Source organism: Telopea speciosissima, chromosome 11 (genome assembly GCF_018873765.1).
Source record: "Telopea speciosissima isolate NSW1024214 ecotype Mountain lineage chromosome 11, Tspe_v1, whole genome shotgun sequence".
Lineage (NCBI taxonomy): Eukaryota > Viridiplantae > Streptophyta > Magnoliopsida > Proteales > Proteaceae > Telopea > Telopea speciosissima.
In genome coordinates, this window is record NC_057926.1 from 56,709,821 (window position 1) to 56,853,999 (window position 144,179).

The 144,179-nt window shown below is 40.3% G+C and overlaps 7 protein-coding genes across 10 annotated transcripts; 3 read left to right on the forward strand and 4 right to left on the reverse strand.

The window, feature by feature from the left end:
* Positions 1-329: 329 nt before the first annotated feature.
* Positions 330-1,320, reverse strand: LOC122646348. The gene is made up of 2 exons (XM_043839896.1): positions 1,307-1,320; positions 330-985 (listed from the first exon to the last, which is right to left on the reverse strand). The coding sequence occupies exon 2, from the start codon at positions 925-927 to the stop codon at positions 358-360; it is 570 nt and encodes a 189-aa protein (XP_043695831.1). The 5' UTR covers positions 928-985; positions 1,307-1,320; the 3' UTR covers positions 330-357.
* A 5,364-nt stretch (positions 1,321-6,684) lies between these two features.
* LOC122646281 (zinc finger protein GIS3-like) lies at positions 6,685-7,590 on the reverse strand. The gene has a single exon (XM_043839808.1). It carries the CDS (start codon positions 7,495-7,497, stop codon positions 6,709-6,711), a length of 789 nt encoding a protein of 262 aa, XP_043695743.1. The 5' UTR covers positions 7,498-7,590; the 3' UTR covers positions 6,685-6,708.
* Positions 7,591-38,822: 31,232 nt separating this feature from the next.
* On the forward strand, positions 38,823-67,187 carry LOC122646064 (plastidic glucose transporter 4). Of its 3 annotated transcripts, XM_043839535.1 has the most exons (15): positions 38,823-38,833; positions 43,757-43,760; positions 51,313-51,578; positions 53,566-53,680; positions 53,902-53,969; positions 54,943-55,075; positions 55,162-55,261; positions 55,351-55,463; positions 59,832-59,925; positions 59,996-60,149; positions 63,011-63,157; positions 63,275-63,348; positions 65,505-65,593; positions 65,709-65,823; positions 66,712-67,187. In XM_043839535.1, the coding sequence occupies exons 3-15, from the start codon at positions 51,323-51,325 to the stop codon at positions 66,892-66,894; spliced, it is 1,641 nt and encodes a 546-aa protein (XP_043695470.1). In that variant the 5' UTR covers positions 38,823-38,833; positions 43,757-43,760; positions 51,313-51,322; the 3' UTR covers positions 66,895-67,187. The 3 variants fall into 3 exon arrangements, with proteins under 3 accessions (XP_043695470.1, XP_043695468.1, XP_043695469.1); XM_043839533.1 differs by lacking the exons at positions 38,823-38,833; positions 43,757-43,760 and adding an exon at positions 50,880-50,987 and having other exon boundaries at positions 51,310-51,578; XM_043839534.1 differs by lacking the exons at positions 38,823-38,833; positions 43,757-43,760 and adding an exon at positions 50,888-50,956 and having other exon boundaries at positions 51,315-51,578.
* Positions 67,188-70,202: 3,015 nt separating this feature from the next.
* LOC122646367 (AP-3 complex subunit delta-like) lies at positions 70,203-73,191 on the forward strand. Its single transcript, XM_043839914.1, is given in 2 exon segments — positions 70,203-72,022; positions 72,024-73,191. Coding segments are annotated over 2 exon segments (2,931 nt in total). The 5' UTR covers positions 70,203-70,243; the 3' UTR covers positions 73,176-73,191.
* A 4,011-nt stretch (positions 73,192-77,202) lies between these two features.
* On the forward strand, positions 77,203-102,487 carry LOC122646705. The gene is made up of 10 exons (XM_043840306.1): positions 77,203-77,557; positions 77,792-77,939; positions 79,016-79,170; positions 79,662-79,844; positions 80,472-80,547; positions 83,514-83,591; positions 87,899-87,984; positions 97,291-97,364; positions 100,655-100,700; positions 102,278-102,487. Exons 1-10 carry the CDS (start codon positions 77,288-77,290, stop codon positions 102,470-102,472), a joined length of 1,311 nt encoding a protein of 436 aa, XP_043696241.1. The 5' UTR covers positions 77,203-77,287; the 3' UTR covers positions 102,473-102,487.
* Positions 102,488-127,261: 24,774 nt separating this feature from the next.
* Positions 127,262-128,286, reverse strand: LOC122645428 (U-box domain-containing protein 17-like). The gene is made up of 2 exons (XM_043838732.1): positions 128,240-128,286; positions 127,262-128,195 (listed from the first exon to the last, which is right to left on the reverse strand). The coding sequence occupies exons 1-2, from the start codon at positions 128,284-128,286 to the stop codon at positions 127,262-127,264; spliced, it is 981 nt and encodes a 326-aa protein (XP_043694667.1).
* Positions 128,287-129,437: 1,151 nt separating this feature from the next.
* On the reverse strand, positions 129,438-138,964 carry LOC122646476. 2 transcript variants are annotated; one of them, XM_043840041.1, is made up of 3 exons: positions 137,863-138,964; positions 130,521-130,851; positions 129,438-129,897 (listed from the first exon to the last, which is right to left on the reverse strand). In XM_043840041.1, the coding sequence occupies exons 1-3, from the start codon at positions 138,911-138,913 to the stop codon at positions 129,882-129,884; spliced, it is 1,398 nt and encodes a 465-aa protein (XP_043695976.1). In that variant the 5' UTR covers positions 138,914-138,964; the 3' UTR covers positions 129,438-129,881. The 2 variants fall into 2 exon arrangements, with proteins under 2 accessions (XP_043695976.1, XP_043695975.1); XM_043840040.1 differs by having other exon boundaries at positions 130,474-130,851.
* Between the last annotated feature and the right edge of the window lie 5,215 nt (positions 138,965-144,179).

The window sequence follows — 144,179 nt, forward strand, 5'->3', positions numbered from 1 at the left end:
CCCCTTGGCCCTTGAATTATGGATTTGATCCCAGAATGAAGTAAGAACAGCTAAAAAATGAGTTTTGAACACAGATCATCCATTTACAGCCAAGAGATTTCGTTCTCTTCTTATTCATTGTCAATTCCAGCCTTCTATACTTTCATTCAGAGTTCACTCATATACATGGAAGAGGAAGGATTGAAACTTGAAAGAAACCAAAAAAAAAAAATAAAATTACAAAACCATTCTGTAAAAGAATGAAATGGAAGGAAAACCAATCCTCTCAAAATAAACAAGAAACAAAAGAAGATATGAAATGTATCATACGATGATCCGTTCAGAAATTTAAAAAGAATTGAGACCATGGCATCATAATTAGAACTGTCTGTAACCCAAAACAGCTCTGTTGATTCCTCTGTTGCCCTTCCCTCTTCTGGTTTCGCCATTAATGGCAGAGGCAGCAGCGGAAGACAATCCTTTGAGTTCATCAACGCTTGCGTAACTCTTTCTCATCATCACTCCCCCACCTCTCTTCTCCCCTGCATTGGCCGATTTACTCCCAACCTGTTTTGACGAGAATGTAGAGAATTTCGAAACCTTGGAAGGCGGTGGAGTCATCTCCAACATCGATGGCAATGCTGTGGATGATGGTGGCTTCCTGTTCTCTTTCCTCAAAACGGCTGAGAAATCAGGAACTGATCGAGCAACAACTGAACTTTTGTTGCGCACACCGCCTGCTATTGTTTCCTGAAACGAAACCCTTTTCTTTGGAGGTGTCACGGTCGTCTCTGGTTCATCGGAGTAGTGTTGCTTGATCATCATATTGTTCATCCTCAGCTTTGATTCTCTGAGTTCAGCGTAAGCTCTGTATCTCGGTCCCCTTTCCACAGAAAAATCAGCCAGAGTAAATTCTGGCGGCTTGGGTGGGGTGGAGGTTGAATTCATATGGGAGAGGATCAAAACACTGGGATCGAGGGCTGCCAAGAGAGGTTCTACAGTGTGACTTGTAAGTTGATCGTTTTGTTGCAGAGCAGCAGCAGCACTTGTGCCGGCCATGGATTCTGAATTGAAGCTTTGGATGGATGTTGATCTTGAATTCTTCGAAAGCAGAAAAGCCTTTGGATCAAAAGCTGCAAAGAGAGATTCGAGAGTCTGATTCCTAGGCTGGCTGATTGGGTTGTTGCACAACACCAGAAATCTCTGCCATGGTGGTCTGTTTCCTCACTTCTTAGTACTTCGTTCTTCTTCTTCTTGCAATCGGTTACCTTACTAATTACTAATGATCTCCAACGGTCTAATATAAAAAAAGGAAAAAGTTTCCGACTTTGACTAATGAGAGTGTGACGACGTTATTTCAAAATCATCATCAGCTCGTTTTCTTCTCTGCGCTTCCTAAGCTTCCAACGGTCTAATTTATGTTTTTTTTTTTTTTGTGGTAATTACGGCCCAATTTATGTATGTCTAAGAATACCAAATCCATATGCTAAGCTCAACAATTTCAGAACTCTTAAAACATAAAAAACTCATGTGCTTTACTGAAAACATCCTTAATTGAAGTCGTGTATTACATTTATAAAAAGAACTCTTAATTTAATTTAATGCTTCTTCTTCTCATAAATAAAATAAAAATAAAAATAAAAATAAAAATAAAAAATAAAACCTTCTTGAATTTTTATGTATACTGTCAATGCTCCTTAATACTTTCTAAACTTACACTTAGGCAAACATACGAGATTAATGTCTAATGCAACTACATCACAAACGATGTCAATAAGAACATCATCAATTATCTTCAAGAAGGTTTATTGATCTTCTTCACCATTTAACCTCAGACCTATTTTGAAAGATAGTGTTTATCTGGCCTCTAGCTTGTTTGGAAACATGTAATTTCCTCTTTAGTCCAAGGGAGATTAACAGCTTGGTTGACTCTATGACAAGGAAGGCACTATCGATGACATATATGATAACATGACCTATTTTCGATCCATAGATTCATGGAGTTTTGTAATCTTCAGCCATGAATTTCCACGTTACTAAATAAAGTACTATTACCAAAAAAAGGCACAACCATCTTTTAAACTTTACATTAGCTAGATAGAAAACATCCCAATAAAATGTGATGCACAGGTATTTGATAGTATGCAGCAAGTGGTCCAACCTAAAAGTAAATGAAAAATATGAGGAAGAATTCCCTTATATTTGCTCTCCAAGTCCAGGATAATGCCCTCAATGCCCTCTCCCATGCCACGCCGGGGGGGGGGGGTACCGGCTTTTGTCAGAGGGATGTGAAATGGTTCCATGTGACCTTCTCAGTGAACACGTACGATATATAATTGGATTTTATTAAACAATAAAATTTGATTGCTTGGGATTGCGTCTACAGAGTAGTGATGGGGCAACGGTACGTAAAAAAACTGGTGGTGAAGGAGAAGCACATATGAATATGAACACACACACACACACACACACACACGTAGGTGGCGTGGCCAGGCCAGGCCAGGCCAGGGGAATGAACAATTTGAGTAGTAAGTTTTTGGTTAATGGATAGGTAATACATAGTATTAACTAGCTTTCACCTGTAATTTAGACTTTTTTTTAATTAGAGTGAGAAAGTGCGAAAGACGTACCAAATGGGCTTTTGACCGAAATTAGAAAGAGGTAGCTAATTAATGGTGTAGAGGATGAAGTCAAGTAGTAGCACGCACTTGAATTAAAATCCTACAAATTGGTTGGTAGCTAGATCAATATTAATTCATCTGTATGGCGGAAACTGGTCCATATATGCATGGGGGATGGAGCTAGCTTAATTAATTATTATTAATTAACTTTGAAATTCATTAAGATTGAAAGCTTATACAAGTGATTTAGAGAGTTTACTTAATTAAAAACCCAACTGGATCGATCTTGAGCCAGCACATTATATTATATTATATTATATTATATTAATGTTGTACAACTACTCTATATATATGTATATATATAGTCAGATCAAACAGTACGTAGTGTTTCTTTTTTTATTTTTTCTTTTTTCAGATTGATGGTGTTTTTTGGGAGCATCATATCAGGGGATTGGGGGAACTGAAGCTGATTTTTAGGAGAGGATATCGGTCTGGATGGGTTGTACGTTGGGTCTTCTTGGAAGCTGGTTATAGATTGTAGAGTACATACATGCATGGGGATTGGGGATTGGGGATTGGGGATTGGGGATTGAAAGCTTAACATACCACATATGGTGACAAAAGGCAGCAAATTAAAGAGAAAGCTAGAGGGTACGTACTACTACTCATCGTCGTGTGGGACTTTTCAGATTCCTTAAAGGATCGATGGCCTGTGAAGGAAGGAACACCGTCCTTATTTTTTCAGTTTCACACATGAATGATAATGCATGTTGATGGATCACCTTTGACCCCAACTAACAATGGCTTCTCTTTTTGCTCTTTTTGTCATTTGGGGACCCTCACGTCCTCTCTCTCTCTCTCTCTCTCTCTCTCACTCACTGACTGAATGAACTCCTATTAATTAAAGACTTACCCATTTACACAATCCTATTAATTTGGATGTGTAAGCTATATTTATTTAACTCAAATAAGTTGACAATTAATTTTATTGATGCACTCCCCAGAGCCATTGGTCAGGTCTCCATATACCCTAAATCATGATAAGATAAAGAATGAAAACTTTAAAACTATATATATATATATAAATATATTTATTTATTTACTTTTTTTGAGCAAGTCTGTGTTTCTCATGTTCATATATGAGGTACACTACTACTAAATAGAACACAGCCTTATATATTACCCCAAATGAAGATAAAAAAAATCTGGAGCCTCACAAAGGATGCCCTTACAGTTTGAAACCCAACTGTGGTCTGTGGGTGTGGGTGGTATATTTACTGAGGGAAGAATTAATACTTCGAATTGACCCCTAGTGGGTTCTGTTGAAGTTCCAAATAATTAAAATAAAAACAGTAATTAACTATGTTTGTTAGAGAGAGAGAGAGACATTGGGTCCCTCAAAACCGAAATGGGTTTTGTTTGATTGGGCTAGAGAAAGTGGCTGTCCACATCATCAGTTTGATGCACCAGACCACTTAAGGAAGAAAAGATTGGGACCCAACCACAGCTAGGATTGTTTTGGCATGGTAGTGAGGGGGCGTTGGGGTAATTTGCCTGTCCAACCAATCAAGTTTTATTGTAAGACAAACTTGATAATCTTTTTCTTTTTTTCTTTTTTTTTTTTAATTTATCTTATCATCATTATATATATATGTGTACGTCAAAGAAGTAGCTCCAAGGAAGAAGAAGAAACTTGCTTTTCAAAGTGCACAAGTTTTCAAATACATGATTGTGCTTAGAAACCCTTTCACTTTCCTTTCCTTTTTAGAGTTCATACTTCAAACTTCAAACTTCAAACTTCAAACTTCAAACCAAACCGTGGAATTTCAAAAAAGAGGAAACAAAAGCATCCAATCCAATCCAATCCAATCTAATCCCTAAAATTTTCTAACCTTCATGTGTGTTCCCTCCCTCCCTCATCACAGAATCCAAATTAATATATATGCTGCTTAGTTAGCTATTAGATACTACTTTATTGCATATAATTACATTTCCACCGAAATTAAGGTGCCAGTTGCCCTTTTGACCCTTCTAGTCTCTTCAAAATTTTAAATAGTTGTGGGAAACCCTAGAATGATGCATTAGGTGCTCATCAGACCTGCATTATCTTGTTTCGTGCTTACACGTAACCCTTATTTTAGACCATATATGGCCTTACTCTTTAGTTGCTGATGTCTAAGCACTTCAATGAAATTAAATACCCAACCCTCTTTAATTTTATTTTCTTGTTTTTATTTTGGATTCTTTGATTTCCCCTAGCCTTTAAGGGCAGGAAGGAAATTAATTATAGGCTATGTTTGATATGTATTTTTGGAATAATTAAATTCGGATTTAGAATAATACATTTTTAATTTGAAAACTGATTCTTCATTCTTTATCTTCAAAATACAATCTAAACCCAAAATCTATTCCAAAAATACATATCAATGCAAACACAGACAGAGATAGTCAGTATCTCTCTCTCTCACACACACATAATTGAGAGACAAGACAAAGAGATGAAGTGATATATACTGTTTGACTCAAACACTGACCACTCAAGAGTTTTAAACTTTAAATGGAGTTGTTCATTGTCATTGAATCCTAATTGGAAAGTGGTGGTAGGAGTTGGTGACTTATGGTGTACATGTGATTGGCCCCACCCCGGCCACAACTCAATTAACATCAATATGTCACTCAAGATCAAACGGCAACAAGCAAGGAGGGTACCAAACAACTCGATCTCAAACGTGTTAGTTGGAAACAAGGATCATATATTGAAAAATCACGTACCTTTCTTTATATATGGAAAAGCACTTCTTGTCTTACCATTGCATATATATATATATAATTGAATGGATTTTTTTTCTTCTTGCTTCACAGGTTGGAATGAAACATGAATGATGTAAGGATTCCAACTAAAACAAACCCAAAAAAAAAAAAAACACATGCTACTGAGAAAAAAGATTTTAACTTCAAGAACCTCTCATATATCCATATCGTCTTTTTTAATTTGTTATCTTTAATAAGAACACCAAGTGGTGGGCTTAATTATGTTTTTGGTGATTATATAAAAACACAAAGCAAGTCCCAAGAAAGCTACTAGTGGTTGCAGTAAGTAATGCTTATCCAAAAATAATTCATCATTTTAAATAGCAATATTGTGTGTGAGTGAGTAGTAAGGATCAAACAAATTAAAGCCCAATCAGCCTTACCGACCTTACATTGTGATGAAACATGTGGACGGATCGGGCTTTTTCCAAGACAAGATATGTAAACCTTTTTCCATGCTACCTAGCTACAAACTCCATCCAATCTTAAGTGGATTCCACTGATGTCTCATAATCTTTTTTCTTTTTTTTCTTTTGGATATTTATGCATGCTTGTGTACATAATATATATATTTAAGGTCAATTCGGTCATACATAATATCTATCATCTATGATCTAACCTCAAAGTTCTTGTTATGACCCCAACCCCCCCAAAAAAAAAATTAAACCCTCTCACAGTCATTAGTCCTTTCACATAAAAACACCACCTTCAAAAAAAAAAAAAAAAAAAAGAAGGGGGAAGGGAGAGAAGAAATATACAGATCTTCAATTTTCACAAGACAAATTCATGTGTAGTCGTACATCTTAATGGACTCAGCTTTAGTGCAGTTAGTGCTTTGAAATGGAGTTAAAATTTGAAAATCCTAATTAACCCAATAATAAATATAATATATCAAAATTTTGTCTTTGTTTCATGAACATAGATGCATATATAGCATGGATGGAAAAGAAGGGGAAAAAAAAAAGTGTTAAACCAGAGTAAATGGCAATGCATTTGGTATGTAAGGGAGAAAAGCTTTCCTTCCAAAAAAAAAAAAATCAAAAATCAAAAATCAAAAAATGGAAAATGTACATGGTGATGATCCAAGATATTGAATCCATATAGGCAAGTGAACATCAAGCTCGGAGCTGATCGAGCAGCAAGTAGCCAATCAGCAGTGTAGCTGTGGCTGGTGACATATAAACCCTAGTTTCCCCCCCCCCCTTCCCTCCCATATATCTCAAATTTCAAAAGCGGATCGATCGATCAAGTGGAAGCCGGCCAAATTAAGCCGGCTAACTGATGAAGTAGAGTCTAATTAAGGCGCAGCTGGTGCAAGGCTGAGATGCAAATCCAAGCCGAAAGGATCATCGAAATTGGACCCACCACCACCGCCACAATCCCCATCACCACCTGATGTGGAGAACCTACTCAACGAAGGGACAACCGCAGACTCATGATGTTGATGATGGTGATGATGAGGTGAAACCTGAGAATGAGAATAAGAATGAGACCCAATCGTCGTGGTCGACGTCATCATCATCGGCGTTGTCCTTGACTCTCCCAAACTCATCATATCCCCTCCTGCGTACGTAAGTGTCGAAGCCGGTGCTCTCCCGGCACCACCAGAAGGGAAGACACAGCCGTGAGACACGTGGAAGGGCGGCGCAGCCCTTGATACGTAGACCCAGGGATGTGATTGGTGCGCCGCTGCCGGAACCACTAGCGGGGTCGCGGGAGCGAGGAGGTGAGGTGGAGGAGCGAAGGCAGATATCATGGGATTTCGGACGTAAGAAGCACCAGAGTTTCGACCTGCTTGCATTTGGGCGCGCTTGAGTTGTTGCCTTTCCTTTTTGTGAGCGTTTTGATGGCCACCCAACGCTTGTGAGTTTGCGAATTCACGACAGCAGTACTGGCACTCGTATTTCCGGCCATCGCTGGCGGGGAAAACCCCGGATTCCGGTGACTCTGATCTTGTTTTGCTTGAATCTACCTCCTCTTCTTCTGAGACGTTGAAGCCAAAGAGCTTTAGACGTACGTTGTTGTTATGGTTGGTGGTTGTAGTTGCACTATTATTTGGCTTTGTTTGGTAATCCACTTCAGCCATTATTTGAATTAAAAAGAAACTCCAGCTCTCTGCAAAGCTACCAGGGGAGAAACGAAACGAATGCACGGTTAATTGGTTACAAAAGCAGCATGAGATTGACCAACCCAACCAGGGTTCTCGTGTTTCGAAGGTCACCGGGAAACCAAAAAAAGAAAAAGAAATGAGAGACCCAAGTACAGAACCAACCAAGAAGAAGAGCGAAAGAAAAGCGATTGAATTGAATTGGTGCCCGTTCGTGTTAGGGGAGTGGGAGCATGTGTTGGGTATTTATATATGATTAAAAGGTTTTGTGTACAGTGGAGGAAGAAAAAGAAACCCAACACGAGAGAGAGAGATTAGGTTGCGGACATCCCAAGGAGTAAGAAAGAAAGAAAGAAAGAAGGGAAAGTAAGTAAGTGTCATTGGGAACACAATCCAGAAACACTCGGAGACTTTAGATTGCGTTTGTCTCTCGATATATTTCTTCCTTCCTGATTGGATTTGGGTTCCCTATTTCTAAACTGCCACTCATATCACTTTGTTTACTTACTAGGTACTACAGAGCAGGGCATTTAGGGATGTAAATGAATAGTTGAAATTCGTTTTTGTATTCGTGTTCGTATCTGTTTAACATTATCTGAATTTATCTGAAAATTAAACGGATATGGATACGGATAGGCTATAGCTATCCGAAAAACTATATTTACATGTAAACGGATAAAATATCATATTCGATCCGTATCCGTATTCGTATTCATATCCATTTAACACTATCCGAATCCGTCCGAAAGCTAATCGGATGCGGATGCAAATATAGTACTATCCAAGCCAAATCCGATCCGCTTACATCCCTAAGTGCACTACTCAATAAGTTCAGAATGACCCAATAAATTAAAAATTAGGGACTCCCTTGAAGGCTGAAGGGTGGTGACAACCGTGAATTTTGGTATCCATAATCGATCGATAGGTAGGTATAGATATTGGTACCGGTGTCAGCATAAGGGATGATTGATACCAATATGGCATCGATATATATCAGTTAATAGTTAATACCATGAAAAAGTGAATTTTTTTAATAAAAAAATGATCTTTGTATTAGAATTGGTCCATATTCATGGCAAGGAATGCGAGGGTTTTAGTCCTACATATGTCTAGTTGTGTATGGTTGCTGGACTTATGACCTTGGAAGGATTTCTTCGAAGCTCAGGTCTTTAGGTTTGACTCCATTATGTGGTATCAGAGCAAATTGTTCATTCAACCAGTTTTATGGAAGCCCAAAGTTAGGATAGTTGAAACAGTGACTGCTCTATGACAAAAAAATTAAAAGGATTTAATTCCACATTAATCAAATAATGTATGACATGTTGTACTTATGATCTTGGAAGGGTCTATCCCACCCTAAAGCTCAACTTTTAGGTTCAACACTATTACATATTGGTATGCACTGTGTCCACTTGATTTTATTAATTGAATGAAATAAAGAACACTATATGGTTGTGTGCGATGTGCGGCCCATGCACCGAAGCACAAGGCCGTGCAGAATAACTGTCATGCCCTCATGTAAAGGCAAAAATCTGTAAGGGTACTGCGATCATTTGACTAGGTAGCGCTCATTTTCCCTAATTGAAATTAGAACAAAATGAATTTTAGGAGAATATAGAGGCCTAGAGGTAGAGGGTTTGTTAGACCCTATAAAAAAATAAAAAAAATAAAAAAAATACGGACCTGTGTCAAAAGTGGATATATATATATATTTTTTTAATAGAAATTAAATGTCATTTTTATCTTTGGAATTGATTGATACGGTCATTTCTGGAATTGATTGATACGGTCTGATACAGCCGATCAATATCCATACCGATGGAAGATATTGGGGGTGCCCACTTTCATGAGGTACATATCAGTCCCAATTACCCAAATATTATCTTATCCTTTATTAAGCTATGTTGGCATTTCACCATTGGCTGACTATGTTGAAATTCATGAGTTGGTGGGCCTAGCTCTTGGGCTCAGGTGGGATATCTCTTCATTCCAATAATAAAGTACATGATGATATATTGGTACGTCTTTTTTCTGTTCCAATGTTAAGGTATATAATCTGCTAGGATGCAAACAGAGACCCTTCGCCCGCGGAAGCATTGGATTCGAATCCTAATTACTCTTCATATATATATATATATTTTCTTAAATTCTCATCTCCTTTTTTTTTTTACTCTTCATATATAGATATAGATATTCTAAGAGAAAGACACACAGTTTTTTAAGAGCAAAAAGAGAGACGTATAGCAAATTTGGATACTTCAAGGGGGACCCATCATCCATATGTTTCATTTTTCTTTTGTAATTTTAGAATCCAAAGCTTGTGGAAAACTTTTGAATGGAGCGAAACCCAATGGGTTCCCAGAAAAGCCCATGTCTCTGTTGGATGTCTTCTGCTTCATTGCTTCAACAACGGTCAGAAAAATCCACAGAGTTTCCCACTGCGTCTCTCTCTCTCTCTCTCTCTCTCCACGTCTAGAAGAACTCTCTCTCTCTCTCTCTCTCTCTCTCTCTCTCGCTCTCACCTAAACACTTCACCGTTGTCGTGGCTTGATCTCAGGAGCCGACACTCACCCACTTCTATCTCTCTCTCCCTTTTTCTCAAGTGAAGTTTCATTCTTTGAAAAAGGCTTCAAAAGTCAGAACAATCCATGCATGCAAATAGCAAAGTCCTCACCCAAACATTGAAACATCAAATCTCTCATAAAAACCCTAATATGACCAAAACCCACCCGCCAATGATTACCCATATATGCAATCACTGTATCCATCCAAGCTTAGGACTAGCTTTGCTTCCCATATGCTTTCATTTATATAATTACTTTCCATCTGTCTTGTTTACAACCGTCCACGTGTCTCCGTCAACCGTGGATTACACACAAAGCATATAATAAAAGGGGCATCTCGGTAAATAAAGCCCAGATGCAAAGCCCATTTTGCAAAGTCCCATTCGGAGATGTTCAGGTCATAAGGGGCCCACCATGACGTGGAGACGATAGGGATAAGCGTTTTAGGATGTTTTGCGTGATTGACGTTGAGGTGGTGGTGGTGGTGGCCCTTGTTTAGTTTTGTTTATACATTTTATAACCCTCCCTACGGTTGGTTGGTTTCCATTTGTTTTCTTTTTTCCTCATTGAGAGATCTCCCCGAATCTTACTAACTACGACGAAAAGGGGTCTCAGTCTTTTCATTTAGCATTAAAGAGAGAGAGAGAGAGAGAAGAAATCCTTTTGTTTGTAGTGTAGTCCCACTTGAAAATTGATTGGAAATACAAAAAAAAGCATATTATGATCATTCCAAAGCCTCTCTCCAAAGTCTTCACCGCAACTCCAAACCTGACCCACCGTTGTCTCCTCTTTCTCATGTATGTTCTATTCAAAGACCCCTCCAGGCTCCAGCAAACTTGCACTTTGTCAAATTTTCTTAATTTGAGAACCCAATTATTTCATTATCTCCAAGAACCCACTTATGTATTAATTATATATATATATATAAACTTAATTTCTGAATTCAAAGATATTAATCATTCAAATTAGGATAGGATAGGATAGGATAGGATTAGGATAGGATAATTGCTTGGTTAAATCAAATACTGAGTGAGTATCGATCTGTGAGATCAGCATCAAGACATGTGTCCAACATGCAGGAGTTTTTGATGGATTAATTGTACTCTACTTGTGATATATACAAGTCAAAGGTCAACTTAATCTAATGATTATAACCATCTGATAACTGTGTATCTAGTTCCTAGGAAGGAATGTTTTGGGGGATTTAACTGTGAACCCCCATATATGCCAATTATTATTATATATATATATATATATAAAAAGTGAGTCCATCCATAATTAACCCTTGTATATATTCCCATCAGATTATCAAAGGTAGTGCATGTTATTAATGTCAAATCCTGCATCTAGATTTTTGACCCTACCTATCTATAGTGCTCTTCTACTGTACTGTACTGTATGAAGTTTTTAATTTAATTCTCTTCATCCAGTCAGTGCTTTTGGTATTTTGATTTTGATTTTGATTCTCTCTCTCTCTCTCTCTCTCTCTCTCTCTCTCTCTCTTACACAACAACCACAATAATTGTAATAAATTATTATTATTATTAATAATAAAAATGTCTTTGTCAGGTGTCATTTTTGGGTAAGAAACTAGGTAGGGACATTATATGTCTTTATCAAAATTAAATAAGAGACTGAGAAATTGATCTACCTGAAAAAAGTATGGATAGGTCATCTCCTTTGAATTGAAGCCTTCTTCTATCTATGACAATTGACAATTACTTTTTGAGATTAGAGTTCACATAAGGTTGAGGATTAGGACTTGGTTCCCTTTTAAAACTGATCGATCCAATTAGATGATTATTAATTTGTCCTTTCGTGTGTGTTGGAACTTCTCTTTTCTTTCAAGCTCCTTCCATAAAAAATTGAATAATAAATTTTGTGGACCCCCCAGTGGAGTGGGATCCCACAACATGCCCAACAAATTACAAATGGGTTTTAGACATAAATGATGAAGCATTATATTGGAAGAAGACGAAGATATAAGGAGGTTAATTTAAAGGCAAATGAGCTCTCAGCTGGGGGGGCTATGGATTGTTTGTTAGGGGAAAGGAAGCACATGGGCTTCTCCCTTCTCCCTTTGATGTAGGGAAACTCATGTGGTGTGCTCCATCTACTTATATTGGTCTCTCACTCTTCCAACAAACCTCAGTGGGTTGCACCTGGGCCATTTATATCCACTATATATATGCTCTAGCTATAATTAAAACCCAAGCTTTTCTTCTCTCTCTCTCACACACACACGAAAACACACATTGGTGAATTAATTCATGTAGTCTCATGGAATTGAATTAGCTAGGTAGGTAATAACTTAATTATTTCTGGCTAACTTGTTAATTGATCAACACAACTGTCTTCTTAAACATAAACTTTTCTTGTTGTAATGGTTTCCACCATCAAATATAATAAAATAAAAATAGGAAGGGGCCTTAATCATGCTTACTTGTGTGTTTGATTGAAGTGATGCAGATGTTAACATTTGAGATTGCTCGAATCCCGCATATGGCCCACCAACTTGTGTTTATCAAGGGAAATTTTATCTATCTAATGGCCATTATTTATTTATTTATTTAATTATGACAAGATTATTTCAGACATGTTCCTAATATAATACAACCCCCCCCCCCATTAACTTTGTGACCATCTTTGTTTCTTCTTGCAGCCATTCATTTGGAAGGACCCAACCAAAACTAAGTTTGTTTTCCTCTTTCTCTATCATTGCCTTGATTTTTAAGTTGATAAACCTTTTATCCAAAAAAATAAATAAATAAATAAATTTTGATAATTAACCCTTTTATGGATATGTTCAAAGCATGTTAATTAAGCAATCCAAGCATTGTGGGAATGACTAATTTCATAAATCCCCTTCCATGTATTCCAAGTGACATTACCTACTTCAATTAAAATAATGAGTGGGAGGTTGGGTGGAGTTAGCTTTAAGTCATGTGAAGTGGCTCTATAAACATAACAAAAATAAATATATACTATAGCTAATTAATTGACATGGAACTAAGCCTAGATTACAGTCTAGAATGTCTAGATCGATTTTATAAGCTTCCAATCAAATATTCTCTCATGTGAGTTATTTATTTAAATATCATAAATATTTTATTAGCCTCCCCATGAATTAAGATGGATATGTATGGATTCGGTCAATCGATGAGACAAAATTAAAGTGTGTATGTTACCTCCAAAGTGAGACAGTTGGACGGCTACATATATAATACATACACAACATGCATGGGGACTTAATTGGAACACAAAGACATGTACATGTGTTGTGAGAGACCATTAATAAATGCACATGACAAGTGGATTCCCATGTGGACTTAATTGGCTTAAGAAAAGGGGCTAATTAATTAATTACTACTATATTAGACTCTAATCCCCTCTTCTCTACATGACGTGACTATTTTAGCAATGAAACTTAATTAGATAAACTATCTTTGAATTTTGGTGGCATTTGTCTCCTACAGATTCTAGTTAGTTGCAAGTAAGGCTCTAAACATAAAAAAACAAAAAACCAAAAATGTTTCCAACAGAAACCCAAGTCAAGAGAGAGACTCAAATTAAAGACAAACTTCTAGGTTAATTAAAGAATTAATGTAGTCTAAGTATGAGCATTAGGTCATCTTCTGGTTCTGCAGAGTTTAATTGGCATGGAAAACATTTAATTTGTGACAGAAGAAGGAACCACCTTATAGGTAATAAAAATAAATAAATAAATAATGTTGAAATTAGGTCTGCCCAGTTGTTATATCTTAATTAATTTTTGTCTCCAAACTGATTACCTAAGTAGATGTTCTTTGTTCTGATCTAGATAACCACTTACTTGCAAGAAAGTTTATAATTGTTTATGCTCAGCAATGTGATATCTATTTATATCAATTATTTTTTTTTTTTCAAGTTAATTTGTTGCGCGATTTCAGTGCTAATCATAGTTTTTAATGAAAATTAATAAATGTTGACCACTAAAACCAGGCATCGCGCGAGAAGGGGAAGAAATTAATCACAGATATAAGGGACCACTAATAGTCCTCTGAAGCATATCTTTAATTTGGTTTTGGGGGGGACCAATACTTAATAGAAACCAAAGCTCAGCTGCCTGGCTGCTCTCTCTTTCACGCCAATAGGCCGGTCTCAAAGCTTGTTAATTAGAGCAAGTTACATAAAAATCTGGACCTTCATGCATGCAGCCATTATTGCAGGAGTTGAAAGAGCCAAGAGGGGATTTTGGGGCTTTTGGCCATGCCTTGTCCTCTCTCTCTCTCTCCCTAAGTCTTTGTACTCTTGTGGAAGAATCCAAGGTAAGGAATGGCAGAGTAGGTACAGACCTTTTAAAGCGTTCCAGGTCACGGTCGCTGTAAGTGTCTATACGGTACTCGTATTGAGGGTGAGGTAAGGGTGTTGATCATGATAATTAGAATGGTCTTAATTAATATCTTAATATTACTAATTGCTAATATATTGCAGAAAGGAATTAGTTAAAGAGCGGCAAGAGGGGATTTTTGGGGCTTTTGGCCATGCCTTGTCGGCCCCATATCTTCTAAAAAAACGCTTTTCATTATATAACATTTTTTCTCCCCTAAAAACATTTTTTAAACTAAAAAACACATTTTTCTTTTATTACATCTCTAAGATTAGCACTTAAAATATATAAATATCATTAAAGTCTCTAATACTCTCCCCCCCCCCCCCCCCCCCCCCCCCCCCCCCCCCCCCCCCCCCCCCCCCCCCCCCACCCCCTGAAGTCTTTGTACTCTTGTGGAAGAATCCAAGGTAAGGAATGGCAGAGTAGGTAAATTAAGTTACACCTTTTTAAAGCGTTCCAGGTGTTTGACACGGTCGCTGTAAGGAGTGTCTATACGGTACTCGTATTGAGGGTGAGGGTAAGGGTGTTGATCATGATAATTAGAATGGTCTTAATTAATATCTTAATATTACTAATTGCTAAGTATATATGTATTAAACTGGAGAAAGTCAGGATAGCAGTGTTGAAGAGATGGAGGGGCTGTTGCCTTCTAGGTTGGACTTTGGAGTGAAAAGCAAATCACAAAAGAAGAAAGTGAAATCGTGAAAAATTCTAATCTTTGGGGTTTTTTTTTTTTTTTTTTTAAACATTAGAGTAAAATTTAAAAGTATAAACGTATAATACCAATTATACGAGTATAATACATTATACAGTATATAGCTCGATTAAAAAGCGCTTTTTATAAAAATAAGAGAAAGTCGGGACGGGAGTATTATGCGTCAAAATTGGTATGCATATAATACGCGTATTACGCGTACTTACTAACTAAGGTCATACCCACCCGAGTACTTTAGGTGTTTGTCCCATACAAGACAAAATTAATTAGTGACATGTTTGTCCAAACTTTGAATCTATGGATCGAGCATTAATTGGATTTGGTTGGATACTATGGGCTTTTTTTGTGGTTTCGTTTCTCAATCCGAACCTGTAGTAAAAGTGGTATCAGAATTAGGAGAGTTTTAAGACTTCTCTTTTATGGTTAGATCAGCATAGATGTCTGGATTCAGACCACACCTTATCTGTACAAGTCTTCGATCAATCACCAATTAATTAACACGTGCTGCTGCAACTCATGAACGAACATCTTTTAATATGTCTAAGTAAGTTAGAGGGGTTGAGTCATGCCTCTAGTCACTCTCTTTAAAATCGTGAACGCCTTTTATGGTGCAATCCGGATAAAGTGAATCAACTTCCAAGATGAAACATCCCATAGAAACAACGGAGGAGTAGGAGAGTGAAAACACTTGGAACAACGTCCTCATTGGAAAAAAAGAGAGATTTTTTTAATTTTTTTAATTGTTTTTATTTTTTATGTGTGTGTGTGTGTTTCCCTTTCCTTTTCATTGAGAAACCCCTCACATTAGGTCATTAGGATTGAGTAGCGGTTTTGTTTAAAGGTTGGTCTTATTATGGAAGGTACGTACATATGGTGTCAGTTCTACTATTTTACTATTGTTTTAATACCCTTTTCTTAATTGGTATGAAGCATGATAGCGATTTGGTACTCGATTTTGCGAGAATTTGTTTGAATGCAAGAAATCGATCATGCTTAACTTTGTTGATATTTGTTGTATTCATACAATAGATAGATGAATGACAAAGGTACTTACTTGGATTGAAGAAAGTGCACCAATATTAGATGGTACAATTGTGCTAGTAGTCCGATATCATCCTAGCATAGTAGGAAATTGAAAATCTCCCATTGTTGGTTCAATGGTACGTGATTTTAGCTTATTTGGCATGTATATGTTTTAGTTAATACTGTTCTTGCTACTTGTATTTCTAAGTTAAGTATATTTATTCTTGTACAGATGTGTCTCGACTCTTATTTCGGAGACTGATTTACAGTACCTCTCTCATAACTTCTCTGCAATCCTATTTTTGAGAGCCAAAACTTGTTTTCTTACCCTATTAGACTTCCGTTCGCAAGTCTCAACTCTCAACTGAAAAATCAATCAACTCAACTCAAACCACTCTCCCTCTCTCTCTCTCTCTCTCTCTCTCTCTCTCGTGCGTAGTCTCTGCAAATCATTTGGCGCATTCTCTGCAACTCTCTCTCGCTCTCTTCCTCTCTCTGTCTCGCTCTCTCCTTCTCTCTCTCTCTCTCTCCCTCGCAGTCTCTGCAACTCTCTCTCTCTGTTTGTGAAGTTCGTTTATGGTTTTGGAAAGCCCAGATTTGACAAATCTATACTGTTACACACGGTTTTGTCTCAGGAATCCGATTGCGAGACCTGAAATTGATTTCTGATCTGGGTACCCTAGGGGGGACTATTATATGATTGCCCTTTAAATTATAAGTTGATTCAACTTTCATATCCATACCTTTTCTTCCTTTATTTTTTTCCACTCACATAGGAGAAAGGGGATTGGGGAAGACAGAAATTACTGAGAAAGGAAGCAATGAATGGCAGGTAAGAGCAGGGCCCATCTATGTTATCTCTTAGGATCAATTTCAAAAGGTTCTGGCATTGGCACCACCATTTTTCTATTTGTACTAATAGCCTTTTCTTTGAAAAACAAAAAATTTCTTTACTTCTCATGTCCAAAATAGCCAAGTGCTTCGGTTAGTTAAGATCATTCAGTCTATGGAATCTCTTGGCTTTCTAGAATCCAAAAGAATGGAGAATATAATTTGGTTTAATCTGTTGTGTTAATTCATTGACTACTTGATGGGCCTTTAGCTCAAATTGGTAGAGCACTTGGAACATGAGCATGTTCCAAGAGGATGGTGGTTCGAGTCCACCAAGGCCCTCTTTATTCAACTGTTCATAGCATAGTTAGCTATGCCACTAATCCACTCAAGAACTCAATTTTAATGGTATATTTGAAATTTGACATCTTTTTATACTTACTTTGGTTATTTTAATGAGATATTTTAATTTTATGCTAAGGTTGGTAAGAGAGAAGGATTTTACAAGTCTTTTTTTAGTATAATTGACAAAGAAATGGCATTATTGTAATTAATATCAAATAGGGAAGAACAGATTTTACCAAACACCATTTTCGTTCTGAACAGCGTGCTTCAGAACGTTACCAAACGGTCATTTTCTGTCTCAGAACGCCGTTCTAGACCAAGAACGTTTCTAGTCAAGAACGGGCGTTCTTTGTTCAGACCGTTACCAAACACAGCCTAAGCATGTGATCAAAACGACTAATTATTCTACAACTTCCTCTTCACCAATGAGATAATAGAAAACAACAATAATTGGAAATAGCTAGACATCCAGATTCAAAAAGGTTAGAAAAACTAAAAAGCATTAAGTACAATGTATATGTATAACAATACAAAAGACTTGCATTATGGGTCCATGATTCAACTCAGCAAAGCCACATACCAACTATGATGCAACTAACATCAATCTATTATGCTATTTCACTCCACCTAGGGCCACATCTTCGGTTTCATTGTAAGACCCCAATCATACAACTTACAACCCAAGTAATTTTCGGCTCCTTGTCCTTTCAATATCTTCAATCAGCATCATATTACTCCTAATGGGTGCAGACATTGGTTCTAGTTTATACAGTAGAAAAATAAAATAAAAAACTTAACCAGCTATATGTAGTTCACACATGAGGAGTTATTATCATATTGTCTACATGAAAGGATGGGGGAAAAGCTATCTATTTATGAGATAGCAAAAATGAAAGGGAAAGACCAGAGACTTCGAACATGTTAAATGTATTAAAAGTGAGGATGATGGAGTACAAGGGATGAGGACATTAAAGAGAGGTGGTCAAAGCATTTCTACGGCCTACTTAATGAAGACTTCTCGAGTAATAGTGCACCGGAAGGCTGCATTACTCACCTTGACACCACATGGCGTAGATATAAGCAAAATTAGGGTGTCTGAAGTAAAAGAAGCATTATGAAAGATGAAAGAAGGCAAAGCGCCAGGCCCAGACGAGGTATCTATAGAAGTGTGGAACAGCGTAGGATTGTGTAGTTTATCTTGGCTAACCAAGTTGTTTAATAAGATTATAACCACAAAGAAGATGTTAGATGAATGGAGGAGAAGCATCATGGTCTCGATCTACAAAAATAAAGGTGATATTCAGAGCTGCAACAATTATAGAGGTATAAAACTAATGAGTCATACAATGAAGTTATGGGAGAGGGTAATTAAAATCTACCTGAGAAAGGAAACTACTATTTCAGAGAACTAGTTTGGTTTTATGCCAGGAATATCCACAATGGAAGCTATTTTCTTACTTAGCAGACTCATGGAAAGATCTAGGGAGGGCAAGAGAAATCTCCAGATCTGGAATTAGATTAGTCTTTTCATCACTCCTTGAAGAATCAGGGGTGCAGATCCTTTGGTGGCTGAGCTACTATCTTGTTAATATCTTCTTCTTCATCTTCTTTGAGCTTGGAACAATCGAATTGAGATTCGAGAAACTAAAACTCGAAACAGGAACAGAGAAATTGAATGAAAATAAAAGAGGAATCGATGAGTAGAAGAAGATGGAGATATGTAAAGTGTATTTATAGGTTGCTAGACATGCGAGCTTGGGCATCGATTACGATGATCCGTCTAAGTGCTGTAATGAAAGTCATTGACATTGGTGGTGGTCGGAGGTTGCAGCGGTGAAGCAGAAAGAAACGAAGAAGAAGAAGAAATGGTGGGTCCCATGAAGAGAATGGTTTGTATTTGGGATTTGACCCTTAAGGGTATTATGGGGAGTTCACAGGTAAGGGTAATTTCGCCATTGAAAAAGAGTTAACAACCACTTAACTGCAGAGACTAACGGAGTAGACTAAGTTGAAATAAAGTCAAAAAATATGGGGTGTCTATGACATTTTGACCAAGTTTGGTAAGTCCGTGACATATTGAATACTTAGAGGAGGTTTCCGTGAAATTTTCCCATATTTTTTGTTTGTTTTCTTCTTTTCTCTTATTTTCCCGCCTTTCAAACATAGCCCTAGTGTGTTATTCCCGGGAAAATGGTAAAAGAAGAAAACCAAAGAATATAATGTACTATTAATAGAATTGCAAAAACCAAGGAAGGTAGGAGAAAGACTCTGAAAACAAACACAAACTCAATACAGCCTTATCCCAACTAAATGGGGTAAGATATATGGATCTTGTTTTCTCTAACCATTTTTATTCAAAGCCATATTTGATACTAGTCCTAAGTTATATATGTTTTTCCTCACCACTTCTCCTTGAGTCAATTCTAGGCCTACCCCTAACTCTTTTTGTTCCTTCCATCTAAATCAAATCACCCCTCCTACTTGAGTATTCAAAAGCCTCCATTGCACATGTCTAGACCACCTCAATTGACTTTATGCAACTTATTATGTATCGGAGCTACTCCTCAATTGACTTTCTTGCTACTTATTATGTATCTTGTTCACCTATCTTAGTTTTAAACTCTTTTGTTTTCCTATTGGTTGTCTCAGTAGTTTTTGTGATTTTAGGTCTTTTTGAGTAGGGTTTCTACATCTATTTAGTGTTGCACCATGGGGCTCTCGAGTTGGGTTACAGTGGTGGCCTTGGAGTGGTGTGAGGTTGGATTGGGAGTTTTTTGCTTCTATGGTGTCCCAAAGCCATAGCAGCTGCTACCTCTCTGTCCTTATATGAGGGCCATGATCATCATAAGATTTCCTCAGTTGTCTCTTTTGAATCGTAGTTGGCAGGAGCCTAACGACGTGCCTCATTTTAATGGTCTATTGGGGGCAAGACCGACTCTTGATGAGCAGAGTTCTTCACATTGGCCCGGTCGAGCATATCATAGGCATCAATGGGGTCCTCAAAAGGGGGGGGAAGCATAGACTTATTAGTTATTTGGATGTTGCTTCTAGCTCGGTACCTTCTATGATGCAGAGCTCTAATTATGAGTCAATTGGAGTTGCTGATAATGGGTCTAGGTGCCTCTTTGTTTTGGGCAGCCTTATTTTCATTAATGCCTAATGATCCTCTAGGAACTCCTGGGTACTTTGTTAGCTAGCCCCAACCTTCTTTAGTTGTGTTTAAGCCTTTTACCATGGATTTCTGGTCTCCCTGAGGAGATATGTTGATATGTGTTACTATCAGGTCTTTGTTCGTTGTGAGCCCGCTTCTCCACCATTGAGGCTTGAGACGCTATGGTGAATGCTTCACCTTGGTGGTGTGAGACCTTCCTTCTTGATCTCTTGCCTCAGTCTACCGAAGACTCACTACCCTAACTTTCTCAACATCCTGAATGTAATTATACCCCGGTTTGGGGTCAATTGATTTCTATTCCTTTAAGTTGTTTTAATGAATCATGTATTTTGCAGATGATTAAGATCTAAGGGAAACCAAGTGCTATATTGTTCAACTGGGAGTTTTGGATATTTCCTCTTCCTTTGCAAGGTTTAAAATCATGCATCCTAAACACTCCATTATTCGTGGGATTATTGAGGTTAGTGTTAAGGAAGGCATGGTGCATTCCATTAGAGTCAAATTTGAATCGTTCTCTACTTGCGGTATCTATGGTAGAGTTTATCATCACACTCTAAGTGTTTTTCTCAAGGAGAGGTTGATGTTCACATTGAAGAGTATTTAATTCCCCAATCTTTGGGTGATATCCATATTCCTGTTGTTCCATTAGCCATTAAAGATTAGGATATTGAGGAGGAGGGGTTTGTAATCTCATATTCTCATTCCCCCAGTTTTAATAATTCTTCGGTGCCCTTAGATCGGAGGGGTTAGGTATTAATGGTACCTTGGGGAGCTGCCCTATGCTTATGGACTCATTTAATCCTACTACTGACATTTAAACTATGAATTCCCTTATGGATTTTTTAGTTAATGTTGACTGCATGAGATGGAAGCCTGATTTTGTGTCTATATTTGATGTTGTTTAAATATCTATACCATTGCGACTTTCTTCATTGGGTCCGACAATGATTGAGATTCATTTGCCTCTATCCATTGTTTGTTCCTCTATTGGAGTATCACGTTCCTGGTGGTTCAGGTTGGTCGAGTCGGGAGGCTGGACAGCCTAGACCTCCGTCTAGACATAGAGTTTATTTTGGCGCGCCAATTAGCCATTTAGATTAGAGGGTTGATGTGGCTATCTCCCATGGTCAAGGATTCCATTTCTACTCACATGCTTCCGTGGTTGTGAATAATTATTATTCTTATGGGCTAGTGCCTTAAGTGTTCACACACCCTCTACATGCAAGCCTTATTTATCCTCTGGTGATGTGTGTCTTCCTGGAGCTGAGAAGCATCGACCACAAAGGAGGGGGTGAAGGAGGTTCAACTTGTGAAGCCATATCGACGTCATCGTGTTGATAGTACTCCTTGAGGGATAAAAAGGAGGGTGATCTAGGACTATCTAATAAATCTTTGCAAACCACAATACATTAAAAAGCCCAAAATGTGGTTTGTGCAAGGTGTAGTTGAGTTTGAGGAGTCCTGTAAATTCTCCTTGGATCTTCTTGCCCAGTCTAGGGACTCGTCAAGTACTTCAATGCGCATAAAGAGCTTTGTGTGGAAAAAGATTGTTAAAACTAGTGAGGCCCCTAGGTGTAGTGCTAAAAAGAAAAGGAACCTTACTATGGTGAATTAGGTAACTCTTTCCTTTTGTATCTGTTTCCACAAATTTTTGGCCTGTTGACCAAATACCAATCGGATGCTGGAAGCAAGGCTCTAAAACTCGAGTTTCGATCAGTCAGAAAACGAGTTCGTCTCGGTTTCGACCATATCTCGATTGAAACTGGGACTTTCTCCAGGCTAACTCGAACCTTGGTTTCGAGGCCCAGAAGTTGTTTTTTTGCCCTGATTCTTATTGTGTTGTCTATTTTTGGCATTTTAAACTCAATCCATGCATTAGTTTCACATAAAGAACACTAAAAATATTATTTGTGGTTTTGATTCAAGTTTGATATTGTATATTGTTCTTGGACATAGTATCGAATAAGTTTTGACTGGAACATAACTCCTTCAATATAAATGAGAATTAAGCAATCTTGGATTTGTTAGAAAGCTTTCCAACAAGTCCAAGATTTCTTAGATCTAATTTATATTGAAGGAGTTATGTATCGGTCAAACTTAATTTGGTGTGCGCGGATGTTGTCAAAATCGCTCTGAATGAAAATATTTTTTTGGACATCAAAACAAATGAATATTTTACCTCACTTTTGGTTTTTAGCAATGTTTTACCATATTAAGATTTATGGAATTTTTAGATTTGACAAAAAACCCAACATTAGAAAATTGAAAATTGCACCTACCATCGAAAATCCAGTTTTTGTTCTTGAAGTGGGGGGTTGACTTTTTTTCCTTTTGGAATTTGATTTTTAACTATTTTTATTGGATTCGAATAGGGGGTATTTATTTATTTATGAATAATATCTAAAGTAAATGAAATACAAATACAAAAACATTTGCTTAAATGATATTAGGCATAAATAAGTGTCTGTCCTGGTTTCTGGCATGGTAACTGGCATACTTAAGTATCTGTACTGGTTTTGAGCCAGGTTTCCCCAAGTTTCGATGGGCACAAGTATCGAAACTTGCAAAATTACCAACATCTCGGTTGAAACCATTGAGTTTCGTTCGAAACCTTGGATTTTTTAAAATCACCCTTCAACTCATCTCGGAAACCTGTGAAACTGAGTTAACTTGGTGGTTTCAACAAGTTTTGGTCGAGTTCTTCTTCCATGGCTAAAAGTGAAGAGAATCTTTACACTTCTTCAAGCAATGAACGGGTTCTACCTCTGCCTCGGTCGCTCCAAGGACTTCTTAATGCATACAAAGGCAGGAAAACAACAGAATGACTCAAGCTTGTCTAAAAACAGAGTAATCTATTGAAATCGTTGCAGAGAACGATTGGAAGTACATCAACAACAATTACAACAAGGGAAAGAACTCTACTAAACTATGCTAAGTTACTCCTACTCCTAGATAAAATTAAATGCGAGATTTGGATGATCAATTGAAGGTCCTTGCTCTTTCTTCTCGCCTCTTATTTATAACACTTAAACCCTCTATGCTTCCCTCAACGCAGTTAATTGCGGCTCTTTAGCTTATCGTGTCCAATCCTTGAGGGGCACTAATGCTGGTTGTGACTGCTAGTCCCTCGATAATTATTGCTGGGATCCTTGTTTGTTACGAGCGTTTTGTAATCTTGGGCCGGCCTCTTTGTGGGTCGTAACGGTTCCTTCTTGGGCCACTACGTCCTTGGTCCACTTGAATCAGTCACCTTTTGGGCTATTGGGCCCAATTTCAAGATCGAACGATTTTAGGGTGTAAACAGTATCAATTGCTTTCATATTTTCATGTTTGTTTGAGTTTTGTCTTCTTAGCAATATCTTATCACCAACGTTGCATTATAAGATTAGGTTTGTCTTTCTCTCTACTGTTTTCTTTTGTTTTTGTTTACTTGTATGGTATTGTATGATCTTACTCTCATCTCTTTTTTGGTACTCTTTGTGTGATATATTTTTGCCATTGGATATTTCTTTCTTTGTATGTGTTGGTGTGTTGTGTTGCCTAATTGACTGTTGGATAAAGAGAGAAGCAAAGAGTGTCAAGGTTTTCCCCGTGAATAGTACAAGAGTCTAGGGGTGTCAAAAGCCAGCCCGCATTGGTAGGCCAAACCTAAACCGTCTGGTTATAACCCGAGACAGGCCCGATCGATTGTTAAAAGTGTCAGACTCATACACCAACCAATTATTAATCGGGCATTCATGGTGGAAGATAGTAGCCTGACGATCAACCGACCCAGACTAATCGAAACCTAGACCGACATGCCCGCCTTCTTAATTCGTTCAAATCACAAGATGGATAACTTTTAATCCTCTTCTATTATAAAATTTAAGTGTTATGTTACAGATAATTTTTTTTGGATAATTTGTTAATCCTCTTCTTTTTCTTTCATGACTCATTTGTGATAGTTTTTTATTTTCCCTTTTAACAAATGGTGTCTTCCTCTGTTTTAAAATTTATATTGAGTTCATGATCATTTGAATCATCTTCTTTTGACAATTTTTTTAATCATCTCAAAGTTTTAGAATATTCATATATTTGATGGCATTTTTATCCACATAAAGCCTTAGCTTTTTTAAAGACCGTTTAGCCCGATTATGGGTCGAGAACTGATCGAATAGAAGTGTATTCATGGCCTGGTTTATGAGGCTCAATTACCTAAAAGTAAGGGTGTCAAACAGGGCGGTTCTGGTTATTCGGTTCAATTGTGGTGTGGTTTACATTTTGATAAGGAGAAATCAAAACCGAACCGGATAAGAATCAATCAAAATCAGAATCGTTTTGCATACGGTCCGATTTTACCGATTTCTATTCGGTTTTCGTTATTCGATTCACAACCGGTTTACATGCGGTTTGTGTAGTGTCATTTTGGGAAACAATAATGAAGACAATCTTGGTTTTCAATGCCTTTATATTCCCGTGTTTCCCCATTCTTTCCCGGTCTCCCTCACTTATCATATTTTCTATTCCTATGTGATAAAAATAAAAACTTACCATTTGCACCCGTCCTTTTCCTTTCCAATTCTTTGTTTTTCCATTTTTTTTTTTCTTCTTCACTCTCACATGATGAGTAATGGGCCATAACCAGCCAAGCCAATCATCTCATAACACGTGGCCAAACAAGACCATCTATAGTTCAGCCAACGCGCTGGTCGGGTCAGCCATGCACATCGGGTGGAACCAGATTAACCCCAGTTAACAGTAACCCACCACAATTGACTCCGGTCAGATTAAGAGTCATGCATCCCCCATGACCCTAGAATCACACCTTGTGCATGACCCTAGGACACACATGTCAACCAAGGATTCTGCCACCAAGGATTACAGGGAACCGAAGTTATTATCTATAAACAGGCAAAAGTCGAATACCATTTAGCGACTCAAAGCTATAAATAGCTATGCCAGGCTAAGGTATGGGGACTTCACTTTTCCTAATTTTAAGCTCGCTACCTTAAGATTTATCTATTGCAAGCTCTGACTTAGGCATCGGAGCATACTAACTGGCTCAGGCCAGCGCTTCTTTGTCTTTTGTGGTTTTGCATGTGCAGGACCACTCGAGGACGACCCAACCAGGTGAACCATTGCGTGAGTCAGAATTTGTCACAACAAATTGGCGTCGTCTGTGGGAAATGTCACAAACAGCCGTGTGACATGACTTTTGAGAGGGGAAATGGTTCCCGCCAAGGAAAAAGTAGGATGGCGAGGAGCCCACCTCAGGAGGAGATTCGCGTGGAGAGAGGCTCGATCACCCGATAAGCGGCCAGGGTGATGCTGTTGTAGGGACCATCCTGAGTATGTCGATCACCCGAGAGGATAATAGAAGAGAATCTGCCTCCACCACCCCCGTTATCGATCCCTGGGATCCAGGGCAGTGGGTCAGGACCTGTACCGGCTATTATAGGAGTCTGGTATTTTGACCCAAACGCACCCGCTACCAACGCACAGGTGCACGATCTGCGTCTGCAGCTGGCAGAGGCAAAAGCAATGCTGAAGAGGATAATGCAAGCAGAGCCCGATCAACAACAACTCCTGCGCTGGTCGCTTCAGCGACAAGAGGGGCAGGGCGATCGTCAAAGCGAGAGTAGGACTAGCACCGCCAGGGGAAGAGGAAGAACCCAGTTCTCGCAAGGGGGCCCAAGGCGTGAGAGCCAGGTACAAGAACGACGGACGAGTTCGTCGACCCGAGCCACAAGAAGCCCAAGTAGGGGGCGAGGGGGCCAGTTGCAAGAGGGGCGAGCAAGGTCCCCCACCCGATCTGTTCGGAGCCTAAGAAGGGTGCGAGAGGGGACACCTGTCATACCTCCTCGAGGAGAGAGCGAGCGCGGATCTTACCGACCTGAGGACGTCGAGATAGGGTGCCGCCTGAGAGATATCGATGATCGATTATGGAGCTTCAAAAAAAATGCGGTGGAGGAAATGCTGATAGTATCAAACCAGCATCCATTTCTTGAAGGAATCATGGAGGCAGAAATGCCCAAGGGATTTAAGGTCCCAGCCTTTGTGTTATATGACAGCTCAACCGACCCGATCGATCACATCAATTATTTCAATTTGGTTATGATGGTGTACGGTGGGTCAGACACCGTGTCATGCAGATTCTTCACGGCATCACTAAAAGGCACCGTAACCTATTGGTTTTCACACCTCCGGCCAAGGTCAATCAACTGTTTCGCAGAGTTATCAAGGGCATTCGTCACAAGATTTCAGAGTAGCATCAGACAAAAGAAGATAGTAGCCAACTTACTATCTATAAAACAGTGCAAGGATGAGTCGATCCAAGATTTCATCTCCAGGTTCAACAGGGAGTCGCTCGACATACCTAATCTGGACGACTCGGTGGCATTCAACGAACTGCAGAGTGGGATAACCGACATTGAGTTGGTCAAGTCCCTTATATTGAATAAGGTGCATAATATGACCGAATTGATTAGCCGACGTCATCAATTTTCTAACATGGCAGAGATCATCGCAGCTCGAAACGAGGCGAGTGGAGTTCTGGAAAAGAAGAAAATGGCAAAAAAGGAGAAGGAAGATAGGAAAGTGGAGAAAAAGGATGACAAGAAGCCCCGAGCCAACAGGGCGCCCAACCCCGAGTACACCCCGCTCAATGCAATGAGATCTGAGATATTGATGCAGATAGAAGGAAAGGGATTATTGAACTGGCCTGGACCCATGTTCTCAAAGTCCAAGGATAGAAACCCTAGAAAATATTGTCGTTTTCACAGAGATACGGGTCACAACACAAAAGATTGTAGGCAATTGAAAAGAGAAATAGATAACCTCATTCGAGACGGGCATTTATCAAGATATGTAGACAAAAGAAGAGAACCTTGACCCGAACAGAAAGAAGGGGAGCAACATTATGCAAGGAACGATCGTAGAGATCAGCGGAGGGGATGATTGAAGATATGAGAAGGAAAAAGAAAGAACAACCGAGAAAAGAAGTGAACCCGTCAAGGAGAATGGTCAGTTGAGCCAACCTTTGGTGGCACCCAATCTTACGATCCTAGGGGGCCAGGTCAGGAATCAGTAAGAAAGGCGAAAGCACACGCTCGATTCGTCGAAATAGCTAAGACGACTAGCAAGGTAGCCAGAGCTGACCCGACAATATCTTTTACCACCGACGACATGGAAGGAATTAGCTGGCCTCACGATGATGCCGTCATAGTGCAGATGATAATTCGGGATAGGGTGGTCCATAGGATCCTCGTGGACACCGGAGCCTCGGTTGACTTGCTGTCATATGAGGCCTTCAGGCAATTTGGGCTGAAGGACGAAAGCCTAACTCCCGATGGTACTAACCTGTATGGCTTTTCAGGAGCAGCGGCAAAGATAGAAGGGAGTATAAAGATGCATGTCACAGTGGGAGAGTATCCCAATGAGATTACTGTGGAAGTCAATTTTATGGTGGTGAGGTCGATATTGGCCTTTAATGCCATCTTGGGCCGACCGGCTTTAAACGCTCTTGGAGCCGTGGTATCCACCAAGCATTTGAAGATCAAATTCCCAACCCCAAACGGCATAGGGGAATGCCAGACTGACCAAAAAAAAGTCGAGAGAGTGTTATGCTAGCTTTGTCAAGCATAAAAGTGACTGTGGTGGGATGGCTCTGGCCATAGACGTACCTGACTACAGAGACGAGCTTATAGCTCAGAGAGGAGAACTAGTGGAGGAAGTGATTGCAATACAGGTTTGTAAGGAAAATCCCAACCGTACAGTTCAGGTCGGTAGCCAATTGCAGTGGGAACTGAAAAACCAGATGACAGCATTCCTACAAGCAAACATCGACATCTTCGCATGGTCAGCAGTGGACATACTCCAAATCCCTAAGAGCATTGCGGAACACCGACTCAGCATCAACCCAAGGTGTAGGCCAGTACAGCAAAAATGGAGAAACTTTGCTACGAAAAGACTACTGGCTATAGAAGTTGAAGTACATAAATTGAAGGACTCGGGGTTTATACAGGAAATAGAATTCCCGACCTGGCTATCCAATGTTGTCATAGTCCCGAAGCCTAGTGGTAAGTGGAGGATGTGTGTGGATTTCATAGATCTAAACAAAGCGTGCCCAAAGGATTGCTACCCCCTCCCTCGAATAGACCAGTTGATCGATGCAACAGTCGGGCACGAGATGCTCAGTTTTATGGATGCATACTCAGGATACAACCAAATAATGATGAGCGAAGATGATCAAGAGTACACAGCCTTCAGAACCGAGCAGGGAAACTTCTTTTACAAAGTAATGCCCTTTGGTCTAAAGAATGCGGGGGCAACTTATCAAAGGACAGTCAATTAGGTATTCAGACCTCAAATAGGGAGGAACATGGAGGTATACGTTGACGATATGCTCGTGAAAAGTGTCCGAGCCGACCAGCATATTGCTGACCTGAATGAGACCTTCTAATGTCTACGGACCAACAGGATGAAACTCAACCCCGTAAAATGTGTGTTTGGGGTCGCATTGGGAAAGTTCCTCGGGTTCATAGTTTCCAAACGAGGCATAGAAGCAAACCCCAATAAGATAAAAGCCCTGCAGGATATAGATCCTCCCCGAACTATGAAGGAGGTGCAGAGGTTGACAGGAAGAATAGCTGCCCTCAATCGATTCGTGGCCCAGGCAGGGGATAAATGCTTACCCTTTTTTACCACATTGAAAAATCTTCAGAACCCTAAGGATTTCCAATGAACTCAGGAATGCCAGAAGGCCTTTGAAGAATTAAAGGAATATTTATAAAGAGCCCCCTTGTTGTTCCGACCCGTTCAGGGTGAGGAATTATCACTTTACTTGGTGGTAATAAGAGTAGCGGTGAGTGTCGTCCTTCTCAAGATAGATGAATGTATCCAATCATAGCCACCGATCTATTACGTCAGCCACATGCTGATAGGAGCTGAAACAAGATACCTGCAGGTTGAGAAGATAGCCTTCGCCGTTATAATAGTGGCACGAAAGCTCCGCCCTTACTTCTAGAGTCACCCGGTCGCTGTGCGCACAAATCAACCTTTGAAAAAGATCTTGTACAAGCCCGACCTGGCTGGTCGTTTGGTCGGGTGGGCCATGGAGCTCAACAAACATTGTATTACCCACAAGCCCAAAAGGGCCATTAAAGGCCAGAGCCTAGCAGACTTCATAGTGGAGTGCACCAGAGGGGATGAAGAAAGTGCTATAGAAGAGGAAGCCGACCCAGGCTCATGGTCGTTATTCGTGGATGGCTCAAGGAACTCCATGGGTAGTGGAGATGGCCTGATACTGACTAGTCCTGAGGGTTTCAGAATCTAGTATGTTCTAAGATTCCAATTCGCGGCATCTAATAATGAAGTAGAATATGAAGCATTGCTGGCAGGACTAAGAGTGGCCCGAGCAGTTCAGGTCAGACGTCTAGTGGTTTATAGTGATTCTTAGCTGGTGGTCAACCAACTCCGGGGGAGTTACGAAGCAAGGGAGGAAAGAATGACCCTTTATCTGGAGAAGGCCCGAGTACTCAGCTCAGAGTTTGAGCACTTTGAAATAAACAGTATTCCCAGGAGTGAGAACGGGTCGGCGGATGCCCTTTCAAGACTCGCGACTGGAGGATGGGAAAGCTTGGATCACTCGGTATACATAGAGAATCTAGATCAGCCATCATACAAAGAGAAGTCACTCATGAACATTATTGAAGAAGGGCCATGCTGGATGGATCCGATCATTGTTTATTTGAAAGATGACTTACTGTCGGATGACCGAGCCAAGGCTCGATCGATGGTGAGGAGGGCTGTTATACCCGTACCCCGGGATATAATTAAATATTATTTCTTCTCGTGATGTGTAGATACCGCTGCCATGTATGCTGGTGACCTGTTCTCCATGATGGTCAAACCTAGCTATAAAATCGTTGACCACAGTACGGGTTTGCCTGTGGAGGAAAGATTCCTCAACCATCAGTGGGGAAAGTTCGTTGACGGCGACTTCGTTGACTATCCTCCAAGTACCAGCCCGGGAAGCGAGGAGTTTAGGAGAGAGCATCCTGGACCGTCACCTCAGTTGGATAATTCGTTCACTGATGATCTTGGCATTGCCGTGGCGAAGCTATTCGGGGTCATGGGTGATAAACCATGACAGGGGTAAAGTAAGTTCTAGCCCTCAAGTCTTATTATTTATTCTTCCCTTGGTGACCTCGAAGTGCGGGTCCAGGCCCGAACCGCTCGAGCTATTTCATGAGAGAAGGGAATATTTTAAGTTCGGGTCCCACTTACCTTTGGGAAGTACATTGGGGACTTATACCCATCTCATATGAACCCATCTTAAAAATGGGCTTTTCCCTAATTAAAGTTGTGGGCAGGCCCATTTAACTTAAGAAGCCATTTAACTAGTATGGCCCATTTCACTAAGGGCCCATTTAACCAATTGACACAATGATGGGTTATTCCATTCACTTACCCACATAGAACTAATGGGTCGACCCATTAAGCCTCATGACCCATTTGACTAGAGGTACCCAAATACCCATTTATTATAAATAAATCCAAGAGAGAGAGAGAGAACATTTACTTCTCCTTCATCATTCTCATCTACCCTAAACCGTGGAGGAGAGAAAGAGGAGAGAAAGAGGAGGAGGAAGGTGGAGAAGCTTGGTGGAAGGTGGAGACCCCATCTCTTGGAGCCATAAATCGTGGAGCTCTCTCATCTTGGGGGTAGGTAAGCTAATGAAGCTTCTTCCTTCTTCTATTTCGGATTTTAAAAGGGGTTGGGTAATGGGAGAGATTGACCTAGAGCTCTCTTGGAACCTAAGAAGTCGATGGAGCCTTAAAGCCTAAGCTATGGTGGAGTTATTTCACTCCATTATGAGCTCTAATGTAAGGGTTCTCATTTCCATTTGAGAAATTTAAGGTTGGACCCTATTATGCTTTAGGTTAGGTTCTTCTCGGTTCCTTCTCTTGAACCTATTGTGATTGAATGGACCTAGAGAGGTCTTAGGACCCTAATGAGCTTAGGATGGAGTTTCCTAGATGTTCTTATGCTTTAAAATCACTTGAAAATGGAGCCCTTGGAGGGGGATCCTTCAGATTTTGGACCTGCAGGTGTGAGGATTTACATGTGGTTTAAGACCTGCAAGAAACCACCCTGAAATTACCTCCCTGAGAAGGCCCCTGGAAAGCTCGGATTTATGGGCGGTTTCATTTTTCTGAGAAACCACATCTGCAACCGACCTTGACTGAAACTGTCCTGAGCCCCTGGTTTCCTAGGATTTACATGTGGTTGCAGAATTTGGGCATGAAACCACATCTGCAACCGACCTTGACTGAAACTGTCCTGAACCCCTGGTTTCCTAGGATTTACATGTGGTTGCAGAATTTGGGCATGAAACCACTCCTGCAACCACTCTGTTTCTGAAACCTTATACTTAAGTGATTATGGGAGACCTTTTGGGGATCCTTTCCCTTCGCTCGTTTAACCTTATTTTACTCTTTGTTTAGGTTAATATATCCATCTTGTGGCTTATTGCTTGATCGAGGCGACAACTTATAATCTTGGTGCTTGGCATATACATTGTGAGTGGGTTTGGTTGTTTGGGCTTGATATTATTATTGTATTATATATATTATGTAATCATTATAATTATTAAGCATGTTTGCGCATATTGCATACTTTTATATATGATTATTATAATGTTGATGGGAGATGTTGTACTTTGATGGGTCTCGATGCCGGTGGGTACCGGTGCCGGAACCCCGAATACTATATACATTTATGAAGAAATTATGTTGAATGCCATGTTGAATGTATGCGCCGTCGGTCGGTAATCGGGCACTAAACCAGATGAAAAGTTGATGCGCCGGGATTACCTCTCGGGATGATAGGACTTACATGTAGTATATTTGTGGCTAGGATTTCACACCCTTATGCTACGACCCTTACCAACAGGGGTTTAGGTGTTGGGTAATCAGTACATCGGATTCTGTGAAGGTGGGAGAGGCCAGTCATGGTAGTATTGGTTATCAGGGGTCTACCGCTGAGTGGTCTTGGAGGCTTCGATCGACGTAGGTCCCACGTGACAATTGAGGTTTCATTGTGGCGATAAGTTAAGTGACCCACAGTGTCTCCCGAGTTGTCACAGTAGCATATGCCATTGACTTAGTTGTTTGTTAGGTGGAAAAATGGACTTAACATGTGCATGCATCATTGGACTATGTGAATTGCGTGTTTGTGCATCCCCATCCCCTCACTGGCTCAGTGGAGCTAACCCCCTCGTGCGTACATTTTTTTTAGATTATGATGCAGGTGACGGATATCTCACGGGACTTGGAGTTCAGCCCTCGGGATACGATGAGATTGGTGAGGAGGAGTCGGAGGCCGTGTTTGAGGAACATGGCGACGGGTGTCCTTGCGATGATTGTGCCTACGGGCCGTGAGGATATTCGGGACTTGATCCCTTTTGATTTACTTTTGGGGCTAAGGCCTATGTTGAAATATTTACCGTTATACCATTTTGATAGTTATTAGATGGTCATTGGAAATGTAACTAATTACTGTATTTATCATCTAGCCTTTGAACATCTTGTAACTATTCGATTTATATGCTTCCGCAATACTACTGATCCTTGGAATGTAATATTCCTTTTTCCGCGTTCTAATATTATATTGTGTTAATATTGATTTGACTGTGCGTTGGGACACTATGTCAGTGATCCGGGCGGTTTAGTAGGATGACAAGCGTCGTCCTAGTCACCCTTTATAATGTATTTTATCCCTTGTTGGGATGGGGGCGTGACAGCGTGGTATCAGAGCGAGATGCTCTGCACCAGCCACAGTCTAGCGGAATTGTGATTTACTCTACACAATAGGTTGCTAAGTTAAAAGCTTCTAACAATGCATAATTGGAATGTGTGCGAATGCTAGGGAGAAAACTAGTTTAGAGAGAAAGCCGAAGACAATAGCAAATAATAGGCACAACAGTGGGAGGAAAGACATGTGTATATATATACATATATATTCCTTAGTTTCAGTTGTCAATACATCTTCCATAAGCCAAAGGAGGGATTATAAAAAATTTCAGCTGAACTATAGACTTCAATTTCTTACAGCCAAGAAAAAGAAAAATACTAAATGGTAAGATAAATAACTAAGAGTCCATAGAGAGCATGGTGGGAATGGACAGGAGGTCTACTGCTCCATCTCATCATCACTGCTGGGCTCATCCTCTGTGCCCTCATCATGGAGGTAGGAGTGCAAGTCCTCCATTTGCTGCTCGAAGCTCTCCATGCGTCTGTCTGATGCATCGAGCCTAGTGTTCACTCCTTCAAACCCCTGAGCCATGCTGGTGCTCATCTGGGCCAAAGCTGCAAGAATCCTGTCGATGTCAGACCCACTAGGAGCAGTGTCGGATGAAGAGGCCGCATGTACAGCCGGCTGAGGAGGAGGCTCCTGTACCTGAGGCTCAGGCCCGTAACCCTCTGCTGGGACCATTGGCTCCCCATCACTATATGCATCCATCACAATTCGCATCCTCGCCACTGTATTACGATCTAGAGGTGGATCTTCAGTTAAGTCTTGATCCTCCTCACTCAAGTCAACTCCAAAATGCTGGAATATAGTGGTGAGCAGCCTCCCATAGGGTAAATCTAAGTTCTTCCTGGGATTTCGCCCTGCATGATCCATGGTCCGCATGATAATGTAGGGCAGGCAGATTGGAATGCCTTTGTAGAGGTGATATGCCACATAGCCTATAAAGATGGAAGGCATGGTGCGGTGACCTGCTATAGGCACGATGTTGTGCTGCACAATTTGGCTCAATATCCTTGGAGACTTAGCAAAAGAAGTCTCAGGCACCTTCTTCTCGAATGCCCCATGTGTAAGCTCCCTGTATAATTCCCTGTATGCTTCTTTCCTGAGAAAAGAGTAGGGATTCTTCCATGGTGCGCAGTAGGTCTTCTCTCCCCAAATAGCTACATTGAGGATGCCTGCCAACTGTGCCCCTGTGAACGAAATAGTGACTCCCTTGACATATGAGATGATCCGGTAATCTCGTGTGCCCAGGTTCTCGGTGTGCAAGTTGGAGTAGAAGTGACGAATGAGCTTGGGATAAAATGGCTCTGGAAGGTTGAGGAGGTTGGACCACCCCAGTGCTTCAAATCTCGGCCCTACTTTGTAGGCCTTGAGGCCTTCCAGTACTACATCCCTTCCCTCCAAAATACTCTTAAACCGAAAGTAGTCTTGGTACATCTCTTGTTTCTCTAAGTCTTGGAACCATAGTGCATCCAAAACAGCTGGGGCAGCTTGTTCGGCCCGTGCACGCCTTGTTTTAGGAGCCATTGATTTCCCTAACCTGCAACCAAGGAAGGCCAAGAATATAAAAACATATTAAATCAATGCTTGGATATTAAGGCCTAAGCAAATATTCAATGAAAAGAGATAAGGAATTAGAACCTAGACCTTGATTCCTACAACAAATTAATTAAATTACAGCAGGGAATTTTACTAGAAAATTTTTGTGGTGAATGGTCTAAGGAGTTAGGAAAAAGGGGAATACGTGGCCACCAGGTAGATGCAATCATAGAGAATAAATGTGCATGGCCATATTATGCTTGGAGAGCATTATATTATGTAAGCAATTAGTTCAAACAAAATTGGATTGATTTGATAAGAAAATTTGCTAAGAAATCCAAAGAGGAAATTTTCAGATTTGGGTTTGGAAGTTGAATGGCATAGTAAACAATATAAATACATGGCCATATTATACCTAGAACATGAAGTTTTATACCAAATACCTAGTTCAAGCAATATATGGAGCTAATTTGTAGTAAATCATGCTTAGAACTTCAAAGAAAAGAAATTTCAGATATGGTGCATGGATTTTAAATCATAGGGACAACTATTCATAGCCATGTTATGTTTGGGATTAAGCCCTCTTATGAAATGATAAATACAAACAAACAAGGGGTGCATTCGATCATGAGGCATGCTTGAATCTCTAAAAGAAAATTTTCAGATGTGATTCTTGAAGTTCCAAATGCAAGAAGTAAATTAGTTATGGCTTGAGACAACCCAAATTTATATACACAAAGCCTACCTAGCAAAACCGAACTTGATTTGGGCAAAAATAAAATAAAATAAAATAAAATTTTCGGTTAGGGTTTTGGGATTTCTCCAAAATCCAACCCAAACCCATGATGAAGGTGCAAAATTGGGGGAAATACCTTACCTAGGTTGCATATGATGGGAAACGAATGGAGAATGGACAATAACCCATCTATTAGCAAGGAGAAAACAAAAAAACCCCAAGCCTTGTAAACCCGAAATCGATTTTGGGGTTTCTCCATAAGAGAAGTCGAAGGGAGAAAGAGATAGATCGATAGAGAGGGAAGAAACCATACCTGAACTCGATCGGATCTGTTGAAGAGTGAGTTGGAGTGCCAAAAATCCACCAAGAAGGGAAATGGGGCAAGAATGATCGCGGTTTTGGGTTTCTCCAGAGCGTAGGGTGTGTTTTAGAAATAGGAAATGGGTTTAAGAGAATTTCGAGTTAGAGATTCTAATTTTTGGGCCATACGGTTTTACACTCGGTTGCAAAATTATGAAACCGACTGTGAATCCACGGTTTTCCTGAGACCAAACTTTGGTTCTGTGAAGCTCGGATTTACCTGTGGTTGCAGCCTAGTGAAACCGCACCTAAAACCGACCCGGCCAGAAAGGGTTTTTTGACCCTGTTTTGCTTAACCGACTTGTTTATAATGCTTATTACCCTCATTATTGCTTCCCTTACCCCTCGTGTAGCCTGTGTTTACCTTTGTAAATCAATTTTTGATTGGTTTGCTTAATATTGCTATTGTGCCTATAACTGTGGGTGTTGACTGTAACCAGGTGTGAACCATGGTTAATACACGGTCAAATGCCAACCATTCCCCTGCTAGGGACGAGGCCGGTGAGGCTTCGAATACGGTTTTACCGGTAGCACCGCCAATTAATAATAATGCGGATGGCGCCGCTTTGTTGAGCAATAGGTTGCAATCCATGGAACGAGAGCATAGGGAGGCGCAACAAGAGCAACGCCAATTTATGCAAAACATGACTACTATGTTCCAAGACTTTGTTAGGGAAAGGCAGCCAGTGCCTCCTCCTGTGCAAGTCAATCCTCCCCCACTTGCCCCTATGGGTTCTGCTGTACCTAGTGTTCCTCTGGCTCAAGCTATTACCGGAATTCCTTTGACACAAGAGGTGCCAGCACCTACTCTACCTCCCACTCCAGTGTCTCCGACTTGGGTAGATGCTGCTAGGCTATCGGAAAGATTTTAGAAACATCGCCCTCCAACCTTCTACAAGATGGCCCATGATTCCTTTTTCCCGGCAACATTTATAAGGGATCTTGAGAGGATCTTTGAAGTGATACAGTGTAATGACACGGACAAGATCCGGTGTGCTACCTACCAGCTCCGGGGTGATTCTGATGCGTGGTGGCTCTCCTCCAAAGACCATTTTTGGGCAACTCACCCAGAGGCAACTTGGGCTCAATTCAAAGAAGTCTTCTTCAAAAATTTCTTCCCTCAGAACTTCCATGATAAGAAGGAGTCTGAGTTTATGAGCTTCTTTCAAGGATCCAAATCGGTCCTTGAGTACCAGCAAGCTTTTGAGGAGCTATTTTACTTCGCCCCGGTACACATGAAGGCCGAGAATGTGAAGGCTAGGAAGTTTGAGAAAGGGCTTAGACCTAGCATTAGTACTTCTGTGGTGCTTCACAAGTACCCTACTTATGCTGAGACGGTCCAGGCCGCTAAGGTGATTGAGGATCAACAAAGAGAAAACTACAGGGCCATTCAGGCTGGTAAAAGACCCATGACCTCTCATGAACCTAGGGGATCCACAAAATTCCAAAAGAGAGGACCCTACATTACTACTTTTCCGGTCCAGTCCCGGAGGACAGATGCGGTGCAAGCACCTAGGCCTACATCAACTCCTCACTATGGTTCCCAGACTCTTATATGTTACAATTGCAAGGAGTCATGGCATATGGTTCGAGACTATCCTCGGATGATAGGTCCTCCAAGTGCAGCTACACAAAAGACACCCCAAGCCAAGGCAGTTGTGCGTTCTCTTCTTCCTACTTCGGGCCACAGATCTCAAGGTCGGGTGTATTCTGTGACAAATGAAGAGGCCCAGGCCGATCCTAATGTTATTACAGGTAATGCACTCTACTCTTAAGATGTGCATATTTATAGCTTTTGTTTCTATGATTGGTTGTCTGTTGCTTGTCAGGTGTGGTTCTTGTTTGCTCTCAACCTGCTTATGCTTTATTTGACTCGAGAGCATCACATTCTTTTGTGTCCCCTAGTTTTGCTAAGAAGATGTCCATTGAACCAAAGCTAATGGCCCAGAAGTTGATAGTCAGTACACCATCGGGAAGCAAGGTTGAACTTGACTCGGTTTATGGTCCTTGCCCGGTATGTGTATGTGGTCGTGGACTCGAAGCAAGTTTAGTACTGCTGGATATGAAAGACCTTGATGTGATTTTGGGAATGGATTGGCTATCAACTCATAAGGCTAGTCTAATCTGTTCAGAGAGGAAGGTTCTGTTCAAACCAGCTGAAGGTGAAGAGTTTGTGTTTATGGGTACTAGGCGGGAGAGACCCAAGAAAGTTATCATCTCTGCCCTCCAAGTACAGAAGATGTTGGCAGAGGGATGTCAGTGTTATCTGGCATCTGTGATAGACACTGAAGCCAAAGTCAGGCCTTTGGAAGAGTTGAGTGTAGTGAAAGACTTTCCAGATGTCTTTCCTGAGGATCTAACGCGGTTACCACCAGATCGCGAGACAGAGTTCATGATAGATCTGATTCCTGGTGCAGCCCCAGTATCCAAGGCACCTTACAGGATGGCCCCAACTAAGTTGAAGGAGTTACAAGAGCAGTTGAATGACCTGTTGAAGAAGGGTTTCATTAGACCCAGTGTATCTCCTTGGGGAGCACCTGTGTTGTTTGTGAAAAAGAAGGACGGTAGTATGCGTCTGTGCATTGACTACCGTGAGTTAAACAAATTGATAATCAAGAACCGGTATCCTTTACCTAGGATCGATGACCTATTCGATCAACTACAGGGTGCTAAGGTGTTCTCGAAGATTAATCTTCGGTCAGGGTACCATCAGTTGAAGATCAGAGATAGTGATATCAGCACGACAGCATTCAGATCTCGCTATGGTCATTATGAGTTCTTGGTCATGTCCTTCGGGTTGACCAATGCCCCGGCCGCCTTTATGGAGTTGATGAACCGGGTGTTCCACGATGTTCTAGACAAGTATGTTATTGTCTTCATTGATGACATCTTGGTCTATTCCAAGAGCGAGGAGGAGCATGCAGACCATCTTCGCCTAGTATTGCAACGCTTAAGGGAGAAGCAGTTGTACGCCAAATTCAGTAAGTGTGAGTTTTGGCTACAACAGGTGGCATTTCTGGGACACCTTGTTTCTGGTAAGGGTATAGAGGTTGACCCTGGTAAGGTGAAGTCAGTAGTTGACTGGGCGACACCCAAGAATGTGGCAGACATTCGCAGTTTCCTGGGACTAGCTGGCTATTACAGGAGATTTATTGAGAACTTCTCAAGGTTCTCCGCTCCTATGACACGACTGACCCAAAAGGGAGTGAAGTTCGAGTGGTCTGATAGCTGTGAAAAGAGCTTCCAAGAGCTCAAGCAGAGGCTGGTTTTCGCTCCAGTACTTACCATTCCTAATGGTACTGGAGAGATGGTAGTCTACAGTGATGCATCTAAAATGGGCTTGGGTTGTGTTCTAATGCAAGATGGGAAGGTAGTGGCCTATGCTTCTCGGCAATTGAAGGACTATGAGAAGAATTACCCGACCCATGATTTGGAGCTTGCAGCTGTGGTTTTTGCTCTAAAAAGCTGGAGACATTATTTATATGGTAAGAAGAGCAAAATATACAGTGATCACAAGAGCCTTAAATACTTCTTTACACAGAAGGAGCTCAATATGAGGCAGCGACGGTGGTTGGAGTTGTTGAAAGATTATGATTGTACTATCCATTACCACCCCGGCAAGGCAAATGTAGTAGCTGATGCGCTGAGCCGAAAATCTCAGTCCTTGTCACTGGCATCACTAGCAGTCAGTGAGAAACTCATTGAGGAAGCTAGAAGAATGGACTTGGAATTACTAGTTGATGGTGTTACCTTATCTCTGTCAGCTTTATCAGTACAGTCAACGCTGGTAGGGCGAATCCAATCAGCCCAGGCTTCTGATGAGGAGTTTCAACAGATTATTGAGGCTATCAAGGGAGACACGCAGCGGGAACTGGACTTTACTTTAACAGAGAGTGGTGTTCTCATGTTTAGACATCGCTTATGTGTTCCTAGTGACCCTCAGTTGAGGAAGGAAGTGTTAGCTGAAGCCCATGACTCTCCTTATTCTATTCATCCAGGTAGTACAAAGATGTATAGAGATCTGAAGGAATATTACTGGTGGAGTGGAATGAAGAGGGAGGTGGCTGAGTATGTGGAAAAATGTCTTACTTGTCAGCAGGTGAAGGCGGACAGACAGCGACCTCATGGCCTCTTACAGCCATTGCCTGTTCCAGAGTGGAAGTGGGAGCATGTTACCATGGATTTCATCACCGGGTTGCCCCACATGCCTAGAAGTGTCGATACCATATGGGTTGTCGTTGACAGATTGACAAAGACGGCTCACTTCATCCCCATGAAGATTACCTATTCGATGGACAAGCTGGCTCGCTTGTACATTGATAATATAGTTCGTCTGCACAGAGTTCCTGTCAGCATCATCTCCGATCGGGATCCCAGATTCACATCTAAGTTCTGGGGTGGTTTTCAGAAGGCAATGGGTACACTGTTGAGTTTTAGTACGGCCTTCCACCCTCAGATTGACGGACAGTTGGAGAGGACTATTCAGACATTGGAAGATATGCTCCGAGCTTGTGCCATTGAGATGCAGGGCAGCTGGGACGAGCATCTCTCACTTATTGAGTTTGCTTACAATAACAGTTACCAGGCTACTATAGGCATGGCACCGTTTGAGGCTCAGTATGGGAAGAAGTGTCGGACACCTTTATATTGGGATGAAGTAGGTGAACGGTGTATTCTTGGACCCGAGTTGATTCAGGCAACATGCGAGAAGGTGGACTTGATTCGTGAGCTGATCAAGGCGGCTCAGTCCAGGCAGAAGGGTTATGCAAACTTGAGGCGGAAAGACCTTGAGTTCACTATCGGTGATAAAGTGTTCCTTAAGGTATCACCCTCCAAAGGGGTGATGCGTTTCAGCAAGAAGGGCAAGCTGAGTCTGAGATTTATAGGACCTTTTGAGATCCTTGCACGGATTGGACCAGTGGCATATTGGTTAGCACTCCCTCCATCTTTAGAAGGTATGCATGACGTCTTCCATGTGTCCATGTTGAGGAAGTATGTCCATGATCTAAGCCATGTATTGACACATGAACCGCCAGAACTTACGGCCGACATGTCCTATAAAGAGCTGCCTGAAAAGATTTTGGACAGCAAGGTTGTTCATCTTCGCAACCGGCCCATCCATTATGTGAAGATAAAATGGTGCAACCATCCGGAAGAGGAAGCTTCTTGGGAGGCAGAGGTAGAGATGCGGGCGAAATACCCTTTTCTTGCCTATCTACAAGGTCCGTCAAATTTCGAGGACGAAATTTCTTATAAGGTGGGGGGGATGTTATACCCGTACCCCGGGATATAATTAAATATTATTTCTTCTCGTGACGTGTAGATACCGCTGCCATGTATGCTGGTGACCTGTTCTCCATGATGGTCAAACCTAGCTACAAAATCGTTGACCACAGTACGGGTTTGCCTGTGGAGGAAAGATTCCTCAACCATCAGTGGGGAAAGTTCGTTGACGGCGACTTCGTTGACTATCCTCCAAGTACCAGCCCGGGAAGCGAGGAGTTTAGGAGAGAGCATCCTGGACCGTCACCTCAGTTGGATAATTCGTTCAGTGATGATCTTGGCATTGCCGTGGCGAAGCTATTCGGGGTCATGGGTGATAAACCATGACAGGGGAAAAGTAAGTTCTAGCCCTCAAGTCTTATTATTTATTCTTCCCTTGGTGACCTCGAAGTGCGGGTCCAGGCCCGAACCGCTCGAGCTATTTCATGAGAGAAGGGAATATTTTAAGTTCGGGTCCCACTTACCTTTGGGAAGTACATTGGGGACTTATACCCATCTCATATGAACCCATCTTAAAAATGGGCTTTTCCCTAATTAAAGTTGTGGGCAGGCCCATTTAACTAGTATGGCCCATTTCACTAAGGGCCCATTTAACCAATTGACACAATGATGGGTTATTCCATTCACTTACCCACATAGAACTAATGGGTCGACCCATTAAGCCTCATGACCCATTTGACTAGAGGTACCCAAATACCCATTTATTATAAATAAGTCCAAGAGGGAGAGAGAGAACATTTACTTCTCCTTCATCATTCTCATCTACCCTAAACCGTGGAGGAGAGAAAGAGGAGAGAAAGAGGAGGAGGAAGGTGGAGAAGCTTGGTGGAAGGTGGAGACCCCATCTCTTGGAGCCATAAATCGTGGAGCTCTCTCATCTTGGGGGTAGGTAAGCTAATGAAGCTTCTTCCTTCTTCTATTTCGGATTTTAAAAGGGGTTGGGTAATGGGAGAGATTGGCCTAGAGCTCTCTTGGAACCTAAGAAGTCGATGGAGCCTTAAAGCCTAAGCTATGGTGGAGTTATTTCACTCCATTATGAGCTCTAATGTAAGGGTTCTCATTTCCATTTGAGAAATTTAAGGTTGGACCCTATTATGCTTTAGGTTAGGTTCTTCTCGGTTCCTTCTCTTGAACCTATTGTGATTGAATGGACCTAGAGAGGTCTTAGGACCCTAATGAGCTTAGGATGGAGTTTCTTAGATGTTCTTATGCTTTAAAATCACTTAAAAATGGAGCCCTTGGAGGGGGATCCTTCGGATTTTGGACCTGCAGGTGTGAGGATTTACATGTGATTTCAGACCTACAAGAAACCACCCTGAAATTATCTCCCTGAGAAAGCCCCTGGAAAGCTCGAATTTATGGGCGGTTTCATTTTTCTGAGAAACCACATCTGCAACCGACCTTGACTGAAACTGTCCTGAGCCCCTGGTTTCCTAGGATTTACATGTGGTTGCAGAATTTGGGCATGAAACCACATCTGCAACCGACCTTGACTGAAACTGTCCTGAACCCCTGGTTTCTTAGGATTTACTTGTGGTTGCAGAATTTGGGCATGAAACCACTCCTGCAACCACTCTGTTTCTGAAACCTTATACTTAAGTGATTATGGGAGACCTTTTGGGGATCCTTTCCCTTCGCTCGTTTAACCTTATTTTACTCTTTGTTTAGGTTAATATATCTATCTTGTGGCTTATTGCTTGATCGAGGCGACAACTTATAATCTTGGTGCTTGGCATATACATTGTGAGTGGGTTTGGTTGTTTAGGCTTGATATTATTATTGTATTATATATATTATGTAATCATTATAATTATTAAGCATGTTTGCGCATATTGCATACTTTTATATATGATTATTATAATGTTGATGGGAGATGTTGTACTTTGATGGGTCTCGGTGCCGGTGGGTACCGGTGCCGGAACCCCGAATACTATATACATTTATGAAGAAATTATGTTGAATGCTATGTTGAACTATATGCGCCGTGCCGTGCTGGTAACCGGGCACTAAACTAGATGAAAAGTTGATGCGCCCGAATTACCTCTCGGGACGATAGGACTTGCATGTAGTATATTTGTGGCTAGGATTTCACACCCTTATGCTACGACCCTTACCAACAGGGGTTTAGGTGTTGGGTAATCAGTACACCGGATTCTGTGGAGGTGGGAGAGGCCAGTCATGGTAGTATTGGTTATCAGGGGTCTGCCACTGAGTGGTCTTGGAGGCTTCGATCGGCGTAGGTCCCACGTGACAATTGAGGTTTCATTGTGGCGATAAGTTTAGTGACCCACAGTGTCTCCCGAGTTGTCACAGTAGCATATGCCATTGACTTAGTTGTTTGTTAGGTGGAAAAATGGACTTAACATGTACATGCATCATTGGACTATGTGAATTGCGTGTTTGTGCATCCCCATCCCCTCACTGGCTCAGTGGAGCTAACCCCCTCGTGCGCACATTTTTTAGATTATGATGCAGGTGACGGATATCTCGCAGGACTTGGAGTTCAGCCCTCGGGATACGATGAGATTGGTGTGGAGGAGCCGGAGGCCGTGTTTGAGGAGCATGGCGACGGGTGTCCTTGCGATGATTGTGCCTACGGGCCGTGAGGATATTCGGGACTTGATCCCTTTTGATTTACTTTTGGGGCTAAGGCCTATGTTGAAATATTTACCGTTATACCATTTTGATAGTTATTAGATGGTTATTGGAAATGTAACTAATTACTGTATTTATCATCTAGCCTTTGAACATCTTGTAACTATTCGATTTATACGCTTCCGCAATACTACTGATCCTTGGAATGTAATATTCTTTTTTCCGTGTTCTAATATTATATTGTGTTAATATTGATTTGACTGTGCGTTGGGACACTGTGTCAGTGATCCGGGCGGTTTAGTAGGATGACACGTGTCGTCCTAGTCACCCTTTATAATGTATTTTATCCCTTGTTGGGATGGGGGCGTGACAAGGGCAGCTTGTTACACATTGATTGATGGAGTACTGTACCAAAGGGCTGTAAGCACGCCATTACTACGGTGCCTCGAGTCAGCAGGAGCAAGATATGCCCTGACAGAAGTACATGAGGGCATTTAAGAAAACTACCTGGGTGGTCGGGCATTGGCATACAAAATATTGAGGCAGGGCTTCTATTGGCCCAAGATGGAGTAAGAAGCAATGAGCTATGTCAAGACCTGTGAGCAATGTCAGTTGTTCACTCTGGTACTACACCAACCGACGACACACTTGACCTCCCTGCTTAGTCCTATCCCATTTGCAATGTGGGGGATGGATCTACTTGGGAACTTCACCTCGGCATCGGGGAATAGGAAGTACCTGGTTGTAGCCATAGACTATTTCACAAAGTGGGTGGAGGCCAAGCCGCTAGCAACCATTACCGAGAAAAATATGGAGAAATTCTTTCACGACATGGTCATATATCGGTTTGGGCTCCCCAAGGTATTGCTCACAGATAATAGCAAGCAATTTGACAACCCTGCTTTCCAAGCTTTCTGTGGACATTACCATATAAAATACAGAAGAACGGTCATAGCGACTCCCCAGTGTAATGGCCAGGTGGAAGTCACGAACCGAACAATGCTTGATGGGATCAAGAAAAGATTACAGGAGGCAAAGGCGAAATGGGTTGAAGAATTACCCAGTGTACTATGGGCTTACAGAACAACAGTCTAAACACCAACGGGGGAAACTCCATTCAGGTTAGCCTATGGCACTGAAGCCTTGACCTCGGTCGAAGTCTTGGCCACATCACATTGGGTTGCGTACTTTGGCGAAGAAGCTAATGAGGATGGGCTGCGAGCAAACCTCGATTTCCTGGATGAAGTAAGGGAAGAAGCGCTGATTAGGAATCAAGCATACCAACAATGCACAGCCCGATACTATAATTCCCGAGTGCCACCATGAATGTTCAGGGTTGGGGATCTGGTACTCAGAAAAACACGCACATCTGGCCCACGCAACACCGGCTAGCTCCCCTTGAACTGGGAAGGACCGTATATAGTTTCTAGGATAATACGGCCAGGCACATATCATCTGAAAACTCAGGGGGCGAGGATATCCCGAGGCCTTGGAATTCGTTAAATCTAAGGAGGTTCTATCAATAAAATGTCTACAGAGTTATGTGATTAGCAATTTGTATTTCCAAAACAAGCAATATACCAGGAGTATACAGCAGTTCGTTTCATAGATTCATCCTCTGTCAAATATTTCATAAAATAAAGGTACCCGACCTCAAGATGGGGTACCACAAAAGGCCTCATCCGTGAGACACAAGAGGCCTCATCCGTGAGACACTATGCCCGATGCGTAAAGCAATAAATAAATGGACAAACCCTCACCCGTGAGGCATCATACCCGAAGTATAAAGCGATAAGTAAAATTATACGTCACATGAGAGAAAGAAAGACATTCCATTAACTTGTAGATACAAAAATTACAGAAGGAGGTCGGTACTAACTGTACTGACCTAACCACCAACACATGGATGATCTTTTCAAGAAAGCAAACAAAAAAAACAAAAAGAAAAAACAACAAACAATCTAAACTACCAAGGGTAGGCTATACCACCACTACATTAGTCTGTCCCTCGGTAGAAGGATCAGTTGTCGGGTCATCGGATTTGGTAACATTGGCAGGAGGGGCACGGGTCGAGTCCACAACATCAAGAACCTTTGGGTCTCCCATCACCTCCGTCGCCTTAGAGGCTTTAGGAATGTTCTCTTCCAGAGTATTCCTCAGATCTTCCTCCTTGGCATTTGCCACTTTCTTCTCTATCTCCGGGTCATACTGATCAAAATTGGCAAAACTATACCCCGGGTCAGATTTGTGGATGTGGTGATAGGTGGTGTGGATCCCGAGCCCAAAAGCTTCAGCATTGTACTCATAAACCAAATCGATAAATTCTTTAGAATTCTTGAAGCTCTCAACAGCCTCGACCCGGGCCTTAGCAGTCGCCTCCTCAAAAGTCTTCTTCAGCTCCTCCTTAGACGACCTGGCCTCTTCGAGTTGCTACTTCATCGTCGCGATACTGTCATTAAGGAGGGTTTGCTCGTTAAGAAGGGCGCTCTTCTGAACGAGGGAGGTAGACAGCTCGGCTTGGACTTTGGCCATCTCGCCTTTTGTCTCCGCCTTACTCTTGGAAAGGGTCTCGACATAAGCCTTGGAATCTTTCAGCTCTTGCGCAAGCTTACGATTTGACTCCATCAGGTACTCGACCCGCTTCATCGCCTTGACAGAATGAAGGAGACCCTGGAGAAAATTTGAAAAGTAAGAAAATAGGATAAGATAACCATGGGAATAAGGACAAGGCTCACGACGGGTCAGTACCTTAGCAATCTCGTTGTACGCGATGTCGACAAAACGACGATGAGAATGAGACTTCAGTTAGGCCACATCTCGGGGGAGACGACCCTTTACCAATAGCTCTCGGGCCACCGCGCAGTTTGCGGTGGTCGAGTCAGATGGACTAAGAACCCATCGAGGGTTGAAGATGTCGGGTCGGTTGAGAACCAGCCGATCCGAGAGGGGCATGTTATCTGTGCTAAGTGGGAGGGATGAACTCCCATCTTCCTGCTTCTTATTTCTTCCCTGAACATCGGGAAGACCAGTATCACCAACTTTTCTCTTATTTTTATTGTCCCTAGGAGGAGGGGTCCTACCAACCTCCTTCACCTCGGCAAGGCCCTTGCTTTTCTCCTTCTCTCTTTCTTTCTCCGTGTCTCTCTGAATACCCGAGCCTATAGTATGCTCGGGAAGGACCCTCACAGCTTCGTCCGTAGCCTTGTTACTCTCTTTGGCGGCTCTCTGCTTCTTTGCATTGGAGGCTCGTCCGCATCCTTGTTCACTGAGCATACAGAGGAAAATAATTAAAGGAACAACACTGTCAAACAAAAAAAAAAAAAAGAAGAGAGAAAAAAGGAAAAGGGGAAGGGTTGGACTGACCTGGACTAAGACCCCATTTGACGAGGAAGACCTTTGAATGAAGGTTTCGCACATCGAACTTGGGGCCCAGAAGAGTGGTTTTCACCGACTCTTACTCCTCTTAGGTTAGACCAACCAAACGATTCCCGACCCGAAGGTCAATTTTTGGCCACCCCGATCTTAATGGATTGCCTGGAATGACTGCAAAAACGAATTTTCCCTTCCAATATTTGTTGGACGGCGGAACTTCATTGAAAAATCTAAACTGCTTCCATGTATCGCCAAGGTCGCGCTGGGTAAAATAGTACCACCCGTCGTTGTACTTCTTCAAACAGTAAAAGTAGGCAAAGAGAGGGATGGTCGGCTCTCGATTACGGACAGACATGTAAATGAAAAAACTAAAAATGGTTTTCCAAGAATTTGGCATGACCTGACTTGGGGCCAAACCCCAATGGTCCAACACATCAAAATAAAGGGATGCATGTGGATGTAGACCTCAGGAAAGCGAGGAGAGCTGGCCCTCTCATGTCGGTTCGGCCGATGAGTAACCACGTCAGAAGGAATATGGTACTTCTTCCTGAGAGCAGCTATAGCGACGTTAGTATACGTGCACTTATAGTCCTCCACCTTTTGAGGAGCCCGCTTGCGGGGTTCTACGTATGTCGCTTCGGCCACTCCCTCATCGTCGGGATCAGGAGAGCCCTCATCATCGTGCTCTATCGATCCCTGCCCTTCTTCATAGTAGCGACGACCCTACGGGACAGCGGTTCGATCGTCATGGATGCAACTGGAAGCCTTTGCCCCGGAGTGGTAGGGAAGAACTGTCTTTGGCCGGGTAGACAATTCTCTGACAGATCGGGACGTCACTTCTTCGCTCTCGCTCGAATCAAAAAGTGGCTCCGAGGAGGGACCCTCTGGGTCGCTATCCTCGCTAAAGCCCTTGACATCTCCTTTGGCAGGAATTGGTTCGAAATCACTAACAAATGACATACTTACTCTTGGAAGAAGAAGGGATGAACTACGAGGCAAGGAAAAGAGCTAGACACCAAGAGTAAAGAAAACCCGAAGCACGAAAGCGTTGGGAGAGAAGATGGCGAAAAGCAGCTAAGGAAGGAGCGAAAGAAGGATGCCTATTTATAGGAAAAAAGGGTGGGAAAGCCTAATAATCCAACGGCCATGGATCATTGATCGAACGGATGAAAATACACGGCGATTCGTATGCCCGAGGCTAATGATGACAGTTGCCACGCGCCAGCTCAAGAAGCGACACATCGTGTAACTGACACCCACTTCCTGACACAGTACGGACGATATTTAATGCGACCATTGGGTATCAGTAGGGTATTGGGTCAAGAAGATTCGAGACGCGGCATACCCGATCTACTCTTATCAAACGAATACGTTCGATATGAGTGGGGGGCCTGTGATGGGCCATAACCAGCCAAGCCAATCATCTCATAACACGTGGCCAAACAAGACCATCTACAGTTCGGTCAACGAGCGGGTCGGGTCAGCCACGCACATCGGGAATAACCAGATTAACCCCAGTTAACAGTAACCCACCACAATTAACTCCGGTCAGATTAAGAGTCATGCATCCCCCATGACCCTAGAATCACACCTTATGCATGACCCTAGGACACACGTGTCAACCAGGGATTCTGCCACCAAGGATTACAGGGAACCGAAGTTATTATCTATAAACAGGCAAAAGTCGAATACCATTTAGCGACTCAAAGCTATAAATAGCTATGCCAGGCTAAGGTATGGGGACTTCACTTTTCCTAATTTTAAGCTCGTTAGCTTAAGATTTATTTGTTGCAAGCTCTGACTTAGGCATCGGAGCATACTAATCGGCTCAGGCCGGCACTTCTTTGTCTTTTGTGGTTTTGCATGTGCAGGACCACCCGAGGACGACCCGACCAGGCAAACCATTGCGTGAGTCAGAATTTGTCACAACAATGAGCAAACTATTTCTTCTATTAAAAAGTAGGATTTTGTTAATCCATTTTAATATCATCCATAATTTTCAATTCATACTTAAACTAATATAATATATAGTTAACCCATGGCATTTTACTTATTTTATACTTCAAGTTGATGCAATAATTATATTTATTAAATTAATTATATGTTATTAATTAATCCAATTGATGCATGGGTTAGTATTAAAGTAAGAGGTATCGGTTTCTATTCGATATTTCCGGTTTCTTAATCAGTTTAGAATCGCGATTTTACGGTGAAAGTTAAAATCGAACTGGAAAAAGAACCTATAAAATCAAAACCGGATCATTTTTCTGCGGTGTGATTCAATTCGATCATAAATGGTCGATTCCGGTTTCGATTTCGGTTCTATTTTGACATCCTTATCTAAAAGTACAATAACGGTGCAAAGTTTAAATTGATAAAAACTTATTAGGACTAACCGAAGTCGATCGATTGACACCCCTACAAGAGTTCCACCGAATCGATGGGACTTCGAGACGAGAGGGGTGGAAAAAACCACGTTCATTCGAATAGGAAAGCCTGGTGCTTTAACGGAATTCTCGCCCTGAATATCCACATAATGTTATTTTACCTCATCCATGGGAGAATTGTTAGGAAAATCCCCCTTTTATTTGTATCCCATCAAAATCCCTTTCCAAACATCCAAACAAGTCCTCATGATTTCCGTGGCCATAAACCCCTAGACTCTATGATGATGACACGATTCAAAATCAGTAAAAAAGACAACAATAATTGAAGTAAGTTTTCACAAATTCTCTGTTATCTGATTTTGATTGAGACTAGCCATTTGTCTTGGTTTGCCTTATTATTGTTTTGTTTTTTTGGTAAGAGTCTTGGTTTGCCTTATTCATAGAGAGAACAACCCCGTCCCTAATCAAACACTTCCACTTTAGTGGTATTTAGTCTTGTTTAAAGATCCAACCACCTAATGAGTCAGCCACATACATACATCCTAATATATGGATCCAAGATCTAAGTTGGGATTAGATAAGCATGGACTGTCATTGTTTGAGCAAGAATCCACAATCCATATGGATCAGGAAAGTCAAAAGGTTTTCTATCGCCAAAGAGCTAAGGGCCCAAGAGGCCCAGACCACAGTTTTGACAGGTGAGTGGTGAAACTGAGTTAGACTCGCTCGCCGGTGTTGCTGGAGGGAAAAGTAATAAAAAGGTTTTTTTTCTTACCTTTAACCGGTCTCCCATACATCGTACATATCAAAAGGAGTTATATTTATGGTGAATTGTTAAAAAAAAACCATTAAATTTTTTTTTTTTTTTTGGTTAAAGGCAATTTCATTGATCAAAAAGCCCATTAATGGAGTAATAGTAATAGTGTAAATGTGTAATACGTGTCCACGCCTCGTCCCCATCCCATCCGAGACCTGCGTAGTAAGCAGTAAGTGGTAAAAACCTTCCACCCTCACATTCCTCCTTTACATCGATCTACATCTACCTACCTCGTTCCGGGCCTTACGGTGGGAATTTCATTACCGTTCGAAGAGGCGTTTAAACGGAAATTAAGTACTAAAAAGGAGAGAGAGAGTGTGGCTTGAGTTCTGCGCTGCCTCATTATTGCCCCCTTCCCCCTTCCCCCTTCCACTGTTTCATCTGCAATCTTAATTCGTAATCACGGTGGACCTACCGAAACTTCCTTTTCTTTTGATTCTCTGCAATACAAGTGGGAACACCGACACACAGTCGGAAGCGAGGGAGAGCTGAAGCCACTATAACTTCGTGATCGTCCAGTTACCGTTACAGGTTTCCCTTCTTCCCTTGATTCTCGACAATTCCGATTTCATTTCACTGTTGATTTCTTCTCGATCTACTGTTTTAAGTTCCTTATTTTTACAAAAATGGTTATCCGTGTGATCGTCTGTGTGAACAACATTCTCTGTAATTTATTCCTGATTCAAGTTTTGTTCCTGTGATTCCTTGGAAGTCGCTTTCGGATCTCGTTTGGCTTTTTCTTCCACATTTTGTTTCTTGTGGTCAGATCTCTTCGAATTGTGTTTTCTAGTTTGCAGATATTTTCATTTCAGTGTTTCTACTATGGTCATTTCTCTTCAAAACGATTTTTTTATTTTTTTATTTTTTTAAATTAGACTCCTTCGCAGGTTGAAAAAAATGCAAGCGTCAAGCTTTACTTTAAAGGGAAGTGTAGGTTCAGAGCTTCAGAACCGTAGGGTCTTTTCTGGTTTTGGTGGACTTGGAAATAGAAGTTCAAGTGTGAAGAATCTTTCCCAGACAGATAGAGCTTCTGGCTCTGGGTCACGCGTTGCTTCACTGGTTATGGGAGCACAACTTGCTCCTGCAAGGATGAGAGTAGATACCATCTTCAGGCCATCTCTGAAGGCTAGATCAGTCAAGGCTCAAGCTTCAGGTTTGTTCGCCACGCCCCATGTCAATTCTCATTTTGGCTATTTCACTTTATTTTTAATTCTTCGTGCTAATCCATTGTGAGTTCATTTTGTTCGTTCAGATTTAGTATTGGTAAATGTTTTAGTTTTTTTTTTTTTTTTTTTTAATACATATAATTCTTGTCTCTTTTTGTTGGAAACAATCTTTCAAAACATACATATCCATATATATGTAACTAAGGGGTTAGATTACTTATCTTAATGTAGACAAACCGAGATCAATGACGACAATCTCAAGCACCATATAACGCGTCATAAGCCTGAAAAACATGAAAAAAATAAAAGAAACGGTGGGGCTGAGTCGTGACAAAAGTCAATCTCCTTAAGATTGTAGACGCCCCCTATGGTGCAGCCGGGTCCTTGCGAATCAGCCTCCAAGATAAAATAGCGGCTCCAGTTAAAGCTATCTAGTAATGATACACTTCAAATACTAGGCTACTAAGGGCATGGAGAGTTGCACTCAATTGGATATAAACAACATAGAAACAAAGCTGAGAGAAAAACAAAAAAGGTTTTCTAAAAAATTATTAGAGAAATGGACAAGACTCTTCACTTTATATAGGAGAAGAAAAGGCACCCCCAAGGGTTGTCTCCAAAGGATATGCCCATAAAACATGCCTTTTTCCATAAGACTTGTTTGTTTACCATTCAAACAAGTCTTCTAATAGGTACACCCATTGGTCATTTAGGTGTCTATTAGGAAGCGACAAAACCCTCTGATAAACTTTATAATAAAGAATAAAAATTTTTTGAATCAAATATTTTAAATGAATTTAAAATTCCAACACTTTTCCTTTTTTTCTTTGTCCTTTGCTTGTATCATGGCGTACTTTCTGGCAAAATGTTCATGGGCTTCCAATGCTTTCAATAATAAATGGCCCAAGTATCTTGAAATCGTGAACTTTCAGTCCTGATTGCTAGATTTCCACTTCGGTACCTTTTTCAACGTGAGCAAGTAAATGATTGTGGGCTGAAGCCTGTGACCAGTTTAGTCGTTTCTTCTCTCTTTCTTCTATCTGCAGTTTCCTTGCCTATGATATCCGATGCGTGTGTCTTCGGTGCAGTATATGAATTGAATGGATAGTATTAATTCAAACATTTTTTATGAACCGTGTTTTCTGGGCACTTCAAATTAAGAGCCATATTACCTGTGTTCTATAACTTTTGTAAACCAATGAGAATGCAATAACTTTACTTGTGTTTGTATGTGTGAAAGGCAATCATTTTTGGGGCTAATTGCAGCCTATAAATGTTATTCTTATGCTGGGGGTGTGGGGTGGGGTTTTCCAATCCTTTGTTAATGTGGCAACCGATATGTCGCTATTGTTATGTCATGTCTGATATTTTAAATGACAAGGCCATCTCTTAGTTAGTCCATGCTTGAATTGCTTAGTTGACAGTTCTTTTCGATCTGCTTTAAAAAAATTATGGTCCATTTATTCAAGTTTGATGATCTATGTTTACCAAGAGGAAATGGAAGCATTAATTGATATAAGTCTTGTCAAGCCGTCGTGAGCATGCATAGCTCCTCTTTATAGGAAGTGAACATACTTCTCCTTTTGTTGGCTTTGGATTGTAGACGAGATTTCTTAGTGTAATTCCCTCGTATTGCTTCTGGAGAATATCAACACTGAATTTGTTGATCCATTTGGATGCATCGAAGTTTGATTGTGCCTCAGCATGTTGAATGTTTCGTTACTTTCTCTTTTCTTTTGTTCTCTCTCTCTCTCTCTCTCTCTGTCCCTCCTGGTGGATAGCATGTCAACTCTTTCTTTGTGACCATTTAAAAACCTGTAGTAAGGATTTATGTAATGTCTTTATGGAAATGTTCACACACTTTAAGAAGTTTCAGCATTTATTTGGGTTTCTGCCCAGTATTCTTGATATCTTGGTTTCTCCACTGACCTTTTGCACTTTTAAGCATATGACATTGTGGTTTGTGTATTGTAGGTGAAGATCTTGAGGATATTGCCTTAACCAAGCCTCAAGGGAAATCATCCGGATCAGTTTTGCCCTATGTTGGTGTTGCTTGTCTTGGAGCTATTTTGTTTGGATATCATCTAGGGTGTGTTGTAGTTTAACTACAGAAAATAACATTCTCTTATTTTTGGTCCATGAAATTTTATTTCTTTCCACAAAAAATCCAAAACATACATATTGTGTAGACAATAATTAGGGGCTTAAAATTTATGTGTCATATTTCATTTAATATAACAATTCAGGAAGGTTGCATAAAGGCATGAGCAGGAGTGCTGCTTATTATATTCTCTTGTTCATCTGCTGCAGTGTGGTGAATGGGGCTCTTGAGTACCTAGCTAAAGATCTGGGAATTGCTGAGAACACTGTGTTAAAAGGCAAGTGCTGCAATCATTGTCTTTCTATATCTAAAGGGAGGCCTGGATCATGTGCATAGTCCTTTTTGCTTCATTTCTATTTGATGAAATTAAAGTGTTTCCTGTGCTATGTGACCTAGATGCCCCCTATTTTCTTTTCTGTTCACTCCAATAACATTACTCCAGTAAAATAAACCTTATCCCAATTAACTTGGGGTTGGTTTATGAAACCTGTTCTGCCTCTCCAATCTTTTAAGACATAGCTGCTGTTAGCACACAGGCATTATGCCTTTTCTCACCTACCTCACCCATATTATTTTCTCTTCCTGAAATAAATTATTTTTCTTAGTAAAAGGAAAAAGAATTTAGTCATTTCTGTATTCATTCTCTCAGATCTTGTTATATTACTTTTGCATAATCTTTTTTGAGCTCTACTCTATTACCTTCAGGCCCTCTTCTCAGTTCTTGATTATATTTTGCAATGTTTAATAGTCAATCCTTTGCCTTAATGCTACCAAATACCAATATAATTTACTGGAGTCTTTGAAGAAAAAAAATGCCAGGATTTTCGAGCAGGCACCTTCTTTGACAGACCATGTCTCTCAAAGGGTGTTTGAGCTCTTGTATCCGTGGTCTCTGTCTTGACTGAGTTTGAAGTAATCTTATTTAGAGTTGTAAAGTCGGTGTTATGCTGTCTTATGTGAGTAAATTTTCTGGTTGAGGAGAAATGGTGTTGGGAAAGGGTAAAGTTTCTCTTCGTATTCCCCCTACCTCAGCCCAAAAACAGGTCAAAGAGAGTGAGTAACCCTTATGGTGGTCAAAATCTCAACCTTCTCATTTTATATCGTAAGAATCCATTTTGTTTCCTGCTTTACTGTTACCGCCTGGATCATGTATTTTCAGATTTTAGTTATATTTTGCAGCATTAGAATTTCAATTTTTTGCGTTCATGTACTGGAATTTAAATGCTTATGCAGTTCAATGTTTTGGTTAGGATGGGTTGTTAGCTCAACCCTAGCGGGTGCCACTATTGGTTCATTCACTGGAGGATCATTGGCTGACAAGTTTGGTAGAACAAGGACTTTTCAACTTGATGCAATCCCACTTGCAGTTGGGGCATTTCTATGGTTTGTCCTTTGTCATTCATAGTAAGTTTCTGGAAGTCTATTGGTAGTATATACTGTGTCTGACCTGGTCTGAAATATTGTTTCAGTGCTACAGCTCAGAGTGTACAGACAATGATAGTAGGCCGCTTACTTGCTGGAATTGGAATTGGTATCTCATCTGCTATTGTGCCACTTTACATATCTGAGGTACTAACCAGTGCATGCCAATATGGTCATTAGGATTGTATATTTGTATCTTTTTTAATATACGAGCAACTACCATTCCTTATGTCCAGATATCACCCACAGAAATTCGTGGTGCCCTTGGATCTGTCAATCAGCTTTTCATTTGCATTGGAATTCTGGCAGCATTGGTAGCTGGGTTACCATTGGCAGGAAATCCTTTATGGTATTTCTATTATCAATTATAAATGGCAGAGAGAAAATATCATGTTGCTTGATCCAAATTGTATTTAACACTAGACTCAAAACAGTTGTTATTATTATTCTTTTTAACTACTACTATATTGTTGTTGTGAGAAAAATTGCTGCGCTTACCCATTCCAACGTTAAATGCAATTCCCAAAACATGTTATTGAATGTGTGCTAAAGCCTAAAGGTATACAACAGTAATAAACAGACTTTGAAAATTTGGAAAGGTAGCATAACTATGAAATTTTGTCAAGTAGGCTTCATATAGTTTTTACTCCATAGGTCTCTGATCACATAATTGAGCGTATAGAAATAAAGGCAGACAAGAATCTGAAGATCAATGTGAACTTAGGCTAAGGAGAAGCCATCTAGAGCATTTCAACTATCAATAATGGCTAATCTTTATGAATGCTGGGATTGATTTAATTATGAATGTCTAATTCTCCACATGATGAAACCGCATGTAAAGTCTGTTAAGAGAAACAAATTGGTGACCAAATTATTTCACGGAGATACGGTATGCAATTTTATTCAAATTCATTGGGTTCTTATTTAAAGAATTTCAAATGTCTTGTCTCACAACTTCATATGTCTAGTGAAATGTTGGACTCTCACAACTTTACAAGTCTGGTGAAATGTTGGACAAATTTCAGCCTATATGTATCGTAAATATTTGCAGATTCAGATTGTTATATGTATAGAGGTTGCAGAGAATGAGAATCCAGATATTTAGAATCTAATTTAGAATAAAACTCAATTATGACGGCTTTGATAGCTGCTATAATATTCCTGGATTGCTTCTAAAACTTCAATTAAGAAAGCTAGGATTAAGGAAGAGAACTGAAGAGAAAAAAAGAGGATACTGCTGGGAATCTACCCACTTAGACTAAGGAATCAATCTTAGTTGTGGAGAAATTCATCTCCCATCACCATGTATCCATATAGCATAAAGAAAACTGAGACTTTGATGCTTATCAGGAAAAGAAAATGTGGTGTTTTTAGGGCTGAGTAAATTCCTATTTATGGAAAAGAAAAATTGAGAAACTAAAGCTTCTTACTGCTGATACAACTCAGCCTTATCCCAACTAAATGGAGTCGGCTACATGGATCCTTGCAAAGACAAAAACAATTGAACATGCTATTAAAATAAAAGAGCACAACATCATTGACAAAACTCAGGGATATACCACCTAAATGGGGTCGGCTACATGGATCGTTGCCCTCCAATCAGCTCTGTGCAAGGCCATACTTGAGACAAGGCCCAAGCTATGCATGTTTTTTTCACAACTTCTCCTAGGGTCATTTTAGGCCTGCCTCTAGCCCTTTTAAACCATTCAATCTGAATCAAATAACTCCTCCGTACTGGTGCATCCCAAGGCCTCCGTTGAACATGACCATGCCACCTCAAACGACTCTCCCGTAGCTTCTCATGAATAGGGGCTACTCCCAACTCTGCTCTAATATGGTCATTCCTTGCTTTATCCTTGCCACACATCCATCTCAACAGCCTCATCTCAGCCACACTTAGTTTATCTACTTGTCGCTTCTTATGTGCCCAACATTCCGCACCATACATCATAGCCGGTCGTATGGCAGTCCTATAAATTTTTCCTTTGAGTTTTAAAAGGATACGCCAATCACACAGTATGCCGGTTGCACTTCTCCTCTTCATCCATCCTATTTTAATTCTTTAGGAGACATCATCCTCTTTATCGCCTTCTTTATTTACAATAGAACCGAGATATTTAAAATAATCACTTTGAGGTATCTCTATATCATCGATATTGACCACCTCATTAATCGTTATAGTGTGGCTCAAGTTGCACACCATGTCCTCCGTCTTTGTTCTACTTATCTTAAGAGCTTTTGATTCCAAGGTAGATCTCCATAACTCCAACTTGGCGTTAATCCTGCTTTTTGCTCATCCATTAACACAATGTCATCAGCAAAAAGCCTACACCAAGGGATCTCATCTTGTATGTCTCTAGTTAAATAATCCAAGATAAGTGCAACCAAATAATGGCTTAATAATGTAAGACTAGATTACTAGTCCCAAATAACCTACAAACCAAATTAGAAACTAGGACATAAATTAGAAAGTTGGAGATTCAAACCATACCAGCCTTTGGAATTCAACCAAACTTGGATCGTTTGAAGCTTGTATGGAGGGAAAGCACTGCTGAAAGTTTCACTCAATTTTGATGATGGAGTTGGGAGATATGGCAGCAACACCAAAATTAGAAGGTTAGGTCTGGCAGACCAAACCAGCCTTCAACTTGGTCTCAAGTTTGGATAGAGTGTAGGCCTTGTAGATGTGAGGCTTTGCTGCAAATATGAAACAATTCTGATGGACGGAGGTGGAGTTATGGGATGGGAATGAAATTAGAAGGTTTGGTGTTATGGAGCAATCCAGCCAAAAGAATGGCCTGCAAGTCTGCAACAGGGATCGAGTGGGATGATTGGTGTTGTGTTTTGGCCCTCAAAGTCTCAACTCTCAACAGGTTCTGGTGGATGGATGTGGAATTATGAGACTCGGATGTTGCAGCAACCTTCAACTTGCAGGAGCAGCACAGGGGTCTTCAATCGATTGGTCACAAGTCACAACAGCAACAGATCTGGACCTTGTTTGTCACTTGATTCTGATCTTCAAGAGGTCCTCACAGCACTTGTAAACCTTTGAATGGCAGCAGCAATAAAGGCGATCGAACAGGGTAGGGAGGTTAGGAAGATGAAGAAAAGAAGATAGAGGAAAGGGGGTAGGGGAATGGCCTTCTCAGCCTGGGTCTCTATCCACAGCTATCCCAGCTGTTGAAACAACAATATTCTCCCATAAACAATGGCAACATGGCCTGAAAATTCTATTCTCCAAAATCTGTTTCTATTACAAGAGGGGCTGCCTATTTAATGGAATAGGTCAGCTTACAAAATTAGAATCTTAAGAACATGGAACAAGAACTGTATTGTCTTGACCGAGACCACCAAGATCTCGGTGGTTTCGGTCATCTCGGTGGGAAACTCTGGTAAACAGACATTAGGCTAGCCCTTTAGTTATTCTTTCGCGTCTACAAATTAAATATAAATAGAGAATAAAAGAAAGGTACCCCCAGGTTTCTAATTTCTGGGGCATTACACTATAGATACATCAAAAACGTAACAACTTTTCCAGCTTCTTATTGCGGATAATTACATTAAAAAAGACTTCTTGTTTGGAACACAAAAAAACGTAACAACTTTTCCTTAAAGCTTAAATAACCAAATTCCTTTGACAAATAGAACTCCTACTTTATTCTGGAAATGAGTAAAACTATGGTCACCCTACTAGAAAACTGAAAAAACAAATAACACTGAAAGAAACAAAGCAGCAGCCCGAATATTTACCTTAGTACTCACCTTATGATTCGGCATGTGTAAGAGGGGCCTGCTGCATTACTCTCCTCCTATGTGAGAGGCTCTGCAACTTCATCATCCCACTCTATTTTTAATCACCTAAAAGGTTGGGTTGGGCACCCCCTCGTTTTTTCTTTCTCTTGATAAACTGGGAGTTTATTGCGGTAGGGAGAGCCAAAGGAGATGGGTTCAGCTAGGGTCTTCATCTCCAGTGCGGCATGTTACCTAGGCAACCACAGATTCCAGTAGGCATTGGATTGGATGAGACAACCAATGTTGCAATTATCTATTACAGAATGGGCTTGTGATTTGTTTCTAGGGTCTTTTTTAAAGGTTTTTCACAGAAATTGGGTTTTCTGTGGCTTTCCTTTTGCTTTAGTTTATATCAATGATGTAATTCAAAAGAACAAGAAGGCCAGCAGCAAACCAGGCCATCAAGCTAGACCAAGAATGGATTAATTTAATTGAGTGCCCGATGGGTTGTATGGGTCATGGGCTTTATATTTTTGGGTTTGCTATTGTAATGGGTCAATTCTATAAGGCCAAATATTATGAATTTAAGTCCTATACAAGATTAATTAGTTAGATTTATTTTTTAATGTTCTAGAGTAGCTTCTATTTTGAAGAGAGATTTAAGTTGTAAGGGATTCTCCCTACCATACATAAGGGTTTTCTATTTTGCTTTTTTCCAAGAAGTTATAAATAATTCCTCTACACCTGCTGGGGTAGAGAACCTGCCCCCATTAATTATTGTCTTTCTCACATTATCATATTTTTTGCTGATAATGTTCTGTGAAGAACAAATACTAATTTGTATATTTTGAGATCTTAACAATTGTTCTATTACCATGAATATTTGAGAATCTTGCCATATCTTCTGTACCTGGTGCTTTATGTCTGAAATCCTGTTTCCATTATACCAGTTTTTGTATCTCTTAACATATTCTTCTTTAATTAGGTGGAGGACAATGTTTGGGATTGCAATTGTCCCTTCTGTTCTATTGGCACTGGGAGCAGGCTTTTCCCCCGAAAGTCCTCGATGGCTATTTCAGGTTTCCTTTACATGACCATTAAGCCATGATATATTGTTAGGAATGCAGAACTAATTTCTTTTCTCTACAGCAAGGGAAATCTTCTCAAACAGAGACAGCCATAAAGACACTTTATGGAAAAGAAAGAGTTGCTGAAGTTATGCATGATTTAAGAGCAAGTTCTCAGGGCTCCACAGAGCAAGAAGCTGGGTGGTTTGATCTCTTCAGTAGTCGCTATCGGAAGGGTACTCTCATAATTTCAATGCACTTTCGATATTATGTCTATTATATCCTTAATTCTACAGAAGGTGGACCTTGGTACTCTTTTTTTTTATATATTCTTAATTCTACAAGTATGTGATTGAGTTTTCTCTGTTAAACTAAACAGTTGGTATTGGAAATATGCAGATTTACATGTATCTCTCTCCTCCCAGTATTCGTTGAGTTCAGTGGTTACTACCTTTTCTTTTCCTTAGAATACCCTCTCTCTGCAATCTATATAGTTTAGGTTCAATCCTCTTGTGGTCAGTTATCTCTCTCTCTCTCTCCAAAGTTACAAAAGCATGCATACATGCCACTATTGTCTAGCCATGTTAATGAAATAGCCACCTATCTATCCAACAACAATCAGTTGAATGATTGAACAAAAACATCTGGTGAACAATTAGCAAATGAACATGTTTAATACAACCACACTAACGCCGACAGGGTATTACACAGGTTTGCAATTTCCCAAATGACCATCAACCCAACATGAATGCAACACAAGGTTAGAGGGCTTGTATCAGAAGGAAATTTGACATGCTACGACATGAAGCAGTTAATAAATGGGTTGTTTTAGCCTTTTAGGGGTTGAGGGTGCATGTTTGTACAACCCATTTGACATCTTTGTTTTTTTATTTAACTGTAGAAATTAAGAATAGTATGTTCATTATTTATAAACATCAATGAGTTCGTTTCTTGATTGTTGACCTATTCATCTCTTTGCTTGAATTTTGGGGTTCAAGTCTCTCATCATCAAATTGTCATGAAACAACACAAATTAAATAATAGCTGGGATATGAGTGACAAAATATGGAACATATTTGTGTAATTTAGGAGTGGCTTCGACTGTAATAAGTTGAGGGAAAGTTGCTAAAATGGTTTTGGAGTGTATAACGGAGGCTGTTGAATGCACCACTAAGAGCTGATGTCGTGAGTAGAGAAGAGTTATTACAGAAAAGGTTGAAAAAAGAAGAAAAATAGAGACTCAAAATGACCAGGATGCAGGTGGTGAGAAAAGATATAGGTGGCCTTGGATTAGCAATAAATATGACTTTAAACAGGATTCATATGGCCACCCTCATTTAGTTTTGATAAGGCCTTTTTTTATGAATTGGATAATGCTTAGTTGAGTTGTGGTTATATGACATTAGTCCAACATGATTTTGACATGGTAAGCTGTCATAGGTTGACCTTAACAAAAACTATTTTCTTAAGAACTCGTGCTACGGTTCAGATACCTTGACATGATCAATAAAAAGATTGTGTTCCGGTGAGGCATTTTTGACGCAGCCTAATGTAACCCATTACCTCCCCTAATATTACTTGTGATGTGGTCTTTGTTTTTCCTTGTATTGATTTTCGATAGGCTACAACTCAACTAAACTCAGCCTTCTACCCATAGTTGTTAAGGCGCCTAAGCGAACCAAGGCGATCGAGAGGGGGGGGGGGGTGTTAAAAACCAAGGCGATACCAGAAATCAAGGTGAGAGAAAGGCGCCTGGACGCCTAGGCGACGCCTTGACAACTATGTTTATACCAATTAAATGGGGTCGGCTACGTGGATCCTTTTTCTTCAATCAGCTCTATTCAAAGCCATACTAGTTACTAGTCCTATATGATGCATGTATTTCTTCACCACTTCTCCTAGAGTCATCTTTGGCGGCCTACCCTGGCTCTAGTAGTTCCTTCAATCTGAATCAAATCACCCCTCCGTACTGGAGCATTGAAAGGCCTCCGTTATCATGCTTATGTATCGGAGCTACTCCTAAATTAGCTCTAATTTGTTCATTCTTTATTTTATCTTTTCTTGTTTTACCACTCATCCATCTCAATGTCCTCATTTCAGCTGTCACTAAGTTTGTTTATATGTTGTTTTTCACTGCCCAATATTCAGATCCATGTATCATTGCTGGTCGTATAACTGTCCTATAAAATTTTCCTTTTGAGTTTTAAAGGAATATGTCAATCACATTGTGTAATTCAATAATGTGGGATTTTGATGTCTATCTCTTCAACATTTTGTTCTATAGAAGTGGGAAAATGGGTCCACCTTTCTGCTTCTTGTTATGCATGTTAGTGAAAGTGCAGCTCATAAATTGAAGTATTAACATAAACCACTGTATTTAATCCATGATTTCTCATGTTGTTTTTGATTAGTTTCCCCTGTGAGAATTGTCATTACTGATCATGAACTTAAATAACCTAAATAGGGGTACAACAGACCTTATACTTGCATGTGGTTGGGATCTATAACATATTTCATCCCCATAGTGATTGGTATCCTTTCTAGTCTTTGTTTGTTTAACTAATTATACACGTTTCTCTTAAATTTCTGGATTGATTTTCTCTTCTAGTATTTGGTGTTTTAGTTCATAAGTAAAATCATCAAAGAATGAGCCAAGGATCTTTATATGATGCCAGTGCCTTAATATTTGTCAGATAATTTTGAAGGTGTCTATTCATTTATAAGGGGCAAAAATCTCTCCTCTATTAATATTGTCAATAGCGCAACCATCTTCCCCTCTTTATGCACGTTTCTCTTAAATTTCTGGATTGATTTTCTCTTATAGTATTTGGTGTTTTAGTTCATAAGTAAAAGCATCAAAGAATGAGTTCCCAGGCATCTTGATATGATGCCAGTGCCTTAGTATTTGTCAGATAATTTTAAAGGTGTCTATTCATTGATAAGGGGCAAAAATCTCTCCTCTATTAATATTGTCAATAGCGCAACCATTTTCCCCTCTTTTTCTCATGTGCATGTTTTTGGCAATTGCTGTTTTATGCTGAGACATGATAAAGCATATGAAGTTCCTTAATATTTTCTAACATATGCTCCTTTGCAGTTGTGAGTGTAGGTACAGCACTTTTCTTGTTTCAACAGTTTGCTGGAATAAATGCGGTGGTATATTATTCTACTTCTGTGTTCCGTACTGCTGGAATTACATCTGATGTTGCAGCAAGTGCTCTTGTTGGGGCATCAAATGTCATTGGTTAGTCATTTGTCATGCAGAACATCCTTTAAGTCCTATGCAAAAGCTAGAATATACGATTTCTATTCATGCAGAAACTATCTGACTTTATGTTATTGGGGTTATATCTCTTTACAGGCACGGCTATTGCATCTTCTTTGATGGACAGGCAAGGAAGGAAAAGTCTCCTACTAACAAGCTTTTTTGGAATGGTAGAACTTCCTCCATCTGCTGTATATTCCTTGACTTATCATATTTATTCCAACAGTTAGCTGGGTGCACATTTATTTTATATTGAAAACTATACCCATTACCCATTACCCATTAAGCTTATTGGGATCCAAACATTGAAACGTGGTCCCCATTCATTATGTCTAGTCCTTTGATTCTTCCTCCCCCCTTCCTTCTGATCAATTAAATAGTGTTGATTCAGTTACATGGAATGACATGAACGAGGATTTCTGATAGCTCAGTCTGTGTATGGTCTGATCTTTTGTGCCTCAAGTTCATGTTATCTCATTTACCATAAAAAAAGTGTAGTGTCTTAATACAAATAGTATCTCTCTGGATCTTGGAGAACTGATTCTTGGAACAGGATTTGCTGCTATTTCTCCCTAATCCACTTTCTTCAATTACCCAGTGACCTCCAAAGGGTAAAGAACGTAGCTATTGTATGTGATAGATTGACAGGCTGTACCCTTGCATTCATGGCCCCTGCTCGGCCAAAAACAACATTAGGTTGCCCTGTCAGCCAGCCAGCTGGTCATAGCACCGGTCATAGGCTGTGGCACAAGGGCGTAGACTTTCTGCCTGACTTAGCCATGTGCGTTTAGCAAAGATGGGCAAGCTTGATTCAGATACATTCAGTTCTTGCCTGGGGGCTTCTTGGTCCATAATGGAAAACTGTGTCCTAGCTGCATTAATTGTCGCTGCATGTATTCCTATTCAACTGTTGCATCACATTGGTTTTAGGCATATATGTATGTTTTGATGTCTGGAATAATGGGATTAGCCTCTTTTGTGATTTACGGAGTCCCTGCTTCATATCACATGACAAAGGATTGCAGCCAATGAATAGCTGAACTTATGTTGAAAGATACCCAACCTAGAGATTCAATCTTTGACCACAGATCTGCAGACATACATGTCTCCTTTTTTAACTAGAATGAAATATCTAGTGCAAGTTCTTATGGCGGACTGTCATATTATACTTTTGGTACTTAATGCATGCATTCTCAAACTGATTTGTCATTGAAGATTGATGTATGTTTATGAGCTAAGAATCACAACTCCGTCCCATTCTATATGTTATCCTTATCATTCTGTGTTGCAATAGAAACTTGGTAGGCTTCAACTATATGTCATGCTATCAGTTACAATTATTATCTGTGACCTTCCATGGGGCATGGGTACATATGAGTGAGTCCATGTGGCAGAATCCCATGGCCATGCTGTCAGTTACAATTTTTATCTGTGACCTTCATGTGTTACTCATGGGTGGTTCCATGTGATAAAGAATTCCACTCCTATCTAGCGGGTTAAAATTCAGCAGTAAAGAAATAGCAGAAGTACCTCAAAAGTGGGCCTAAAGCCTCCATCTGGTTGCAAGTACAAGGGAATGATGGGAAGTGGAATTGGTTATAAAAATAAAATACAAACTTTAATGATCATGATTGTGTTACTAACTTAAAATGTTCTCAAATTTAGTAATTAAACTTTCCAAACAGAATCTTTATTTTCCTTTTTCAAATAAAGGAATTTAGTCGCAATATAAATATATATTTTAGAGGTTAGTTGCACAATCATTGTTGGTAATTATGACAAAAGTTTCCTCTTTAGTTTTATTTTAATTTCATTTTCCCTCCATTAACTTCACTTCCAACTAGATGGAGCCTAAAGTAACAAAATGAAATTTGAAAATTTATTAAACTTCGGTTCACCCTTGAAGCATTTCACGTGCCATTTTGTGCTGAACATGGATCAATCAGATGGGTTGTAGGGTCCTCTCTTACATTGAAAACAGTTCAAAATATTAGTCCTGTAAGTAAAATCCACTTACATAATCCCCCCCCCCACCAAAAAAAAAGGGCGGGTATTCTTGTAGCACCCCTTGAGTGCCGCAAAGGGTTTTCAAGTTGGACAATCTCTGTGCATGGTTTTTGATTTGGCACATAAGATAGTAAATAGTCTTGAAACAGTTGCCTAGAGAACATCATTTTTATTTTTATTTATTTAGGTTGGTGCTGGGTAAACCCATGCAGTATTGTAATCTAATTTTGGAGTGTTTGAGGATCCCATTCTTTTTAAAGACAAGGAGTCCTATACTAATCACTGCTTCCATTTGTGTGATGCGGCATTTTCTCTCAAGGCTTCTTCAATGTTGCTACTCTCCTTGTCCTTCACTTGGAAAGCTCTTGCACCTTATTCTGGAACACTTGCCGTTCTTGGTACAGTCTTGTAAGTTAACGTTCTTCTCACCCATTTCTCTAGTCTTTCTTCATAGTCTGGTAGTTTATTCTGTTTTTACTTTATGATCAGACAAATCTAATTTTGCTTTAATTCAACTGAACAGCTATGTGTTATCGTTTTCATTGGGGGCGGGACCTGTGCCAGCTCTTCTACTCCCAGAGATATTTGCTTCCAGAATCAGAGCCAAAGCAGTTGCCTTGTCCCTTGGCGTGCATTGGGTAAGTCTAGAAGAACCAGATCTTACACATTCATTCTCCTGTTTATTCTTGAGGTTTTTGTTCAAAGGTGAGAACTACTTTTGTTCCTCACCTTTCAAGAATCTGTTTATTGCTTCAGTAAGCTGATTACCTTCACTGTGGCGGTACTCTATTTTTTTTTTTTTTTTTTTTGGGGGGGGGGGGGGAGGTAGTGGTGGTGGTGTAGAATTCCCTAATTTTTGTTTGGAAAATGTTTCTGTTTTTCAAATCTCCTCTACCTCGAGAAATGAACTAATTTTTTGGTGAGTAGTTGATATGAGTGTTAATCATCTTGGTGATCTATTGGTTTCTGGAATTGAACTGTATCAACTCTAACTCTAAAACAGTGAAGGGGGTGTGTACCCTTGTATGCTTACTGTCAACAGTGTTTACCATTTTCCCCAAGAGCATTCTCAAAGTAGAATCCCTTGATTATCATGTTAAGTCTGTGGAGCCTTATATCCTTGTTAGTTGTTATCCTAATCGTAAATGTTTCTAAGCACCGCTTAATGTTCTGGTCTTTCTTAATAGAGGATCACCCATTGAAGTGTCAACGTGAACACGAAAAGTATGGAATATTTTTGCATGCATGCATAATTGATATAATCCGATCTTTTTTTCTTTGTTTTTTGAAGATTAACGACAATAATGGACATATTTGGGAAAATGTTCATCATTCTCTTGAAAGAAGGAAAATATCAAATCCTCCTTGGTCTCTAAAAATTGTTTTAATTTCCTGTGGCACCTCATATCCCTGACAAATGTCATAATTCTTTTTCTTTGTAAACATCTGCCATTGTTGCTCTTTGTTTCTTGCATTTTTATTCCTTCTTGTATTAGTAATGGACGTAATGAGTACCCATGTAACAGGTAACCAACTTTGTCATTGGTCTGTACTTTTTGAGCATGGTAACTAAGTTCGGAATCAGCACGGTCTACTTGGGATTTGCTGTGGTCTGCCTTCTTGCTCTTTTGTACATATCTGGTAACGTAGTTGAAACAAAGGGGAGGTCCCTGGAGGAAATAGAACTTGCTCTTAACCCTGCAACTTGACTGTTGTACCAGACGTACAGGCAATAATGACTCCAATAAAGCTCAGAGAAATTAGCTCAGTGGAGGTGATTTCTCTCCTGCGGAGCAGAATTTGTTGGTATGTGTGCTCAAATGATGCTTGGACCTGGCAGCTTCAAATGTTCATGTTTCAAAATGTTGTTTATCAGAGAAATTGACTGTTAGTTCCAAATTCCAATAAACTTAGTGTAACGTCTGTATGGACATCTGGAGGCCAATATTTGTGAATCAGGTTACTTTTATGACTATTTATTAGCAAGAATTTGCCATTTTCTGGAGTTCATCTCAATTTTTTATTCTTAAATTCTGTTTCTAGTTTTAGATTCAATACTTGTTTCAGACTTTTCCCCATGGTTATTTCCATTTCTTGAACCATCTTGCACTTTTAGCTCTCTCTTGCCATTTGACGATCTCCATTTGATTTGAAAATTGATGGGTGGATGGGTGGTGGAACCTACTTGTGCACTAAACTTGGGTGCTAAACAATGTTTATATGGCATTTTAATTATTTCTTTGAATATTGAACTAAAGAGTGAGAACATAAGCAATGGAAGTTGTTGCTTTACTCAAATCATTGGATTCGGAAGGGTGGATATTGAATAGACTGAGCTGGACAGAAATGGAATTAGCTCATAGCCTTAAGACATATGGTGAAGATAATGTGTCATTGTTCAACGCCATCAGATTCTTGGTTATCGTTTACCTGACCTCTGTGACAATAGTTTGTTCGATCTGTGAAGACAAAAAGATTTCCAGGGGAGCACGTCTAAATGGTATCACTTGACAGTCAAGGTTAGAGTCCCTAACACCATCAGATTCTTGGTTATCTTTTACCTGACCTCTGTGACACTAGTTTGTTCAATCTCTGAAAACAAAAAGATTTCCAGGGGAGCACGTCTAAATGGTATCACTTGACAGTCAAGGTTAGAGTCCCTAACACCATCAGATTCTTGGTTATCTTTTACCTGACCTCTGTGACACTAGTTTGTTCAATCTCTGAAAACAAAAAGATTTCCAGGGGAGCACGTCTAAATGGTATCACTTGACAGTCAAGGTTAGAGTCCTCTCTCTCGAACTCCCCTCCACTCCTATCCTTCTATCTTTTTCTCTATCTATTCCTCTCCTTTGAGTTTTCTTTCTCTAACCTACTCTCTGAGACTTTTAAGACATCTCTTTTTGGGTTCTCCAACAATGTAAATCTTAGATGATCATTTGCAGTGGTGTTTCATACCTGACACCTTACAAAAAAATTGTTTCATATCCAAGACTCTGACCTAAAGATGTTGAAAGTTTAATGAAACACAGAGGTCTTCTGACAATTTTGCCAGAATAAGAGAGGGACAGCGTAAGGGGATGATAGCTTTCATGCTACCTGTGCAGAAAACTGTTCCCTATAGCACATTTTCAAGAAAAAATACCAGCACACTGCCTAGAGCAGATGATGGTATTGACTATTGAGTGCACAAGGACAATCCGTCTACATCAAAACGGCCTTTGTTCTCAGCTTGAACTTGATCTAAATGTGATTGTGATAGATTACAATCTACTATTGTTTTCCCCCTTTCAAGCAGTGCTAGGCTTTAAAAGTGACATCGCCGTTTGTTATATTCTGGTATCTGCTCATTTTTCCATAGACACTTTTACCTTAACATTATTAGCATCAACACATGCGTGTGCTTTGCAAAAGAAAATTGGGAACCACAGAAATGCAGTTGGGCATTGCTCTTCCAGGTGAGACTTTAGAGTGTCTTGTAGAAAAATCTTGAAGCCACATAAATCAAGGCATACGAGAGGGAGCCCATATAAGAAAAGGATGGAAGAAAACCGAGCCCTGGATTACCAATAAAGTGAATCATGGGACATGTGTTACCAACTCATTTTAAACAAGTCAGTGAGCAGTATTTTATAATCAAATGCTGTTGGTGCAATGGTAAGAAATAAAACTAGTTGATGAAAGAATCCATAAGAAAGGACCAGGGGTGTGTCGGTCTTTTCGTGTTGGGCTGTGTCTAGGCGTAAGTACACGCCGAAATACAACACCGGGTTAACGTTCTTTCTCCCTTTGCCCTGTTACTTTATTTAAACAATCCACTGGAAACAGTTAAGATTGTGTATGTCTGCTCAACAATCAAGTAGGAAGTAGAAAATGTTTTTTTTTTTGGTAAAGATAATTTATTAACGAAGGAGTCTACAATCAACTCCATTCGCTGCAAGTCGGTCAGTCACTGAGTTAGCTTCTTTAAGAGTGTGAAGCATTAGCTGCCAACAGTCGTTGATTATAGTTGAGATTCTCCAAGGTATAGACTTATTAGATCTATGATTGAGGAAGTAGAAACTGTGAAACAGTTAAAAATTGTCTAATTGGGCCAATCAAGTATAGACTATATGGGGATTTAAACCAAAAAAAAAAGTACAGACTATTTTGGCCGGTTTCTTATATATGTAAGAGTTCTCTGTGAGAGAGTGTGGCCCTTGTGTGTGTGCGTGCATGGAGATCAATGAGAGTGTGTGGCGCATCACCAGGGCGATCATTACCACCTTTCATGGGGTGGGACGATCATGTCTTGGCACAGGGGGAACACAGTACACTCACCCACACAAAACATTTCTCCTTTTTCGTATTTTGAACATTGAAATGAATTTATGAAGACATTTTTGTCTGTCTTGAAGAAAAACAAGCCCCTGTAAATGGTAAATCTGCCCGAAAAACAAGCCCCTGTAAATAGGGTTGTAAACGGGTCAGATTTGGTTCGGATAGTGCTATATCCGCATCCACATCCACATCCACATCCAATTAACTTTCGGACGGATTCGAATAGTGCTAAACGGATACGGATCAGATATTCTATCCGGTTACATGTAAATATAGTTTTTCGGATAGCTACAGTCTATCCGTATTCATATCTATTTAGCCTTTGGACGAATTCGAATAATGCTAACTGAATACAAACACGAATACAGAAATAGATTTTGATTATTCATTTACATCCCTACCTGTAAGGTTGTAATTTGTATCTACTAAAACTATACGTAATACGGCAATACGAGGGAGTATCTTTCTCTTTCTTCAAACGAAGATTGAAAACAGGGATAAAATCCCCGCGAAAAAAAGTGTTCCTTTTTATCCTCCATTCTCGTACTTAGGTCTTCGTTACAGTAGAGCATTTGAACGGCATCAACTTGAATCCCAATTCTGGACAACAAGTTAAGAAATCAATTATCGAATTCCATCTTGCTCGAATTCTTAAGATCTTTTCAATCCAACCACACCCCCTCTCCCCTTGTAAATTCGCAGAAAGACTGCGTCTTTGGGTGGTCGTGCTCTTCTTCCATGACGCCGTCTTCAATCATGGAGTCGCTATTCCAGCGCTCCTTAGAAGACCTCATCAAAGGCATCCGTCTGCAGGTGATTGGGGAATCCAAGTTCATCGCTAAAGCCGTGGAAGAGATCCGCCGGGAGATCAAATCCACAGACCTCCACACCAAGTCCGTCGCTCTTCAGAAGCTCACCTACCTCAATTCCATCCACGGCATCGACATGTCCTGGGCCTCCTTCCATGTTGTAGAAGTTATGAGCTCCACCCGATTCGGTCAGAAGAAAATTGGATACCTCGCTGCTTCAGAATCCTTCCATGAAGGCACTGATGTCATCCTGCTTATCACCAACCAGCTCCGCAAGGACCTCACCAGCACCAATGAGTACGAGGTAGGCGTCGCCCTCGAATGCTTGTCCGTAATTGCCACCACCGATCTCGCTAGGGACTTAACTCCAGAAATCTTTATGTTGCTTTCTAGTACTAGGACTTTCGTTAAGAAGAAAGCAGTTGCTGTAATTTTGAGGATTTTTTTGAAGTACCCAGATGCAGTTGGGATCGCTTTTAAGCGTTTGGTTGACAATTTAGAAAATTCGGATCCTCATGTTCTGTCTGCAGCTATTGGAGTCTTTTTCGAGTTAACCTCAAAGGACCCCAGATCATATCTCCCACTCGCCCCAGAGTTCTATAGGATTTTGGTTGATTCCAAAAACAATTGGGTGTTGATCAAGGTGCTTAAGATCTTCTGTGAACTCGCCCCCTTGGAGCCGAGGTTGGCAAAAAGGGTTATTGATCCGATATGTGAGCTTATGAAAAAAACTGGGTCAAAATCGTTAATGTTTGAGTGTATTCGTACTGTGTTTACTAGCTTTACTGAACACGTATCTGCAGTCAAACTTGCAGTTGAAAAGATCCATGAATTTTTGGCTGGTGATGATCCGAATCTTAAATATCTTGGCTTGCGGGCGCTTTCAATTGTTGAACCTAGGCTCTTGTGGCCGATGTTGGAGAACAAGGAACTGGTGATAAAGTCCCTGAGTAATGCTGACCCGAATATTAAAGTTGAATCCTTACGAGTTGTCATGGGGATGGTCTCTGAAAGTAATGTGGTTGAGATCTCCAGGGTTTTGGTAAATTACGCACTTAAAGCTGACCTTGAATTTTCCAACGAGATTCTTGGGTCTATCCTTTCAACTTGTAGTAGAAATCTTTTTGAGATTATTGATGATTTTGATTGGTATGTATCACTCCTTGGGGAAATCTCAAGGAACTCGCATTGCCAAAAGGGAGAAGAGATTGAGAATCAGCTTATTGATATTGGTCTAAGAGTTAAGGATGTTAGACCAGAGCTTGTCCTTGTTGGACGTGATCTTTTGATTGATCCTGCATTGCTTGGTAACCCGTTTTTGCATAGGATATTGTCTGCTTCTGCTTGGGTGTCAGGGGAGTATGTTGAATTGTCTAAGAGCCCATTTGAGCTCATGGACGCATTGTTACAACCCCGCACCAGCCTTTTGCCTCCATTAATAAAAGCTGTGTATATCCAATCTGCATTTAAAGTTTTAGTTTTCTGTCTTCATTCTTACCTCAGGGAGAGGAGAGTTATTGCTTCATCATCTGATGATTTAGCTGAAGAGATATCTAATTTGGCTTCTGAAAGGAAGTGCCCACAAGTTTCTGATTTAGCGAAATCTGAGGCAGCTGCAGACTGCAAGCAGGATGAAAGATTTAACCCAAGCAGTTCAAACAGAACATTAGATGATATTATTATGGGAAACGGAGATGGAATTTTCTCTCACAAAGTACCTTCCAGTTTCTGTGGAGAAAGAATCTTTCACACATGAATCTATTTGTTACCTGATAAATTTGGTCAACATGGCTTTGGGCCCACTTTTAGGAAGTGATGAAGTGGAAGTGCAGGAGAGAGCATGGAATGTACTTGGGCTGGTTGGGCTAGTACAACAAGAAGTGTCTGGTTGTGTGCCTATAAAAGAAGGCAGTGTTGAGATGGAAAAACCCAAGGCTTCCATAATTATTAAACTGATGCATGATGTATTCTCCAAGGAGCTTGTTCCAGTCTCAGGGAGTGCTCAGGAAAGAGTTCAGATACCTGATGGGCTTTTGCTGAAAGAGAATCTTGCTGATTTGGATACTATTTGTGGGGATATTCTTATCCTCAACTCATGTTCGTTCTCTATCGGAAGTCATCAAACAGGAGACAGGGACAGTGTTTCCTTCTTCGACCAGCAAATAAAAGAAGAACCTGAACTTTCCACCGAATCTACATCTCTGCTTGCACAACACCGTAAGCGACATGGGCTATACTATCTTCCTGCAGAGAAAAATAAGATTATATCTAATGATTACCCACCTGTGAATGAACCTCAGCCCACAGGTAGTTCCATTGATGGTGTTCATGATCTTGTAATGCTTACAGAGAAAACACTGGTATCAAAGAAGAAGCCAAACCATGCAAAGCAACGTCCTGTGGTGGTAAAATTGGATGAGGGAGATGAAGTGCCTGTTTCTGTTGTGCAACAAATAAATTCAAAAGATGATTTGCTCTCTAGTGCTGTTCGAGGCGTTCTTCTAGGTGATGAACCCAATGTAGCAGCACTGCGAAGTAACCATTCTGATAAGTCATCTGGGAAGAAAAGGGTGAAGGAGGTGTCTTTAAATAGTGAAAGTGTTTCTCTGCCGAAACAAAATTTAGGTGATATGGAAAACCTCAGTCATGGAACCTCAACTTCTAGAAGAAACAGACATCGTAGTCATGGTAAAGAGAGACATAGAAGTCCCAAAAAGAATGAAGAGGGAAAGGAAGAAAACAGTCATAAAGCCAAACTGAAGAGTAGTCATTGTCATAGTAGACACAAAACTCGGGAAAAGGGATATGAGTCACTTAACTTGGTTGCACAAACACCAGTGACACCAGATTTCCTCTTGTAACATAAGAAATTGCAAAGTTATTTTTTTTGGCTTTGCTTGGTGGAGTTGGTTACAGTTTTCTTATGGCTCCACCTTGTTTCACTAAGTTCTGTTCTCAAGTAATGCGCCTACATTTGTTTCAGATACATATTTGAAATATTCTCGGCACTCAAATTTTGGACTAATTTCTCACATGCATCAATGTGCAAGTCATTTTGGAATAACTATAGAGGCTGTTGATCCTTGATTCATGCATAGTGCAAAAGCATGTGCAGTCCCTTATCTGCTTCATGAAAATAGCATGTTTGAAGTTCAATACTGAATCATACGGACTGATGATTATTCATGAGTCTTTAACCTTTAACCTGGTTATCTGGTGCAAGTTAAAACTATGGGATTTTGTAGAAGTACACAGTGGAATGGATTAATCTGTAACCTTTAGTTCACTAATGTTCTGACACTACATATGACTTCTGTTGATCTGCTTCTTGCAAGGTGCTTACTGAATCTAGAAGGTAAATAACTATACATAAGAATAATAAGATAACAGGGAGCTGTTCTGTTGCATTGAACACTTTTTCTGCACTCAATAATCAAATCACTTACTTCGTTTGTGGATCTTCCTAGTGTATTATGGTTTTTGGTTGATTATTGTCTTATTTTTTCCTCCTATTTCTGTGTAATGGTTGTGTAATTAGGTTTGATAAACTAAGTAATGGTGTGAGTTGGCCACACATCAAATATTCAAATGTCAAACTCAGATTCAATCAAATAACCTCCCTCTATGTACAACCCTCTGTCCACACTTAGAATTATTCAGGGGTAGTCTTTCATTTTTCAGTGATTTATTTTGCCACTTGGCAAAGTCTGTTTCTGTTGAAACTTGACACGTGAGCAGGAGACCTTCGGTGTACCAGTTAACAAAATTCCTACCTTATCCAAAGTGCCATGTGGCATAACTTGGGGTGCTGGTGTAGAGAGTACTGCTGATGTAGAGAACCTGCCCCCTAATCTTAGCTATTTCTCTTTCAAAATATGCTGTTTTGCCAAACCTGCGGTCCAGTTGGATTAAAGATATGATAGTTTCGTTGGGAAATGATAATTTCAACTCCAGTCATGGGGCAAATACTCCTTAGCCTCGTCTTGGTTAGCATCTCCTTGACAATTGGTTTTTAATGATACAATTATACAAGTCCAGTTACCTTATTGATTAACAATGGCAAACCCATTTCACAGGGCTCCTGTCATTGCGGGGTCTCGGAAGGGTCATAATGTACGTAACCTTACCCCCACTTCACGGAGAGGCTGTTTCCCAACTCAAATCCACAACCACTTAGTCACAATGGAGCAACCTTTGACGAGAGACATTATGGCCCAATTGATTCTTGACGTGTTCAGAATGCTTCTTCCCTCTTTTTCCTGCAAACTAGTCCTTAATCTCCTTTTTATGGACAGATTAGTCATTAATATTCTGTAAAAACTGATTAGTTGTGAAGAGAAAAACCACTCATTTTTATGATAAGGTGCTCTCATACTCTTTGAAGACTTGTTCGTATCTTTTTGTGGATTTGGTTAACTATTCTTAGTTCTTTCAGATCAGTCTTTAAGGTTTAGTGGCAGGTTCTTTTCCCCTTGACCATTTCTCGTCTTTCATGTACTGAAATATAGATTTTTTTGAGTGCGATAAATATTTGAAGATGTAGACCCTGAGTTGCATCTGGGCTTCATGCGTCTCTGTACAAACATGCTGTAGATGTGTGTGTAATTGTTTCCTTCTATGAGCAAAGTGAAGTTGCATAAAGAAAATGCTTGTCAATTTTTTTTCTGCAGAATTAAAGCTTTGTGAAGGAATGTCTCATTCAACATTATGTTGTAAGGAGCTACGAAGAGGATCCTGAAGCACTATAACAAAGGAAAGATTTGAGTGAAATGAGAGTGCTTACAGATCCATCTCCTTCCCATATGGTCATGTTTTATGCTTGTCAAGATATGCTTTCTTGCTTGTTCTCTGCACTTTTGTGTTTTTTAAAGCATACTGTATATTTTGTAAGTCCGACTTTGTTGCCTACATTAATGAAACCTTTAATCTGTTGCTGATAAAAAAGAAAAAATAAAGGCAGGCATAGTGGATCCATCTTAAGCCTAACTCATTATGGTCTATGCCTTTATTTGTCAAACAGAAGCATGCTTGACCCATTTTTTTCTCCTTTTTTTTAATGGTTTTTTTAGTGAGAATGTTACTTCATTGAGAGAAATGCTTGCATTACGAATTTGTGGCCTTATGTATATATATGCAACTTGTTGTCACCAAAGTGGTGAGCTCAGAAGTTGTAACTTTCTTTTATTCTCAAAAGGCAAAAGTGAAGTCTTTAAGAAGGTGGAGTTTCCAAGAGTGGAGTCTTCCTAAGAGTTGGAATCTTCCAAGAGTGGAAGAGGAGTCCTATGAAAGAAGAGAGGTGTTTTACTAAGGGGTAGTGACAAACCAAGAGAGAGAATGAGAGGGGAGAGAAGGTTGTGCAAGGGAGTTTGGAGCAAAGATTGTATTGTATCTCTTCTCTTAATTCTAGTGAAAGATTGGATTTACTCGTGGACGTAGGCTGTTTTGTTGAACCATGTAAATTTCTCATCTTTTGGGTATGTGCTTTCCTTTATTTCCTGTGCTTGTAGTTCATATATATATGTTTTTGTGTGTCATATATAATTATGTGGATGTAATATATAGTTTTGTGTGTTGTACACGTTTTCGTGAGTCGCTCACGAATGTGAACAGAAACTTGCCCAACCAAAAGGAGGGAGAGATTGGACATTGAAAAAAAAATTCCTTTTATATGTTAAATTCTTGTTATAAATAGAAAATCATTAAAAAAAAAAAAAAACCTTGAGAAGGATTTGACTTGTAGAGAGAGACCTGATGATGGTATAATTTATCATGAAGAGTATTGCCATCAAAACAGGAGTTCATATTTTTATATAATATTAAATGATACATTTATTTTTTCATAAAAAAAAAAAGATATGTATATATATATATATATTTAATGGTCAAAGAAGAAAATTTCAAAAGGAAAATACTTATTTAGTGTATCTTTGGGTAAACTTTGGGGTGGCTTCTAATGATTTAACAACTTTTGGTTCACTAAATTATAATGTTTAACTCGTAGGTGAGTTTCAACTTTCAACTAGTGATGCTTCACATACAAGAAGCCTATGTCATCAAATGAGGAGAGCGAAGAGAGAAACGGTGAGAGAACATGTATACTGCAGTTGTATGCCGCTGCGTTTTCTTCTTAAAATTTTTTTGACATAAACTTAAAAAGCTTGAGAAGCCCCTGTGGCTTTTCAAGTTTCTTGCACATAAATATTCCAACATTTCATTTTTTTGTTTGTATGGAAAAAGTCAATCAAAATACTCAAAACTCTGCCTCTTTCACTAGCAATCATCCCTCACTCTTTTTCCTTGTCTTATACTTATTTCTTGATAAGGAATATAATAACTTTCGGAGGGGGATTGCAGTCAGGCGGCGTGGCACTAGTGTAGGGGCCAATAAGAATGCACAATACATTAAGGAGGGGGGATTTTTCATTTCGCAAGAGACAAGAGTGATCATTTTGCCATTTCTATATAAGGGTGCAGGCGCCATACAATCTTCTTTTTTTTCAATAATATTTTATTAATTTAATGGTTTAATCAATTTACAACTAAGGTTTCTTGATTAAATCAAAATCAAATCGATTATTTTTTAATCAAAAGTGACGGATTTTGATTCGATTTATCAGTTTGGATTCAGAATCGATAGAACTGAGAGCTCGACAACTGGCTGATGTGACCTCCAACGGTGATAACCTTGAGAGGTAAAGAAATTTTTTTTTTTTTTTTTTTTTGACTCAATCGATCTCAAACCGTTAGATGTCGCGCTTGGCTTGACAACCAGTCAACCCCGAACTCCCTATGCCATTGTTTTTAGACATGGGAGTTGAGAATATGACGTGTGTTGGTCCTCCCGGACAGTTGGATAAATGCGCCGCTATTAGGTACAAGTGTACAACTGTACAAGAACCAAGATACAACTACTTCCCAGTTCAATCAATCCTAACTAGCCATCGCCCGGGGCTTGTGTGAGTTCTGGTGTTCTATGTCCATGGCTGCTCATAGACTTGCGGTGATTATTAAGAACCCTCTGAACGAGGATGAATTTCTCCTTGTAAGACAGAACCGGCCGCAGAAATTTGGGGACGACGAGTACGACTCCTATGTTGATTCCGATCTCTGGGACTTGCCTTGGGCTTCATTGACTCCTTTGGATGGAGAAGATTCTCAATCTAAAGTCGTTGTGGAAGGAGCAGAATCTTGTTTTGACAAGCTTAATTTGCTGAAATTCAATGTCGATTCGGCTCTCGACCAGGTATTAACTATCCACTCAAAGCCGAGCACTGATAGTTTCTCTGTCCACACTATCTCTTGTACGTAGTTCAGTTGTACCGCAACTGTGCACATTCCTTTCAGTTTCTACTGCCTCCTCATTTCGTCTTTTAGTTTCTTGAGATGGGGACAAGAAAGAAGCTGATTTGCTTCTTCTGTCTCGTGGGTATGTTTTGGTTCGTCTTATTTATATAAGTTTTGTTGAGTTGCTTGGTAGATCTATTCACAATTGGGTTTCCAAGGACCGATTGGTGGGCAATGGGCGCTCTGGAAGTATGTAGAAGAAGCTGATTTTGGCCCGGCGCGTCACCTTAATACAGTCTTCATCCTTGGGAAGTTGACATTTGAAGCTGAAAATGCGCAAGGTTTGCACTTTGGAACACAATCCGTTGTATTTCTGTAGTTTTTTTACGCGGTGTTTATAATATTTTAACTTTTGATTAAATATTTTTACTCGGAATGCAATATCAGCAATGCTACTAGTAACTAATTCTTGTGTAGAAAAAGTCACAAACTACAAAAAGATAAGGGGTATTAGCATGGAGGAAAAAAAAATCCCTGGAGAACAAACCAAGCAGGATGAAACGTTTTCAAGTTTGGAGTGGAGTAGCTTAGGAACCAATTCTTGGACATTTGTCGGGATAAGGCTTCGTAAAGTTGTATTGGTTAAGAGCTTCGAATGATTAATAGGTTTTATTCCATCTTAGGATGCTATTGGTGTTTCCCCTCTGGATCTGTAGCTGTCTTAGAACCTAATATACTATTACCACACAAACTCCAGGCATGACTTAAAATGAGCTCAATAAAAGTTACTTTGAGGAAAAGATTTGACTTAAAACTCTAAAATCTGCAGTATAACATTGTGATTTACAATTTTCTTTGCTATTTGCCCATTGTTTACAATGGGAATAATTTTCTAAATTATGGTCTTTTTTGGTCCATATGCTGTGAAAATTTTTTTCTCGACACTATTTGAATCTCCATATGTTGTCGTAGTCCTACCCTGATTGCCATTGGGTATTTCTTTTTATAGGATTTTGCAAAACAGTCGAGGATGGACCTCGGTGCAACAGTAAGGTTGCTCCATTGCGACCTAGTGGTTGCTCAAGTTGGAAAACAGCCTCTCCGCGAAGCGGGGGTAAGACTGCATACATTATGACCCTCCCCAGACCCTGCAGTGGCAGGAGATTCGTGCACTGGGTACGCCATTTTTTTTTGGCAAAACAATGTGCTCATGTTCAAGTTCAAAACTAGAGTTTTTTAACAGAATGCGTGGCGGAGCACATTTTCAGTTTTAGGAAGTGTTTTTTTTTCCTTTCAAGGGAAGACTTCTGTTATGCTTTCCCATTATTGGATGTGATAATTACCTTTTTATTTTGCTGCCTGTTTGCTCATTTTAGAAAGTTGAAAGCTGTAGCTAATGCTGGAAAGGTGCCTGCAGGGGTATCTATGTGGATGTCTATTCCAAGTTGCCTCGAGTTTCTCTTGGAAGTAAAGCCAAATAATGATCGTGTGGGACCTCTAGTAGTTGTTGGGCTTCTGACTAATTTGGCTCGATCTAAAATGCTAAAAGTTCCACCGGCCTTGCGCTACCAGGTTAGGTTTATTATCTTCTAACCGAGTGTGTTTGCTGGATGAAGCAAATGCATTTTGTGAAATTGTTGTGGGCATATATCAAATGAGCAGTGGGCGAGCCTTGGCGCAACAGTTAAGTTGCACTATTTCAACCTCTTGGTTGCGGGTTTAAAACTTGGAAACAGCCTCTCCTGCGAAGCAGGGGATAAGGCTGTGTTCTTTTGCCCCTCCCAGACCCTGCAGTAGCGGGAACCTCGTGCACTGGGACACTTTTTTTTTTTTTTATATATCAAATGAGTAAATGTTAAGAATTTAAACCTTTCGTCTTTGGATCTATTTCACAACACCATATTCTAATACAAGCCTACAATGATGGCTTTGCACCCCAAAGTCATATCCAAAGACTCAAGTTTAAAGGTGCTTTGTGCTTTCCATGCAATAACAGAACTCTTTATGCACTTGCAATAGGTTAATTATCCATTTTAATTATGAATATATGCTCATCTTTTCAGGAGTACCCACCTGGCATCACAATTGTACCTATCGAAAGTAGAACAGCAAAGCCTTTCCGTACTACAAATTTGGTTGTAGTTGAGCCTGATATTGTTAGTAGTAGCAGTGTAGATTCAAGTTTTGCTGCTTATGGAGATGCCCTAATAATGGATCCAGGGTGTCACTCAAAATTCCATGCAGAGGTATGAAACGAAAACTTAGTTTTTTCTGTATCAAGGTTGTGTGCTTGATACACTTTGATGTCTGTCATTAGACATATCAAAGCAAGGAAAAGTGCTGGCTCTTTATCACCTTAATTTTGGGGGTTAAAATAACTGAATCTTGATCTCGCCTGGAAAAATGCTGACCGTTTATCACTTTAATTTTGGGAGTAAAATAACTAAATTTTGATCTCATGAGGAAAAATGCTGACTATTTATCACCTTAATTTGGGGAAGAATATAACTGAATTTGATCTCCAACACTTTAAAGATTGAATAATCATTTCAAGTTAGGCTTTTGACAACCCTAAAATTAGATGTGGCTTTACTTTAATCCTCGGATGGGGATGTCAATAGGATGGTTTGAACCTTAAAACCGCCATGTATTGCGCCCATAATATGACCTTCATTGGGTTAGAATTGGCCCTGCCTTGTTCTATGGGCCCCTGCCCAAGTTACTTTGTGAAACTGGTAAGCCCTTAATTGCTTAGCAAGTTGGCTGTCCCTGAATCCAAAATTGTTGGCATAAATTAATTTTTTATTTATTACATTAGTTTAATTCTTCAGTGCTCTTCTCTTGCATTGAGAGATTTCTATTTATGTGATCAGCTCATGGAAATTGTTGCTGCTTTGCCAAGAAAATTGGTGGTCTTTGTTACTCATCACCATCATGATCATGTTGATGGTAAGTTCCTCAAGGAACTAAGAAAAGTTTAGGTTAGTATATTTAATTGCGTCTGTTTTTAGTCACTTCTCACATACATGGTGGACTTTTCTCATTCATTGATAAGTGGAATAGGCATTTTGCTATTTTTGTTTGTACTTGTATGAAATCAGCTCATCACTAATGAGATCAAAGATCAGTACTTCTCCAAACCCCTCATATGTTTCTTTGAATCTCTTAACTATTAGTTCTCCGTATGAATCATAGTAAGAGGATGTAGTCTCTCTAATATTCAGGTGAAGATATTTGCAACACACATGATGGCTATGATTACCTCTTCCAGCAGATAGCATGCATTCATTGGACCATTGTGTATGTGCCCCTTCACAAGAGCTCCGATTGATGAGATGAATGGTTAGTCTTCATCCACTGGGGAAGTACATATTATCAGGTTTGTAGCAGAATTAGATCATCAAACAATCCATAGAAGGAAGAGGAGAAGAGAAAGTAGAGAAGAAGAACTCCTCGATGGAGAGGAGGAAAAACAGAAACTCACACTAGGCTTAGTGGTCCTACCGTGAGCAGCATCTTTATTTATAAGGTCAAAATAATAAAAAGACAAGATTACCCCATGTAAGTATAAAATAGGACCATACTACCCTTAACTAAAACATAAAGAAACAAACCCCATAATACCCCTACGGCCCCTACCGATAGTAGGATACAACACCCCTATCGGTAGGCGGGAAATTAAAAGAAACTTAACAAAGATGATGAGTTGACTTGAGTTTTAGGGTTTTGACTTGCACTTTATTTTGCCAAGTCCTTGTGGGAATGTTGTAACTGAAAAATTCATCAAGTTTAGTAAAGAGTATTACTCAAGTCTGAGGAAATACTTACAGTTGTAACTATAATGGTTGTTTCAAGGTAGATGAGAAGGTTTAAGTTCATGAATTAACTGATAGAAAGGTGTAGTATGGATATGTCAACTGTTATATTGTCATTGAATTTTTTTACGAGAAGTTCATGGAGTTGTTTAGTAGTAAAATTTGAGTTACTCTATTGTTTGTTTATAATTTTTTGGCAAGCTTTAAAGCATCAGTATAGGGTATCATATCAGAAGGGTGATTTTAAGAGACGTATCATATCATATTGGGGAGACACAAGATACGTTAATGATACATATGTAAATGGTCAAGAAATGTATGGAAATGCTTAGGGTACATGAAAAATACAGTTTTGAGCCATAAAGCACTATAAATAAGTAATATATAAAATATTTCATGTATAAAAAGGAGAACTAAGTATGACAAGTCAAATGAATTCAATTGATTATGTGTAATGGATGAGGTTCCTTACATGTTACTAATACCAAAAAAGGTGTCATTTTCTGTTTGGGGAAGATTTTGGGTTTAGATGCACATATTATTGCCAAAAAAACCTAGTTTGGTGCAATCATTCAGGTTGTTTTACACTAAAGTGATCCATTGCAAAAAATGACACTAAAATCAATATTTGAGAAAGAAATTCAAAGTTTTGATAGATAAATGTTTCGCAAAATTTGGTTTTGATCCTTGATTGTAGGACATTGAATCCCCAAATGATGATGAAATCAACACTATTAAGAGTTGCTTTTGCCTGTCGAAGCAAGGAATCATCAATCAGGTTGATTTTGCAAAAAGAAAAAAAAATGATAACGATGCCTTACAAGAGCTCTCTTTAAGTGTTTTGCAGTCATGGATTGTGTTTTGTAGTTTATAAGAGATGTATCGAGCATATTGATAGGTATCGGCCATGTATTGACCATTTCGGGTCATGTATCGACCCGATACAGCCGATACATTTTTTTTAGGTATTGAATCAGTACCTTAAAGATATGATACGTATCGGTTAGTAGTGAAGGATATGGTAGGATACTTAAAACCTTGATTTTAGGTCCATGCTGACCTTAGTTGATGCTTGGGAACTTGGATGCCATGAATCATATGGTACTAACTGCTAGGGAAGGGGAAGGGGAAGGGGGAAAAAACAGAACAGAAGTTCAGAGAAGAGTAAGAGTGAGATTATCTAGCACCTTGCTAGGGTTTCCATATGAGCAACAGCTCAGAAAACATGACTTCTATTTCTTCAAACTAAAATTTATATTCTTTTTGGTGGGGGGGGGGGGTTAAAACTACACAAAGACTATTGAAACTCAAATGAGGACCCTTTAATTTTGTTTTGACTAGGCTTCTTAGACTTTTACACACTAATAAGAACCCAATAAACCTTATCAGGTCACAGCTTGAAACCCTATCATTATATTGGTCATGACATTCCAAAATCAATTTGAAATTGTAAGATCTTAGTCTCATTGGAAAGGTAAATCAATAACCTTTCAAAATAGCAAAAGCACACAAAGCAAAAGTCTTGCCCTCCAAAAACTGGCTCAATGAAAAGTGGCGGAAATAGACCCATTCTTTTGGATCACCAAAACAAAACCTTGCAAGCTACTTGATTTTTCCTATTAAATGTATATGAAAATTACAATAAGGATTTGCAATAAAATACATGACTTAGGCGATGAATTCAAGATTTTTGTTTGTACATTGCTTCTGTATCAGATGCACTTATTAAGCTTCTGATATTCTCATCACTTTTGGACATTTTTGAGTAAAAAGAATTTCAATTGATTCAGTGGAAAAATTAGTCTTTGATAAGTATCCATTGTATAAACTTGCTATCTGTTGCTTCCTATTGCTATGCATGTAAATGAGGACATGGTTTCTGTGGAAGCGTAGTACGAGAGGAACTTGCTGCTAATAAATGTAGCTTTATACTTTAATAATAGGCACGGAATTTTGTTTTTGTATCATAACCTGCAATACCTGATACTCTTCTAGTTTAATTGATGGGCATTCTAGATTTTTAAATTGGAAGGCTGATTTATTTATTAAAACCCATTTTCTTTACTAAAAATAATTGGCTGCTGGACGGATTATTTTCAGGTCTTTCTATTATCCAAAAATGCAACCCTGATGCAACTCTATTGGCACATGAAAATACCATGCGTCGCATTGGAAAAGGTTTATCACTATCTTTTTCATTTACATACTGTGTATAACAGTCTGTTCTGGCATCAAATTATGCTTGCTTTCATGAACTGCACAGGCAGTCCCTTTGGCTTGCATTTGAAATTCAAGTCTTTTAGGAATTTAATTTGACAACCTTTCAACCAGAATTTATTATGACATAATAGCTGTATTTCAGGTACTATAAATTTTTATTGTGCTAACAGGATCTTTGAGCTGAAATCAAAATACTGAGTAATAATGACAATGTTGTTATACATCGAAAAATCATGAATTTGAATACAATGGTCTACAATTACATATCACTGTGGTTGATTGAAAGTATGTCAAGTTATTCAGATCCAAACATGGACAATTTGTTATTTAACTAAACTTATGAGTGTTCTAGTATCCTAGTTGATTCTTCCTGAGTAATCTTCTTCTTCAAATCAATTTCTGATATTTGTTTTTGCCTCCTCCCTGTGCATATCTGTTTACGCCTCAAAAGGGTTTGAAAAAACATCTCAGGTCTATTAATACAAATGGTATATCTATTAATACAAATACAATGGTATATGACAATAAATATTTAACAATAGAATGTTAATACAACAACAACAACTACTTAGCCTTATCCCAACTAAATGGGGTCGGCTACATGGATCCTTGCCCTCCAATCAGCTCTATTCGAGGTCATACTTGATATTAGGCCTAAGCTATGCATGTCTTTCCTCACCACTTTTCCTTAGGTCATTTTAGGTTTGCCCCTGGTTCTTTTAGTTTCTTCAATTTGAATCAGATCACTCCTCTGTACTGGAGCATCCAAAGGCCTCTGTTGAACATGGCCATGCCACCTCAAATGACTTTCTTGTAGCTTATCATGTATCAGAGCTACTCCTAAATCTGCTCTAATATGATCATTTCTTACTTTATCCTTCCTAGTTTTGCCACATCCATCTCAACATCCTCATCTCCGCTACATTGAGTTTATTTCTATGGTGCTTCTTAATTGCCCAACATTCTACCCCATACATCATAGCCGGTCGTATGACTATCCTATAAAATTTTCCTTTTAAGTTTTAAAGGAAGAAACCTGCCAAACATTCCACACCATACATCATAGCCGATCGTATGACTGTCCTATAAAAATTTCCTTCTAAGTTTTGAAGGAATTTGCCGATCACACATTACTCTGGAAATACCTCTCCATTTCATCCATCCTATTTTAATTCTCTGTGAAACATCATCCTCTATATCGCCTTCTTTATTTATGATTGAGCCAAGATACCTAAAATAATCACTTTGTGGAATCTCCCTCGTCAATTTTCATCACCTCATTATCCGTCCTAGTGTAACTAAAGTTACACACTTTATACTCTGTCTTCGTTCTACTTATCTTAAAACCTTTTGATTCCAAGGTTGATCTCCATAATTCCAACTTGGCGTTAATCCCTACTTTTGTCTCATCCACCAAAACAATATCATCAGCAAAAAGCATTCACGAAGGAACCTCATCTTGAATGTCTCTAGTTAAATCATCCATGATAAACACAAACAAATAAAGGCTTAAAGCTGATCCTTGATATAACCCAATTGTAATTACGAATTCACTACCTTGGTCCCCCACATTTTTTTACACTTGGTCACCGCACCATCATAAAAAAATGTTAATGTGACACTAAATTGCCTTGATCTACAAACCTACCATGTGATGCTTTCCCTACCCTTTTTAGGCAGTGTTCTTAGACCCAAGGTTCAAAATCTCGGTTTTGAGGCCAGTTTTGACCCTGGCCGAAACCAAGATTTCACAGGTTTCGACTGAAACTTGGTATTTTTTTCTGTCAAATTCATGGTTTCGAGGCCCAAAAAGTGTTTTTTTGACCTGTTGTTTTTTGTGCTGCCTATTTTTAACATTTTACACCTATTCCATGAATTAGTTTCACAAAAAAACCACCCAAAATGGTAATTGTGGTTTCGACCCAAGTTTACTAGGTTACGCTGAATGCTACTGTACACTACCCTATTATAAGCATTGAGTCTACATATAATTTAGCTACTGGAAATGTAAATAAGCTATTGAAACAATCAAAACGTACATTAGAATAGAGTTTCTTGGCAGGTCCTTTCCATGAGATGTGTATGATTGAATAAATCGTAGCTACTCCTTGGAATGCACCACTTATGTATCCATGATTTTTTTTTTGAATTTCATCAATTAATTTTGTAAAAGAATTCCGACTCCTTCAAGCCATAGATCGGCCAACAGTGTCTAACATATATTTAATTTTAGGTCCATCCATCATGTATTACTCCTTTCAAAAATTTGTTGTGGAGGAAACATTTTTTAAAACAGAAATTTCAATAAATAATTCAACAACGTAGAAAATAATCCGACTCCGTGAAGTTGAAGATGGGCCATTCTATCTAACATGTACAAAATTTAAACAAATCTACCATGTTTATTAGTATATTCTTTCAAAAAATGGATTTGGGGAAAAAATGCATTACCTTCTGGCGTCAATCAGAAAATCCACTGTCTAGAAGGTCTGAATGCGTATGAGAATGCAAGAAAGAGGTGATTAATGAAGTAGTTTTGACAAAAATCAAAGTTTTTGGCAATAAACTCCTCCCCTTTGTTGAAACCAGAAAAATCTCGAAACACACTGTCGAAACAAACAAGTTTCGTTTGATATTTGGCCTCTTATATATGTGGTTCAACCAGGTTTTGGTTGAAACCTTGTCAAACCCTGTCGAAACCATAGTTAGCAAAAACGGTAACAACCAAACAACGGAGTCTTACAGTACAGGTTTTAAACGGTAAAAAATTGCAAACGGGCGGTCAAATAAAATGGTAAAAAAAAAAATAGAACGGTAAAAAATTGAAAACGAATGGTACGAGTTTTAAACGTTTATATTTAAAAAAAAGGGAACCAAAAAAAGACACTTCTCATATAAATTGAGGAATTTTTATTTGAAATACATGCTTCTAATTTCGGTATCCGTGCATTGACCTTGAGTTGAAGGTGATATCATGAAAAGTGTAGCCCTTCGAGTCAACTTTACGTCGGTGAAAGAATCAGGCCGATCAGAGTTCGGGAGAGAGAGATATGGTCAGTTAAGTCCAAGGTCTTAAAAAACGCCAAAAAAAGGGGGAAGTGTTGTAAACATGTTTAAAACGGGAATGTTTGCCGTTTGCCTTTTTTTTTTCCCGTATGTTTGGGAAACATATAGCAAAACGTGTTTGAAATGGTAAAAAAGGGGAACGCGTTTAAAACGGAGTTTAAACATGTTTTTGGTAACAAAGGTCGAAAACTCGAAACCCATCAAAACCTGAGACGATACCATTTCGACCCATGATTTTGTCTCGGGTCTCAGCGAAACCGAGATATCTTGATTGCAGTTTCGATCGAGATTTAGAACCATGCTAAGACCTGGCCTGGGCATGCATGGCCCAGCCAGGCAAACTTTCACCCAGTCCTCACAAGCCACTTCTATTCAATCCATTGACTTAAGTCAACAGACCATCCGACCTAAATAGTTAAACAGGTGACCTGGATGTTTGGACCGCCAAACTGACTGGGTCCTAAACAAGCTTATTTTATGATTTCTTTTAGGGATAATGGTTCCTGCCCCGGGGGTGTCATCTCTCTCTCTCTCCCCCCATGAAATGACTTCTCTGCCCCCTATTGATTGAATCGATAAGGGGCTTTCATCGGCTCTCGCCTGCCTGCACACCGGGCAGGAAACTCCCTCCCTTTCTTTTATAAATTATAACAGAAGTTAGATAAGCATCATATTACTGAGAGTTAAATACTTAAATCTTATAGTTTCCCCTAACCACATCTCCGACTACCTAGCTACCAGTTTAGTTGTGTCATATAATGATGTTTTGTGATATACACCAGAGCATTATGAGCTTTGAGCTTATTTTTGACTCACTCAGCTGGGCCAGGTTGGTCAAACCAGTGACCCCTTGATCTGACATCATTTATAGGTCAATGAATGGACCAGGTTTCATGACATTGCTTTAGAAAAGTCTGCACAGGATGGAGACACAAATGTGGGATTTCAGTTGTCATAGGATCAACATTAGGTATGGCAATGGGGACAGTCAAACCAGGGCCCTGCCTTGCTGCGCACCTAATGGTGAGGGTTTGTATGAACCAATAGGCATCTCAACTCTCGGATGCCACCGTACTCCTGGGGCCTTGCCTCAGTTGCATTGTAAAATTGATAAATCTCATGCATTCTTCATAGAAAGAACCAGTACTAGCCAGTGCAACTGTTATATGTGAATTTACAATATGCATTTTGTGTCGCAGGTGATTGGTCTCTTGGTTATACCTCAATATCAGGAGGTGAAGAGATTTGCATCGGTGGTGAAAGATTAAAAACAATTTTCGCTCCGGTACCATAATTTCCATCTTAATATATTCATCTATCATCCTATATGTTTCATATTCGATGATGCAGATATGATCTCTCTCTCTCTCTCTGTCTTGGCAAGTAGATGTTATATGTTAAAGGAAAAAGAAGCAGGGCACCTGTCTGGAATTGAGAGGTCTCTTGGGATCTTTTGATGCTATTGCTTTGCCTTTTGATCATCTAGTGGGTTTCTCTGCAGAACCAGTTGCTACATTCATATCTTGGTCCACTATCCAATCTGACGTCATGTGTATAATACAATCCTTTGAAGATGGTCTCATTTACCTTGTTGCAGGAGTACAGAATTTATTATGACAAAAAAAAAATGCTGCAGTGTATGTATAGAAATATTTGCCCCCTCTTTAGGAATTATACAACTATTTTGAAAGAATTCAGAGAAGTGGCCTGAATGCAGTTTGATTTGAATTTGTTGTTTCATATTAAAATTTATAGTTCCTCTGCAAAACCTTGCTATGAATTCTGGTAAAATTTCTTCCTTTTTAGGCAGTTTTGTATAATATCAATATAATAATTTGTTGTTGGAACCTAGGGCTAGGTGACGATAGACTTTGGCTGAGATGGTTCAGTCGCATAAAAGACCAATAACTAACCAATTGAGAAAAATTATGGTGCAAAAGATGCGGGAAAGGCAGAAAACTGACTTGGGTTGAAGTGGCGAGGAAGGACATGAAGCTTATGATTTAATGGAAATTATAGACCTAGATAGAGTGGTTATATATAGAATCAGAATTGGGTTTATGAAGTGGACAAGTGCTTTTGGAATTTTGTGTGATTGAGGCCTCAAAGGTAAATTTTATTGGACAGCTTTAAGATTGCAATGATTTATGGAGCTGAATGTTGGGCGGTTAAGAAATACCATATAAATAAAGTTATTGCAGCTGAGATGAAGATGTTGAGATGGATGAGTGGTAAACTTAAAAAAGATAAAATAAATAATTAATACATTAGATGCAATCTAAAGTAGCTCCGATAACTCTGCCAGTGTTTTATGCTGTCGGTCCCAAGCCTGGATAAAGGAGGGGGATTGGTGCTTCAGGTTGACAGCCGGCAGCCTGGAATTGTGATATAATTAATTCTAACTAGAGGAGCTAAAAGAGTAAGAGACAGACCTAAAATGACTTTGGGAGAAGTGGCAAGGAAAGAAATGCATGGATTAGGGTTGACAACAAGCACAGCGTGAATAGAGTTGGATGGTGAAACAGGATATGTGTAGCTGACACATTTACTTGGAGTAAGGCTTAGTTGAGTTGAGTTTAGAGTGGAATTGTGGAACAGGTTAATGGATCTGACAGAAGCATATCAGATTGCGATTTGTTGAGTTGAGGTAATAGCAAATGGGACAAGAAGTTTCGGAATGGTGTCCAATGGGTCTGATGCTTCGTGGCAACTAGCTATATGATTGATGTAGGAGTAGGACAGGTTAGGGTTTCAAATTTGTGGGGCTGGACTAAAAATGTTATGGTAGGGGAGAGGCCTTATACGGGAGGGTGAAGAGATGAATAGATACTTGCATAGATAGATTATGAATCAATGAAGAAGACAGAGTAGCAGAAAATTAACTAGGGTTTTAAATAAGATGCAGGATCTACAGAGAATGAAGATAGGGTTTAAGAAATAAAAGAAAATATGAAGGTTAAAGAAATCTGATCTGTTGTGGGACTGTTCTTGGTACCCATACCCATAAACAGTAACTTTGTAAAAGAACGAGAAGAAGGAAAAGATAGGAAAATAGAAGAAGAGAAGGAAGGAGGAAAACTGCCGATGGATTTATAGTTGGAACTCCAAGCTATATAAGACACTTAAGTTTTTATTCTGTAATCCAGAAATATGCGATGAACGTTATAAAAGCCACATCTATAGAAACACACTTATATATTTATATCCTTTTTGTAAATTGTATGACACCATGGGGACTTGATTAGACTATAACTTAACTCTTGAGTGAAACTAACTCCTAATTTGACTTAAAAGCAGATATTAAATAGTGAACTTTGTGTTATTTTAAATACTAAATTTAATTATATTGTAACTAGTAAAATTAGATTTAAAAAAAAATTAAAATAGTCACTAAAAAACAACAACTCAGCCTTATCCCAACTAAATGGGGTCAGCTACATGGATCCTTGCCCTCCAGTCAGCTCTATTCGAGGTCATACTTGATACACGGCCTAAGCTATGTGTTGAGATTGACTACTTTACCCGATAGGGGTAAAACCCGATAGGGGTAACTTAGTCCTTATTATTTTAGTTTTATGTTTTAGTTATTTTATGCTTTAATCTTTTCTTTTTTTCTGTTTTTTCCCCTTCTATCGGATATCTATTTGGGATTCCTAATTGTAGTAGGAATTTCTAATAGGAATAGGATTGGGGGGATTTATACTTTGATTGTAACTTGATATTATTATAAATAAGGGGCTGAGTGATCGATCTAGGTCATGCAAGCACTCAATTCTAAGGCTGTTAACATGGTATCAGAGCCACTTCTGATCTAAGAGCAGCCTTTCTCAGTTTTCTGGTTCTTCCCCTTATCTCCTTTCTCAGTTTTTTTGGGTTTCTGGTTCTTCCCCCTCTCGGTTTCTGTTTTTTTTCTTTTTTCTTTTTTCTCCACCACTCTCGGCTTCTTTCTCTCCATCAGGGCAGCAACTATGAAGTGATCTAATGCAAATTTAGCTGCTGCCCTCAATGTCACCTCATTGAAGATTGAAGAACAGTGGTGTGACCTAAATCTGCCGGCAGGATTTTTTCCATCCTTGAGATCGAGCTGTCTTTTCAACTGAAGTTTGATTTCTGCTTTTGTGGAGATTGGTTCCTGCTCTTATTGGTCTACACCATTCCCTGTTTGAAGACTGCAGATCTGGATCAAAATCAATTCTGATTCAACTCTGCGACTTCTCTGCAATCAGGTTTTCTTCCTAAATTTTGACAAATTTAGGGCTTTTTATTGGCTCATCAGAAGGAGCTAATTTTTGGAGGATATCTTCCCTACTATTAGAGGGAAACTCGACCCAAGTTTCAGCCCATTCTGACGGTTGAAAATTTTGCAATTTTAAAACCCATCAATCACACTCGATTCAGGTTTTTTTGAAGATCTGAATTTTTCTGCTTGGCTGAATTATGGGTGACTCAGAGATGACTACTACTACTTCTAGAGATGGTCATACTAGGAATGACTTTCTTCCCTATGCTGTTGCCATTAAACTTGATGGTACGAACTATTTAATTTGGGCCAGATCATTATCCTTAACCATATCTGGTAGGGGACTTACTGGCCATCTTACTGGCACCACCAAACAGCCTACTGAAGATGGTGCTGCCCGTACTAAATGGGCTGCCAATGATGCTATGGTGATGTCATTTGTTTTGAACTCTATGACCACTGATCTTTCTAGTCAATATCTCTTCCTTGACACTGCTACTCAGATATGGACTGCTGTCAAGGGAACTTATGGTCGATCAGGAAGTGGTGCTCAAGTTTATGAAATCAGGAAGACACTCCAAAATACTACTCAGAAGGAGATGTCTGTCACTAAATACTATGCTGCCCTCAAGTGTTTATGGCAGCAATTGGATCATTATGCTCGGTTTCAACCTACTACTACTGCTGACATTACTGCTTATCATTCTTATGTTGATCAGTTTCGAGTCTATGATTTCCTGGCTGGCCTCAATGATGACTATGACCCTATTCGGGTGCAAGTCCTTGGTCGAGTTCCTTTCCCCACTTTAGAGGAAACTTTGTCTTATGTTCACTGTGAAGAGACACGAAGGGCTGCCATGATGATTACTCCCAAAGTTGAGAGATCAGCCTTACAGACTGTTGGCTCCACTCTTGTTACTTCTTCTGATAGTGTTGCTGCTACTACTACTACCAAAGAGCTTGTTAAGTGTGAGCATTGTCACAAACCTTATCACACTAAGGCTCAGTGTTGGAAATTACATGGGAAGCCAGCTGATTTTGAGGGCAAACGTGGTCGTGCTAAGTCTAAAAACAAAGCCAATCACACTGAAAGTGTAGCTCCAACTCCCACTACTGACATCGGTTTCTCCCAGGAAGAACTCCAGGCTCTACGTCATATGTTGAACACATCCGCTGCCTCTACTACGTCTGCTGCCAATTCAGGTTCTTTCTTTGCCCGTACAGGTATTTCCTTTGCTGGTCATTGTGCATCAGTAGTTTCCACTCCATGGATCATAGACTCCGGTACTACTGATCACATGACAGGTTCTTCCAGCCTTTTTAATACATATTCTCCTGCTTCTGGTAAGGATAAAGTCAAAGTTGCTGATGGGTCCCTCTCCTCCATCTCAGGGAAAGGATCCATTGGTTGTTCTCCTTCCCTTACCCTGTCATCTGTGTTGCATATTCCCAAATTTACAACTAACCTTCTTTCCATTAGCAGTATCACTAAATCCCTGAATTGTAAAGTGACTTTTTTTCCCACTCACTGTGTTTTTCAGGAACTGGATTCGGGGAAGACGATTGGATCGGGTAAAGTGCATGGCAGATTGTACCTGCTTGATGGCAATCCTACACCTACCTAGGCTTTACCTTTGGCATCTTTCTCTTCTGAATTACATAAATGGCACTCTAGGCTAGGCCATCCCCCTTTAGGTACTTTATCAAATTTATTTCCAGCATTAGTTAAAGACTGTAATAAGGAAGACTTTTTTTGTGAGCCTTGTGTCTTGGCTAAACAGACACGTTCTACTTACCCTATTTCTAATAAGAGATCCTCTTCCTTATTTCATGTTATTCATACTGATGTGTGGGGTCCTAGTAGGAAAGCTTCCCTATCTGGACATCGGTGGTATGTCACTTTTATTGACTGCTATTCTAGGTTCACTTGGGTCTACCTTATGCACACAAAAAATGAAGTTTTTTCATGTTTTCAGCACTTTCATCAGATGGTTAAGACCCAATTTAATGCCACTCTTCAAATTTTGAGGAGTGGCAATGGGAAAGAGTATATGGAAGGTCAGTTCCAAAAATACCTTGCTGCCCATGGAATCCTCCATCAGACCAGCTGTGTCGACACTCCAGCCCAAAATGGTGTGGCCGAGAGAAAAAACTGCCACCTCTTGGAGGTAGCTAGGGCTCTTATGTTTGCTCGCAATGTCCCTTCCCTTTATTGGGGGGATGCTGTCCTTACTGTAGCCTATTTAATTAATAGGCTGCCCAGTCGGGTTCTTCTTTCCAAAGCCCCTATTGAGCTATTACTTGGCTCTTCTTCCTTTATAGTCCTACCTAGGGTGTTTGGCTGCATTTATTATGCCAGGGATACCAGGTCCCCTGGTAAACTTGACCCACGTAGTCTCCGCTGCATTTTCTTGGGTTACTCTGCTACACAGAAGGGGTACAAATGTTATTACCCGCCATCCCGTAGGACTTTTGTCAGCATTGATGTTATCTTTCATGAAAGTGTTCCATATTATATGTCCCCACCTCTTCAAGGGGAGAGTGTTAGTGATGATGTGCTGACTATTGACTCTCCACCTCCACTTCAGTCTGTTTACCACGAGTCTGAACCAGTTCGGCCTGCCCCTAGTACTCCCCCTGAGTCAGGGGGAGAGGTTCCTATATAGGGGGAGACTATTTCTATTCAGGGGGAGCAATCTACCCCTGTCCAGACTCCTATCCAGAGGACTATTAGTGAATTTCAGAGGAGGATTGATGACAGTACTGTGAAGACCTATGCAAGGAAACATAAGCAAGTTCAATCAACTGTTGCTCCAGTACCCATCCAATTGCCGAACCCGGATCCAGAACCTGCCTCTCCACCTGGTAATGTTCCTTCTCCTGAATTGCCTATTGCTCTTCGCAAAGGTGTCAGAACTTACACTCAGCATCCCATATCTCATGTTGTCTCTTATGATTCCTTTTCCCCATCCTTTCGTGCTTTTGTTTCCTCTCTTTCTTTTGTTCGTATTCCTAACAATTGGTAGGAAGCTCTATCAGATGGAAAGTGGAAGGCAGCTATGATGGAAGAAATGGAAACCTTGAAGAAAAATAACACATGGGAACTTATGGTTCTTCCACCTGGGAAGAAAATCGTTGGATGTAAATGGGTGTTTGTGGTGAAACAGAAGGTGGATGGCATTGTGGATAGGTATAAGGCACGACTCGTGGCCAAGGGGTTCACTCAGACATACGGCATTGATTACCAGGAAACTTTTGCACCTGTTGCAAAGTTAAATACTGTTCGTGTGTTATTATCTTGTGCAGTCAACCTTGGATGGAATTTGCAGCAGCTAGATGTTAAAAATGCCTTCCTAAATGGAACACTGGATGAGGAGGTGTATATGGACATTCCACCAGGGTTTTCTTATGACAGAAACCAAGGAAAAGTGTGTACACTGAAGCGTGCACTTTATGGGCTGAAGTAGTCACCTCGAGCATGGTTTGGCCTGTTCCACAAGGCCATGATTTTTGTGGGCTATAAGCAGAGTAATGCTGATCACACACTCTTTATAAAGAGGGCTGGTGAAAAACTCACTGTTCTTAGAGCCTATGTTGATGCTATAGTGGTTACTGGCAATGATGGTGATGAGATCAGACGGTTGAAGACCTTCCTTGGACAAGAATTTGAGATTAAAGATCTAGGGAAACTACGATACTTTCTTGGGATTGAAGTGGCCAGATCTTCTAAAGGCATTTTTCTCTCCCAGAGGAAGTATGCCCTAGACTTATTGGCTGAAACCGGGTTGCTAGGCTGCCATCCTTCGGATACTCCTATGGACCCTACTGTTCGACTTAAGGAGAAAGAGAGTAAGCCTATTGATAAAGGCCGGTACCAAGGACTTGTAGGGAAGCTGATTTATCTCTTACACACTCGTCCTGACATTGCTGTTGCCGTGAGTACTGTGAGCCAGTTTATACATGATCCCTACTCTTCTCATATGGAGGCTGTTCTTCGTATCTTGCACTATTTGAAGTCAGCTACTGGAAAAGGAATTCTTCTGTCTATGTATGGTCATTTACGGATAGAAGCATACACTGATGCTGATTGGGCTGGTTCTGCAGATCGCAAGTCTATTTCTGGGTATTGCTCCTTTGTAGGTGGAAATCTTGTCACGTGGCGTAGCAAGAAGCAAAATGTAGTTGCTTGTTCTAGTGCCGAAGCTGAGTTTCGAGCTATGGCACAAAGTATTTGTGAGTTACTCTGGCTTAAAGGTTTGCTACAAGATCTTGGTGTTCCTATTCGTCTTCCTATGATGTTGTATTGCGACAACAAGGCTGCAATCAACATAGCACACAACCCAGTACAGCATGATCGTACCAAGCATGTTGAGGTGGATAGGCATTTCATCAAAGAGAAGTTAGAAGATGGGCTGATTTGCATTCTCTTTGTGACATCTACTGATCAACTTGCTGATATCTTCACCAAGGGATTGTCTGGGAAATTGTTTCATCCCAATCTAGTCAAGTTGGGCATGATCGACATCTTTGCTCCAACTTGAGGGGGAGTGTTAAGATTGACTACTTTACCCGATAGGGGGGTAATTTAGTCCTTATTATTTTAGTTTTATGTTTTAGTTATTTTATGCTTTAATCTTTTCTTTTTTTTTGTTTTTTCCCCTTCTATCCAATATCTATTTGAGATTCCTAATTGTAGTAGGAATTCCTAATAGGAATAGGATTGGGGGGATTTATACTTTGATTGTTACTTGATATTATTATAAATAAGGGGCTGAGTGATCGATCTAGGTCATTCAAGCACTCAATTCTAAGGCTGTTAACACTAGGCATGTCTTTCCTCTCCACTTCTCCTAAGTTCATTTTAGGTCTGCCACTAGCTCTTTTAGTTCCTTCAATTTGAATCAAATCACTCCTCCGTACAAGGGCATCCAAAGGCCTCAATTCAACATGGCCATGCCACCTCAAATGACCTTGTAGCTTATCGTGTATCGGAGCTACTCCCAAATCAGCTCTAATATGATCAGTTCTTACTTTATCCTTCCTAGTTTTGCTACTCATCCATCTCAACATCCTCACCTCCGCAACACTAAGTTTATCTATATGATGCTTCTTAGCTGCCCAACATTCCGCACCATACATCATAGCTGGTCGTATGACTGTCCTATAAAAATTTCCTTTAGTTTTTAAAGGAATACGCCTGTCACAGAACACTCCAGACGCACCTCTCCACTTCATCCATCCTATATTAATTCTGTGAAACATCATCCACTATATCACCTTTATTTATGATTGAGCCTAGATACCTAAAATAATCACTTTGTGAAAGCTCCCTCTCATCAATTTTCACCACTTTATTATCCGTCCTAGTGTAACCAAATTTACACATCATATACTCCATCTTCGTTCTACTTATCTTAAAACCTTTTGATTCCAAGGTTGATCTCCATTACTCCAACTTGGCATTAATCCCTACTTTTCTCTACTTTTCTTTCATCCACTAAAATAATTTCATCAGCAAAAAACATACACCAAGGAACCTCATCTTGAATGTCTTTGGTTAAATCATCCATGATGAGCGCAAACAAATAAGCACTTAAAGCTGATTCTTGATGTAACCCAATTGTAATTGGGAATTCACTACCTTGACCTCCCACAGTTCTTACACTTGTCACCGCACCATCATACATGTCATTAATTTTGTCCACATACTTAAAACACATCTCTTCTCTAGTACTTGCCAGATTAACTTTCTAGAGACTCTGTCATAAGCTTTTTCTAGGGCACTAACAAAAGAATCCAAGAATCACTGACGAAATATGGATGGTTTGGCTAAACAAGGGGTGGTGAGGCCTAGACTAAGCTTGGGAGAGATTATTCCGCTGTGATGTATGAGGGGCTATGGGTGTATCGGGTTGATGCCTGCATAACGTTGGGTGCCTATGTATATTCTACTATTCCTACTTGTTGTATTCTGTTCTGTACTCTATTTTCCTTCTTATCAGTAAATAGTTACTTATCCAAAAAATAGTCAAAAAAATAATAATAATAATAAAAATTAATAAGAATTATAAATTTACATAAAACCATAAATAGCCCCACGTCTTAACTAAAGGGAACCACAGAAGCATAAGCCTGGAACAACTGAATCCTTTGCTTGTCTGGCTCTACATCGCCCAGGTTGACTATTGAGTCAGCTTCTAAGTGAATACAATTTTGGCCTGTTTTCTTTTGTTCATTGCGGTTTGCAATTTCCTATAATTCTCTCACTTGTGTCCTACTCCATATTAATTTGCATCATACATGATATTTCTTCACTCAGAAATCTGACATAATATTCTGTTTGTAATTCAGGGACATACAGATGGTCACATGGCTCTGCTTCATATTAGTACTCACTCACTGATTGTTGGGGATCATTGCGTAGGGTAAGTTTCTCCTGAGGAAAATACATGAATTAACGTTCCTAATTAATGGAATTGCCAAAAGCATAAGTACAGAGGTATGTATTTAGATTTTATTTTGTTAATTTCACATTCTTCTGTTCTCATATTTCCTTCCTTTTTTTTTCAGATGAACTTTGTAATTCAATATGGAACTCATAAATTATTGAAAAAATATATTGGTTGGTAATTTGATGCCAAATTCATTGAGGAACAACTAAGAAAATAAAATTTCAACTTTTATAGCTAGGCAGCTGTTACAGATTGATATGGTCCATTTTAGAAAGTGTTTTGATTACAAACTTATCTAGTTGGGGGTTACCATGTTTTTAGTTCATAAAATATGCTAAATACAGGGAGTGCCTGACTGACACCTCTAGAAACTATAAGTGTATTTAGAACTTGACACCTTCTTTTAATTGCCCCTTGCCATATTCCCAAAGGTCCTTAATATAGTGGTATAAAAGGGTTTTTAAAAAAAAGTTGAAAGTGACATATAATTATGTCATTATCAAAATGTGTCATTGTCATACCCATTTTTCGAGTACACATGTGAAATGACACTATTGCCCTCAGTGGAAAAAAATTGTGTTATACTAAAAGGGCAAAAAAGGTAAGGTTACAAATTATTTGACACCTTGAGGGGTGTCAATAAAAGAAACTCTTATTAAAATATACTTATCTTTATTCTTTACCTACTTATCATGGTATGATCAACCGTTTTAATAAAAAAAGGGTGTACCCAATGCATGAGGCTCCTGTCACTCTGTGGTCTGGGGAGGGTCATAATGTATGCAGCCTTTCCCCTGCTTTGTGGAGAGGCTGTTTCCTGACTCAAACTCACGACCGCTAGGTCGCAATGGAGCAGCCGAGGCCCGTTCTCTACAATTTTCACACACACATATATATTAAATTGGGAAAATTTATTTGAAAATAACTGTACTAAAAACTGTGTATCTGAAATCTGAATGACTTCATTGCTTGATTTTGAGACTGAATTTTTTTTTTTTGGTAAATGAATATATTACCGAACCCCAAGAGGGGGAAAGGAAAGGGGAACCAATGTACAAGAAAAAAATAGAAAAGAAGCAGGGGAAGGGAGGGGGGGGGGGGAGGCGGCCAGCCAGCCTACGCAGAGGAGGGAGGCCGCAAAAGGGCAATATCAAGGCCCCAAAAAATCAAAATGTGCCTGTTTCTGAAGTTGTCCTTGCAATGTCGCTGCCGGATACAGCTAAGCTTGGAAGATACATTGGAAGAGATGGCTTTCCAAATCATATCAAAGGATCTAGATTTGGAAGTCCATCTCCTAATATTTCTTTTCAACCAGATATAGTGAACTGCAGCGCTAAAGACAAGCGTCCCAATAGTGTCACATATAGAGTTCCCAAGAAAATTCTTGAGCAACCAAAGCCATTCACGGTCAAAACTCCTGGCCCTTCTAGTCCGCGGCCAGATAGAAGACAAGGCCTTGTTCCAGAGGGTGGAGGTGAAGGGGCAGTCAAAGAAGAGGTGTGAGGTGTCTTCTCGGCCAATCCAGCAAAGGTTACAAGAGGGGGAGGCTGGGATGGTGCGGTGGATGAGGAATGCTTGTGTAGGCAGGCAATGTCTGAGGGTTCTCCAAACAGTGAGGCTGTGGCGGGGAATGTGGCCCGTAAACCAGACTAGGTTGTGGCAGGGAACAGGAGGGCTAGGGTCCCTAGAGAGGTTCCAAGCAGAAGAAGAGGTGAAGATACCTTTGGAGGAGGGAAGCCAGGTAACCCGGTCCGCATGATGGGGAGTGTTGGATTGGATGGGGGGGAGAGTTGCCCAGATCTGAGTGATGATGGTTGGATTAAGGGTAGGAGGAGGAGACCAGTAGCTAGTGGAAATGAGGGCGGAGACCTTTGCATCCTTAGGGAGGCTAAAGGAATATATTGCTCTTGGACCAAGCAAGTTGTAGAGGATCCCAAGAGGATGCCAAGGGTCAAGCCAGAGGGAAGTGGAGGTGCCATCCACAATGGAGAAAGAGATGCCCTGGAGAGCAAGGGGGCAGAGGGAGAGGATCTTACGCTAGATCCAAGAGGAATCAGTCGGGGTTTTGACTGTCCAAATGGAGTCAGACTTAACGAGATAGGATTGGACCCAGGTGACCCAGATAGAGTCGTGATGGGAAGAGATTTTCCACAGAAGTTTGAGAATGCCCGCCGTGTTAGAGTCACAAATGCGGCAGAGGCCTAGACCACCCTCCGATTTAGGGAGACAAATGGACTTCCAGCTGGTCGGGTGGAGAAATCTGGTGGTGTCTTTTCCTTTCCAAAGGAAGGCACAAAATATGCGTTCAATGGCCCTAATGGTGGAATTAGGGATGTTGAATATACCGGTCCAGTAGATGTAAGAGGCTTGGAGGACCGAGCGAATACATTCGAGTCTTCTAGCATAGCAGAGGAGCTTGCCTTTCCAGAGCTGGAGGCGCTTGCGAATTTTATCGAGCATAGGAGTGCAGTGGTGGCTAGAGAGCCTAGCAGTGATCAGGGGAAGGCCTAGGTAGGTGACAGGAAGGGAGCCAATAGTGAAGCCAGTAAGCTGACGAAGAGTCTCTTTGGCTGGATCCGGGATACCAGAGAGGAAGATTTTGGACTTGAGAAGGTTGACACGAAGGCCGGAGAGAGATTCAAAGAGGTGAAGATCATTAGGTCGTCTGCAAAGGCCAGATGAGAGAGATTGATGTGCTTACATTTGGGGAGGGAAGATATGAGATGGAGGTCCGTCTTAGCTTAGTGGCTTCTAGAAAGGACTTCCAAGGCAAGGGAGAAGAGGAAAGGAGAGAGAGGGCAGCCTTGGAGAATGCCAACCTTGGAGTGGAAGAAACCTGCGGGGGTGCCATTGACTAGCACAGAGAAGGAGGGGGAAGAGATGCAGGCATAGATCCAACGGATAAAGACAGGGGGGAAACCCATGAGGGAGAGAACATCACAAATGAAGTCCCAACGGATCGAGTCAAAGGCTTTGTGGAGATCGATTTTCAGGAGGGCCACGGGGGAATGAGATTTGCGGTCAAATCCACGAACAATTTCAGAGCAGAGAATAATATTATCCGCAAATTTTTGTAGAAAGAAAACTGTGTCCTGGCATCAATGTTCTTGACCTTCAAAATTTACAATGTTGAATTCTGTGCTGAATTTCTACTTGTCAGATATTCTCTTATTTGCATGGATTAGCTAGTTTTGTCTTTTCTAACATGTTATTTCTGTGGAAATTGATCTGCTAATATCATGTACACTGGGGGTTTGTTTCAGTCAAGGAAGTGCTGTCCTAGACTTCACTGCTGGTGGTAACATGAAGGTATGTGAATTTATTCCTATTTATTGTAAATTTGTAATATTCTATGAAATACCAGTATGTATCATTTAACACTTCTCAAATATATGCACAATATAACTTGATATTAATGAGTATAAGCATAGGTCACTGAGTAGCATGATTTAGAGATAAATAATTGATACCATGTAGTACCCAAGGTGAGATACACTAGAGAACAAAGAAGAGAAAGCAAGTAGAAAATATAGAGAGAAATGGAATCTGTAAACAAAATAACATTTGTTAGGAGTTAGATGTTAGCTTGGTCCTAGTATTCAAATCCACCTGGCATAGTCAGCGCCATGGCGGTGGTATGGTTTGTAAAGTAAAGAAGTGAAATGAAATTCCAGAATTCAAATCCATCTGATGACGTTAGTGCCATGATGGTGTTCTGGTTTGTGAAGCAAGGAAAATGTAACTCAAAAATTGAAATCCACTTAGTCGGCAAAGCCAGAGCCAAGATGGTGTTCTGGACTGTTTTGTAAAGTAAAGGAAAGGAAGCAAGATACGAGATAAATAATGAAGAATCAAAACTTTGAAGGAAATTTAACTTTGAATTAAATATTACCTTTATCATACTTTGGAATAACTCCTTTGGCTACAAACTTTGTGATTCGAAAGAACACTTTTGGAAAAGGAAAGTTACAAGACACTTTGGAGACATTTGGTACAAGGGTGAGAAGAATTATGGATTCTCTCAAGTCTCTCTTGATTCTTGAATGTTTGATCTCTTGAGATTTCTAAGCTTTCTTTGGTTCTCTTTCTCTCTAAGCTTGAGTTCAAGAAGGGAGGAGTCCTCCTTTTAATAGGCAAAGGAGGGAAGCTTGTAGGTGCCATGTGACTTGTGCTTGTTGGTAGTCTTTCGTTAGTAGGCCACTACTTCTTGTTCGAGACGGGTAGTTGGCAAGCATATAGCCTTTTGTAGTTGGAGACAGGTAGGTGTCAGCTGCTAAGTTAGCATGTGACCTTTGACTACTACTCGATCTACTGATGCCATTGCTGATGTCATCTGTATGTAGTGTCACTAAAACTAGTTTTGGCCATGCAGAATTGTCATTTTGTGCAAATATGATATGGTGTCTGACTGTCTGATGAGGCCAGAGTATGGAGAATGCATTGCTCATCTCATAAATTCTGCACTCTGCTCAGAATTTTTATTTTTCTCCAAATTAGTTTTCAATTTCATCTCTGCCAACTGTGAACCTTGTCACAGGTTCAGCTCTTTTTCATGAGTTGACAGCTGGTTGGAGCACTGTTTTTCTGGCCTTATATTGACTCAATTTAGTGGAATATTTCATTTACTAAAGTTGGATAATTAGTATGCATTTTATTTTTGGTAAAGATAATTAGTATGTATTTAGTTCATTAAGAAACAAGGAATATAAATTTTCTAAGTTAAAGTACAGCATACTGTAAGCGATCTTCTGAGGATTATGGGTTATAATAATCTACTTGTTTGATCTGCATACTAAATTCTGATTATGTCTTTTGCAAGTCTTTCTTTGTATGAATATGTACGCTTCCATCAATATAATGATAATCAAATGCAATTGTGCATCCAGGAGTATTTCCAAACAACCTACAACTTTTTGGAGCTTTCGCCAAATGTCATAATTCCGATGCATGGGAGAGTCAACCTATGGCCAAAGCACATGCTCTGTGGTTATCTCAAGTATGAAATGCTACTAATACTCAATTTTCCTCCTTCAGTGTTGCTTATTTTTGAAAGTAGAGAATTTTCCCGGGCCTTTAATTAAGAATGTTATAATTGAAGACTAATGGTTTATCCATGATTTATGTGTCTGTGTGGTTTATCCATAATGTACGCAGCCTTATAATTGAGTACTAGAGGGCGGACCTCAGTGCATTGCAACCTAGTGGTTGCGGGCTCGGGTCGGGAGACAGCCTCTCTGCGAAGCGGGGGTATAGCTGCGTACATTATGACCCTCCCCAGACTCCGCAGTGGTGGGAGCCTTGTGCACTGGGTACACCCTTTTTTTGTGGCTTGTGCTGCTTCAGTTTGGGAGGTATCCTTATGAGCTGTGTTTAAGTGAAGTGATGAAAAAAAAAAATTAATCCTTCTATATGTAGACAAACACACAGAGGTACATTCACACTGATGTATGATTCTTTGGGGTTTCAGTGATGTTAGATGAAAGTAGGTTCAGTCGTTGGAAATAAGGTAAACAAAGTATGTGGGTGAAGCTTTTGGTTGAAGGGAAGTGGTTTTATCTGAAAAATAGAATATTGAAAGTTATGAAAATGTTTAAATAAAAGGTAAAAGCGTAAACTTGGATCAACTGGTCAAGGTTTGATATGAAGATGGACTTGGTAGGATGTTGAAGAGGGATGAATTAAGAAGGGTGGATGGAAAGAGTAGTAATTTTGGTTTCTTTTATTGATAACTCAGGAAATTTTAAAAAGGTCTACTATACTTTGCAAGGACTCAAGCTACACAAGTTTGGTAATTAGAGAGGCTTACTAACTTCAAAAAGTTTTCATTTTGAAGAGATCTTCAATATAAAAATTGAAATCTCCCAAATTCCAGATTTGGTGTATATGACTTCTAGGATTTTGGGTGGTGTTTAATTATGGAGCTAGGCTGGGATGAAGGAATTAAATGGAAGAGCTGAAATGTTTGGTTTATTTGATGAAAGGGTAAATCTACACTTCACTATGCCTAGTGAAGCTTAATGCTTCATGCCATGTGCCATGACATGTGGCGGTACATAGTGGGTCCATGTGATAGAGGACCCCACTCTTAGTTCAGTGATTAAATTTCAGCTCCAAATGAGCAGAGAAAGTGGCTCAAGCCATTTTGTATTCTTAAATCCATTTCCCTCTTGTAGCAAATTTTGAATAATTTTTGGAACTTCTGTTTAAACTATATAGCTACTTGCCTTATCCATTTTTAGCTGAAATTAGTGAGATAGGTGTAGGTCCTCTATCTCATGGAACTACCCATTAACTGCGACTTGGTAGGTCATGAAACCCCACTAGGCAGAGTGCAGTATAGATTTATCCTTTCCATCAAATCAAAGAACTGTTTGGTATCTATACTAAGGCTTATTATCAGTTGACTGAAGCCCACGCTAGTCTTTAGTGATTCAGCTTCCATCTATCTATCATTAACCAAATTGAAAAATACCCATATCGGAAAGAAGTCTACCCGCTCTTTGTCATGCTTACTCCAAGCAGGGTTGTAAGTATCGATGTGTATTGTATCGGCCGATACATATCAGTATTGATGGGTATCGATATGATACGTACTAATATGGTACTTATTTTTCCTCCTTCAAGTCTCTTTTTTTTTGTCACACATCACTTGATGAGGTAAAGACAACTTAAATCCTTATATATATATATATATATATATATATATATATCTATTTATTTATTGCATAATAAGGTGTCTTATGTTTCAAAACTTATTTTATATGTATCTTTTTTTTTTTTTTTTGGTGAATAAATATATTACCGAACCCTAAGAGGGGGTAGGGGAAAAAGAGGGGAATATACAAGAAGAGGAAGGGGGAAAGGAGGGGGGGGCAATCAACCGGACCTATGCAGAGGTGGTAGACTGCAAAAGATGCAAATCAAGACCCCAGGAAACAACAATATGCCTGTTCCTAGGGGTATCCAAAAAGTGCCTATGACGAATGCAGTTGAGCTTGGAGGACACATCGAAGGAGAAGGCTTTCCAAATCAAATCGTAAGATTGAGAATTGGAAGTCCATCTCCTGAGGTTCCTTTCCATTCAAATATGGTGAATAGCAGCGCCAAAAACAAGCTTCCCAATAGTGTCACAAATAGAGGTCCCTGGGAAAGTCTTGATCAGCCAGAGCCGTTCTCGGTCGAAGGCAAGGATTCTCCTACTACGAGGCCAGATCGAGGAAAGGGCTTTTTTCCAGATGGGGGAGGTGAATGGGCAAGCAAAGAAGAGGTGAGGGAGGTCTTCATGGCCATTCCAACAAAGGTTGCAAGAGGGGGGGACAGGGATATTGCGATGGATGAGGAAGGCTTGGGTGGGCAGGCAAAGTTTGAGGGTTCTCCAAACAGTGAAGCTATGGCGAGGGATATCCAGACTAAATTGTGCCAAGGGACAGTGGGGCTAGGGTCTCTGGTGAAATTCTAGGCTGAATTGGAGGAGAAGAGACCATTGGAGGAAGGGAACCAAATAACCTTATCCGCTTGAGGGGAAGGGGAAGAATGGAGAGGAGGAAGGATTGTCCAAATTTGAGAGAGGATAGCAGAGTTGAGAGAGGGAGGGGAGTCCAAGAGCTAAATGAAATAAGGGAGGAGAGAGGGGTAGCTTTTGGGAGACCTGAGGAGTAAATTAATCTGGGGCCAAAGAAATTAAAGAGGACCCCCAAAGGGTGCCAAGGGTCAAGTTAAAGACATAGTACTATATCTCGCGATATATCGGTATCTCGGGCCTACCGAGATATCCGAAATATCCGAGATATCGCGAAATATTCCCGAAATATTGCATTTTTTCTGCAATATTTCGGGGGTCCATCTCGGGGGGTATTTGGCCATATTTAGGCCTGAAACTTCATGGACAGCCTTATTTAAGCTTAATAAACACATTTAAACCATAAAATTGTAAAAATGTGAATTCAAATTGGTGTTTTGGGCTTGCACCCTTGATTGACATACGGTCGCCGACCTTAATGTATAAATAGTTAAATACACATAGATTAATGAAATCACAACTTAAGTTACAAATTACAAGTGCTAAACCGCTAAGTAGTCAGTTGTGGCCTCCTCGATCAATCCCACTCATGCCTCGCCGGAGTCGACGTCCATTGCTCTCTGTTTGAATGGCATATGTGGACCACGGTATAGAATCGGAGAAGAAACGAGTGTAGTCATCCACCAAGTGTCACGTAAATGGAATCATCAACAATCAGTAGGTAACCTATCCTAGGATATAAACTAGGGTCACCAATCTATCCAAATCGTGAAGAAGATGATCCACTCGTGATATGATGTTGGCGCCTACGCAAGAGGCGATGGCATTGGCGCATGTATGGGTGGTGAGGTTGGTAGCTAGGTCCGCTAGGGTATGCAAAGATGTTATCTACAAAAGATGATCCAAGATGTCCTGGGACTGGACTCGTAGTCATAGTCCCCTACCCCACTAAATCGCCCATATGATGATGATCCATATCCATATCCACCGTAAGGTTGTGATGCACCATAATCCGATGCCAATGGAGTGGCATGTGCGTCAAAAGATGGGGCACGCCAATGTCCAGTCGGTCCTCCCTCCCTATCACCCATACTCAAACCACCAACAGAGCTAGATAGGTTATCAATGTCCATGTGATCGTTGCAATCGTGTTTGTCGACCCCCTACGCTTCTGTTGTATGTATGTAGGGGGCCTCTCGAGGGGGGGTGCGGGGGCACGTGCTCCGTGGTCCGTATCTTGTGTGGCATGATCAAATGTGTCTCTCCAGTGAATCGGAGTGGGCCTACAGTGCCGAATCCGGGCCTCCCGGCCTACCACATAACGCCTCGCATGCCGTCATATTCTTCACCAAAGATCACCACCACCAACATCACCACCACCAAAGATCACCATCACCACCACCAAAGATCACCATCATCACCATCATCATCATTCGAGGACTTAGACCAGTCTTCATCATCGCCAACATTGCCACCAAGGGGCTGGAATGGTATAGGCGAGGCTTCCTCGCATGTATCCGACCCTCGTCACCATATACTCGTCCACATCAAGCACCAATCTCGAAGTTATCATGGGGTCGGGCCTACCTCCCTCCTCATCCAACACCGGCTCACCTCTATCCTCACCCAATCCACAATAGGGTCATCATCGTCTCGAGTCAACTTGAAAGATGTCACTAGATCAATGGTGCCCTCTCGTCCCTCATGTCCCATGCGTATGTGTTCAGCTTTCAGCCTCAAGTTGTAGCGCATACACCATGTCGATAAACGTTGAGACCCCAATCTTGCGCCTCTTGGAGTGGATGAGTGCAAAGGTACTCCAGTTCCTCTCACAACCAGATGCAGAACATGTTTGGGCAAGGACTTTAATTGCTATGCTTCTTAAGTTTTCAGCCGATTCCCCATACAACACCCACCATTCAATTTGCATTACAAGTTTACAACAAAAAGACATGTGTCAAATGTTGTTTCAACTTTCAACTTTCAAATTTCAATACATATGTAATTTAAAACTTAAAAGAATTACCAAGATCACCACGTGCTCGCCCTGTATCGCAGCCTCGGTTCCAAAACTTCCCAATGCATCCCTAAATACCTTAATCTATACCCATGTGGAAAATTAGTAAGTACTTCTTCACTACTTATTTGAAAGCATCAATAAGTTGAGTTTCCAAATGAACTCACTTCATTGTTGCAAATTGCTTGTAGTCGCACCATCCGGCTCCAACTTCTTCACTACTTGTTTCACAAAGATCAATAAGTTGAGTTTCCAACCCAAGCCTATTGTTATATCGATACTTAGGGTTCAAGTAGTATCTTGAAATATGACATATAGAATAGAGGTATTGTCAAATGCATAGGTAATTAGTAAATAATAATACTATGAATTAGTAAACATAAAACAAATTTACTCACCAGCCTTATGCAGTGGATGCATAAGTTGATTCTCCCAATGAGCATTTATGATATCTAAGAAGTGTTTGCAATCGCGAGGACCCACACTATAGATACTATCTTTCATCAAGTCTATTGCAAGATATAGGACTGGCATGGTTGGGCCCTTCGAGCGGAGTCAAGAACATGTAGAACTTGAATTCACGGCTCTAAAACTTTCACCACTTTGCTTAGTTTGGTCCAGAAGTCCTCGGATGACATCGTTGTTTGTGCTTCCCTCCCATTTGCAGTCTTGGAACCCTTCCATTGAAACCACTCCTCAGAAGCAAACATGCTTCTCAGCCCGGCCTTCTTTGTCTCAATGCTTTTGAGGGCAATGTAGTTGGTGGCAAATCTTGTGATGCCAGGCCTAACCAAGTCACCCCCACATTTTTCCCTCAATAGATTGAGTGCATAGGAGTGGTTGTATACAAAGTTGGTGACTTGTCTTGCACTTTCAACCACAATCTTCACCAACTTTAACTTTCCCATATCTTTTAGCATTAAGTCAATGCAATGGGCTGCGAAGGAGTCCAGAAGAGCCGGTACTTATTATTGTTCATCATCTTCTCACCGGCCAGCTTGAAGTTACTTCCATTGTCCGTTACAACTGGACAACATTCTCAATACCCACATCTTTTTCCACTACTTCCTTTAACAATCTGTAAATATATTTTGCATCCTTTATCTCTTTGGATGCATCCACAGATTTGAGGAACACTGTCCTCCCATCACAATAAACCATGAAATTGATGATGGACTTTCTTGTAGGCCCAGTCCATCCATCTGCCATTATAGTCACCCCATATGTCTCCCACATATTCCTCATCTCACTAATGTACTCATCAATCTCACTCTTTTGTTGAGGTAGATAAACATTCATTACCTCATATGGGGTGGGGCCCTTGAATCCTGGGCCAGCCTCGCAATGGTATCTATCATGGTATCATAATGGGGCCTTGTGCGATGTTTGCGGATGGTATGGTATAGCATCCACTTAGCTATTGATTCTTTAACCAATCCCTTCATCCCCTTCCATGCTCCTTTGATTCTGGGTTGATCGCTTCCTTTCTTATGCAATTTAGGATCGATGTTGATGGTGGTACTGCATCTTGGTAGAGATGTTGGGGTTGCCCTCACACTTTGTGATCTGTTAAAAGGATTCAAAGTTTTAGGACCTCCAGAACTCGCCAGCTCCTCCACTACCCCCTACTCTTTGTCTCTCACGATCATCTTGAAAACTTCCTCTACTCCTTGAAACAGTCCGCCTAAAATCCCTAGCCTCCTCCTGCTGTTTGTATGTCATCGTGCATGCAATGTCATCATCGAGAGGAGGAGGAGGAGTCATCATCATCATTGTATCGTCTTCCTCCTCCCATCGAACTCCTCACTATATCCTCAAGTTGTTCTCTTATCCTTTGCTTGTCAGCCTTCCTTTTCTTTCTTCCCCTCAAACTATCACCAATCTCCCTGGCTACTTGGTAGGGACCATATGACAACCTACAACATCTTTAGATCCTCGTCGGATGTTGTTTAAGTCTCCTGGACCCACCTCCCATAAATTGCATGTGACAATAATTACATATAGATTTTCTCTTATCCCCATCAATGGGAGTACCATGTAACCATGCAATGTCACCCTATGCTGGCTGGTTGGTCTCTCTTGTTCCCCTCTGTTCTCTTTGTTCCGTCCCCCCTTTGTTGACTACTTTCCCCACCTTTTGCTTGCCCTCGCACGTTGTCTATCACGATCCGCCATAATGATACTTGTTTACTATGCAATGTAAGTAACACAAATAATTAAAAAACTTAATGTAGATGCACTTCAATTGACACTTTTAGATTACTAATACACTTGTATAGTTATTTAATATTTTTCCTAACCCTTATATTTTTCACAAAATTAAAACCAATTTTTATATATAATGTTAATATAAGTATTGACCTAACACAACAAAACTATGAATTAGTAAACATAATATACATGTAATGCATCTCAAAACATATAGAAATAACTTTCATATTTTTTCATTATTTTTTAAACTTAAAACTCATATTTTTCCTTATTTATTTCTGTTTTTTAATTTTTATATATTTTTCTTAATTTTCGAAAATTAAAAGAATTATTTAAGAGCAGAAAAATAAATCCGACAATCGTGAAGCCGTAGATCGGCCATTGGTGTCTAACATATATTTAATTCATTACCATCTAAGTCATATTACCCCTAATTATTTCCTATTTTAGTTGTAGGAAAATGAATTTTTAAAACCAGAAAAAAAAATAAAAAAAATACATATGGGAAAAAAATTTCGACACCGTGAGGCTGTAGATCGGCCTCCGGTGTCTAACATATATTAATATCATCAACATCCAACAACATTTGTACAAAGTTTTTTAAAAAAATAGTTTTAGAGAAATATAATTTACCTTAAATAATGAAAATAGGCTTGGATGATGAGCTTAGATGACCCTCCGACGCCTTCCCGGCGACAAGGAGCTTCAATGAGGCTTGGAAGGGAGGAAGAAGAGAGAAAATTTCATTTTCAGCAGCTCTCGGCCGAAATATCGACCAAGAGTGCGAAATATGAAATTTATAAGGATTTTGAATGTGACACTATTGTCACTTTACAATATCTCGCGATATATCGTGATATCTCGCGATATATCGTGAGTTCCACGATATATCGTCGAGATATCTCATATATCGATTTGAAGTTATTGTACTTTTTTATTTCGACATTGTTTCGTATCTCGGTCATGTCGAGATTCACGAAATATCGCGATATATCGCCGATATTTCGCGAGATTTTATACCATGGTTAAAGAGAAGTGGCGGAACCATCAGCAATGGAGGAGGAAATACCGGGTAGGGCGAGGGGGCGGAGGGAGAGAATCTTGCGCCAGATCCAAAAGGAATCAGCAGGAGTAGAGACAGTTTAGATGGAGTCTGACTTTAGGAGGTGGGAGTAGAGTCAGTAGACCCAGGTGACCCAGATGGAGTCCTGACGGGAAGAAATTTTCCAAATAAGCTTGAGAATGCCTGCAGTATTAAAGTCATGAATGCGACGAATGCCTAGACCTCCCTCAGATTTGGGGAGACAGATGGACTTCCAACTGCTGGGATGGAGGAATTTAGAGGTGTCAGTCCCTTTCCAGAGGAAAGCACAGAAGATGCATTCCATAGTCTTGATGGTGGCTTTAGGGATACTAAAGATGCCAGTCCAATAGATATAGGAAGCTTGAAGGACCGAATGGATGCATTCAAGTCTACTAGCATAGGATACGATTTTCCCTTTCCAAAGCTGGAGACGCTTACGAATGTTGTCAAGCATGGGAGTGCAGTGATGGCTAGAAAGCCTAGCAGGAATAAGAGGGAGGCCAAGATATTTAACAGGAAGAGAACCGATGGATAAGCCAATCAGATGAAAGAGAATCTCTTTATCAGAGTCAGGGATGACAGTGAGAAAAATTTTGGGTTTGAGGAGATTGATGTGGAGACCTGAGAGAGATTCAAAGAGATGGAGCGAATCCATAATGACAGAGATAGAGGAGTGGGAGACCTTAGATAATATCATCAAGTCATCTACAAAGGCCAGGTAGGTGAGGTTGATATGCTTGCATTTGGGAATAGGGGAGATGAGGTGGAGATCAGTTTTGGATTGGAGGCTTCAAGAGAGGACTTCCAGGGCAAGGGAGAAAAGAAAAGGGGATAGGGGGCAACCTTGGCGGATGCCGACTTTGGAGTGAAAAAAGCCGGCGGGGGAGCCATTGACAAAGACCAAGGAGGGGGAAGAGATGCAAACATAAATCCAACGAACAAAAGCAGGGGGGAAGCCCATTTGGGAAAGCACATCACAAATGAAGTCCCAACGGAGCATCTTCCCATCTGCATGGGATCGCCCTATCAAAGTTATTGGTGATTTTTACACAGGTGCTACCATGACCATCCTAGCCCCTCACGTCCTTCCCCCTTGTTGTTGGAAATCTCACAGGCAGTATTTTACTGCGGCAGATGGAAAAACCTTCTCTGTTGATTTGATCTCCAAAGAACCCATCAAGTTTAAAATATTTCCCACTTTGACAGTCAGCCATAGTGTCACACCCCTATCCCGACAAGGGATAGAATACAATATCGTGGTATGATTGAGATGACACGCGTCATCCCACCTCACCGCCAGATCTCGATGCATGGCCAACTCATTACCATAAACCAATATTACAATACAATAATATTAGAGTGCGAAAGACAAAGGAATATTACATTCCGAGATAGGTCAAAGTTTGCGGAAGCGTAAAAGAAATAACTATAAGATGTTCATTGGCTAATGATAATAAGTAACATAGTTACAAAATTCCTATGACCATCAAGTAGCTACCAAAAGGTAAAACATAAAAGTTTGTGCAAAACACAATGCTCAAAAATAATAAACGGAACGATCCCAAGTAATGATAGCCCGTGAGGCACAATCATCATGGGCAACCATCGCCATGATCCTTAGTCACCTGTCTCTAGCTCCACAAAGATCATCCGCATCCAAAACTAAAAATAATGTGTACACGGGGTTAGCTCCACCGAGCTAGTGAGAGAGAAAAGGGGATGCACACTCACACAATCACAAATAGTCCATGGTGCATGCTATTATTAATTCATTTACCACCTAACACACAATGCTAAGTCAATGGGTATATGCTACCGCAATAACTCGGGAAGACATTGTGGATCCTTCCATTCTCACCACAATGCAACCTCAATTATTACTATGGAGCCCGCGCCGTCGTAGTCATCACCACCCAGAGGCACCCGATAACCATTACTACCCCTGGCCTGGCCTCTTTAACTCTCCACAGCAGCAAGGTGCTCTGCTACCCAACACCTAAACCCCCGTTGGTAAGGGTCGTAGCATAGGAACCGAGGCCTAACCACGATATACTACATGAATCCTATCGTGTTGAGAGGTACATCCGGGTGTGTCAACGTCCCATTCCATCTAACACCCGGTACCAAAGACAACACGGCGCATACAGACAAGAATGAGATGCAATATACAATTCCTCGTAATCTGGGGTTCCGTGCATAAGATTTCCCAAGACCGTAACCCAACACAAATCCATATCATCCAAATCATCATCATCGAATAAGAATAAATGCAAATATGCAATCATGCTTGAATGATAATGTCACAATATAATTCATAAATGCATGAATAAGCAATAGTAAACAAGCTCAAACAGTCACCCAAACCCACTCACCAATTACTTCAAATGGAATTTGTATAAGCGTTAACGATTCCCCGCTCAAAATCACCCCATTGCACATATGTTGGCGCCTTATGGAAGTGAATAAGAGTGTGAGAGAGTGTAGGGGAGGCCTCATAGAGAAACCCCACCGTTTACATAAGTTATAAGCCTTAAAAGCGCATCGGAGGCAACATCGACTCAACAAGCTTGCCTCCCGACCTTGCCTCCGACCTTCCCCTGCAGCTGTGACACATCGGAGGCAAACATCGACTCACGCAGTCTTGCCTCCGATGCAACCCAAGTGTGATTTCAAGGTCTTTAAAAGCCCAGGGGTTGTCCCATTTGGTTCTCTAAGCCTCAAGGGACAAGGGAGGGGTGTCTTGGAGTCTATTTGGGTCTTAGAAACACCCAACATTCAAAGATTTAAGGGGGTTTAAAGGATCAAAAGCTCAAAAATCCAGATTTGGGGTTTTCTTTGGTGGTTGAAGCTTTAGAATCAAATAGATTCAACAAGAGGTCAAAATAGAGGTCTTTATAGGATTGTAATGAAAATAGGAAAGCATCCTACAAGGGAAAACTACACATGACTCGAGCTAACCCTTTGGGTTTCAAAAGAAATCCCCATCTTGGGGCTGCAACCAACGAACCACCCAAGCTCAAACGAGCAAGGGGGAAGAGAGAAAAATGGGGGAAAAGGGCACTTGGCTTACCTAGTTTGAGGTACACACGATGTGCCCTCTTTAAAGCTCCAAACCCGGTAGCTTTCCTTCTTCTTCTTCCCTTCCTTCTCCTTCTTCTCCTCCTTGCCGCTCCTCTCTTCAAAGCTCTCCTCCTTTTCACGATTAGGTTAGGAAAGAAAAGAAAAAGAAAGACTAAGGAATAGTCTTACCCCTCTCTCTCATATAGAAAATCACTTTTAATGGCCTGTTTGGATAAGGCTTCATAAGTGTAACCTAGGGTCTATTTGGGTAGGGTCAAACATGGCAGACACCCATAGCACCTTAGCCATAGGGTCTCACCCACAAGAGTCCTTGTCGCCAGCATTGGATGCAGGTCGGGAGGCGCCAAGAACCTTGCATCCGATGCAGTAGGAAGGTGGTTCCCACCATAAGAGGTCGGGCCTTTGGACCACACTTCGAGGGCTTTGAGAGGGCAGTAAGCACACAATAAAATTTGGTCAACTACTTACCCCTGACACGTCAAGGGACAACCTCCATGGTCCCGACTAGTTTTCACAGGCAAACTCGTACTATGGTCAATAATTTTATAGTGGGTTTGACCACCAAGTGAGAACAACTCACCAAGCATATGTGGCGTTGATAACTACATGTCACGGGAAGAATTAATAATTAATTATACTCCCGGGGTGCGGGTATAACATTCTCCCCACCTTACAAGAAATTTTATCCCCGAAATTTGAGGCAGCTAGGGTCTCAAGTGATAAGGGTTGTTGGATAACAACATCCCAAGTCACCCACATCTTAAACTAAGTCAAAGGTCGGGTCAAGATGAGGCAGTGCCTACATGTCACAGCAAGTCAGGTTCCACAACTCTCTTTTTCTTACAGGGTCACATTACCACAGGGGTGTGGTTCACAATAACCCTAGAAAAACAGGGTTCCAACTACTAAGTTAAGTCTCAAGGAACAAAGGTTCCCTAGATCTTCCAGACGTGTGATACCACTCTAGCCTTCACTACTCTGGTCATTCTTGGGTTACAGGATTTAACTCCGCTCCATGACCCAACATAGGGTTTACATTCTAAAGGCTTTCACATCCGGTTGTCTCATTACCTAACCCAACTTTAGAATGATTTGGAATATTGATGGAATCTCCTATTGTTCACTCCAAGACGGAGGGAACGCATTTGGTGATCCATTACCCCATTCATATCTGTCGTTGGAGAAGGTCTTGTTACATCCCTCGCCAAATTTTCACAACCTTTAAACCTACTACACAGCTTATCCCACAAGGAAGAGTCTACATCAGTCCTCTTTCGAGAACCAATAACCCTTTAATAGTTTTGGTCCAAGTCAACTCTTCAAGCAGTCTCAATAAATTAACCTACTCGATCAATAAATTCATTATTCATTACCCTAAGGTTTGGTCAACCAAGGTCGTGGCTCCAACTAGTTTCACAAAGAAGGTCGAGGTAAGTCATACTTGTAGTACCGGAGAATCACTCTAGTCACACAAGTCCAAGGTTCTAAGGGATATCTATATATATATTTATCACACCAATATGTAGGCATCGATTCAATAATTACATTCAAATTCCTATGGACATATCTGCTCATCTAGGTCAATCCACCGTAACAAGAAGTTCTCAGTGCACGGTTTGCTAAGTCCTTTCTTTGGAAAGTCAAATCACGGTGTATGACTTTCTCTATGAGTCTAAACAAGGTTTGGATGGACCAAGTAAAGTTCAAATAGAGTCGTCACTAGCTTGAGGTGTTATGAGTGACTTCCAAATACACGTGACCTTCATGGCTTACTCAAATAAACAGCCCAAACCAGCCTATTACTTTCCTTTCCTAGTACCTACCCATAGGTTTAGATTCTACGCACCCCCTTAAGGGTCTCTACCCGCATAGATTTAGGTTTCCCTATCCATAAGGTTTGAGTCCTTACATTCATGGGGTCTATGGATCTTCATCCTCAAGGGTAACTCTTCTCCTTTTATGTAAGAGAGGAGTCGCAGCGGTTACCAATGCCTGCTAGTTCTTATTAGCTGGCCCAGTCGGGTACAAGTCCTAACCTCTTTCAATTTCAAGGTATTAACTAGACTTAAGTGGTCCCCACAAATGGGTCACACAACAGGGGTGTCCGATCTAGGGTATAAGCACATAATCATCACATATAGGTGTGGTCAAAAGGTCTCCAAAATAGGCTCAAAATCTTAAAAGAAAATCGGGTGGACTCACGAGCGACGCCAAGACCTGGTGCATTCGTGGCTCCTCCGTGAAAATAGGTAGAGCGGACTAACGGGCGGATGTGGAATGCAAATCCGCTCGCTCGTCCGTCCCGGAAGTCTCAAAGGCGAGAGAGTTGAAGTCAAACGGATCTACGGACAGACGCATGAGTGTGGATCCGTTCGTTGATCTGCACAGTTTTAAAATGATAATTTAAAGTTTTATGCGGAGCGGATTCACGATAAGTGGATCCGTTCATTCGTCTGTTCGTGGAATTTTAACAAAACAGAGCCACGAGTTTTAAAACTCATTTTTGGCTCCAAAGAAAAGGACATAACCGCAGGGAGAAAAAGCTCTACAGGGACTTCCGTTTAAGCTCCTCTTAGGTGGTTTTCTTGTAATCCTAAGCCTCAAGGTTCAACTCTCAGTTGTTCAAGATATGGCTTTCTTCCCATTCCTACTTTCTCTTTCTTGGATTTGGGATGAATCATCTCAAGTTGTGATCATGTCTTGATTTTGCTTGTAATCCCATGGCCATGTACACCAAATTCATACCAAATCGATTGGCCGAAACTAGGGTTTTTAGGTGTAAATCAAGTCCTATTTGATCGATGACACTAAGTTGTTGGATCTTTGTTTGATTATTGCATCTTTTATAAATTTTCAAGTCTTTGCAAGCATTTTAGAGACTGTTGCTATGTTTGTCAAGTCTAGTTGAATTTTACTAGGATTATGTTCAGGTTTTGATTGTGGTAAAGTTATTAATTCACAATATTTTGGGAAAACTGTCCAAGTTCAAATCTAATTCTTTTACATGCCATAAAATCTCATAGAAAATTATCACATTGTCTTATCTTCAAACATATTTTCTTGTATACATGATTGTTGATAAAATCCTTAGAATCTTTCATCTTCTCTTTTGCCATATTTGATTCGGTCTTACTAGATAGGGCTTAGCTTACATTCTCTGAGTTGTCACAAATCATATTTACTTGTTTTCCAAGATTCAAACTTCCAACCACAAAATCTGAAAAATTTCCTTTGAAGTTCAAGGCATGCTCCATGATTGAATAAACCCATTTCTTGCTAGAACCCACTGTTTTGCATAAAATATTACTTTCTAGGCATATTATGACCATGAATCTTCATTATTTATCATGTCATTCACATAATGGCCATGCCTTTCCTTTTCCCCAACTTCTTAGATCACAATTTGATAAAAAAAAATAAGAAATTTCTAGCCTAAGAATCCTGCTGTAACTTAATTGCCTTGGGAAAAGAATCAAAGGCTAGGTTTTAAACCCCATAACCTTACATTGATCATCTACTTAGGCCTTAGCATTCAAGGTATTAATTTGCTATCTACTTGGCTTTTAGCTGCAAGTTAAAACAATCAATGGCTCCAAGAACACGGCGTGCATGCGTGGAACAAGTTGCACCAACTGTCCTAGATCCACTATGGTTTCAAAAGATGGAGGACCAAGAGCTTTATCAAGACTACTTCCGCTTCAAAAATATAATGGAAGGGGCGGAATGTAGTGTTGGATGATCTCAAAGCATACAATGTGGAACAGAGATTCGAGGCATTGGGGTGGATCGACATTCTCAACCTCCCGAACCATATTACCCAAAACTCATCCGACATTTCTATGCAAATTCGAACACCGGAACCCGGTACACAAAACTATCAAAGAGTATGTAAAGGGGGTTCCTATAGCCTTCACTGCAGCACGCTTGGCCGGCATTATCAATGTCTCCATTGGGGAAGAGAAGACCCACTGTTCACCTAGAAGGAATCCCTATACCTTCATCGTGGGAGGTATTGACATTCTCGACGACCATCAAAGCGATCGAACCTGCGAGTGGTGGATGCTTCGATGAGGTCACGAAGCAACTCTTCGATCAGACTCAGCGCCTAGAGGGTATCGAGAGAGGGGTAGATGACATCAACACCTTTCTTGGTCACGATGGTGGTGGTGGTGCAAATGACTATCCCAACTTTCTCTCAACAAATTGAAGTTATCCCTGATCGCTTCTTCTAGTTCTTGTCTTAGGATGAACAACTCGGGAACTTTTAGAAATGGTAGACTTGTATATTTAATCTGAGATAACCAGTAATCAAATGTTTCAATTGAAACAAATGGGGTCTTGCATCTCGAGTTGGGAAAGGCACGCTTATGTCCAAACAGAGAACCGAACAATTATGGTGTTTAGATTGGTATCTCTTGATTGAGCAGGATGGAATCATATGTTTTTGTTGGAATAGATGAAATCATGAATGTTGAAATAGGAAGAATATGATTGCCTCCCAAGAAGATTTAGAACAATTGGATATTTGTAATTAATCTTATATGTATCTCGATGTATTTGATTAATTCTCTCTTGTTTAATTTATTGTTGATAATTGTGGGTGATTATAATTGATTCATTATTATTTATGAATTTTAACATATAGTTGCCCATCTATGACCTACTTAAGACTCAACCAAGCAATTACATAGTTGTAGCTTAATGTACCTATGGTTCAAGTCCTAAGTTCCATGTTATCTATTATCTTCTAAGTCCTTGTTTCACCACAATCAGTCTTCTCCTATGTCTGCACACAATCATTTATGTTCTTGAAGATTTTTAATTTAGAACCTAATTGTGGAGAGTAAATCAAGAGTCCGCAAGACTGTGGTTGGTGCAGAGCATCATTGCTCTGATACCATGTTGTCACACCCCTATCCCGACAAGGGATAGAATACAATATCAGGGTATGATTGAGATGACACGCGTCATCCCACCTCACCGCCAGATCTCGATGCAAAGGGCCAACTCATTACCATAAACCAATATTACAATACAATAATATTAGAGTGCGAAAGACAAAGGAATATTACATTCCGAGATAGGTCAGAGTTTGCGGAAGCGTAAAAGAAATAACTATAAGATGTTCATTGGCTAATGATAATAAGTAACATAGTTACAAAATTCCTATGACCATCAAGTAGCTACCAAAAAGGTAAAACATAAAAGTTTGTACAAAACACAATGCTCAAAAATAATAAAACGGAACGATCCCAAGTAACAAAGATAGCCCGTAGGCACAATCATCATGGGCAACCATCGCCATGATCCTTAGTCACCTGTCTCTAGCTCCACAAGATCCGCATCCAAAACTAAAAAGAATAGTGTACACGGGGGTTAGCTCCACCGAGCTAGTGAGAGAGAAAAGGGGATGCACACTCACACAATCACAAATAGTCCATGGTGCATGCTATTATTAATTCATTTACCACCTAACACACAATGCTAAGTCAATGGGTATATGCTACTGCAATAACTCGGAAAGACATTGTGGATCCTTCCATTCTCACCACAATGCAACCTCAATTATTACTATGGAGCCCAGCGCCGGTCGTAGTCATCACCACCCGCAGGCAGACCCGATAACCATTACTACCCCCGGCCTCGGCCTCTCTAACTCTCCACAGCAAAGCAGTGCCTCGCTACCCAACACCTAAACCCCCGTTGGTAAGGGTCGTAGCATAGGGAGCCGAGCCTAACCACGTGATATACTACATGAATCCTATCGTGTTGAGAGGTACATCCGGGTGTGTCAACGCCCCATTCCATCTAACACCCGGTACCAAAGACAACACGGGCGATACAGACAAGAATGAGATGCAATATACAATTCCATCGCACGGGGTTCCGTGCGCGATTTCCAAGCACCGTAACCCAACACAAATCCATATCATCCAAATCATCATCATCGAATAAGAATAAATGCAAATATGCAATCATGCTTGAATGATAATGTCACAATATAATTCATAAATGCATGAATAAGCAATAGTAAACAAGCTCAAACAGTCACCCAAACCCACTCACCAATTACTTCAAATGGAATTTGTATAAGCGCAATGATTCCCACTCAAAATCACCCCATTGCACATATGTTGGCGCCTATGGAAGTGAATAAGAGTGTGAGAGAGTGTAGGGGAGGCCTCATAGAGAAACCCCACCGCTTACATAAGTTATAAGCCTTAAAATCTGCATCGGAGGCAACATCGGACTCAAGCAGCTTGCCTCCCGACCTTGCCTCCGACCTTCCCTCGCAGGCTCAGGACACATCGGAGGCAAACATCGGACTCACGCAGTCTTGCCTCCGATGCAACCCAAGTGTGATTTCAAGGTCTTTAAAAGCCCAGGGTTGTCCCATTTGGTTCTCTAAGCCTCAAGGGACAAGGGAGGGGTGTCTTGGAGTCTATTTGGGTCTTAGAAACACCCAACATTCAAAGATTTAAGGGGGTTTAAAGGATCAAAAGCTCAAAATCCAGATTTGGGGTTTTCTTTGGTGGTTGAAGCTTTAGAATCAAATAGATTCAAAGAAGAGGTCAAAATAGAGGTCTTTATAGGATTGTAATGAAAATAGGAAAGCATCCTACAAGGGGAAACTACACATGACTCGAGCTAACCCTTTGGGTTTCAAAAAGAAATCCCCATCTTGGGGCTGCAACCAACGAACCACCCAAGCTCAAACGAGCAAGGGGGAAGAGAGAAAAATGGGGGAAAAGGGCACTTGGCTTACCTAGTTTGAGGTACACACGATGTGCCCTCTTTAAAGCTCCAAACCCAGCAGCCGTTTCCTTCTTCTTCTTCCCTTCCTTCTCCTTCTTCTCCTCCTTGCCGCCTCCTCTCTTCAAAGGTCTCCTCCTTTTCACGATTAGGTTAGGAAAGAAAAGAAAAAGAAAGACTAAGGAATAGTCTTACCCCTCTCTCTCATATAGAAAATCACTTTTAATGGCCTGTTTGGATAAGGCTTCATAAGTGTAACCTAGGGTCTATTTGGGTAGGGTCAAACATGGCAGACACCCATAGCACCTTAGCCATAGGGTCTCACCCACAAGAGTCCTTGTCGCAGACATTGGATGCAGTGGTCGGAGGCAGCCAAGAACCTTGCATCCGATGCGAGTAGGAAGGTGGTTCCCACCATAAGAGGTCGTGGCCTTTGGACCACACTTCGAGGGCTTTGAGAGGGCAGTAAGCACACAATAAAATTTGGTCAACTACTTACCCCTGACAGGTCAAGGGACAACCTCCATGGTCCCGACTAGTTTCCACAGGCAAACTCGTACTATGGTCAATAATTTTATAGCTGGGTTTGACCACCAGTGAGAACAACTCACCAGCATATGTGGCAGTGATAACTACATGTCACGGGGAAGAATTAATAATTAATTATACTCCCGGGGTGCGGGTATAACACATAGAGTCTTAGGTTCCTCTCTCCCAGGTCGTGATGTCCTCATTGGCTTTGATCTCCTCACCAAGTTTCATAATCTCCAATGGAGTTCCTAAGGCCTTACCTACAAGAAACAATTTCTTCCATGGACCACAACCCCCAACCTTTTTTCCTTCACCCCTCTAGCAGATATCAAACAGCTATTGATTTCTAAATGTTGTGCAGATTCCCACACTGAGTTCCTTACCAAATGTGACCATCCTTTATGGCAAGATCCTCAATTTTTTATCAGGCTCCCATTCAAGAAAAATGAAGATGCCAATCCCACTAAAGCCAGCCATTCTGGAATGAATCCTACTCATCTAGCTCTTGCTCAAGAGGAAGTTACTCTCTTGCAAGCCCAAAGATTGATTGAACCTACATCATCTCCATGGGAATGTGAAGCATTTTATGTCAATAAACGAGCAGAGCAGACTCGTGGTAAACTACGGCTTGTGATCAATTATCAACCCCTTAATGCTTTCCTGGCAGATGATAAGTTCCCATTACCAACTCGCCCAGCTTTGATGTTACAGCTCCTAGAAGCCACTATTTTCAGCAAATTTGATCTCAAAGCAGGATTTTGGCAGCTTGGTATTCATCCTGATGACAGATCCAAGATAAGATTCTGCATCCCTGGTTCTCACTTCCATTGGAATGTCATGCCATTTGGTCTCAAAGTGTCCCCTTCTTTATTCCAGAAAGCTATGATGAAGATCTATTCTCCCATTCAGAAGCAGGCTCTCATTTATATTGATGATATCTCATTATTCTCCAAGACAACAGAAGAACATCACAAGCTTCTCTCTCAGTTTTATGATCTCACAGTCCAACATGGAATAATGCTCTCCCCAAAGAAGATGGAAATTGGCACCGATACTATTGATTTCCTTGGTGTAACTATGCATAGATGGCCCTCTGACTGTACCTCAACCTCAACAGTTTTTAGGCATTGTGAATTACATAGCAGAATTTATTCCCCATCAAACTTCTTATACTGGACCTCTGTACAAGCTCCTCAAGAAGAATCCTCCCCCATGGTCCGCAGTCCACACTAAGGCAGTTCAGGCTCTTAAAAAGATAGCAGATCAACTTCCCTCTCTTCATATCCCAACCAATGGTCTACGCATCCTCTAGACTGATGCAAGTGACCAACAATGGGCAGCTGTGCTTCTTGAAGAAATTAATGGCGAAAGAAAAGTTTGTGGTTATAGAAGTGCCCAATTCAAGCCCTCAGAACAACATTATCATTCCACCTTTAAGGAAATATTGGTAGTTCAGCGTGGCATTGAAAAATTCCAATTTTATCTCATTGGCCATACTTTTCAAGTGGAAATGGATATGTCATCCTTCCCATGGATGTTACAATTCAAGCAGAAAGTTCTCCCAGACCACAACTCCGTTGGGCTCGATGGTTTTCTCAATGGTCATTCCGGGTCAAACATATCAAAGGCAGAGAAAATGTGTTGGCAAAATTCCTGTCCAGAACCAAGACACCTATCCACTCTTCTATACCAATTCTTTGCATGCCTCTCTGGCCCACAGACCCTGGCCCTTCTCAGCCACCCCATGACCCAGGTCCTTCCCAACCTCCGGCACCTAATGACCTTACCTCCCTTCTCCCCACTCTTCCCTCTGAAATCTACTCAGATATTTCAGGAAGAGCCATGATCAACTACAGCACCCAGACTTATCAAACACATGTTAGCAGTCCTTGGTTCTCAGAACGGACTTCTCTATGATTGGCAAGCCTGTTACCCTGACTACCCTTACCTCACCCTTTTTACCATGACTTATTTCTACAATTTCAGTAAGGAATACATGGTATTTATCTGGCACCTTCTTGTTGTCCATAAAATTGCTATGTGTTTCTCTACACATGCCCTTCTTCATTATCTCAGGCAAACTACCACCACATATCGGTTACCTTCCAGATCTCAATCCCACCGGTCCATTCGCCCTGCAGTTCCTTCTCATTTTGCCAGATTTTTCCAACTCTTTGCCCCAATCCCCCACTGGATCAGTCTTCTGTCAGACCTACCCAGAGATCAATTCTATGTCACCATCCTCTTTCACCGCCCCGTTGCTCGCATTCACCCTGCTCTGGTTGAACCCCCAATCCTGAACCACCATCTCATTACTTATGACCCCACCGTCTTTATTATGAGTACCAGTACTACCAATATTTTTGATCATAGAGATGATGATGCCGAATCTCGAGAAAGATGGATAGCATTCATGAGAACCATGTGGCAAGAAAATCATGTGGACCCCGCCACCATGCCAGCTGTTCTCATCAACACCACTTATACTACTTGGGATGTAAATCACTCTGTCTTGCGACACTCCGTGATACATCACATCATGATGGCAAATGCTGAGCACGAGGTGGACCAATATCTGCTCTTTACTCCAGTGGATTCTTCGTCAGGATATGATACAGATTGAAAGACAGTTGATGGACGCTGTTCACCTTTTACTTTTGCTTTTGTGTGAGACTTTAAAACTGAAGGCTACACTCTCAAAGATGAAAATGGATATGACTTACATATCCCTAGTGGAAACTCCAAAAAGTGTAGAAGGAGGAAGGGAAGAGGGGGTGAGGGACAGGCCGAGGCCAATCAGAAGGTTAGTTTTCACGCGGGCGGACCTTCATCAGGACTTCCTACTGATAAGAGTCAGAGGTGGGATTGGCTTGCAGGTCGTTTAGACACCATTGAGGGGATGACGAAGCAGTGTTTGGAGGAGAACCGAGGTCTCCACACCCGGGTGACAACCATAGAGAGGCAGATGGCGGAGTGGAGTTCCTACTTTTCTATGTTTTGTACTAAACTTTTAAAACTATGTCCAGCAACTCTAAGCTGAATTTTGTATTTGGAAATACTTATCGGTTAAGTATCAATGTAGTTCTCTTATTACAAGCTATTCATTTCTAAAATTTATTCTTGTCATAGTAGTTCTTACAAGCATCAAACAAGTATCTACCTTGTCTCTATTACCTATGATAGCTTTTAGTTTAGAGTTTTTTTTTTTTATTTATAAATACAGGTTCACAATCGTCCTAATGAACCAAAATACCATTTCCTTGGTATAACGTATGCCGATAAAAGTGGAGCATGTGTGCTCTGATACCAAGTTGTCACACCCCGCCTTGGACAGCCCAAGCGTAGCATGAAGCGATGCGGTCTCGCACCCAATCTAGCCAGGAACTCTGTGCAGCACAGTTATCAAACATAAAAATAAAGAGTACTAACAGTGGATAGATACGCATAAACATAAGGTATTTACATAATGTCCAACAAGGGACCAACATGGTAAACCTGTAAAGTATGTACAAGATTATACCCCAAAAGGAAACCCATAATTACAGACTTTTCCAAAAAGACTATCTACATTAGTGTTATACACACATCAAAAAGATTATAAATATGTACGGCTTATTCCATCAGACCCACCTAAGAGAATGCACATAAATCACAGACGCAGGACCCGTCATGCTCCTCCGGCTCTGGGTCTGTGAAATCCTCAAAGGCATCATCCACGAACTCATTATCAGGTCGTCCGTCACCTGCACACCCATCTAAAAAAACAAAAAGGGTTTCCACGAGTGTAAGCTCACACTGAGCCCAATGAGGGAAAAAACACACAACAAACAAATGATGCATGATCACATATTTTTAAATGAAATTATCAATCGCACAATATGATGCATGATCAATTCCATTTCAATTAATCCACCTAACAAACAGACTAAGTCATTGGTTTGAACTACGGTATCGACTCGAGAGGTACTTTGGGTCATTTCTTTTATTACCGCCGCACCCCCTCAGCCCATACAAGTAGGGAGCCCGCCTCCACGCTTGGTACGTTGGCCTCAAACCTTCGGGCAGACCCTGATAGTCAAGTACCCCTGACCCTGGGTTAAATCCCTTTGCTTCAGGTGTTAGTAACCCGACTACCCAGCACCTGAACCCCTGCTAGTAAGGGTTGTAGTTCGGGGTTCCCATCCTAACCATGTTTTTTAGATGATGACATGCTGTGTTCAAGAGTACACCGTGTTCCATATACACGTCCACTCAAGAACACAGGGTCACACAAGTGGTAATGCATATTAATTCCAAACAACATTCACAACCAGTTTTGCATATCCACACACCATTACTGAAAGCAGCTTATATCATAGTAATTCCAAACAAGAGTTTAATACATCACAACATGTTCAATTTAAACAATACATAATCCTAAACATACATCATTAGCTAACAATAAATGAACAATAAAATGAACACTCAATCATGTAAATCAATTCTGAAACTGTTGTTCATATATATAATAAATTAGACATAAATCACAGTAATCACCAAAAATCCCACTCACCTTGGTTGTCTTGATCAAGCTACCCAAACAAGAGTCCAAAATCAAAGAGAAAGAGTTCAATGCAGGTTCAATCCCCTAAATACAGAGTTATAAAATTGTTAAGACTCTTCCTAAGAGGCTGGTGCATCATCCCATGCCATTAAAGAACCCAAAAAGTCATTCAGAGGTGGCCGGAGCTTCTAGCTCCAGAAGGGCTGGTCAGCCTGCTTTGAAGAGCCAGCCCAGAAAACAGAGTTAAAAACATCAATTTATTTGGTTGGGTTTTGACCACCAAGCTTGATTCAGCTGGCCAAGAGGTCTAGGGAGGAGGAAAGAACACCCATTAAAGTCAATATTCATTGTTTGTATGTATGATCAATGGATCATTCATACATTACCCAATCTCAACTAAAAAGGGAAGGATTTAAAGGTGATTTTGCTGAGTTAAGCTTAAGAAATCCATAGCAGCAACACCTAAGCTAAAATAAGAAAATCTAGACATGGATTGCACTAATTACAATGATGAGTTAGAAAGGATTTGAAAGCAGAAGATTCAACATGCAAGAACATCAAGGGGGATTTCCAAACCAAAATCACAGCATATGAACATTTCAAGAGTAGCCCAACGTTTTCTACCTCTTAGCTTTGAGAAAAGAGTTCTCAAAGCTAAGAATAAGAATATATGTTTAGCCCCCAAGGGCCTGTTTGTAAAAGGGTAGAAATAGATGGGTTTCTCCATGATTTTTAAAGTGATTCAAAGCTTAGTGGAAATCGATTCCGATATAAGTTTATTAATACACAAGTTATCGATACGCCGGGGTCGTACCGATACGACACGGGATTTACAAGGTTTGATCGCATTGGACCCACGAGATACGGCAAGGCATCGAGCCGGCATGGCCCATCATGGTGGTATTTGATTCGAGGCTGACCGAAACAAGCATAGAATAATTAATTTATTTTAATTTTAAAACAGATGTTATTACCTAATGTTTGGCATCCGACACTGATAATTGTTGCAAGTGGTCCGCCAAACATGTCTCGCACGCGAACCATGTATGCGACGAGCCGCAGGGTTCCTCGGATTCCATCAAGGCCTTGTTCGATGGTTCCTCGGCATAAGGTGTAATAGGTTGTGGGTTTGTCTCAATGGCAGGCAATGCCCACAACGCGGAGACGATCATGGCACTCAAAACCGCACCCGTAGGACCTATTATTGCAATAAAAAATTTAAATTAGGACAAATTTTATGAGGTGGGTCTCACACCTAACACCTTCCCCAGACTACAACCTGACACTGACCCAACCTTTGGATTGGATCAATTGAGATGAAATTATTTTATTTTAGTTTTGGTAAGATTTCTAGACCCTAATCTAGGTGGCTATTCCTTGTCAATGAGACCTTGAGGTTTGATTCCCCCCCCTCCTCCGAAACCAATTGTCCTCACAGTCGACAACCGACAGGGCAAGGATGTAACACCCCGCATGCATGTCAAGATTATTTTATGCTAATTTTGAAGCTTCTTGAATATTTTAATAATATTTGCATCATAGTAAATGTGCATTACTATTATTTATTATTATTTTAAGGGTAAAGTACACGTACCCCCTATAATGCACCCAATATTCCTCGTATCCCCCTAAGCAGCTCAATATTCCACGTACCACCCCTGCTTTACACCCCAAATGCCAAATAGGTCCAATCCATTAAATACCCCCGTTAGATGCCAAAATTTTGACCATTTTACCCTTTGCTCCATTTTCTTAAATCTGAAAAGACTTAATTACCCTCACTTATTTGTTGTCCTAAATTAAGTAAAAATGACCATTTTATCCTTTGTTTTATTTTTATAAATAAAAAGACCTAATTACCCTCATTTATATATTACCCTAACCTAAATTGAAAAGACTATTTTACCCTTAAATATTTGTACCTAAAAACCCCAAAATGCCCTCATCTCCCCCAAATCATCATCTTCTTTTACATACCCACCACCACCACCATTGGCTTTGGGTTCTAAGACAAATGCGAGGAAAAGGGCTATCATTGTTGCGGAGAAGAAATCGAGTATCGAAGTGGTCGGTGAAGATGGAGTATCCGAAGCCAGCGGTGGGGATGAGAAGTTTTCTGGTCGGAAGGATCTCAGCCATTCTCTCTTCCAGTTTTAGCCAGCAACCGCAGCTCGCGAACAGCGACTGTTTTTACCACCTCTGACCCATTTGATAACTGTTGAATTAGAAGCTCAGCTGTTGCTGTGTTAGCTTTGATTGCAGCTTTGGCAGCTGCAGCCACTGCAATGGTTTTCATTGTCGTATCTGGACTATCTGATGGATCAAAATGTATCCCATGAGCAGAGCACCACTGGGAGATTAGCTTTGGGAGAGCTCGATTTGGCACAAGACGAGTGTGAGTAAGGATCGGTCCTGTCTTTGGACAGCTGCAATGCCCTTCTTCCATCCAATGGGCTATGGAAAGTCGATCATAGGTCTGCCCCCTTGAGATTTTTACCGGGTCTCGCATCAAGTCCAAAGATATTGGGCAAATAAAATCCTTTGGAATTGGAACACTAGATTCACCATTATCCAAAGAAATAAGACCCTTGTTCTGTTTCTTATGGTTACCAGTTCCCATTTCTTCATCCTCAAAGCCAAAAAGCAAAAATCTGTAATACCTTGTAAGGGCAACAAACCCATTGAGTACTGAGACAGTCGGTTCAACATTCCCCTCAAGATTATAAATCTGCTCTTCCAAGAATTCAATCTCAGCTCTACAAGTTTTTGCATCTCGAATCCCCAATCTGTCGATGAAAAGAGTACGCAACGCTTCCTGATCAAGAATATGTCCCCGCTCAAACTCTTCAAGGAAGGAGAAGAGCTGAAGCCTCAGCATCTCATCACGTTGGTCAATAAATAACTTGGCTTTGCTAAACTGGCTCTGCATAAGCTCAATATGCTCTCTGATGTCTAGAGATAGCTCGAGCTCTTTCAACGGGAATATGTCGAGAAGCGGGGAGATCTCCTGGTTGAGGTCGTGGAAATGACCAGAAATAGAAGAGTTCTGGAGGAGGCTTCCGATACTTCTCAGAGAGCATCTTGGGTGAGATCCTTCCCACCAGAAAACTTCTCATCCCCGCCGCTCGCTTCCGATACTCCATCTTCACCGACCATTTCGATACTCGATTTATTATCCGCAACAATGATAGCCCTTTTCCTCGCATTTGTCTTAGAACCCAAAGCCAATGGTGGGTGGTGGTGACGGTGGCGGTGGTGGGTATGTAAAAGAAGATGATAATTTGGGGAAGATTAGGGTATTTTGGGATTTTTAAGAATAAATATTTAGGGGTGATAATCTTTTCAAATTAGGTTAAGATAATACATAAATGGGGACAATTAAGTCTTTTTATTTATAAAAATAAAACAAAAGATAAAATGATCATTTTCAATTAATTTAAGGTAACAAATAAGCGAAGGTAATTAAATCTTTTCAGATTTAAGAAAATGGAGCAAAAGGTAAAATGATCAAAATATCTAGTATTTGGGATGAAAAATAAGGGTGATACGTAAAATATTCAGTCGCTTAAAGAGGTACAAAAAATATTGGATGCATTATAGGGGGATACGTGTACTTTACCCATTATTTTAATGATGATATTGTATTATTTTATTGATATAAATGAACAATGGCTTAATCATAATTTCTATCATGGACAATGGCTTTGAGAGTACAAGTTATATTAATTTATTATATTTTGTTTCAATCATTTTTATAGTATTTTAATGGGAATTATAATATTTTGTACTATTATAATATAAGGTCTATTATTTTATTATTATTTATACAATCCAATCATATTACAAGAATGCACCGTTATCAAAGATTTGCCTCCCCTAGGCAAAAACCCCTTGAAGAGGAGTAATGAAACGGTCAAAAAGAGGTCTAACAGTTTAAAATAAATTTATAACATTACAGAGCTAATCGGCCTAAAATGCTCCATCAAGAAGTAATGCATCTGCCGACCCTCTTAATAACACTCACATGGCACTATGGCACTGTCATAACCGTTGCTAATCCTCACAATAAAAAGCTATTTTCCAAACTTGACGGTAAAGAAAAGGCAAGGCATTACTACCCATTGTACATATTGGTGATTTGCTCAATAATTCAATCTTAGGAATAAATATTTGTACAACTTTGTTTAGTTCTGTGTGTCAACTGTGATTTCTTAGCCTTCTAGAGGAGCAACATTTTTCATCGAGCCTGCATTGGATGTCATGATGAGGTGGAAACACAATTCAGACTGTACAACTCTCAACCAATCAGACCTTACATGAACCTTCATATTTCTTTATATTTTCTCTTTTTGAAGCTGGAATCCAGAAACATTCTTTCTCAGGGTGCAACACTTATTGTACAAGATATACAAAGGTAACACAAACTTCAAACCATACCTTTTTTTTTATCTCAACCAGTGACCTTGCAATAATTGTACCCAGCTGGTATGATGCAGAAGAGGAAGAGGAAATATACTGAATCACATATTACGGCTACGAAAGAATGCCAGCAAGTGTTCCCAGCAAACTACCTATGTTCAATCATGTACAAATGGCCCAATACTCGGTTGCAGATAATCCAATTTTAAGGTTCCATGTAGGGCTTTGCACCAAGGGATCAGTGTACATTTGAGCCTTCAAGACGAAGAAATGAAGCATCTGGCAAAGTTTGTGAAGCTAAAAGATGATCGAGGGTGACCAAACATCGAAAGTTACGGAGATTGATTCCTGTAACACCGACAGTAAATGCATTCATTAGTAGCCAAAAGAAAATAATGCTGGAAGAATGTAAGTGTTGTTCAATCAACAATCAGGTTGTGTTGATTCCCCAAACTACGTAAATTGGTCAATAAAGGTGTGGACCGTGTGGTGCACCTTTCAACCACGAGAACAGCTATATCTTCAAAAGCATGTCCATTAAGAATCAAACTTGGGTCAAATAACAAGTATATAATCTATCATTTGAAAGGGCAGGACTTTGTTGTCAATGATGGACACCCATCCCGCAACTTTTTTGAGAGTCAAACAGATGGCCAGATCATTGTCAGACCATAATTCAACAATCACGGGGGCTAATCTTACCATCCTATCTTAAAAAGAAAATAGGAAACTCAGTTGATCTCAGTAACTGAGGCCTATATCTGTGTCCACCACCAACACAATAACCATGCATACTGGGATATAAATCCACATGGTGTGTGTGTGAGTATGTGTGTGTGAGAGGGTGGGAACATGCATAGGACAGAAGTTTATAATGCACAAATGCATGCTATTTGGTTAGAGAAACTTGCACAAGATAGTTACAGTTAGCTGAGGGTTGCATGGCCTGTCCAGGTTCAATTAGACTTAACTCCATATCTTGCGAGGCTGTCCACCCAGGTTCGTATGCTTCAAGGAAACCAAGCTTTGCCTTGTTGGGTAGATCATGGGGATGAACAAAGGGCACCCCTGGTGGCCACCCGATCTTCATCCGTATACTTCCACAGGGGCTGTCCAGAGATTGTATGTGACCCTCACATTCCTTTAAATTGCAGAACCTCAATTTTATGCCCTTCTTGTCTGCAATGTCCTGTACTCGCTCTTTGAGGACTCTCTGTGCCTCAAGCCGCAACCTCTTTGAAGGTGGCAATGGTTTGCACCTTGTGTTATTCTTCTTCCTCTTTAACAAGGGCTTAAAAGATCCTGTACCAGCATTTCATTAAATCCAAGAACCTGTTGTTAAAAGACTCCTAAGAGCTACTCATAAAAAATAAAAGAAACAATGATCCAATGAAAGATGTTCCAACTGAAGGAACAGCAAAATTTAGATTTCAATGTCCACAGGATTCAGTAATTTTTTTCATCAGGCATGCAAATGAAATAAATTCCCCCCCGGAGCATGTCTTCACCCCCCCCCCCTCCAATAACAATAAGAATAACAAAAAAATTGGCATTGAAGGCACAAAATTTGACTAAATAACATGTCTTCATACATATCACTAAGAGAGATAGCAGTGCTATTCCAAAGCAAGGTTCGAAAACTCGGGTCTCGGAGCCATCTCGGCCCATGAAAAAACCGAGTTGGGCCGAGATCTCGGCGAGTTTGTGCATTTTTTTTTTGTTAGACTCGGAAGCCTATCTCGGTGGGTTTTAGACCTCTGTTGGGTCTGAAAATTGGTATAAAGCCTATTTTAGGCCATTTAAACACAATGGCATTATTAGATTTTGCAAAAACAAAGTCCAAAGATGACTTTTACATCGGACCCTTAGTTGGTAGGTAACGACGTATTAAAATAACATAGTATATACATTAATAACAAATAACAATGTTACAAGGTACAAGTTACAACTATCATCACATAAAATGAGATTGAATGACATATTCATTCCCCATTTGTCCCACATAGTCTTCCCATGACACATTGTTGCTCCACTGCTGCATATAGTTCTCCACAGCATTCATATAAGAGTTCTCATCCACATATGCCAAGACCCCTATCCTAGGGTATAGCTGTTCCACAGTGGCTTTAGACCGTTGCTGTGAAGGTTGATATCCACTGCTTGTGCTACTGTCATATTGTGAAATGTATGGGACTGGGAATGTGGACTCAATGCTGGACCCAATGCCAGAGCCAGCCTCACTGCTTTGATAGTCATACGCATGTGTTGAATGCCCAAAAGCCCCAAACTGACCGTAGGAACTATATTCAGAACCGGTGCTCTACTGGCCATAATCATAGGCATAATGAGGTTGAGATGATTGCCACGGCTGATGCTGACTATCAGTATCCATACTCATGCTTCCAAAACTTGCTAGCATGGTGTTCATACTCGTGTCATCATACTGAGGTTGGTTGTGTTTGCGACCCGTCCTTCTCTTGTAAGTTTTGTTGTGGCCACCATGGTCTTGATCTTGTGTGGCATGTGTAAACTGAGACTCACCTGTGAAACGCACAGGGTCCTCCTGTATTCCCACTTCATACTGGTATTGCTCATGCATCCCCTCATGACGATCATCATAATAACCACCAGCAGGCATACCACCACCAGTAACACCACAACCACCACCACCACGACCACCACTACCACCAAGAGGGTCATCACCATCACCATCACCATCAGGAGGAGTTCCTATTGCAGCTTCAAAAGGTCTCGGTGACTGAGAATGTGCACGCCCCTCTTGCGACATATAGTCGTCAACATCTGTACCGGTTACGGACGCAATGGTGGAGTCGGGCCTACCTCCAGGCTCACCCAACTCTGGTGCACCACGATCCCTCACCCACTGGAATAGGGGATCCTCATCATCATCAGAGTCCTCCTGGAATATGTTGGCTAGCTCGATGGGATCTTTGTCATTCTTCTCAAATTCTTCACGTATGTGCCTCATCCTTAGTCTCATATTATAATGCACATACACCAGCTGCTCCAGTCGTTGACTACCCAATCTGTTCCGCCTCTTTGAGTGTATCAATGCGAATGGACTCCAATTGCGCTCGCACCCAGAGGATGAACAGGTTTGTGAGAGCACTTTGATTGCTACCTTCCTCAGGTTGGGTGAACTTGTACCATAAAGCACCCACCAGTCAGCTGCATTATAAACATAGAATATTAAGAATATGTGCATTGTAAAGGGATAAAATTATAATTCATAAATGTAAAGTCATGCCACATTGCCACCTACCAGGGTCTGACTTTTGTCTACCCTCCACTGCAGCTTTTCGACTGAAACTTGCTGAGGCCTCTCTGAAGGCTTTGATATATTTTCAGTTTAAATTTCAAACAGTTTTAGAGGCATTAGTATTTGTTATTTAGTAATTACATTCCTTTATTGACTACCAATGTACCAAAGTCCCATAGTCTCACCTCATCATTGCAGTCAAATGGTGTCTTGGGATTGACCTCCAACTTCTCAATAACAGCTTCAACTGCTAGTAACAAATCCGTGTCCAGCCTAAGATTATGCGAGTACTGGTACTTTGGATTCAAATAGTATGCTAGTAAAGGGGAAACCACAAATATAAGTTGTTAATGGCTTAATACTTTTGAGTTTTGAATATGTAAATGTAAAAACCCATATAAAGTGTAAAGTATGTCAAAGTGTTGAACTCACCAGCTTTATGCAAGGGATGACTCAAGTGCTTCTCCCATCGCTCATCAATGATGTTAATGTATGAGCGAGCACTTCGGGGTATTGTAGCTCGGACCATTTCCTTCCTCTTCTGCAGGGCAGCATATATGTGAGGCAAGGTAGGCTTCTTCTCCGTGTCAACCATCCTTAATACTGCCATCACTGGCTCTAATATGGTAACAACTTTATACAAGTCCTTCCAAAATCCATCACTTGCAATGGTCTCTTGTGCTGCCTTCCCTTCTTGTGTCCTAGAACCTGGCCAATTAAACCATTGCTCACTTGCAAACATTGACCTCAGACCTACCACCTACGACTGAATGCTCTTCAATGCAATGTAATTGGTGGCAAATCAAGTGACACCAGGCCTCACTAAATCCCCCTTGCATTTGTCCTTCATCATGGCTAAAGCATAACCATGGTTATACACAAAGGTGGTCACTTGCCTTGCCCTATTGACCACATCAGCCACCAAAGCTTTTTTCCCCATGTCCTTCAGCATTAAATCAATAGAATGGGCTGCACATGGAATCCAAAAGAGGCAGAACCTCTTACTCTTCTTGTTCATCAATTTCTCTCCAGCCTTTTTAAAATTAGAATCGTTATCCGTCACAATTTGGATAACGTTCTTTGCTCCTATATCTTCCTCCACCACTTGCTTCAGTAGCTTATACAAGTATGATGCATCCTTGACATGCTTCGCTGCATCAACAGACTTCAAGAAGACAGTCTTCCCATTACAACTCACCATGAAATTTATGATGGACCGTCTAGTAGGTCCAGTCCAACCATTAGCCATAAGAGTAACCCCATATGTGTCCCACCTTGGCTTCAGACCCTCTATGTACTCTTTCAGCTCCTCTACCTCTTGAGGCAAATATACATTATACAACTCATATGGTGTAAGCCCCTTCCATCCTGCGCCAGCCCTCCCTGTAGCGTCAAGGAATGCATTATAATATGTTCCTTGTGCTACATTAGCTGGAATGCCATTGTATAGCATGAACTTGCTGAAGGCTTTCCGTGCTTCCTCTTGTTTACCACCAAACACTTGCGGGATGGTTGGCTGGAAGGCATCTTGTTGCCTAAAGGTAAATGGATCCTGCTCAAAAATGGTATCTGGGGAACGTGCTCGTGGTCGGGCTTGGGGCCGTGGGATATCTCGTGCCAGTGCTTCTCCTCTTCTCATCTTCTTGCACTGGTGCAGCTGAGCCAGATCCACCAGCTCCTCTTGCTTGCTCATATGCCCTTATATTCTCAAAATAAAAACTTTGCCTACTCTCTGCCAAAGTCTGCTGACAAATCCTCCATTCAACCTCTGATTCGAACTCACCAGGTGTAGGCCTATATTCAGTATCTCCTACTCCTCCAATGATGTCTACACCAGGCCTCTCTAGAACTGCCTCATCGAAAGCTATTTGTTGTCTTTCCCTCTCAACTTTCTTTGTTCGTACTCCTCTCAAGTTTTGTGCCATTGCCAATTTCACTTGGCTCGGAACATTTCGGCATTTGGCAACATCCTTGCCCAGACCAGACAAATGTTCCTTTAACCTAGGTGCTCCTCCAAAATTTAAAATCTTTCCACAGTAGTTACACTTTGACTTCTTTTTGTCCTCAGACATCGGAACTCCATGTAGCCATGTTATATCCCCCATTTTTTACACTGTTACATAAAAAAACATGTATTAGTTACTATTACAGACTTAAAGTAAGGTATTAAACACATAAAGTATTGTATTCATAACTATTAAACATAATATGAAGCTACTAGATCAATCAAATACCTATCTCTTATTTATTCCCTAACCCTAGTATTTATTTATTAATTAAAAATAATATTTACAATTTTTATTAAAAATAATTATACCTTCAAATATAAAATATTATAACATAATGATGTATTTGACATCATTTGAAGTTGGACATTATGTACAAATGTTGTGCATAATTTTTCAACAAAAACAGGTATTTTTCCTTAATTTTATCTATTTTTTAACTATTTTAATAATATTATTATTAAATCTGAAAAATAAAATATTTTTTTTAATGGGTGAAAAAAAAAAATGACTCCATGAGGCTGTAGAGCATGCAAACTAGTCTAACATTCATCAAGATCACATCCAAACAATAAGTATTTATCCTATTTTTTTTAATCAATTTTTGAAAAAAATCATTTTTTTTTTTCAGAAATTATAATAAATAATTTAATAACCCAAAAAAAAATTGTCCTCCATCAAGTGATAGATCGGCCTAACTTGTATAACATAACTCAAAATCACACCCATCTACCAAGATTTCATCAATTTTTTTTCAAAAAATTAGGTTTAGGGAAAATGGGTTTACCTTTTAAAAACCTACACAAAATTGCGCAATCCTCCAAAATTGAGCTGCAATCATCACTTTGGCACCAAATTCAGCTTCCAAATGTTTGAATCCAACCAAAAAATGAAGGGAAGAGAAGAATTGAGAGAAGAAGAGAGTTGGAGAGAAGAAGAGAAGCAAAAGAGTCTCTGTCGAGCTAAGGCCCCAAAAACACATCTGTAATGACTTAAATGAAGTCATTTGGGTCCCAGCCCCATACCCGAGACACACTTTTCGACCCGAGATATCGCCGAGATACTGCACTTCTATGTTTTGGATGGCATCTCGACTCGGCTTTCCAAAAAACCGAGAATCTCGGCGAGATCTCGTGAGATTTCGGACTATGTTCCAAAGTCCTCTTTGGTGGTCAATTTAGGGAATGCCTTGTTTAGTCATCATAATGAGGTACAATCAATAAGTCGAACAAGGATATATAGTTTCATTGCATAAATAACAGATATGGGAGTTGGGTCGCTCTTAAGGCTTCTCGTGCCCAATCCAGATGTCTTTTGGTTTTAATATTTTAGCACTCCTTATCCAGTGGATGAGAAATGCCTTTTTTGTCCAGCAGCCTTCTTTGAGCCACATTGAAGGCTGATAAGGTCAACCCAACTATTGGATAGACAGAGAACTCAAAATGGAATTTCATCTCTCTCTCTCTATCTCAACTGTCTCTCTGTCTATATATATATATATATATCAATTGGCCACCACCTTTCTTCCATCTTGATTAATGCCTCTCAACTTCCTTAATTTCTCTTTGATCAGTCTCTCAACTTCTTTTTTTTTTCCCGTTTCATTTTTACTTTCTAATCGATCCCTATTCCCCTTCCCATCCATATCTTCTTCTTCTTCTTCTATTTTCATTCTCATCTTATTTTAATACTTCTACTTTTTTTTTGGTAAACAATACTTCTACTTGAATCATGGTACTTTAATATCATTTACTGTTCTTAAGATCTTGTTGTGGTTAATTAGTTTTAGGATCTTAGTTCATTATCACTAAATATTAAATATTTTTTTTTAAGAGTTACATTTGATTTTTCCTCTTCACTTTTCTTCTATAATGTAGTTTCATTTTCTACAATTTTAGAAAATAATAAGAATGCACATAAAATATATACGACTCAAAAATTCAGTTCAGGTTCATTATTCAACAATGTAATAGTTGAAATTAGTTCTTTGTTCACTGTCATAACTGAAAACTGGAACATAAAATACCATTATCTTATAATCTTATTTCTTTTATGTCTGTGTATGTGACAAAATTTAATAGCAACAGCTTATAATTAATTATCTAATTTATATATTTGCCCTGATTTTCTTCTTTTTTCCTTTCAAATTTTCCTTTATCATGATGTACGGTGCAGTGGCAGTAAAGAAGCTGTCTGCATATAGATAAACTAAGTGTAGCTGAGATGCGGATGTTGAGATGGATGTGTGGCAAGACTAGGAAAGATAAAATAAGAAATGATCATATTAGAGTTGAGTTGGGAGTAGCTCCGATTCATGATAAACTACGTGAGAGTCGTTTGAGGTGGCACGGCCATGTTCAACGAAGGCCTTGGGACGCTCCAGTTCGAAGGAGTGATCTGATTCAGATAAAAGGTACTAAAAGAGCCAAGGGCAGGCCCTTAATTAACCATTGGAGAAGTGGTGAGGAAAGACATGCATAGCTTAGGCCTTGTACCAGGTATGTCATCAAATAGAACTGATTGGAGAGTGAAGATCCATGTGGCCTACCCCATTTAGTTGGGATAAGGCTATGTGGTTGTTGCATTCCATAACAGTTTGTTCTCTAAGCTTCCTGTGCATCACAGAGGACTTTAGCTAGTTCCTATCAAATTAGCAATTAACTGATGACAAAATTTTATCATCCAAATTGGCTGGAAAAGTCCTCGACCCTGGGAGAAAGCTCCAATATGACACCTTCAAACTTGGGCAGCAAACTAGTATCCAATTGTCAAACAATTTAAAGGTTATGTTTATTAAAAGCATAGTTAGGAAGTGACAGGGTGTCAAGTAAAACTTCAGCAAAAATCAACTGGGACTAGACGATTCAGATCACACCATCAATTAAGTCTAAATAATTGGGTATTATTAACACAAAGGGAGATAGTATGCATCATTTCAAAGTTAGAAACAAAAGTTTACCAAAAAATATAAAGTTTGAAACAAAATATAGTGTGTAAATGCATAAAATTACAAGGATGCTGACCTACCATCTTGAGTTGGTGGAAAATTATAACTTGAGAAACTTTGCCTGGTAAAGAGTTGATCTGTTGGGTGGGACCTCTGCATGAAGTCATCAACTGGTATAGGAAGCTGAAACTGAGCTTCAACCCCGTGGCCAGCTGCTCTCATTTCAGAACAGCTGAGACTTGTCATGGATTTAGGCATGAGCTTGAAAGTCAGGGAACATCGTCCATACATGTTACTTTGTAAATTACCGACCTCTGTCCGGTGCAGAGCAGGGCTGACATAACCAGCAGTTGCCTGGTACAAAGCCAGCCCAGGGTAGACAACTGCTTCATGGGGTCCAAGATCCCCATCCACAAGTATCCAACGTCCATTAAAGTCCCTGATGTGTAAACCTGCTCTTTCTGACTTAACTATAGTTAACAAGCTCTTATCAACTTGATGCTCATGGTCAGGAAACATAACCAATTGGCCATCCTCTTGGGTTGTCAGAGTATGATGTTGAGCTCCTTGAAACGATGGTCTTGAGTGACAGCAAACAGACAGGACTGAAGAAGACATTTCCCGATTTCTAAGGGGGACATTATCAAGTATTTCCGTAAATGGAGAGCTACGCAAGTTTAAGGAGAAGCTGATGGCATCCAAGATACCTCTAGCTGTTTTTCCAAGTACTGCATATATATCAGGCAAACCAGCAGGAGGAAATTCCATAGTGTTGTTAAGCTCCGTAGGAGTCAGGCCCGGCCTGTAATCATATATTTCTTGCCATAGTTGAGGGTCCGCATAATACCCAGAGGTCTTGCACCATTCACGAGAGTCATTGGCATGAACTATATCAGCAGCTGGATATGACGTTCTCTGGTGGAAGTAGAGGCGAGCTGATTCCAGCCCAGATCTTAAGAGAGCACCATCACCCCCAGGTAGCTGAATAATGGCAGCAGAATACTGAGCTAGTGACTGTGACAAAGTTGATACAGATATTTTGTAGGAATCAGAAGGAAGTCCTTCAGAGGCTATCAAATCAGCAAGCTTCACACGACCTAGAGACGGCAGGCAAGTGGCCATGGCACCCATTCAAGATCCCAGGTGCTTAAAAGTATGAACAGGTGATATAAACTATTCAAGCTGCAAGGATGTAAAGAATTATTAGCTTCAAATAAACCACTGGTACTTGGTCAACGAAAGCTAACGTTAGAAATTTCTGATAACATGTTAAATCAATCCATTGCTACAGATGATTCATATCTGGCCCTCTAGTTCCTATTGAAAGGTCAAGCCAGAACCCATCATTAATAATTTACCAAGTGATCTATACCAGGAAAAGAAGAGTGGGTTCCATGAAGTATGTGTCTGGAATACAGGAAGGATGTAGTATGTCTAGAAGACATCCAGTCACCACAGGCCAAATAATCCAAGTACCCAACAATCAAAGTCATAGAGATTTGCCTACTAGATATAATGACCACCATTAATAATTATTTCCTTCCATTTTAACCACCATGGAAACTACTTAGACATGCTTATTATAGTCTTTGATGACCAAAGACCCAAGTCCCCTTCGTGTCAGGTCCATATGCTTCTGTCTAATGATTGTCTCTTTGTTTGTTCCAAGCATACCTTCTTTCTAATACTAACAATATCTTTAAGATCAAGGCAAAAAGTAAAAGAAAGCACAAGATAAAACCCCATGTAACGAATCAGGAGCCAAACAAACATCCACTAGCACGAGGTAATGCAGAGCTGATAGATAAATTTCTAATAGGCATTAGAAGGTAAAATATTATGGGATGTTTTCTTTTCGGCAATAACTGCGAGTAACAGAGCCACAAGTGCTCATCAAAAAGAGCCACCTACCACTATCAAAGACCAAAAGACAGTATACAGATGAAATTTGATTTTTTCTAATCAAGAATGAGAACTTTTAACTTTCACCTCAGTCAGGCCCACAAAAAGAAACAATCTTTAAATTCAGCTATTATCCAGATAAATACTAAAATTGAGTGGAGAACAGACTGGTGCAACTTGGGCTGGCCCATGAAAAATTCAAGCTTAAATTTGAACATTGGAACAGGCGTTGTGCTCATCTCTATTCAGATTCATTCATAGACCAACCCAGAATGGCCCAAGTTGTGACACTAACACACCCAATTACAGATATTTAGGGAATACCTTTTCTTTCCCTCCTTATTAGTAAGACGAGAAAGCATCGATGGAAAGAGATGTAATCCAGTTACAAGGATTCTATACAATATATCACTTAAAAAGGTACTTCCTTTTCTAGGCACCTACAGAAAGTTCATTACTAAGGCTCTTTCTAGTTGCCTAGAAAGTTAGAAATTGCAACAAAGTTGGAAAAATATAAGTTAAAGAAAATTATAATTTTTCTGCTTCTTTTGGTTAACAGTAGAAGTAAACAAGAAACTGCAAGTGAACTAGCTATTACAATGTTTTGAGAGAATGATTTTCACCCAATCGGATCAAAAGTTCAACATTCAAAACAATGGAAAATAATTTTCTTTCGGAAAATATATCTATAATATGAAGCAAACTTCTAGTCAACCAAATGTGAAGAAATAACTCTGTGGGAAAGTACTTTTACTTTCCCCAACTTCCCTGGCAACCAGACAGGCTAAATGAAGTGTCCACAGGAGCATTTACCTCAAAATTAGAACAGAGAATTGTCTTCTCATCTAAAAGGAGAGAAAAGAAAGAGGCAGAAAAATGTGAAAAACATACAAAAACACTCAAGAATGAATCACGAACTACTAATGCTTGGCCAAAGATAAATCTTTCCAAATCATTAAAGTCTTCACAGTGTAATCCCCACCAACAAGAAAGCCCCTATCCAGCAAAAACCCTTGAAGAGATTGACTCTTGTCAATATCAATCGTAAAACCATCCATACCCTGAACTCAAGTAGAATCACAAATTTAAGGCATCCAAACATAAGTAAAATGAGTTTAGCTGTATCAATATCACTACTTGATGGAAATTTCCCAAAATATCAAGGAATTTCAACTAAGCAACACTCATCTTACAAAAACTTAATTGTTTCCTCTCCTTCCAAGACACACACTAAAATATTGGTACCATTAAGTGAACATAACCGAAGATCTGCCCTAGATGGACTGAACCAATGAAACAAGATCAAATTTAGTAACCCTAGACATAGTTTTCATGGCAGCAAGCAACCCATGACGTTCTGGGGTTACAAAATACATTACCTAGTCCACCGCAGGGTATTAAAGTTGAGTAAAACAGTGAAATTTAATAAAGGTATAAATGTAAATAAATTCTTTGCATTAATTTAGTATATTTAAAAGTAAAGAGCCAAAATAAGGCTCAAGTCAGTTGGAGACAAAAGGGAGGGCAAAGGGAGCTCCATCCTTGAATCGTGCAGAAATCACGATGACCAAGACCAGGTACCTAACAGTTCTCCTCCTTTGCCTCCTCTTTTCAACTTTTCTTTTCCAAGAGCAGCCATTAGCCATTACCAGGGTTGCTGTGATGCAGTATCATAAAACACCTGGTCACGAGGCCACTTACCTAGGCGACACCTTGACAACTGTGACCCCAAATAATTAGGATATAGGATAAGTTTTGCATGTTGATGCTACTACTTTTCTATCACCAAATATGCTATTTGAGGCTTTGAACATTCCATTGTGGCCAATAGAATCATCAATGCCAATACTCTAATCCATAATTTGGATGGCGCAAAGAGTGCCATAGCAAGCTCCATATTCTCCCATATTTATACCAATTCCAGATATGTCCTCTTCTTTATCTTCCCCCAGTTACTGGCTTACTTCTTATTTCCCTTTTCTTCTTCTTCTACACTACTACTTCTTTCCCTTTTTCCCCTTTCTCCCCTCTTTCCCTTGGTCCTAGTCTAGCTGTCTAGGGCCTCTAGGCACCTTGACAATCAAGGCAACCAGTCACCTTGCGCATCAAACTTGGCCTTGTCAGATAGACTGACAACTATGATAGAAAGGAACAATTGGACCTCCCGTTAAAAACAAATGGCAAGAATGTAACCTAGGGGGCAACCAGCTAAAGTAAAACACAAAAGAACTAGGAAGGGAGATCCATCCCACAAACATAGTTATCAAGGTGGCAAGGTGACCATGGAGTTGGAGAGGGTCCAAAATCAAAGCGACACCAACAAGGCGGCAAAGCACCCGCCTAGCCGCCCAAGGCGATAAATATGCCTACAAACCAGACTAGGCCTCTTATAATTTGCTATCAGAAAGGGGAACTATTCTTTTCCCCTATAATGATCATCTTGATAAGCTTCTTAGCATGGGCAGTTCAATTTAAGCCATATGGAAGGCTAATATGGTAAATCCAGCCATTGGAAAGATACAGGACCCACTCTACTGGCCACAAATCACAAATCAAATTCCATGCCCTGCCTTCATCATATGAGCTGCCCATGTATCTGACTTTCCCTCCTGTATTTTCACCATTCTAGTTGTTGACTTTTTTTGGTGAATAGATGATAAAAAAGGGTCCTTGATGCGTTCCACTAACCTGTTAGGACAGATTTAGGAAACTAACCCATAGGGCAGAATCTCAATTACCCAGATTTAGAGAACAACAGGAGAGAAATATAGAAGATCAATAACTTTTGAATTCTAATTGTTATCTCTGCAAATCAAAGATGATTTCAATCCACCGAAGCTGTTTATCTTTGAGGTCGCATTCATTTGTTGCAAAGATTCAAGGATGGAGCTCCCTTTGCCCTCCCTTTTGCCTCCAACTGACATGAGCCTTATTTTGGCTCTTTACTTTTAAATATACTAAATTAATGCAAAAACTTTATTTACATTTATACCTTTATTAAATTTCACTGTTTTACTCAACTTTAATACCCTTCGGTGGACTAGGTAATGTATTTTGTAACCCCAAAACGTCATGGGTTGCTTGCTGCCATGAAAACTATGTCTAGGGTTACTAAATTGAAAATGCCCAGGGAGAGTGGATCCTTGACAGAGAAGGTGTTAATGGGGAAGCTATCAAACATTTCAGTGAAATTTTTTCCTCCTACCCTACCTTTCCTGATGCAAACTTGTTGGATGCTATTCCTTCTATAATCACTTCTGAAGATAATGATATGCTTACTGCAACCACGACATTCAAGGAGGCTAAAGATGCGGTTTTCTCCCTTTCAAAGGAAAGTGCGAAGGATCCCGATGGACTCACAGGCCAATTTTTTACAGGTTGCTGGGACATTGTTGCAGCGGATGTTTGGGCAGCAGTTATAAGAGAAAATTACGTGATTAGCCACCATTAGTGTTTACAAAACTAACCACTCATTGTTTTAATTAACAAAACTAAACTGTTTTGAGTTTGGGCTTACAAAATTAGCCAAAACAGTACTCAATGCTCTTCACACGCCCCACCCACCTCTGCCCCTTCTTCTTCTTCTTCTTCTCTTCTTCCTAACCCCTACAATCTCCTGCCCATTTCACATCTCTCTCTCTCTCTTCTTCTATTACAGCAGCAACCAACGAAGATTTCAGGGGTGGGGATGGATGGGATTAGATAGAAGGTGTTGGCGATGGGCCAGAGGAATCGGTCTCTGATGGAGTCGCCAGGGGGTGCTGATGGGGTCGCGGGGTGCAGTGGCTTGGGCGCTGGCATGTGGGTTGGAGCCAGGGGGTTTGGGTATTGGAGGGCAGCATGGAAAGCATGGGAGCCCATATGGCTGGGACTCTGGGTTATCTTGCACCTGAACTTTCAAGAACTGGCAAAGCCAACACGGGTACAGATGTGTTTGCATTCGGGACTTTTATGTTAGAAGTTGCTTGTGGAAGGAGGCCAATAAATCCAAGAGCATCAGCAGAGTATGTGGTGTTGCTGGATTGGGTGTTCTGTTGTTGCTGGAGTAGAGGATCAATTCTAGACATAGTGGATCCAAAATTGGGAATAAATTACGTAGAGGAAATGGAAATGGAGGTGGTGTTGAAACTTGGATTAATTCGCTCTAATTGGGTGCCAACAGCAAGGCCAACAATGCGACAAATTGTGCAATATTTGGAGGGAGAACTTCCTCTACCAGATCTTTCATCTCTCAGTACTGCTAATGGCATAACAGTTGTGGATGTTGAACGCTTTGATGATTTTGTCATGCCTGCATCACCGTCTATTTCAGAATGGATACTCTCTGGAGGATGTTGATTCTCATCCTCTTCGGTTTTGTTGTGGTCAATTTTTGTTCCGTAAAAACCTTATCGGAACAAAAATAGACCGAAGGAGGGAAAGGGTGGGTAGACATGATGACCGGAGAAGGCAAATTTAAGGGAAGAAGAAGAAGACGCTGGGTCTGGGGCGGGAG

Coding starts and splice junctions, on each gene's coding strand:
- LOC122646281 (XM_043839808.1), bottom strand. CDS start 7,497: ATGGCTGAAGTGGATTACCAAACAAAGCCAAATAATAGTGCAACTACA.
- LOC122646064 (XM_043839535.1), top strand. CDS start 51,323: ATGCAAGCGTCAAGCTTTACTTTAAAGGGAAGTGTAGGTTCAGAGCTT. Junction 53,681..53,901: donor TTGTTTGGATATCATCTAGG/GTGTGTTGTAGT, acceptor CATCTGCTGCAG/TGTGGTGAATGGGGCTCTTG. Junction 63,349..65,504: donor TAACAAGCTTTTTTGGAATG/GTAGAACTTCCT, acceptor TTTTCTCTCAAG/GCTTCTTCAATGTTGCTACT.
- LOC122646705 (XM_043840306.1), top strand. CDS start 77,288: ATGTCCATGGCTGCTCATAGACTTGCGGTGATTATTAAGAACCCTCTG. Junction 77,558..77,791: donor TCGATTCGGCTCTCGACCAG/GTATTAACTATC, acceptor GTTGCTTGGTAG/ATCTATTCACAATTGGGTTT. Junction 79,171..79,661: donor CACCGGCCTTGCGCTACCAG/GTTAGGTTTATT, acceptor TCATCTTTTCAG/GAGTACCCACCTGGCATCAC.
- LOC122646348 (XM_043839896.1), bottom strand. CDS start 927: ATGAATTCAACCTCCACCCCACCCAAGCCGCCAGAATTTACTCTGGCT.
- LOC122646476 (XM_043840040.1), bottom strand. CDS start 138,913: ATGGGTGCCATGGCCACTTGCCTGCCGTCTCTAGGTCGTGTGAAGCTT. Junction 130,852..137,862: donor TTTTCCACCAACTCAAGATG/GTAGGTCAGCAT, acceptor ATGCTGGTACAG/GATCTTTTAAGCCCTTGTTA.
- LOC122645428 (XM_043838732.1), bottom strand. CDS start 128,286: ATGGTCGGTGAAGATGGAGTATCGGAAGCGAGCGGCGGGGATGAGAA. Junction 128,196..128,239: donor GCGAGCGGCGGGGATGAGAA/GTTTTCTGGTGG, acceptor CTCTCTGAGAAG/TATCGGAAGCCTCCTCCAGA.